The following is a 144,179-nucleotide window of genomic DNA, read 5'->3' on the forward strand; positions in this document are numbered from 1 at the left end:
AGCTTTTGAGTCTACCAAGGCAGAGCTAGGGCTGGAAATCAAGTCAGCTAGCGCTGTACCCCTGAGCTGTTTTCCTTTTGCCATGGTGATGGGCCTCTCAGCATCCACAAGTCCTCTGTCCTCAAACCAAACCCAAGGGAGCTTTGAGGTCAAGTAGGGAAGTAGATGGTTCTGGCCTTGAACAGGAAAAGAGATAAAATGAGGAGGGCGGAATGGAAAAACATCCAGAGTTTCACTTGAGCTGAAGGGGGGTATCTGGGAGCTCTGCAGTGGTTCTTGATGGGGATTGAGGCTTTACTGATTGTTAATAAGAGCTGTATCAATTACTAATAAGAATAAGCTTTAATACTTAGGCAAAACAATAAAATCCTTTTCTCTGCCTCTAAGCTGTCAGTCAAGAGCTGCAGCCAATATTGACCTCAGTCAGCTAAAAGTTAGCTGTTGGCCCAGCTAAAATGGAATGTTAAAACAAACACCAAATTCTCACAGTACTTTAAAGTTAAGAGAACCCTATATTAATTACCAAGTACAAAAAACAGTTACAGTCCAAAGCCTCCATACTTTAAAGATAAGTTTTCAACATAATAAATAACTTGTAAGCAGATAGAGATAGAAAAAGTCTAAAAACTCCCCAAGGACATGGGTGGATGGCAAAGACCTTCTCCAACGCGGGCATATACCATGCAACTCCTGACCTTGTTAACCATGTAACATTTGATCATAAATCTAACAAGAAAGGCACCACAGAGATAATTGGTGGGCCTGCACCTGCATGGGGTTGGGGGAGGTCAAAAGACTATTGGCTAAGCGGGATGGGAGGAAGGAGATAATGAATCCTTATAAAAACTGTTTTGTGCTCAAAACTTCAGTGTCTTACTTTCAAGGCACTCCACTGCATCCTCAGATGCAGTGCTTTATTGTTCTGTCCTTTCTTTCTACCTTTGTAATAATAAAATTTGCTTAAACGTGCAGCAATATAGTTCTGGCTTTTTTTTTTCTTTTCTTTTTAAACTAGCTAAGAACAAGAACCCACACTGACATCTCAAACTGTTACAGTTCTGCCGGGTCTACGTGGCACCAAGGCCAAGTTGCATCTGGAGAGAACCCAGGCCAGGGGAGAAGGGAACCCGGGGATAAGCTTTTGACCCAGGAGACAGACAGTTAGAAGGGAGAGAGTTCAATGCAGTATCTGTGGTCTGGATTGGTTGGTTCCCCAACCGACCACTGTGCATTCACGGCAAGATTTTACAGGAAGCAGAGGCTGGTAAGAGAAAGGTGGTTTAGAGTCTGCTCAGTAGTAGGCAGGCTGAGGCTGGGGCGGGGGTCCAGCCCTGCCGCTCCCTAATACCCATGTGACCTTGCATACATTACTTGGCTTACTTCTGTGTGCTGTGAGATTTTTTTAAAAAATGATTCCATGCATTTCTAATTCTATCATTCGCAGATCCTTGGCGTGGGAGAAAAGAGACGTATATATTAAAGAGAAGAAATCTAGTAAAGTTCCTGTGGTTGAATGAAATAGTACTGACATATTTAGGGGGGAAATGAACCTGAACCTGATCAAGCTTCTAGATTAAGTCACCAACTTATAGGAAAATTACAATAGACTGCGAAGCACGTGAAGATGTAAGAGCAAAGCAGGTGCCGCAGGAAGCCCCACAGGACAAACCTCCTGCTCTTCACCCGAAGGGCAAGAGTGGAGGAAACTAAAGAACGAACAAGAACTAAAGAGACAACCAGCCCGTCTCAACGCACAGACGTTTAGTGGATCCTGATTCAATTTTCTGTCTTTTTTTTTTTTTTGGTGGTACTGGGGTTCCTGGAAACCCTTCTACCTCCGTGCTACACTCCCAGACCTATTTTTATACTTTTTTTTTTTTTTGAAACAGGGTCTCTTAAGCCAGCGCGGCTGGCTTTGAACCTGCGCGATCCTCCTGTCTCCACCTCCTAAGCGCGGGGATTACAAGCGTGCGCCACCACGCCCGGCTCATTTTTTTTTTTAATTTTTTTTTTTTTTTTTTTGCAGTATTGGGGATAGAATCCAGGGGCATTCTACTACCAAGCTATAACCCCAGCCCTATTTTTTATTCTTTATTTTGAAACAGGGTCTAAGTTGTGGAGGGCTTCACTAAGTAGCTAAGGCTGGCCACAAACCTGTGATCCTCCTGTCTCAGCCTCCCAAGTACTGGGATTACCAGCATGCATCATGACCCCCAGCTTCTGATTCAAATATTTAAAAACTGTTAAGCATGATATCTATGAAGCAACTGGAAATTTGAACACTGACTTGACATTTGATGATATTATGAAATCATTATTAATTACTTTTAGGACTAATAATGCTGTGTGTGTGTGTGTGTGTGTGTGTGTGTGTGTGTGTGTGTGTGTGTGTTTTACTGGGGACTGAATTCAAGGGTGTTCTACTTCTGAGCTACACCACAATTCTATTTTTTTTTTAATTGCTAAATTGCTGAAGGTGTCTTCAAACCTGTGATCCTTCTGTCTCAGCCTTCCAAGTACTGGGATTACAGGTACATAACATACCACCATGCCTTGCTACAGATAAGTTTTTGGTTTTGTTTTTATAAATAGAGCCCTTATCCAATGTATCCTTATCTCAGATGCATAGTGAAATATTTATAAATAAAAAGGGATATTAGTAATTTGATTCAAAATAATATGGACAAAGGATATAAACACTTCTTAAAGGAAGATATATGGGGCTGGAGTTGCAATACAGTGGTAGAGTACTTGTCTAGCACGCACAGGCCCTGGGTTCAATCCTCAGCACCCACCCCCAAAAAAAGGATACATATAAATAGCCAGCATATGTATATGAAAAGAATCATGATCACTAATCAACAGGAAAATGCAAATTAAAATCACAATGCATTCTGGGCGTGGTGGCGCACGCTTGTAATCCCCGAGCTTGGGAGGCGGAGACAGGAGGGTCAGGAGGGTCGCGCTGGTTCAAAGCCAGCCTCGCTGGCTTAAGAGACCCTGTTTCCAACTAAAAATATAAAAATAGGTCTGGGAGTGTAGCCTGGAGGTAGAAGGGTTTCCAGGAACCCCAGTACCACCAAAAAAAAAAAAAAAATATCACAATGCAGTATCACCTCACACCTGTTAGGAAGGCTATTATCTAAAAGACAAAAGGCAAGTGTGGTGAGGTGTGCACAAGAGGGAACCGGTGCACACCACTGATGAGAATGTACACTTATACATCTATATGGAAACTAGTATGGCGGTACCTCTAAAATCTAGAAAAGCAATTACCAAATGATCCATTATCCTCATTCCTGGGCATATACTCAGAGGAATTGAACTCAGTAAGCTGAGAAGAAAGCCCAAGCCCTTGTTCATTGCAGTATTATTCACAATAGCTAAGTATACATGCAACTTTGGTGTCCATCCCTGGATGAATGGATAAGGAAAATGTGACATTAATAATACCATCCAGCCTTAAAAGGGGGACAATCTGTTTACTGCACTAACACAGATGAGGACTTTGTGCTAAGTGAATAAGCCAGACACAAAGACTAATACTGCACAATGTCACTTACATGTCAAATCTAAAAAAGTTGGACTCGCCGGGCGTGGTGGCGCACGCTTGTAATCCCCACGCTTGGGAGGCGGAGACAGGAGGATCGCGCAGGTTCGAAGCCAGCCGTGCTGGCTTAAGAGACCCTGTTTCCAAATAAAAAAGTATAAAATAGGTCTGGGAGTGTAGCCCGGAGGTAGGAGGGCTCGCAGGAACCCCAGTACCGCAAAAAAAAATAAAAATAAAAATAAAAAAGTTGGACTCATAGAAGTCGACAATAAAATGATGGTTACCAAGAGCTGGGGAGGGCAGTGAATGGGAGAAAGGAGATGTTGACCAAAGGGCAGACAGGAGGACAGAGTCCTCTAGTTACACAGAATGGTGGCTATAAGAAAAGTATCACATTTTTTTTAATTGCTAAAAGAGTAGATTTTAAATGTTCTCACCACAAATACACACACACACACACACACACACACACACACACATTTGAGGTGATAAATTTGTTTGCCTAACCTAATCATTCCACATGGTAAACATATCAAAATATCACATGTCCCACAAATAAATACAATTATTGTCAATTACAATGAACTGCAAATAAAACAAAAATGTAATATATAAAATCTAAATATTATTTTAAAGTAAATAATATGAGCAGAAACATGATTGGCACAGAAGCAGACGATGGAAACATGGAACTCATTAGATTATTTCATCTACTCTTGTGGATGCTTCGTTTTCCATTATAAAAAGGGAAGGAGAGAATGACAATAAAAAAGAATAAGAGATCACACATGATCAGACATGTAAAGCACTTAAAACAGTGATTGGCAGTAAATCCCCAAAGCCTTTTGGAAGAAATAGTACATGGACTATTTTGTGAACACTTCATAAAGCCCTCGGCATGATGCTTTGGGACTCCTTGGACCCTGATTCCTCAGTCAAGTTCTAAATGTACTGACCCTCAAAGACCTCAGGACCTGGTGTCAGTAAGGGGGTGGGTGGACCCTGGTGCGTACAGATACTGTGGTACCAAAGATGGTTGCCATCTAGCAGAACCTTGGGTGGCCCACAGCGCCCCCTGGTGGGAGAGGACTTCACGCTTAGCATGTTTATTCATGGGAAGTCCTTAAATTGCCTGGGTGGTTTTGCAAGGGGGCTAAGAGCCTGTGTGCGCAGCTGAGACAGGACTAGATTCATTGGAGTTATTACCTCTACACGCACGGGTTGATACGGTCTACACCATTTCAGGTGGTTGCTGACTTACAAAAGGGTAAAAGTTTCTTGCACAAACTTGAAAATATGTCTCCTCGATAGTCAACCTGACAGTTCCCAATGGGAAGAGATACCCAATGGCTTCTGTTAATGTCACTCTAACCCTGATGAATTTGTCTTCTTGGTCTCTGAGTAAAGCTCAGAGGTCACTGAACAGAGCCCCTTTCTTTTCTGTGTGTGGTACTGGAGATTGAACCCGGGGGCATTCTACCTCCAAGCTACACCTCCAGCCCTATTTTTTTAATACTTCGTATTGAAACAGGGTCTCACAAAGTTTCAGAGGGCCTCACTAAGTAGCTGAGGCTGTCCTCACACCTGCAATCCTCCTGTCTCAGCCTCCCAATTACTGGGGTTACAAGCACACGCCACCACACCCAGCTTGGGCCCTTTTCTTTTTGTGAGCAAATATTTCCCAAACTAGTTGTACACAGCCTTTGGTAGGCTGCTGAAAATACAGGCTCTGGGCCATCCGCCACCCTGGACTTTTCTGAGTGAGCCTAGAAGAACCAGGGTCCTTAACAAACCCTCCAACGTCCAGGACAAACTGTCATCTGGCTAAAGGGAAAAGACACAGGAGACCGTCTCTCTTCCATTGTTCCAACTAAGGACATGTGAGGCCATCGAGTCACTATCCTGCAGGGCAAATGCTCACTCTGTGTCTCCATGGAGCCTCAGAGTGGGCCCAGGAGGACAGGCCGCTGAGCTCAGCCCACTGATGGCTATGTCTGTGGCCCTTAGTCCTTGCTGCCCCTACTGGCCGATTCAGAGATCTGTGATCTACCAAGGTTCCATCTTCCAAAGGATCCAAGGAGCAGGAGGGGCCTCCTGACAGAAAGCTGAGCAGCCAGCCCCTTCTGTGATCCCAAACCTTGTGCAGAAAACACCAGCACCAGAGAAGCCCCAGCCCTGCCCTGAGATGACTCAGTCTGACCGGCCAGTCTCCTCACCCCGCTGCCACTTGGCCCTGCCCAGGGCCTGCCCTGACCATCTCTCCTGACCATCCCAGCCACCTCACACTGCTGACACTCTCATCTCCACCCCCTATCTTTCCTTCTGTCTCATTTTCTTTCCATAAAGAGGCGGGGCCATGCTTTGGCCCTGTTGAAAAACACCTTAGGCTTCCCTTTGCCTCCAGAATGGCATCCACCCCCCTGGCTCAACACCAAGTGCCCTGCCCACCTCCTCCCTCCAGGCCTCTGCCCCGGCACCCTGCCCTCCCAAGGTGTACACCCAAGGTGGGTGGGAAAGGCAGAGCAGGCTCTGACGTGTGTGGATGCATGTTTTAAAATTATTGGTTGTACTTGTTTGTCCTTGTATCTGATTGGTTGTATTCTAAGGTTGGCGGGCTCAAACTTTTGGCGGGCTCTGCCGTGTGTAACCACTCCCTCGTGTGTAACCACTCCCTCCTAGGGTTATAAAATTCAGAGCATGGAGTGGGGAGGGGTGGAACCTCGGCCATAGTGTCCTGGTCTCGACCCCTGGCTAGCCAGGACAGAGCTGCAGCACAATAAACCTCGCTTGCATTTTACATCTCTTGTGAGTCCTTCGATATTTGGGTTGGTGGGCAATTCTCGGACCCTTCAATTAATAATCAGAGTTTTCCCAAATCTTCCTAGGCCGTTCCCAATACTGGTACAGGGAAGGGAAGCTTGTTCTCTAAGAGTTCTTCAGGCAGCCCTGCATCCTGCCAGCATCACAGACGCCCAGGCTGGGCGAGCCCAGCGTTGAGCTGGGATCCCCGTGTGGAGTAGGAAGCGGCTGAGCCCACCCAGAACTCCCCTTCCTGGGGGGGGCAGAGCTTAACCCCCAGGCGCTAGAGATGCTGTCCGAGTCAGCTCGGACTACTGTAGCGGAATACCGTGGACAGGTGACCTGTAGACTTCAATGTTCTAGAAGCCCAAGGGCAGAGAGCCAGCAGGGTTGGCTCCTGCTGGTCAGGGCCTTTTTCTGGTCATACACCGCAGGCTTCTCCCTGAATCCTCACCCAGTAGAGCCAAGGGGAGAGAGGCCTCTGGGGCTGCTTTATAAGGTACTAATCTCGTTTGTAAGGGACCTGATCACCTCCCAGAGGTGCCTTCACCTAATACCATTCCATGGGGGTTAGAATTTCAGTATATAGGAGGCAAACTTCCCGCCAAGCAAATGGGAACATCTGGGGTGGCCCATAGAGTCCTCTGGGCAGTGCCCTCCTCAAGTCTGAAAGGACTGAGAGCCTCTGTGGCCCCAGGGGGATGGAGCTCACCCTGGGCTCTGATCTGGAAAGCATTCAGGCTCTGCCCAGAGCACAATCTCCATGCCTATTAGTCAAGGCCGGGGCCAGATCCTGAAGCTCAGCAGACAGCAGGCCGTAGAGGGCCCTGCTTCAACACACCCTGTGGGTCCTGGAGGAGACGCCCAGGCCCACATCAAACAGCCCTTGCAGCAGCCAGTGAGGGCGCAGACCTTGCCCTTCATGGCCTTGTATCTTACACTGATCATCACACAGGGCCCTTGTATCTTACACTGATCATCACTCAGGCCCTAGTGGGGACCCCACCCCCGCCTCAAGCCAGAAGCACTTTGTGCGTTTGTTCTAAAGGGATCTCTTCCTACAGTGCTTAGTGAGGTGTCAATTTTTCTAACACTTTGGTAGGAAGACATTTTATATCAGATATTACAAAGTAAAGCGTCATAAAAAGTCACCTTTAAAAAGTCTCTGTTCTCTGCAAAAGTCCTCCTGGGGCACCAGCCGGCTGGAGTCTTTTTTTGTCATTTCCCAAATTCTTCTGCTCTTCTCCGCACTGGCTTTGGCCTGAAACCTACTAAGCAAAAGTGGCATCAGTCATTTATGGTAACTAAAATTTGTTCCTTAGTAAAGACGGGGGTCGTGATCCTCTATCCACACCCTAGGATGCTAACCACATACTCTTAAGTTCACCCGTCTAAAAATGGGTTCTTGGTGAAGGAGAGATTATGCTGTAAAGAAATTCAGTTGGTCTTCACATTGGACAGTAGTAAGTTATTGGAATTTCTTTTTTTTTCTTTTTTTTTTCTTTTTTGTGGGTCTGGGGATGGAACCCAGGGCCATCCAACCTCTGAGCTACACCCCCTGCCCTATTTTTTTAATCTTTATTTTAAAACGGGGTCTCACTAAGTTGCAGAAGGCCTCACTAAATAGCTAAGGCTGGCCGTGAACCGTGATCCACCAGTCTCTGCCTCCTGAATGCTGGGATTACAAGCGTGCGCTGCCATGCCGGCCTTTATTGGGATTTCTTGCATGAGTGAGACACTCTTTAAGGCACTGACATGAACTATCTTATGTGATACTTCCTAACTGCATTGTGAGATAGGTATCCTTACTGTTAAGATGGGAAAATTTATTCAGAGAGATTGAGCAGGTCAGACAGCTAGTACATCAACAACAAAAGACAAATGACCCAATTTTTTTTTTTTTTGAACCGGGCAAAAATTTGAATACACAATTCTCAAGCCTGCCATAGTGGTGCGTGCTTGTAATCCCCACCCTTGGGAGGCTGAGACAAGAGGATCGCACAGGTTCGAAGCCAGTCTCAGCTACTTAGTGAGGTTCTCAGCAACTTAGTGACACCCTGTTTCCAAATAAAGTATAAAAATAGGTCTGGGAGTATAGCCCGGAGGTAGAAAAGCCCCTGGATTCCACCCCCAGTACCACCAAAAAGAACAAGCTAAGTGGATTCCCTGCACAATGCTGATTTGAATAGATAATTCTCCAAAGAAGATACTAAATGGCCAATCAACACATAAAGAGATGCTGAACTCGGGGATTATTAGGGAAATGCTAATCAAAACCACCGTGAAATAGAGTGATGGTGTGAATAGGATAGAGGAACCAGGAGACTACAACCTGACAGATGATAAGGGTTGGTGAGGATGTGGGAAAATCGGAACCCTGCTATGATAGCTGGTGGGACTGTAAAATGGTATAGTCACTTTGCAAAACGGTCTGGCAGCTACTCAAAAAGCTAAATGTAGAATTGTCCTATGACTCAGAAATTCCATTCCATGGTATTCATGTAAGAGAGTTGTAAATGTTTGTGCACACAGAAATTATAGCAATAATACTCAACACCAAAGAGGGGAAGCAACACAAATGCCCACCAGCTGATGAAAGGACAAGGAAAACGTGGTATATCCATAAAATAGACTAGTATGCAGTAAAAAAGAATAAAGTACTAATCCATGCTATAATACAGACGGGCCTTGCAAACACCATGCTAACTGAACGAAGAAAACACAAAAGGCTACAATTCTACGATTACATTGACGTAAAATGTCCAGAACAGAAAGAGTTGACTTTTTTTACCCCTTGACTCTGGGAAGGAGGCCTCATGCATAATTTTAGCTAATTGGGTCAAGGTTGGGTCCTGGAAACCATGCCTGGCCAGAACCTGTGATATCAGTACCTGATAACACAGTGTCCTCTCTCTCTATCTCTAACACACACACACACACACACACACACACACACACACACACACACACTTGGAACTGAGGATGAGGGACGGAGTGTTCAGGCTTGAGAGCTGGGCAGGAGGACAGGGAGAGACCTGGATTCAGAGCAGCCCTTGGAAGTATGAACAGGCAAAATTCAGGAGGAAACAGGTGTGGTTACAGTGGGCAGCGAGAGAAACAGAGACACATGGGAAAGGCACCGTCTTCCTCCAAGACCAGCAGGGCTAGAATTCCATTCCAAGGGTTCCAGGAGTCCCCTGGCATCTTTTGGGTGACCACCTGCCCTTCACCTGAGCTCGATTGAGTGGGCTCCATTATTTGCCACCAACAACACAGAGCAGGTGTTTATAACCTCCAGCCTCAGGCCCAGAACGGAGAGCAGCTCCCCTGGGTTCCCAGTCTTAGAGGTGGGTTCTTGAGCCATGTCTTCCCCAGAAAGCAACGGACTTCAGAAGGGATTTTGAACACCTGTAATCCCAATACTCGGGAAGCTGAGACAAGGTTTGAGATCAGCCTCAGCAACTTCACAAGGCCCTCAGCACATTAGTTAGACCCTGTTTCAACCAAAAAATAAAAAGGATTAGGTGGGAATGTAGCTCAGAAGTAGAACGCCCCTGGGTTCAACCCCAGTACAAAAAAAAGAAAGGCCCTTTGAAGAGTGTCGCCATTTCAGCCAGCACTTCCACGCTTGACCCCAAATACCTGCCGACCACAACTTAGGGGAAGGGAAATTTATTTGCTTACAGTTCTGGAGGTTTCAGTCCATGTGAGGTTGGGTCACATCGGGGTAGCTCAGGGCACAGTGATAGAACAGAGGGAGCAGGAGTGGAGGGGCTGGGCTCTCGTATCCCATAGGCCAGGGGAAAAGAGAGAGAGATGGAGGGAGAGGAGAGGAGAGGAGAGGAGAGGAGAGGAGAGGAGAGGAGAGGAGAGGAGAGGAGAGGAGAGGGGAGGGGAGGGGAGGGGAGGGGAGGAGAGGGGAGGAGAGGGGAGGAGAGGACAGGGAGAGGAGAGGAGGGAAGAGAGAGGAGAGGACAGGGAGAGGAGAGGAGGGGAGAGGAGAGGAGAGGAGAGGAGAGGAGAGGAGAGGAGAGGACTGGGAGAGGAGAGGGGAGGGGAGAGGAGAGGGGAGGAGAGGACAGGGAGAGGAGAGGGGAGGGGAGGGGAGGGGAGGACAGGGAGAGGAGAGGAGAGGAGAGGAGAGGACAGGGAGAGGAGAGGGGAGGGGAGGGGAGGAGAGGAGAGGACAGGGAGAGGAGAGGAGAGGAGAGGGGAGGAGAGGACAGGGAGAGGGGAGGACAGGGAGAGGAGAGGAGAGGAGAGAAGAGGAGAGGAGAGGAGAGGGGAGGAGAAGACAGGGAGAGGAGAGGAGAGGAGAGGAGAGGAGAGGAGAGGGGAGGGGAGGAGAGGGGAGGGGAGGGGAGAGGAGAGGGGAGGAGAGGACAGGGAGAGGAGAGGGGAGGGGAGGACAGGGAGAGGAGAGGAGAGGAGAGGAGAGGAGAGGAGAGGACAGGGAGAGGAGAGGGGAGGGGAGGGGAGGAGAGGGGAGGACAGGGAGAGGAGAGGAGAGGAGAGGAGAGGAGAGGAGAGGAGAGGAGAGGGGAGGGGAGGGGAGGGGAGGAGAGGAGAGAACAGGGAGAGGAGAAGAGAGGAGAGGAGAGGAGAGGAGAGGAGAGGAGAGGAGAGGACAGGGAGAGGAGAGGAGAGGAGAGGAGAGGAGAGGAGAGGAGAGGAGAGGAGAGGAGAGGAGAGGAGAGGAGAGGGGAGGGGAAGAGAGGGGAGGGGAGGGGAGGGGAGGAGAAGAGAGAACAGGGAGAGGAGAGGAGAGGAGAGGAGAGGAGAGGAGAGGAGAGGACAGGGAGAGGAGAGGAGAGGACAGGGAGAGGAGAGGAGAGGAGAGGAGAGGAGAGGAAAGGAGGGGAGAGAGAGAAGAGGAGAAGAGAGGAGAGGAGAGGAGAGGAGGGGAGAGTGGGGAGAGGAGAGGAGGGAGAGGAGAGGAGAGAGAGGAAAGGAGAGGAGAGGAAAAGAGAGGAAAGGAGAGGAGAGAGAGGAGAGGAGAGGAAAGGAGAGGAAAGGAGAGGACAGGGAGAGGAGAGGAGGGAAGAGAGAGGAGAGGACAGGGAGAGGAGAGGAGGGGAAGGGAGGGGAGGGGAGGGGAGGGGAAAAGAGAGGAGAGGAGAGATTGAGATTCACAAATGTATATATCTAGTTCCCACAGCCACCCCCCCGGGGACCTCTCCTTAGCAACCATGCCTGCCCCCAACATGGCTGCCTTGTCTAGGACATGAGGGTCGGGGACATTTAAAATCCCAGCTCTAATAATCACTCAGCTCACGGGCTGCCTGCCTGAGATCCCATGTGTGCGACCCAGGAGCCACCTGGGACTGGGCCTGGAAGGCAGCTACCATTTGGTGTCTTTCTTTACTCTCCTTTTTCTTCCGACTTGATAAGGTTTCAATGCCGCGATCCCTTCACTTAACCCATATAGAGAGGATGGAATCTGGTGTGGAGTAATGAAGGGCGTCAGACCAGACATCTTCTCCGGAATGACCTTGAACTCAACTATTCTTCAAAGTAAGGAGAAGACATTTCTTGTGTCATTTTTAATGAGATGAAAAAGAAACTTTAAGTACTATTGCTGGGAATATTTACCGTCATCTGCTGTGCCGAGAGATGGGGATATTTGTCGGCTTTGATCTCCACTTGTTTAATTACCAGGAAACGGAGCGCATGTCAGCCGGCGGATCAGGAGTCTCGCTCCTGCTGCAGAGGCTGGCAGCAGGGGACCAGCAGCCCGGCCTTTCATTTTCCCAGGTCGCAGTTGAGCCGCCCAGAGATGCAAGAAGTATCCAGAGGAGAGGGCTGGGTCCTGACCAGAGGGCGCTGGACTGGCTTGTCATGTGCGCCCTGGCTGACCACGCACTACACACCGGGCCCAACCCCGGCCAGCCCAGGCCCCTGCACGCCTGCTGCCCCAGCTCTGTCCTCAGTGCCCGTCTGAGACCTTCCAGCTGCAACCTCAGCCTGGTCCTTTCCTGGGATGGCCAGGACGTACAGGCTGAGGCTGGCCTCTCGGGCTCTCAGGGCTGGGTGGGTGCTGACTGGTAACCATAGGAATGAGGAAGGGCCGCGTAAGAGGGGAGGCTCTGTCTGCATCAATGGCATAACTCCCTGTGCTCGTCTCTGAGTGTTCACTAGACACGACCTTAAAGACGCCTTCTCACTTGAACAGCATCCATCTTGATGCGTCTAGTTATCTAGCCTCTTCTGTAAAGCAGAACACGGCTGCCTCCTGGAGAAGACACACAAGATGAGACGACGACCATGATAGAGACTCAGGTGGCTCAGTCTGTGCTGTACAGGATGAACACAGCTCATCTTCACACGTATCCATGGGGTCGGTACCAGTAGTGTCCCCATTTGACAGATAAGGAAACTGAGGCCGGAGGGGTTAAGTAACCTACCCAAGTTCACAAGCTGGTAAGTGACAGAACACATGTCAAAGTATTAAACTTCCCTTATATTCCAACCAAGGAGGTACGTCTATTCCACATGAGACAACACAAGGATTAAATACGGCGCAGCGTCAAACTGTGCAGTACAAATGCGAAGCTCTGAAAACAGAACACAGAAAACGGAAAACAGCGCAGGGACCCAAAACAGCCCAGTGCCTGTTTTTGTAAATAAAGTTTTATTGGCACACAGCCACACCCATTGTTGGGTATTAACTAGGGCTGCTTTCACCCTCCATTGGCGGTCTGTGACGGAGCCCATGTGGTCCACAGGGACTGAAGCACTTACAGTCGAACCCTTTAAAGTCTGGTAGCCCCCTCTCTTCTGGACATCAACTGACTGGGCTTGCCTGGGACTGCTGGAGTTCCTGGATGTGATCTTTTATATTTTATTTATTTTTATTGGTCCACTGTATTCTCACATCATAATGTGGTAGCTTTTATATTTTAAAAACAGCAAAGTTGTGGGTAGATTGGGACAAGTTAGTCACCCTACCTGCTTTAGGGAGGCTTAAAGTAGGGTCATGGGAATGGTGGCGGCGATGGTGGTGGCCTTAAAAACATGAGCGAGTCAGATGCATGGCGGGTAGACATGGGCAGGGAGACATTTGAAACAGAAAATCCCAGAGGGAGGCTGGGAGGAGACCAGTTTAAGATGTTCGTGGGAGATGAGGAGGTCCCCTAGGGTAGAGAGTGCCTGTAGGGAGCAGAAATGGAATCCATTAACTAAAAGCCCCACCAAGGACAAGTGCCCACATGACTGGGGGCAGCATAAACCGGTCCCATCTGCTGGGTGGTTTGTAAATATGCATGAAAATGTTAAAGCTGGCCAGGTGCTGTGGTGCACACCTGTAATCCCAGTACCTGGGAGGCTGAGATAAGAGGATTACAGGTTGAAGGACAGCCTCAGCAACTAGTGAGGTCCTCAGAAATTTAGCAATACCCTATTTAAAAATAAATAACAAATAGATAAAATAGAGTTGGGAGTTACATTAATGGCCCAATTCTGTATCCATGCCCTTGGGAATGTGCTTTCCTAATTCTTTTCATCTTTATCTCTTGGTATTGAGTTCAGCTACATGACCTACTTTGACCAATGGGATGTTATCAGACTTGACTCTAGCAGAGATTTGAAAAGGCTTTGCACATTTCTTCTTCCCTTCTTCTTCTGCTTGTGACTGAGAACACATCTGGCCCTGGAGCAAAATCAAGCCACCCTGCTTACCCCAGCCAAGACCATTAGAGATCACCAACCTGTAGCCAACTCAGACTTGTGAGTGAGCTCAGCCCCACCCAGAACAGCCCAGCTGAGCCCGGCTGAAAGTGCCAGCTACAGACTTGTGAGAGAAATAAAATAGCCCCTGCTTTTAGCTACTGAGTTGGGAATGTTTGTTACACAGCATTCTTGTACAAATAGGTAACTGACACTGTCTAGTCCTTTTCTAGGAATTCATCCTGTGGAGCCAATCAGACAAACATGCAAAGAAGTACAACTAAAGACTTCCCTTAAGGCACTGATTATAAAAGTGAGGAAAACTTTTTGAGACATCGAACTGCTCAGTAATGAAGATTGGCTTTAAAAAACTAAATCTATATGACTGAATGTCAGCCATTTAAAAAGGCAATGCTTGCCGGACATGGTGGCGCCCGCTTGTAATCCCCGCGCTTGGGAGGTGGAGACAGGAGGATCATGCTGGCTGGAAGCCAGCCTTGCTGGCTTAAGAGACCCTGTTTCCAAAAATAAAAAGAAAATAGGTCTGGGAGTGTAGCCCGGAGAAGGGCTTCCAGGAACCCCAGTACCATCAAAAAAATTAAAAATAAAAAAAAGGCAATGCTAATTAGTATTTACTGACATGGAAAGATATCTACTTTGTGTTAAAATTTGAAAATTTGAAAATTTATGTATATTTATATATTTTATATATTTTACATAATATATATTCTATGTATACTAAAATATATACTATATATAGTAATCTATATTATATATGCTATATATACAAGCAATATATACTAATATTTTATATATTTTTTTAGATATTTAGATGTAGATACAGATATGATGGGAAGGGACCACTGGGAATTGACACTAGGGGCATTCTACCTCTGATCTACATCTCTAGCCCTTGTCATGCTTTTGTTCTGAAACAGGGTCTCACTAGGTTACTAAGAGGCTCACTAAGTTCCTGAGGCTGTCCTTGAACCTGTGATCCTCCTGTCTTACCTCCTAAATACTAGGATTACAGGCCTGCGCCATTATGCCCAGCTGGCACTAAAATATCAACCCTGATTACCTTGGAGTATTTGAAATTTGTATTTCTTTGTCTTACTCTGTATTCTCTGAATTTTTTTTAAGTGACTATGTACCATCTTTACAAAGAGAGGGGGGAATGATAATGTCACCAAGAAAATTTCTCTTCCCTATATATGGAAACAGCACCTTCCAAGTCTTAGAAAATCTCCCCCTCCCTCAGTTCCCCCTGCTGTCGACTCCTAGAGTGTAACTTGTGCCCTCGAGGTGGCTCTGCCCACAGGCCCAGGAGGCTGGATCCCATGTGGGTGGGGGCAGGGGAGAGGACACCAAGCTCTGGGTGCGAGGGCTTCTGTGCAGATGCCAAGGAAAAAGCCTCCCTTCCCAGCTGCCTACAAACGGAGCAAGAAAACTGCCCATGAAACCAAGTCCAGCCATTTAAAAAACAAATCATTCCATCCGAATCATAACATTTTTGGAGTGAGATTTACTTTATAATATTTTAATAACTGCAGCATTGTGACTGGAAGCCTTTTGTAGCTGGTCTCAGGGGCCTTCCTGGGACGTTGTACTTAATGAGGTTTATAATTCAATATAACTACATCTGCATCTTTAATTATGCCTAACATTTAATCTTCATTGCTCCACTTGAATTAGAAGAGCTAAAATTAGGCCCGCTGTAGTTTAATCTGATAATAAACACCCATGACATTTAGAGCAAAAATGTACTCATTTCATTAGCGTGGCCGACACATTTACCATTTGCCTGAACTAAACAAATACTCTCTGCAGCCCTCCCGGCTCTAACAGAGAATACTGTTTAGCAACCGGCCTGCAGAGTGGCAAGGGCCTGGGGGCTTAAGTGGCCCAATATCACCATTTTACAATGGTCCAAAGTCACCCAGCAAGTTAGCAGGCAGAAGGTATTATAGGGAAGAAGATGGAGTCCTGAATCCCTGGCCAATCGTCTGCTTTCCTCTCCTGCCACCCTGCATCGCTGCATTGGGACATTATTGGCCAAGCATTCTTTTGCACAACCACCCCCCCATTTTATGGAATCCTACAATATATAATTCAAGTACTGATACTGAGCCTCATACACCAGCCCCAAAAGCCAACCAAGAACAAATACAATAGAAAAGAAACTTCAAAGACAAACCCTCAGTAAGAGCAAGATAAGCCAGGCACAGCGGTACACGCCTGTAATCCTAGTACTTAGGAGGCTGAGAGAGGAGGATCACAGCTTTGAGACCAGCCTTAGCAACTTAGTGAGACCTTCAGCAACTTAGCAAGATCCTGTCTCAAAAATAAAAAATAAAAAGGGCTGGGGGTATAGCTCAGAGGTAGAATGCCCCTGGGTTCAACCTCTGATTAAAAAAAAATGAATAAATAAGAGCCTCGTGGACTTCCGGGAAGATGGCGACCGAGAAAAGCGGGGCTTAAGAGCCCCGCTAACAACCAATCTCCATTACCACAAAATCAGCGCCTTTCATAGCCAGAAAACACCATCACCAGAGAAACAAAAAAATCACCAGGCTCCAGAGAGAAAGCGGACTGAGAACAGAGCTCAGAGCCACAGAGGAGATACACCGGCCTCACACCCGAGGACGCGGCAGCAGCTCCATACTGCCGGCGGCAGCGGCGAGTTCACTGGACGGCTACAGCAAGCCGAGGTGAGCCGCTGCAGAACAGCCAGGCGGGATTTCTCGGCGCAGGTAAAATCTAAAGCTCCCAGTGGCTGAGCTCAGCACACGCTGCAGGGACTCAGAGTGGAACTCAAAACCAGAGAAGAAATAAGCCAGCCTCACAGCCAAGGGCGTAGCAGCGGCGCCATATTGCCACCGGCGGCAGCAGCAGTGAATTCACCGAGTCCAGTAAAGCTACATCTGAGAACTCAAGAACAGTGAGTCAAATTGCGGGCCACAGCGGAGAAACCCCAGTGCTGTACTCCCTGGGACTTGACCCAGTGGGGGAGTGGCGGTGGCAGAGATATCACACCATAGGAGAACGTGCAACCTGGCACCCACCATAGTTTAAAGCAGCCTCTATCGACTCCTGGGTCGGAGACTCTGTGATACAACCCAGTAAAGGAGTAGTGGGGTCTGAGATACTACAGACTCGAGATCCAGAGCACCTTAAGTGAAGTCATAGTGACCCAAGGGAAAGAACCCAGAGAAGGCACAAACATCCGAAATCATGGGAAAGAGGAATAATACTGGAGCAATGAATGCCCACAACCCCACAACATCAGAACCCGATAAAACAGAAAATCAGAGATTTCTAGAAGATCAAATCAGGAAAATAACTGTAGAAATAATAGAGGTGCTTCAAAAAGAACTCAGAGAGAGCCAAAAAGAGATAAAGGATGCAATTAATGAAGTAAAGGCCTCAATTCAAAGCACAAACAACCGATTAGACCACATGGAGAACAGAATCTCGCTCTTAGAAGATGATCATTCCAAAAATGAACGCATAGTTTCTAATCTAGAAAAAAATATCCAATAGCAGGAATCTGACATTGAAGAAATATGGGCCCATTTTAAGAGAGCTAACCTAAGAATAATTGAAATAGAGGAGGGAAAAGAAAGTGAAACCAAAGGGATCAACAATCTCTTCAAGGAAGTAATAGCAGAAAATTTTCCAAACATAGAGCAAGAGGTTGATACACAGATCCAGGAAACTTACAGAACTCCCTTTAGACAGGATCGGAGAAGAGGATCCCCACGCCACATAATTGTCAAAATGACCAATGTGGAAGCCAAGCAGAGAATCTTAAAGGCAACAAAAACAAAGGGCCAAGTGACATTCAGAGGCAAACCAATTAGAATCACTCCAGACTTCCCAAAGCAAGTCATGAGAGCCAGAAGGGCTTGGAGTAACATATTCCAAACTCTGAAAGAAAACAACTTCCAGCCAAAAATTTTCTATCCAGCAAAACTTTCTATCAAATTAGATGGAAAAATAAGAAGCTTCCATGACAAACAGAAACTGAAGGAATTTATGTCTTCAAAACCAGCGCTAGAGAAAATACTCAAAGAGATTAACTATAAAGAAGAAATAGGTAACACACACCAGAACCAAAGAAACAAGATTTTTCATCCAACAGACAACTAAGATTGGTTATCTGTGGAGATTCATTATTTATGTTAGTCTTTTACCTATCTCTAAATGGTATTGTTTGCCTTTATTGTTGTTAATTTTTAGGATTTCTAGTTGGAATATTAATATACCTTCAGATATAGCATTTGGAAATATTTTATCCAATTCTATTAGTAACTTTTAACTCTCTTTACATTGTCTTTGGATATACAATCTTTTTTTATTTTTTAGGGAGTTTGTATACTCTTCTGTTGCCTGTGCCATTGAAATCATAACCAAGAAATCACCGCCAATTTCAATATTGTGAGGTTTTATGACCCAGATTTTCTTCTAAAAGTTTATAGTCTTAAGATTTATATTTAGGTCTTTTATCTATTTTGAGTTAATACTTGTATATGGGATTAGGTAAGGGTCCAATTTTATTCTTTTACATGTAATTATTATTTTTCAACAATATTTAGTTAAAAGATTATTATTTCCACCACCAAATGTTCATGGAAACCTTGTCAAAAATAACTTGATAATATAGGGAAGAATTTAGCTCTAGGCTTTTATTTAATTCCAGTGGTTTATATATCTGCCTTTAGAACAGTACTACACTGTTTCAATTATTGTAGCTTTATATGGTTTGAAATCAGAAAATATATATCTTCTAGCTTTGTTTTTTTCAAGATCATTTTGGGTATCTAGAATCCATATTCCATATTAGGATAGATTTTTTTCTGAAAAATAAATATATAAATATATGATAGTTTCACCTAAAAAAATAGAAAAAAAATATTCTCTGGTAAGAAAGAAAGCAAAAAGAAATATTGAAATGTTATCTTTAAGTCATCAAAAGCTTGGTATCAGACGAATGAAACTATTATGTGAGATTATCATTTTTAATTTTGGATAAATTGCTATAATACTAGATGTCAACCACTAAGCCAAGCATGGGAAGGAGGGATGGGGAGGGAATGGGGTGGGGATCGGGTGGGGGCTAACTGGGCGATGTGTGTATGTATGTCTACAAAAGTTTGTATCCCACTATGATGTATGAATACAGTGCACAAATAAAAAATAAAAATTAAAAAAATGAATAAATAAAACAAGATAAATATCTCCATGGACCCAAGAACATAAGCTGTGAAATGCTCTGGAGCTTGGGGCCTTTTGGCTGCAGGTCCAGAAGGAGGCCAAGAGTTAGAGTTTATTTCTCTGGTACCAAGAACCAAAAATGCCCCAAGAACCAAAACAGGTCCCAAGGGATAGAACCTAGCACATGGATTTAAGCTGAGGAAGTGGAAAGAATTATAATATACCTTCTTCTTCCTGCTATGCTAACTTGCTTGTGACTTTGAACAATGTGTGTGTGTGTGTGTGTGTGTGTATACACTCCCTCTACCCAAAGACCTGACCCTTTACCACAAGGCCTGGCTTTGCACTGGGCCTCCAGGGGGCTGGCAAAGTCCCTGTAAAATCATTTGTCAGAGAGAAGAAATAACAGAGAGAAAGAAGAGCCATGCACCGTGAGCCCGCAAACAACACTGCAAAGTGGTGGGGAAAACTCAGGCAGAAAGACAACAAACTTAGCCAAGACCACAATGGACTCTACACAAAATCACAAGAGCAGAGGATGTGGAGGTAACTAAAAATGAGTTTATAACCTAAGAGATAATGTTCATGAAAACGAGAAATAACAAAAAAGATCAAATATAAAAGAAAACAGATGGACAAATATACATTTTATAGACATATTTATATATTGTATTAATGTATGTGTTAAGTCAGAAACCCTGGAAGTGAAAAGTAGAATCACTGGGGGAGAAGTCAAGTCGCCTGAGCGAGGCCAGCTGCCAGGGAGCGGGGCTGCAGCGCGGGCTGAGCCTGTGGGTCAGGAAAGGGGAAGAGGCCCAGCAAAGGGGGAGGACTGTCCACCACTCCACAGGACCCCAGCAAAGCACTCTCAGCCTCGGCCCTGCAGGTGGGCCAGGTCCCCCGCGCATCAACTCAACACCCTCGGGCTACAAAAAGGTGAACAGAAAGCAATTCCTTGACCTCACACTAGCTCAGAGAAGATGGGGAGGGTCTCAGGGAGAATTTCTATCTATGTGTCAAAGCAGCAGAAAGTGTGGGAAGGATCCCTGCTACACATTAGCACGATGAGAGAGAAGAAGAAGAAGGAGAAGGAGAAGGAGAAGGAGAAGGAGAAGAAGAAGAAGAAGAAGAAGAAGAAGAAGAAGAAGAAGAAGAAGAAGGAGAAGGAGAAGGAGAAGAAATTAGGAAGGAGGGAGGAGGGAGGAGGGAGGAGGGAGGAGAGAAGAGAGAAACACACACACACACACACACACCAAAAAATTGGGGCTGGGATGTGGCTCACCGTACAATGCTTGCCTAGCAAACTCCAGACATTGGCTTCAATCCCCCGGATTACAAAAATAAATAAAAGGATGAACTAGTCTGGAAGAAAATAGAGCCAAACAAAGAATTCTACAAAGGCTTTCTACCCTGAAGGAATCTTAATGGGACATTCATTCAATAAGATGAGAGCTTGAGAGAAGAGGAGACAGGATCGTATTCCACAGCAGCACCATCTCAGACCCAAACAGATGAGGAAAAGCAAGCGATACAAGAGACACAGCCCAAAACCAAATTGCTGACACTTAAGAAGGCCTTGAAGAGCATTTTAATACTGCAGAGAGGAAAACATCTGCGTGATGACGATGCTGAGGATGGCAGAGAAGAGAGCTGGGAAGACCCGGATGTGCTTGAAGCCCTCATGAAGCTCAGGGTCGCACATCCCTCAAGTCCATTCCACCCATGGACGCCTCTCAGCTAAGGCCATAAAGTCCCGTAAGCTTTAAGCCCAAGTATGTTTCCTTACTTGTTAACTGAGCTAAAAGCATCCTATGCCGGTGCCCCTGGGACAGCTTGGCTGAGGAGCCCAGCCCCCTGCAGAGCCCGCCAAGCTCCAAGGAAGTGCTCATTTCTGTCTCACCACCCCCCACCTGCCCCATCTTTCTCAAATGGCTGCTCTCAGCTTTATTGCATCAAACACCACCAGTCTCTTTGCTTCTCAGGAAGGCATGTGTGTGTCCCTGTGAGTCATCCTTGGAAGGAGCAGCACAGAGTGCAGAATCTTGGGTCTCATCCCAAGACCCCCTCCCCCTTCTCCTCCCTCGCAAAGGGCAATTTTCGTCTGGAAGCTGCGCTCACCCAGTCTCTTTCTAAGCACGCCAGTGGGTTCCCGTCCTATTGCTTGATGCTTCTGATGATTTGCTTGGAATCCAAGCTGCCAGGAAGTCAAAATTAGCCTCATCCTACCAGCATGAGCAAGAAACATGCAGGGAGCGCCTAGGCTTGAGGGCAGCAAGGATCGAGGACCTTTCTCCTCTCCCTGGGAATGCCAGAGCTCAGCCTGTGAGTTGGAAGCAATGGTGTCATTGAGCAGCAGCAAGACAAATGTCCCAGAGGAGAGACATGGAGTGGAGTCCCTCAAGCCTCTACTTGGCTGGCAAGAGGAAGACTGCAAGAGACTGGGTGCTAATGGCCCTAAGCCCTGCTCGACGCCATTGCAATCATGGTTTTTCCCCCTCCGTATTTTCTGAAGCTCTGACATCCTGCGGCCTTGCTAATGATGGTGAGACTGCCCCTCCTTGGGCTAGCTAATTCCTAGACGCAGCAAACAACTTGCCTGGAAGTGCGTCTTTCATGCACATACCGACCAATCCAAAGCCTTCACCCCCAGCCGTCTCCTTCATTTAAACTCACACACCAAGCCAATATTTCCCCTGCCCTGAATCGCCCTAGGGCCAGGGACCAGATAACTAGAGATTACCTCTACAGCCCGGAGCCCCTGACTTTATTAACTCTATACCTGCACTGCCATCCCCTCTCCACCCTTTAAGGCGTCTGGCCACACGCTGCCCTCCCGCCTGCATGCTGTCTGATGTGGGTGCTTCCCCCAGTGGCCCTCGATGGATGGCGTGCTCCAGCCTCTGCGGGGCTGTAAGTAATAAGCTACTCTTTAAGGCCATTGTCTTTGTATCTGTTATTTTATCATACGTGGTTAAAATAAAGTCCCCGGTACATTTTCAAAACCACAGCCACTTAGAACTTACTCTGAGCTGGGTACGTGTGTCATTATCTTGGGTCGTGTCCACCACGCTACAAAGAAGGAATTATTAGCTCCATTCTGCATGTGAGTGACTCGCCGGCGTTGGCTGACAGGGAATACTGATCCTGAGCTAAAGATGCCGCAAAGGATATCTGTCTAGAGAGATAAGAAATTGTAAAGATATTGGCGTGCAGTGGAAGAATTGGGTACTGTTGACCAAAGTGAAAGTATATTTTATTTTAGGAGGAAAATGTATTAGGCGTACTTGGTGGGAATGAAATGTATAAGTATATTCAAGGGAGAGATTAGGGAAAACTGACGAAATAACTAGAGTGCTGAATGAAATAACTGCTAGTGTTGCAGCCCCCAGTTCCCTAAGCGTCTGTTTACATCCTCACAACCTCCAGCAGAGGTGAGCTGGATGCAGAGACTGGTCCAAGGCTGCCTCTCCAGGGATCTCAGATGCAAGGCACACTGCCCCGTGTTCATGATGTAAGAGGGAAGCCACCGGAGAGACGTTAAGAGCAATTAGGGCAGGGACAACACGTGGCCCTGCTACTCAGTCCGGTCTGCAGACGAGCAGCCTCAGCATCGCCTGGGAGCTGCTTAGAAATGCACACTCCTGGGCCCGGTCCAGCTTTACAGAATCCATCTCTGTATTAACAAGATCCCTGGATGATTCCTATGCATATTCAACTGAAAGGTTCTAGTCTTCACAGGCCTGCCCTTGAGAACGGCGAGGGCAGGGGAGTCTGGGAAGGATTAGGGTGTAGGGGGGAATGAGATCAACACAGAGATGGAGTTAAGCTGTAAATTGAAGGGCTGGTACTGAGCCGCCTGGTACTTCTTGGGTACCACAGACCTGCTGTGGCTCCTGCTGCTAGGAGTTAGTTGGGGAGGCGCTGCCACTTGGGACTGGCTAATTATTTGGGGGAATTCTGTGCACTGTGAAATGTTTAACGGTATCCCCGGTCTCTACCTGTAAGATGCCAGATCTTCCTAGTTGTGATAAGCACTGTTATCTCCAGACATTACCAGATAGATGTTCCCAGGTGAGTGGAGGGGAGGGGCATGTGTGCAAAGTCACATCTGCTAGAACCACTAAGTTACATAAAATTATTTTATGAACTGATGTTGTCTCACCTGTTTGACCTCTAGGACCAGGAGATGGTGGGGTTTGTATTTGTGGTCAGCGTATGAATTTACTGTTTCAATTATATTCCAGCTCTCTGCTGCCACCAAGGAGAAAAAAAAATCCCCAAAGAAATGGAAGGCAGGTCAACAGTATTTTGGTAGGAAGGGAGGATAAGAAGGCATCTGTCTGGCTTCTAAGTCCATGTTACTACTGTGGCACTAGCCACCTGTGGTCGGGAGCCACAGAATGGGCTCCCGGATTGTGCTGCACACAGGCTGGGGCCGGCTTGCTCCTGCTGGACGTGTGCCTTTGAGTGAGTCACTTTCCCTCCGTGGGCCTCAGTTTCCTCCCCTCAGTAGGTCAATGTATTCGCCTTCCAGCTTGATCACTCAGTGAAGACCCTAGAAGTGGTAAGAGTTTTATTCACCAACATCACAAGGCTGAATTCCCAGCGTGTAAAAAAAGATAAGACAAGAGAGAGTTTATCCATGGTTATCTTCTAGCTAATATGAGAAGAGACAAGTTCCCAGGAAGAACATGATGGAGCCCCGCCATTAAACAACCAGGTCCAAAGCAGACAGCGGGCATGAAGAGTGACTCTCATTCAAGGCAGACACTGCCTTCAACTGAAACAGAGAAACATGGACCCACACTTGCCCCAGACCCTTCCAGTCCCTTCCAGACTGGACCTTCTATGCCACTGAGGCTGGTGGAGCCACCTCTCCCTGGGAGATGCTCAGGTTGAGGGCCCCTGAGTCTCAGTAACCAAACCACCTCTGGCCCTAGAGCTCTCTTCAAAGTATTTGCTAGAACCTAAATAAAACTGGGCCTCGTCCAGGCCTGTCTCAGCACAGGGTGTGGGGATTCCTCCCCGGGACTTGGGAGGGAGAGACCTGAAATGAAGACATGGACAGTAGTCTCTTGGACCACTGACAACTTTATTCTCTAGAACTAAGTTTTTATACTTTTTTCCCCTGCACTGCACCAAAACCACAACTTCAACAGAAAGAAAAACATCAAAGTACAATCTCAAACACAATGCAGAATGATTGATGTAGAATATATGTCATATGCTTTCAGAATACAATCATGGAGGGAAAATTAAAAAACAAGAAGAAACAAAGAGGCCTGGTTAAAGATTATTAAGAGCATGATTGCAGCCAGTTCCCGCTCTCACCGGTGGGTTGGGGGTGAGAAATTCCGGAAAGACCAGAAGTCACCCAGAGTCTCGGAAAGCTTGACCTTTCGCCAAACTGCCTTAACTCTTTCGGAACCTTTCATTCCTCAGGTTTCTTCCATGTCCTCCATCACAGGGCTGCATCCAAAACCCAAATCTAAATCCTGAAGGCTCTAGAAAGAACTGCACAGCAGTTCTCAAGAGGGCACGACAAAAGGGAAAAGATGTCACCCAGCACATACCCAGACTGCCTGATAAAAAGTGATATTCTCTCCCTGCAAGCCTTCCCTGCCACACGCCTCCTGGCCTCCCCGGCACTGCCACGCTGGCCTCCACACCACTTATCTTTACTGCCCGTCCGCTCCCTAAAGAGGCTGCCACGAAGAGCCTCTGGCTTAGTCCCAGCTTTCTCCCCTCTCTTCCCCACTGCTTACCATGAATAGCACACAAAATCCCAGGAACGGGCTCCACCACTAGCAACAGGTCTGGCTGCATGAATCAAAAAACTAAAATTATCAGTGGTCACTCAAGGCCTCACGCGTGGGAATTCTAGACATCCTGAGTCTAGGGCGTGGATCATAGTTCCCTTAGATCTTCCACTTGGCCCTCCACCTCCCGGGGAGGGTCTCTGCCAGACTGTACGAGGAGGCTACTATGACATCAGTCACCACATGAAGACCAGCCTCAGAGAAGAGAAGGGGGATGAGAAGGGCACACACACCTGTTAAGGATACTTTCAGAGTTATACTAGGGTTTAGGATTTAGGATGATAAAGACTTTTGATGCTATAGTAACAGCAACAAATAAAAACCTGGACCAAATAAAAATCATACATTTCATGGATCTAGCAAAGATCTAGCAGCGCACCACTTAGAAATGGATACGTCTTGCTGTATGTATAGTGTGCCTCTATAGGATAGTTTGTAAAAGATACAAACAGTCCAATCTCACATGGGGCAAAACACTTAAGTAGATGCCTTAGGAAAGAATATAAATAGATAAGCACGTGAGAATTCTCAACATGACTAGTCAACTGAGAAATGCAAATACAAACTGCAATGTACGCCCACTAGAATGGTTAAAACTAAAAAGACTGGCAATACTAAATATTAGTGAGGACATAAAGCACAAAAGCTTTATATGTTGCTAGTAGAATATAAAATAGGACAACCACTTTGAAAACCTTTGGCAATTTCTTATAAATTTAGTTAAACACATCTCTACTCAATGATCCGGCAGTTCTATTCCTGAAAGAAATGAAAATACTCCACCCAAAGACTTGTACAGGAATGTTGGTAGCAGCCTTATTTCTGATAATCCTAAGCCAGAAACAGGAAAATGAGCGGGGCATGGTGGCGCACACTTGTAATCCCAGCATTCGGGAGGCTGAGACCGGAGGATGGCGGTTTGAGGACAGCCTCAGCTACTTAGGCCCTCTGCAACTCAGTGAGACCCTGTTTCAAAAATAAGAATAAAACAAAAGAAGTGGCATGTAACTCAGAGGTACAATGCCCCGGGGTTCCACCCCCAGTACCACAAATAAATAAAATAATAAAATAAAAGGAAACAGGAGCATGAATGAAACGTGATACATCTATACAGGGAAAACTATTCAGTGATAAAAAGGAATAAATAATAGATTTGAGCAATGTGGGTATGAGTTTCACAGGCATTGCGCTGAGCGAAAGAAGCTGGACACAGAAGGCTGCCTGCTCTAAAAGTCCATTGCTCTGAAGTTTGAGAACAGGCAAAACTACCTGAGGTGTTAGTGACCGGTCCTGGCTTGGGGAGTCATCCAGCTGGGGGCCAGGAGAGAGAGGATTCATTGGAAAGAGAGCTGTCTTGAGAGGGGTGTGTGCTTTTGTCAAATTCTCTACAGCTGAACCAGTACAGCTAAAATCCATGTGCAAATTATATGTGTTTCAACCAAATGTGGATCAAAACAAAATAATTGTTAAAAGGGTAGGGAGAGCCAGGCGTGGTGGCGCACACTTGTAATCACACTTGGGAGGCGGAGACAGGAGGATCGCGCAGGTTCGAAGCCAGCCACGCCGGCCTAAGAGACCCTGTTTCCAAGTAAAAATATAAAAATAGGTCTGGGAGTGTAGCCCGGAGGTAGAAGGGCTTCCAGAAACCCCAGTACCACCAAAAAAAAAAAAAGGAAAAAACGGGTAGGGAGAGCCAGGTGTGGTGGTGCACACTCGTAATCCCAGTGCTTGGGAGGCTGAAACAGGAGGATTGCGTAGGTTGGAAGTCAGCCTCAGATACTTAGTGAGGCCCTCCGCAACTCAGTGAGACCCTGTTTCAAAATGAAGAATAAAAAATAGGGCTGGGGGTATAGCTTGGAGGTAGAATGCCTCTGGGTTCCATCCCCAGTACCCCCAAAAAAATAAAAAATAAAAGGGCAGGGGGTATAGGTCAGTGGTAGATACTCACCTACCATGCACGTAACTCTTGGTTTGATCTCCAGCACCACAGTATAAATACAGATTTTTATGAAATAAACATATATATTTCATACAATATATATTCAATAAAACAATTTTATTTTCACTTAATATGTACAAACATTTTTTCTTATAATTCCCCAAGCAATATAGAATAATGACTGTTACATAGCATTTGCTTTGTACTAGGTATCACAAGTCATTTAGAGTTGATTTGGAGCCTACAGGGAGGACTCTGCAGGTTCCATAGAAACATCACACCACTGTATATAGGAGACGGGAACACCTGTGAATGTGGGTGTCTTTGGGGTTCCCAAAACCATCCCCCTGGAACCATCCCCCATGGAGACTGAGGGATGGCCGTACTTTAGTGTTTTGTTTTGCTTTAGTAATGAAAGAAGATAGAACAAAAGAGACTGAACCCATCGCTTCTGCTAAGATCTCATGACCAGAAAGCAGTCACGTGGCCACACTTGGCTGCAAAAGAGACTGGAAAATACAGTCTCTATTCCAAGTGGCTTTGTGCCCACTTAAAAATTCAGAAGTATTTTTGCCCTAGAAGAAGCAGAGACGATGCTGAGGGACAATTTCGCGTCTCTGTCACGGCCACGCAGGTGGGTGATCCTCTTCCCGAGGGAGGCGGGCTCAGGGAAGGTTTCAAATCCCCACCCCTCAGTAACTCGTGCTGTCCACGTGGCCCTCTAGAATTTCTAGGGCTGGCTTTTCCTTATTGCAGTTGGAAGGCCACTGCTTCTGCAGTGACCATAACCTTGAGGACCCGCCAAGGGCGCACGGGTAACACATGGAAAGGGACCGCAAGGAAGGAGGGAAGCTGGGCTGAGAGGGAAACCAAGTAGCCTAAAAGTGTGAATGAGAATGAAGACCCGCACAGGACCCTCAGCATGTACGACCCTGGCCGCCTTCCCATTAGAGGGACCTCTTTCTTTGTGTTTATCGCTTTGGGGGCCACACAGGACTTCCTTGGGCTCAGGCTGAAATGAGCGCACAGCAACAGCAAGTTCCCAGCTCTGGGAAGTCCTTCATCCCCACGGAGTTGCTGCTAGAAAGGCCAGCTCTCTCTCAATAGATAATCCTACATCGGCACTGCTACTGGGCTAGAATTTTCTTGCGGAGAATCTTAGGCAGGAACCAGAGGAGCGCAGGACTTTCACGTCCCTGGACAATCCAGCACTGTTGCCAGGAATGCCATTCTGTGTGCTTTCTCGGCCTCCCTCTTCATCAGACAACAAACACTTATCAAGCCCCCACTTTGCCTGGCTCTGGGCTCAACTCTGGGGAAGCAGAGAGCCCAGAACTGCAGCCTGGGCTGGGGTTAACCTCCCGCTCCGGGACCGTTCTTCAGCACTAACACCAGCTGGTACCACACCCAAGAACCCCAGGGCTAAGCGCTCTGGGAATGAGCCCTGGTTCCTTTCCCCAGACACCATCCCCCAACACTGGCCCTGCTACCAGCCCACTCCTGCTAGTGCCAGACACCACCTCTTCCCCAATATAGACGATGGGAGATGAGCAGGGTCTGCTTGATGAAATCGGTCCATGGGCTGCCTCCAAGATCTGGCTGCAAAGAGAATGGACTGAAAATTGCATGGCCATTATCTTTGCTGACAACCCCCGTCCCCCCTCTTTTCAATATAATAAATTGCACGGAGAGCTCAGCTGTCACGACAGCTTTTGAATTCCAGCCCCACCGTCTTCCCGGACATCCTTAGAGGTTATCTCAGCAAGGCAGGTGGGAGAGGAAAGAGAAAAGCTTAACCCTATAAGAATAATTATGATGTATTATTAGCAACTGATGGCAATCTAATGCAGGATTTTCAATATAGACGCTACTGGCTGTAATTTTTCTCTGTCATATGGGCACACACAAAAAGACTACGTTTAATGACTCCAAAGTTCAGAGCAGTTTTTCAAACTAAATTTAGTTCTTTAGAAGCAGTGTCTTAATACAGGGAGTTTTAATAAAAATAAAGATGAAATGCAGTTTGAACACTGAAGATGCGTTTCAGGGGAGAGAGAAATATTGTGATTGTTATGTTTACATGAAAAGACCACTAGTTGGCACTTGTGTTGAGTTTATAAAGCTATGCTAATGACACTCTGTGCCAAAATTAAAGTGGCTTTCAAATGGCAGAGACACATCAGCCTTAGGCTGCAATCACACTGTAACCTGAAGGCAGGACCTTCATCTCATTCGTTTCTCTCTCTCCAGCTTCTGGCACAGTGCTGGGCACAAGGAAAGCTGTGACCAGTTATTGCTAGGTGCACAGATGAGTGGTAGATAAATGGGTGGTTTGATGGATCTGTGAATGTATAGATACAGAGGTACCTCTAGTGGTTCATTTCACTGTGTCAGGAAACCAATCTTGTTACAAAGAGGTTCAAAGGCTGGGATATAAATTCAAAACACAGTAATGTGATTGCCTGGAATAATATGCTTGAATTGGTTAAAAAAAAAATATCAATGGGAGCCGGGCATGGTGGCTAGTGGCGCAGGCCTGTAATCTCAGTACCTGGGAGGCTGCAACAGGAAGATCACAGGTTCAAGGCCAGCCTCAGCAACTTAGTGAGAACCTCATCAATATATTGGGACTCTGTTTCAACATTTAAAAAGTAAGAAAAGGCCTAGGGGTATAACTTGGAGGTAGAATGCCTCTGGGTTGAACCCCCAATACTCCTCCAAAGTATCAATACCTATGTCTGTAAATTAGTCTTTTATGCCTTTCTGTCCTGGTAAAATTTGAAATGAAAAAAATAAAAAAATAGAATTGTCAATAGGAATCTGTTTGCATTAGTGTGAGCTCCCCCAAAGCAGACCCTAGGACAAAGGTTGAGGTATGGTTGTTTATCTGGAGGTGATCCCATGAAGTTCAAGTAAAAAAAGTGAGACAGGAAGGGAGATAAATCAATAATATGTATAATAATTAGTGGGTTACTGCTATGGGCAACTGGGGCTCAATCTCACTGAGGGCCAGAATTGCTCTGCCAGGGCAGAAAACTGGGCACTTAGCCACCAAATCCTATGCCTTATTGGCTGAAAGTTGCCCCAGAGCATCAATGCCTTTACCCTCTAGACTGCCCCTGCATTCAGCAAATGGCAGGTTCTGAAAAAAGCTCTCAATCATAGGACAAGATTGGCTCAGACACTTCAGGAGGGGCACTGGGAGCTGTCTACTACACAGATAGGTGAGCCCAGGTAGGCTGAAGGTATGGGAAGGTGGGGTCGGAACATGAGCAACTGAGAGGGCAACATTTTAACAGGAAGGGATTGGGTATAGGAAATCAGATACATCAGTGGGAGGGCTAGAGGAGTCATCCCATGCCAGCCTCCAGGATTGACTCTGAAAGCAAACAGAACTGACCCACTGCAGACCTTGACCCACAACTGTCCCTCTGTAGCCAGTAGACTGGGGAATGAGACTTGCAACCTGGCTGCAGAAGACCTTCACATTTCTATGACACTGCTGATCATCAGAAGGTGGCCTAAAGGGGCAAGAAGAAAGCCTATGCCACATTTCCCTCCAAAATCTTATACACCTGCATCCAATTGTCAGAACCTGGCTTGCAGCCAGGACTCTAGCTGCAAGGGAGTCTGGGAAGTATGGCATTCAGTTTGCTAACCTCCGTAATTGAAGGGAGATAGAGTAAGTCTAAGGAAATCAATGTACTATGTCTACCACAGTATCTTAACAACTCACCTATTATGGTTTGGGCTTAGAATGTTCCTTCAAACGCTCGTGTATTGAAAGCATGGTCTCCCAGGAGGATCACGGTTCTCGGATAGCCTCAGCTACTTAGTGAGGCCCTTTGCAACTCAGTGAGATCCCGTTTCAAAATAAAGAATAAAAAATAGGTCTGGGGTGTAGTTCAGAGGTAGAATGCCCCTGGGTTCCATCCCCAGTACCTCAAAACCAAAAAGCATGATCTCCAATGCAGGAAGGTTAAGTGGTGGGGCAGGCTTGGAGGAGGTAGGTCACTGAAGGCTTGGTCCTGGGGACTATATATGTCCCTAGTCCCTTCCTCTCACTCTGCTTCTGTCTGAATGACTGCGAGTAGCTTTTCTCTGTCATATACCCCGCCACCATGGTTTCTGCCTAAGAGCCAGACAACCATTGACTGAACCTCTAAAACTGTGAGCCAAATCAACCTTCCTCCTCTAAACTGTGATTGCCACAGCAACAGAAAGCTCACTCAAATGCCACCCTCAGCCTGTGCTCCCCTCTGAGCCTCTCCCTGGGGGAGCACACACTGTGGGAAGCTACCCTGGAAGCTGGCATCGCCAGCCGGGAGAACACAAGGCCACTTGCTCGGTGCCTCAGCTACGCAAAGACTTTCGATTTCTCAAAGGCACCAAAGTCTCCCCAGCCTCAGGGTCTTTGCACACACTATTCCCTCTGCTAGAAGGGTCTCCCCGGCTCACCTCCCACCCTCCTTACTTAGTGAATGCCATTGAACTGTACTAGAACAACACCTCCTCTAGGAAGCCTCTGATTCCCCAGACTAGACCGACTTCTTCATTCTATGCTCACTTATTAATATAGTATTTGTGCATTATTAACCAGGGCTGTCCCCAAACTCAACCCCTCTGCCGGCCACACCCCTTCACAGCATGCCTGCGAGTCTTCTACAGCTAGACTGAATCTGGCTCAGGCTGTACCCCGCCGTAGCCACAGCCTCATTCTCAAAGATGCACTGACACTGACCGTGAGCTTCGGGAGCCTGCTCATTTTTACGGTCACTATTTTACTCTTACATCGCAACTTTTCTACTATGACATATGATCCTCCGAGATCTGTTTATATCCCAGATACATCACGCAATCCCTAAACACACAGCAGAGCAGTTAAAAACATGGGCTTTGCCGGGCGTGGTGACACACGCTTGTAATCCCCGCACTTGGGAGGCAGAAACAGGAGGATCGCGCAGGTTCGAAGCCAGCCACGCGCACTGGTTTAGGAGATCCTGTTTCCAAATAATAATGTAAAAAAGTAGGTCTGGGAGTGTAACCCAGAGGTAGAAGGGCTTCCAGGAACCCCAGTACCACCAAAAAATAAATAAATAAATAAAATTAAAAATAAATAAAAATAAAAATAAATAAAAATAAAAATAAATAAAAATAAAAATAAAAACATGGGCTTTATGTTGGGTGCGGTGGCGCATGCTTGAGATCGTAGGACCGGGGAGGCTGAGTCTAGAGGATCCCAAGTTCATGGACAGCCTCAGCAATTTAGTGAGGCTCTCGGCAACCTAGTGAGACCCTGTTTCCAATAAGAGGCAAAATTGGTCTGCAGATGTAGCTCAGAGGTAGAATGTAGCTTCTGGGTTCAATTCCTAGCACTACAAAAAAAAAAAAAAATCTGGACACTTAGGACTTAGGCAGCCCTAAGTGTCGATTTTGGTTTTAACACCAGCCATGTTGCATGTCGTTACCTCCCGGAGCCTCCTGTCTCAGCCTCCCAAGTACTGAGATCACAGGTATGTGCCACCTCGCCTGGCTGTTTATCCGGCTTTTAAAAAATATCCTTTTATTGTGCCATTGTGTCACACATCATAATGTCGTTCAGAGTGGTGGGGACATCCACGCACACGGCATCTGCGCTTCTCCCGACTCCCTCCCTGGTCTCTCCCCTTCCCCGTACATAATATTGAGGTTGGCACTGATAATTTCATGGCTTATCTGGATTCTGATAATAATTCTACATTGCTTTTCAAAAGGGCAAGTCAGTATATTCCAGGGCCGTCCTGGTGTGCCCACTCCACAGTCTGTCCGCAGCACAGTCCCTAAGGATCCCTACCTCTCAATTTCAGAGCCACAAAAATCATCCCCATCCTTCTGGGGAAGAGTTAAAAATGACCTCTGCAGAGAACCTGACACTGCATGCCATCAGACCTGACTGAGTCCCTCCCCTCCAGTGATGGTCATGATAGTGTGCTGGGTGTCAGGCAGCAGCTTGCTCTCTCCTTTGACTAGCTTTGCTTGAGGCCAGCAAGTAGTCGTAACTTAGTGAGACCCTGTTTCAAAGTAAAACATCAAATGGGTTTGGGATGCAGTTCAGGAGTGTCCCTGGGTTCAATCCACAGGGTTTAGCTATTTATTTTTTTATTCTTTGTGTGTGTGTGTGTGTGTGTGTGTGTGTGTGTGTGTGTGTGCGCGCGTGCGTCTGGGGATGGAACCCAGGGGCATTTGACTTCTGAGATATATTCCCTGCCTTATTTTTTATTCTTTATTTTGAAACAGGGTCTCACTGAGTTGCAGAGGGCCTCACTAAGTAGCTGAGGCTGTCCGTGAACTGCGATCCTCCGGTCTCAGCCTCCTGAATGCTGGGATGACAAGCGTGCACCACCACGCCAGGCTCCCACAGGGAACAAAAAAGAAAAAGGAGGAGAGAAGGAAAGGAAAAAAGGAAGGAAGGAAGGAAGGAAGGAAGGAAGGAAGGAAGGAAGGAAGGACAGAAGGAAGACAAACCAAGATGAAACCCCAGTGCTTTCATATTCAGCTGAGGCCAGAACACATTCAGCCTGTCTCTTGATGGTTCTACCCTGAAATGTACAACAAAACTCAGTATTCAGAATGGTGTCTCTTTGGCTTGCAAATCCCTCAGTTTCACACCCAGTGGCTCCACGTGAAGGGGTCTTGGGAATGGGCCAGAGAGCAACCAAGCCCACAGAGACACTTTCAAGAGTGTCTGGTTGTAGGAAGCTAACCAAGGACACTTGAAGACTTGTAGTACCAAATATGAGCCCCTCGGTTCTGAAGCACAGGCTGCAAGGTGGAGACAGATGGGTCGTGACAACCTGAGCCAAGTGTCACCTCTCGGGGCACAGGCGCGATGCAGAGGGAGGCGGTAAAGGGAACAGCAGCTGAGAGATCATCAGAGCTGAAAAGGCCCCTCGCGGCGTGCTGCCTGGAGCTTGGGCCCTGCTCACCAGCCCTCACTCCAGACGCGCCCACTGTGCCATGGGCCTCTTTGTTTTTAGGACAAATGGCCCCTGCTTCCTTTGCGAGCAGAACCTGAGTGCAGGATATGCAGTGTATTTGGGAGGGAAAGAACAAATTAATGGGAGAGTGTGGAGGGGCTGCAGCAGGGAAGGAAGGTCACCCTTAAACCTAAGCTTCATCCGGTCGCTCGGCTGCACCAGCCAGGGCCCCCAGGCAGCTGCAGCCTCATCCGAACTGAGAAAACTCAAGGAGGCCGAAAAGACCAAAGCCCTGGGCTGAGCACATCTGAGGGTTGAGGAGCCGGGGAACGTGGACCCACCAGCCTCTGGCTGAGGCCCACATGGGCAGGGGCATGAATTCCCTGTCAGTTGCCACATGAGCAGCCAGGGCAAGTGAAGTGGTCTCAGTGCCACAAAGCTGCCTCTAGGTACTGATGCTGGATGCGGAGGAGATATGCGTAGACCCTCAACACACTACCATATTTAAAGGTTACCTGATCTGGGATTCAAGCTGGTAGGCAGCCCCCTCAGGCGTTCATCGGGCTCCATCTTTGGTTTTTCCAGTAATAGGGAACTCATTACCCACCTCCTGGGGCAGCCGGCCATTTCTATCCTCTGCGACCCCCACCCCGCCCAGTGAATTGACAGCAGGATCCTCACAGATCCACCTGCCGGTCTTAGCCTTGCTCACTGGACCTTGCCCAACTGCAGGCGGCCACGCTGCTCCAGGAATTCAATTCTGTTCACGATAGTGGTTCTTCACTCAAGCAAGACGGCCAAGCAGGCAAATGTGCTTTAGGAAGAGTCCCACCAAGGACCTTTCAAACCAGAGAGAGGTTTGAGTTAATTAATACCAGAGTTCAAGGGATCTGACGAGTCTACTTCTAACCCTTTCACTGAGAAGAGCGACCAGGTGTTCTTATCATCCTTACCAAAGACGACACACATTTATCAAAAACTGCAAGGCTCAAGTTCAGTATCAAGATGAGAGCTAAACTGAGGCTCCCGGGGGGAGACAGGGAGCTCTGCTTTGACAAGCTGAGAGGGGGGATCATTGCCTTTCAGCAAACACTCCTTCTAATTTGATCCCACAGAGATTTCTGCACAGAGGACAGCAACCCCGTGCCGGGAGGCTGTGGAGTGTGCGCGCTTCTACGTGTGCCCATTATCATGGCTACAGCCTTCAGGATCTCGGTCATCAATTACTTGTGACAGGTGTCAATCGTTTATCTTTCAAGAACCTCACCACTTCCGTCCTTTCTATGTCTTCCCTGTATGATTGTGGGGACAAGATCATCTATTTTCTCCTCCCCTTCAAGCCTTACTTACTGTCACTCCCTGACCAGTATCCTGGCATAATATCTTGGAACAATGTGCTCTGCGAAGCCACAAGAGAAATTACTTCACGGTCGCCTCTCTCCCAGGGAGACACAAAAGGGCGCCAAAGCCAGCGTTGGATTCAGCAGCACGTCTGTGCCCTGCTGGGGGAAATTCACCTCCTTGTGCTCTGGAACAGGTAATCCCAGGAGGTCCTCAGAGAAACCGAACAGCTGGGAGCGACACGCCCCCGCCCCTCCACCGTTCCGAAAGGAGAAGCAAGTTTCTGCCATGGAAAAATCATTTTGGCTTAAAATACCAGTCTGAAATAATTGCATATTTGTTGGGGATTGACAGCGGAGCTTTTCATGAATTTTGCTATCTTTTGACAGTGGCAAATAAGTAGGTAGAGAAATGTGCTCTCTTGGGGCTTTTAACAGGGAGGGAAAAAAATCACAGCAGGTAAACGGTACCAAAGAGTGTGGCAATATTTCCATACTCTGCTGCACTTAAAGGGAGAAAATGGGTATTATGGGTAACACGGTTCTTATAAAAACAGCCGTTCTATTTCCGGGTCTTTCGCTTGCCAAACGCCTCAGTACAGTCAGTGAAAGTGTTGGCCAGGAGAAGGCCAGCCCTGAATTTCTAGAACATGCCTTGTGAACAATTAGGTTTATTCTTAATGGGGCCTTGCTGCAGTTTTACATTATGCAGCATGTAATTAGCTATTAAACGATTTAGAAATAGCCAGCCCTGACTTGTGGGGCTGGGGCCTGATCAATGATTCATGCTGTTCTTTTAAGCCCTACAGTTCCGGGTCCTGACTGATGGCCTGGGGCAGACACCTTCTCCTGTCACAGCGCCACCCCCCACTAAGGTCCAAGCGGGAGCAACAGTGACCCCTGGGCCCAGGCTCACCCCCAGGCAGCATCCCTGGAGGGACAGCCGGCACATCTGCCAAAGACTGCCCCATCGCCCCCTCCCCGGGAGGGTAGGTCACTCCACCGCTGGGGTTTCCACTCTGGGGTCTTCCTGGTTCCTCTGCTCCATATAGCAGGCCCTACTGTGTGCTGGGTGCTCAGGATCTAACAGGGGATGAAACAGACAACATAGCCCAGCCCTTCCAGATGCCGGAGGATCGCCACCTGCCACCCTGGTCCCCCTCCTGAGTGCTGCAGCAGATGGAGCTAGAACCCTGAAGGCAGCCCTAACTTCTCCTTGTCCAGCCCAACACTGCTCCTGGCCCCAGAATGCCTTGCCGAGCGAGGGAGTAAGGTGTGCGCCATCTTGAAATGGAGAAAGATACTAATCACAGTAAGGGGGGGTAATAGCTCAATAAATCACAGAGCCACAAAATGATTAGAGAAAAATGCAGTGCTAAGCAGGGTCAGGCACACTCAAGGAAAGAGAGCTGACGGGCCCGGAAGTGGGGGACCCAGCCGAGGGGCCTGGAGAGCTGAACGGCCCAAGAGCCAGGATACAGGTCCCGCCTGGCCTTCATCTTCTAGTCTGCACTTTGAACTGCGGTTCATCCTCGGCGGGAAGCGGGAGGAGAGCAGGTGGCTGTCGCTAAGGTCTTGCTGACAGGAGGGACAGAGAAGCATTCTTTTCAAAAGCAATGTGTCAAAACAGCTGAGGAGCCAGGCGTGGTGGTGCATGCCCGTAACCCCAGCACTCTGGATGCCGAGACAGGAGGGTTGCAGGACTGAGGACAGCCTCAGCAACACAGAAAGACTCTTGGCAACCCACCGTTTTCCAAATAAAGAGAGTTGGGGGTTTAGCTCAGAGGTAGAATGCCCCTGGCTTCAATCTCCAAAACAAATGAAGGAAGGAAAAGAGGAAAGGAGAGAGGGAGAGAAAAAAAATACAACAGTTCAAGAGCCATGAAATCCTTCTAACATTAGCTCCAGTAAGCCTACTTCAAAGAATATATCTATAAGGAATGAATTCTAAACCATAATAAGAGATATATTAGATTAAAATGAATGGCCCCATGCCAGAGGCTATTCCAAGCACGTTATATGTGTTTTCTCATTTAATTCTTACAATCCTGGGAGATGGATACTATTACTAAATTCATTTTACAGATGACAAAACTGAAGCAATAAGAGTTGGGACCACTTTTTATGGAGCAATAGAAAAAGGACCCAAACCCGAAACCAGTCTTAGTCCCTCCCTAACGCTGCCTCCCAAAGAGTAAGAAATCCGTGTGGTATCGGCCGCGATGGAGGAACACAGCCATGCGCTTTCTGCACAACATTATACGATGCCAGCTGACAGACTCCAGAGCGGGCCTGGCACTGATGCGGCTGAGACCACCCTGTGATGGGCTGAACCTGGAGCTCCTGGATACAAATCATCAGGTTAAGTTACAGAAATCCTCAGAGGCTAGGGAGAGGTGAACGAGGGCTCCAAGCTCAGAGTAAAAAGCCTGGCCTCCCAGGGAACTGAGAGAACAGAGAGCAATCGTCCACGTTGCAGCTGAAGCTGTGCGCAGAGGCCAAAGCTGCTCTGACTCCAGACAAGAGATGGTGGGAGGGATCCAGGGCAGAAGGATCATCGGGGCTTGGTGGCTTATTATGTGTGTGAGTGATCTACGAGACAAAGAACATAGAGGAGGGAAGGGGGGGGCGGGCTCACTGCAGATAACCCTGTCCTTGAAAAAACTGGCTAAGTGTCTATAGATACTCAGGCATGAACAGCCTAGGTATCTTTTTCGGGCACACAGGTGTAAGTATAGATATGTGTGTGTCTGCACCACAAGAATTGAGCTTTGGCACTCGCAGCTCTTAAGCTAACACTGTTGAGAGAGCATAGATGAAATATAGCATATTAAAGATTGAAAATGGGCCGGGCGTGGTGGTGCACGCTTGTAATCCCCGTGCTTGGGAGGTGGAGACAGGAGGATCGCGCAGGTTCGAAGCCAGCCGCTCCGGCTTAAGAGACCCTGTTTCCAAATAAAAAGTATAAAATAGGTCTGGGAGTGTAACCCGGAGGTAGAAGGGTTTCCAGGAACCCCAGTACCACCACCAAAAAAAAAAAAAAAAAAGATTGAAAATGACCCAAGCTTGAAGGAGAAAAGGAGACCCCCCAAGAGAGCTGGAGAAGATATAAGAGCCATGGTATGTGGCCTGACTTAATGCATAGATGGCAGGTCATTCGGGTTCCTTAGCAAGTCCAGGGACAGCGCTTTAGGTCTCCCTGGGGCTGCCTTTCCTCTCTTGTACTTAGCCATTAAGGGTCCACTCTGAAGTTCCCCATGAGGGAACAGAATCAGGAAGGAGGGACACCGTGCAGGGAAATTATCAAGTTATCAACTGGACCTCGATGGCCCCGGTACAGATGACACCCCAGGTCCACTTGGTCACCAAGAACCATTTCAAACGCTTCCCGGACTATACAGCATCCTTTTCAGCGCCTACCTTCTTTACGTTTCTATCCCCCCTTCTCCCTCCCCTAAACCCTCTCCGTCACTCACTCCACTGGAGCCTCTGCTTGTCTATCTGAGGTTTTTGACTTTGGAGAAGCCAGAAGAGGGACCTGAAAGGTGCCAGGCGGGTGGCAGAGGCAGCCGAGCCTCCATTTGGGGGAACCGAGAACCCAATTTGGAGCGCGCCATTGGAGAGCCGTCCAGGCTGTCTCTGCCGCTGACAAGACAAGACAAGGGAGAATTTGCAGAGCCCGCTGAGGTGGCGGGGAAAATCAGTTCAGACAGCTCGCTTTGGATTTAATTGTTCCATTTCGAGAATCCGCCAGGCTGCCGGGCGGCCTGAGTCTGCGCCTGCCAGGCCGGGTGGGGAGGCAACGCACCTCTGATTGAATTATCTCAGCTCCAGGCGCTCAGGGCAGCAAAGGACGGCTCCTGTGTCCCCCACGTCCCCTGCGTCACTGCTCCTGGCCCGCACGGAAAACCTTCACAGTTAATTTAGTGACAATCTGCAGCTCAGGAGCCCCAGAGCAGGGATGTGGCCAAGCATCGGACTCAATACCAATTTCAATTAGCCGGGCCGAGGAAGGGAGAGGAGGGGACGAGAGAGAGAGGGGTGAGCTGGGGCAATGGGGCTCGTCTGAGAGCTCGTTGGCATTCTGCTCATGCGCCAGGAATGTCACCTGTCAGCACTAAGGGTCTTTCTTACCATATTAGGGGGGGGGCAAAAAAATTCAAAGCAAGCTGTCTGAGCTGATTTTCCCCCACTCAGAATTACCACCCTAGTAAATGGTTTTGCGCATGCGCGTGCTTGCATGTGTGTGTGCGCGCACACAGGCTTCCTTCTTAATTTGGTTAGGGTTCTGCCCTGGGGCCAGTAGAAAGAGCATTTGACTGGGAGATGGGAGATGCAAGTTTAGCCCCGTTATCTTCCATTATTATCTGGGCATTACTAGGTGAATCGCCTTCCTTCCCTGGGCCTCTTTCTGGCGAGTATTGCGCTAACTCAGTAGTTTTCACATTTATTCTTCAAATGGAGCCTTCAGCAGAGCCCCAGTACACAGAAAAGGCCTGCACGCTGCCTCTCAGGTTGATGGCGTGAGCTTCAGAGCCGGCCCCTCCTCAGACGCCCCGTGAACCACCATAGAAGGCCAGACACTGCAGGGCACTCGTTTGGAAGAAATTGAGGCAGACACCCACCGCAGCAGGTTGAGTAGTGATTCCTCAAAGATGTCCACATCCTACTCCCCAGAAGCTACAAATGTTATGTCATGTGACAAGAAGGACTTGGCAGATGTCATAAAGTCAAAGGTCACATGTAGAGGGATTCTCCTGCATTATCCAGCTGGGCTCAGCTCCATGGTGATGCTGCGCTGCTTGCCTGGGGATGGAGGAAGGGCCGCGGGCCTCCGGATGCTGGCGGCCTCCAGAGATGGAAGAGGCAGGCCATGGGTGCTCTCCTCATGGCTCCAGAAGGAGCCGGTCTGCTCCTGCTGCTAGGGTTCCTGGCCTGCAGAGCGGCAATGTAGTGAGTGTGTTGCTTTACGCCACCAGGTTTATGGTGGTTTATGATAGCACTGGAAAACTCATATGCCCACACTCTGCAGTCCTGAGACAGTTCTTCCACCTCAAACATTGTGTAATCCTGTGGAGGAATGGGAGAGGTCTCCCTCAGCCCCACCCCCTGCATCCTCTGCCTCTGACCAGCCAATAGGAAACTTGTCATCGGAAGTCATCCCCCCACCCAAGAGTGGCCAGCTGGGACCCTCTGCTGCTGGGGGCCCAGGGCCTCTCAGCACCGCACTGGCTCAGAAAAGAAACCTGGCCCTCATGGGTCCTCCCAAGTTCCTGGCCCTGAAAATGGGGGACCCTGAGACACAGGAGGTTTATGTCACCCCCACCGCTGGAGCTCAGGCTGAGACAGGAGGATGATGGGTTTGAGGCCAGCCTCAGCAACTTAGCAAAAACCTATTTCAGAATAAAAAATAAATCCGGGCGTGGTGGCGCACGCTTGTAATCCCAGCATTCGGGAGGCTGAGACCAGAGGATCGCGGTTCAGGGACAGCCTCAGCTACTCAGTGAGGCCCTCTGCAACTCAGTGAGACCCAGTTTCAAAATAAAGAATAAAGAATAGGGCAGGGGGTGTAGCTCAAAGGTCGAATGCCCCTGGGTTCCATCTCCAGACCCGTAAGTAAATAAATAAATAAATAAATAAATAATAAATAAATAAATAAATAAATAAATAATAGGGCTAAGAGTATGGTTCAGAGGTAGAACCCTTGGGTTTAATCTTTAGTATCAAAAAATGCACTTAATATTTCTGTACTCATGATGTATAAAGTACAACAATTTTTTAAAGTATCTCCTTGGAATTTCTGAAGAATTCATAATGATGAGAGTACATAAAGATGGTTTCGTTATCTCTGGCACAACCACAGTGAAGCCATTGTCCGTAAAACTCTGTGTTCTCTCACCTTACACAAGAAGTCAAGTCTCCCCTTTCCCCGCCGGTCTATCCAACTTCTTCCCTTTCTTTCTTCCCTATGTAGCCAAACTTTTTCTTTTTTCTTTTTCCTTTCTTCTTTTTTCTTTTGGTGGTGGTGGTACTGGGGATTTATCCAGGGCCATTCTACTTCTGAGCTACATCCTTAGCTCAGCCTTATTTTTTTTTTTTTTTAATTTTAAAGCAGGGTCTTGCTAAATTGCTGAGGGCCTAAGTTCCTGAGGCTGGTCTCAGACCTGTAATCCTCCTTCTCAGCCTCCCAAGTACTGAGATTACAAGCGTGCACCACCCTCAACTTCTCTTAATGAACAGCCTGGCTCCTCTGTCTCCTCGCCTACTCCACCAGGTCCAGCCTCAGGACCACAGCCACCACGGCCACATCACTCTGCACGAAAGCTGTTCCGGCCAGCGTCCTTGGTGACCTCCCTGTTGCTGAACACCAGCGGCGTGTGTCAGCCCGCATCTCTGCTGATTTCTTAGTGGTATTTGGTGTAATTGACCTTTACCTTTCTGGCCTTCTCTAGATCTCAACGGCCAGATCCGACAGTTTGCATCCGCAGGCTTCCTCACACCACGTTCAGTCAATTTGATACCTACCTTCCCCCATTGCCAATTATTCTCCCTCCACCCATCCTTCAATGTTCAAGCTTTTGGGGTACAGCCCAGCTCCCCCTCCCTTACTCTCATTTTTCTCCCTGGAGACATCATGTAGCCTGTAATTTTACCCTAACAACAAGGCAGAGGGCAGGGGAGGGGTACAGCACTTGCCAGGCATGTGTGCTTTACGCCTGGTGGCGTAAAGCAACACACTCACTACATTGCCGCTCTGCAGGCCAGCAGCCTCCCCCAAAAAGTATCTCGAATAACTGATATGCCAATGGCTCCCCAGCCCTGTCTCAGTAGCCCGCTCTCTCCTAGTGGCAGACAAACCAGCTATTAGACATTTCTTCTGGGGTGTCTGTCTTACGGGACCTCAGAAGCAACCTGTGCAAACTGGATTCTATTGGACTTTTTATTTTCCACAGTCAAGACTGCCCACCCTTCTGTGATTCCTATCAAATGAGGGCCCATGGCCGCCCAGTCACTCAAGACCCAATCCTCCCTCACCCTATACCCTGCCCCTCCAACGCAGAGATGGCCCTCCAGTCTGCACTCTGGTCCAGGCCACCTGCATTCCTCCTGGGTGGGGCGCCTGCATTTATTCTTTGTCTCTCTCCTTGCAAAAGACCCATGATCACGCCTGAGCTTCAGGGTGAAGTCCAACTCTGTCTGCCACTAAAGGCCCTGCCTATCTCTCTACCTGTCCGCCACACCGAGGCAGGTTTTTCTCTCTGAGGGATGATGTCCTCGCCCCCAGAGCAATCTGCAATCTTTACCAATTTGCTATAAATGAGCCAGGCATGGTGGCGTACACCTGTAATCCCAGTACTTAGGAGGCTGAGACAGGAGGATCACAGGTTCACAGCTAGCCTCCGAAATTTATCGAGGCCTCCATAACTTAGTGAGACCCTATTTCAAAATAAAATACATCTGGGGTGTAACTCAGAGGCAGAATGTCTGTGGGTTCAATCTCCAGTAAAACACACACACACACACACACACACACACACACACACACACTGCTGTAAGTCCTTCAAGTCCCAGCTGTGATGTCACTTTCCCCAGGAAACCATGTCCCTCCTTAACTGATACCTTAGGTCTGGGTTAGCTATCCCTCCAATTACCCACAAAATACGGGTGGGGTTTTTCCCCATAAAATACTAAGGGATTAAACTCAAAGACTTTGTGCATGCTACCTAGAAAATTGCTCATTAAAATCTTTAAATAAGCCGGGTGTGGTGGCACACGCTTGTAATCCCTGCCACTTGGGAGGTGGGGACAGGAGGATCGCGCAGTTTCAAAGCTAGCCGCGCTGGCTTAAGAGACCCTGTTTCCAAATAAAAAATATAAAATAGGTCTGGGAGCATAGCCCGGAGGCAGAAGGGTTTCCAGGAACCCCAGTACCACCAAATATATATATCTTTAAATAAGCACTTTGGGAGACCTCTCTGATATGTGGAAAACCAGCAACCAGGTTTAATATCAGCCTCAGCAACTTAGACTCTCAGCAACATAGACCATTTCAAAATAAAAAAAATTAAAAGGGCTGGGAATATAGTCAGAAGTAGAATGTCTCTGGGTTCAATCCCCATTACCACAAAAAATAAGTAAATAAAAATAAATAAAACCCCAAGTTAAAGCATCCATATTCTACACTCCCCCACCAAACCCCACTCCCCCTTAGGATAGCTGGGAAATGCAGTGTACAAACACCAGGCGGAACGCCTCGCCTCTCTCGTTGGCATGATTGGATCTGGGTCACGTCAATCAAAGACTCTGGCGCATGCTTCCTAGGTGTGAGGAAGGGTCTCTCCTCCTCTAGTGGCCGCAAGGAAGCTGGGACAGCCTGGAACGGCTGGAGCCACCTTACCCGGCTGTATTTAAAAAGCCACCTGCAAGATGGAGCCAACACACCAAGGAGCTGGGCCAAGAGGACAGAAGAGCTGCAGCCCTGACAGCATCTGAGCCTCTGGATCCAGCCGCGCCTGTCAGCTACCGGAGCTTGGGGCTCCCCCTTCAGCTACAGCTGGTTTGAGAAATGTTTTCAACACCTGCAACTCAAAAGGTTCTGATGCAAATGCTTTACTGCTTTAAGTTGTAAACACTTGGAATTGACCCCACTGCTGCCTTCCCCCAGTACTTTACCCTTACCTGTAGCAACACCTTCTGTTAGATGAGTTAAGGATTCTTTCCATCAAATTTATTCCCACTCCTTTGATGTCCGAGCTGAGTCATGTGACACACTTTGACCAATAGCATGAAGCAGAAGAGACAGTACATCCAGCGAGGTCTGGAGAAGCCTGGCTTGCTTCCGCTAGGGCAGGTGAACTGCTTCCCGCACCAGGAGGAAGCCCTGCCCTGGCTGGCCTGATGGCTGGAGACTCGCCAGCTGTGCCCAGCCTGCACCAGCAACCTACAAGTACTTACACTCAAGCTTATCTTGAGGCTGAGATGCCCAAATAAATGGCCGATACAACCTGTCACTCCTACCCTGGGGCTCCTTGCAGACAGGACCTATGTCTTACACACTGCTCCTTTCCCAGTGACTGGCACAGCTGCTGGCATGCAGGAGGGATGGAGGGAGGAAGGGGGAAGGGGAGACTCCCAGCTCTCTTGCACCAGAGTACCAGGTTTCAAGTTCCGATCTCAACAAAGGATGAACAAGCCATACATTAAGAATGAAACTCTGTTTCTAGAGCATTCTGCTTAGGGACTATGCTAATATTGGGGGACTAGATTTGGGGGGGATGTTTTGTTTTGGTTTTCATACTAGGGATTGAACCAGGGACATTCTACCTCTAAGATACACCCCAACCCCATTTTATTTTTTATTTTGAAACAGGGTCTCACAAAGTTGCTAAGGTTCGCCAAGTTGCTGAGACTGGCCACAAACCTATGATCTGCCAGGCTCCACCTCCCAGGTACTGGGATTACAGGCATGAGCCACCACACCCAACGTGGGGGCCGGTTTCTAAGAACCTACCCATATGCCATGGTCCATTTCCTGACCCCCGGGGTCTCAAATGCTCACACATCAGCCCACAATTTGAGGGATGCTATGAAGCCATCTTTGTCAACACTGGCCCCCAAGACGGTCAGGCAAGCTTAGACTGGTGATAACTAGGTGCCCGGTACCACAGCCACCCTGCCACAATCACACCCAGATGATACTTGCCATTCACCAGTGAGAGGCATTTTACAGTGTCTCATTAAAACTAAGAGAAGGATTAAGAGGTCCCTTTCTTGATTAATGACTCACTCTGCCTGAGAGATATAATCCTATCTCTAACCCCAAATAACTAGAAACAAAATAAAATTTCTACTGTGTGATCATTCAGGGCACGTGTTACACCATGCCCTAAGTCTTAGTTTCTTTACATATTTTATCCAGCTTAGAGGCACAAGATATTCTGAGCCCCCAAACCAGCACCCTTTTGTACTAAGTAGCTGCAGTGACAGAAGAGAATTCGCCTGGATTTGCTGAAGCGCTGATGGGTTTTTGCTTCTAAGAAAACAGCCACTTCTCTTAGGTAAAGACATACATAAGTATATGTAACATCTAAGGCATGCATCTCCTCATATCCTTTTAGGGAAACAGGTAGGCATCTACAAATAAAAATGAGAGCTTCTCCCATTGATTTCACTGATTTCTTTCTGCATCTGTCATCATGAGAAACTTCAGAGGCTCATGGGTTCTTCAAACTGGAAGGGACCTTTGACACCTCGTGGAAGCCCATAGCCTCACAAAGAGTGTGATGCCAGAGAGATGTGGGGATTTGCTCAAACTACCCCTGAGTCATGAGTTGGGTCAGCTGACTCCCAGTCCAGTGCTCTCTGATATCATATGCGTGCACAGACATGCACCAACACTGACAGAGCCCCTTCTACCTGTAAAGCACTTATGAGAAATGTAAACAGGGAAGATGCATCTTATAAAAACATCTTAGACTCAGCATCTGTTCCAGCCCCCTTCTTTTGCACAAAGGCTTGAAAGCGCACACACTGGTTCTTCCAAACTCCCTTAAAGCAAAGTTCAAGGTTTGATTCAGGCCCAATGGTCAGAAGAACTTACACAAAAACTTAATTTGGGGCCGAGTTGCATTGAAAGAGAGGTGCTTTCATGAGACTTGACTTGGAAGAGATTACATGGAAACAGAGGTGCGTACGGTACGCCCATTTTACTGATATAGATGGGTCCTGGCAGAGATGTTCATTTCTGGAGATAGATACAGGGTCTGGTGGCTTCTTGACTCAGTAACTGGCCGTGGAGAAGCTGTAGTACCCTTGGTGGCCCAGTTCTAGGTGTGATTTGGGAATCGTTGCTGGATGGCAGCTTCAAGTCTGCCTCTTCATCCATCCCAACCATTCTGTGTGCTGGCTAGATTTTCTAATGAAATCCTTCTTAAGCCAGAGTAGATTTTGTTCTTCTCTAATTAATAGCCTTACTCAGTAATAAAGATATAGATATTAAGATTCAGATGTTTTCCTAATCCAGATTGTTCTTCCCACAAATCGTTCAAATTAGACATGGTTGATTATATATATATATGGGTGAAATGTATGATATATGCGTGAAATAATGATATATGCGTGAAATGTACACCCAGATATTCACCCAACATCTTCCTATCAGGAAGTAAAAATGTGCTAATGTTTGATAGAGCTCATATTCATTTCAATATAATTTTAAGAAAAAAACTTTCACAATAGTTAGAAACCTACCTGAGCTTCAGTAAGATAAGTGAGCTTTAGTAATCTGGAGTTAGATACAGAGTCCACGGACAGATCCATCCAAAGCTGAGTCACTGATATGAGCAGCCACTTCCTGGATGCAGGAAGGAGCAACCCCCAGTGCTATAGAACACAATTGTTCATCTGACATGCCAGCCCTCCAATTTTCCCCTCTTTTTTTATTTACCACTACAATCTTGGACTTACAACCCATAATAGCATCCATTTCTCCTGGGTGGGGTTGATCCAGAGGAGACCATGATGTCCATGCTGGACCAATAAATCCCCACCCAACACACCCTGATTTGAAGTTGAAGGTCCGAGTGCTGGAAGAGCAGACGCCTGCCAGGGAAACATGGAGGAAAAGCCTCTTTCAGTTGGGGAGAACACAGCACCTAGAGCCAAGGTGGCCTGCAGAATATCCTGTGAGCACCTACTATGTATAGAAAGCTCAGCGAGCTGCTCTGATCTTGGTATACTCCCAGGAGGTGACGAGCCGGTAGGGAGACAGTAGCTCAGAGCTAATTACCAAGAAGAAAATGACAGGTGCAATGATGACAGGGCAGAACACATACCTCATAGGGACACAGAGGAGAAGGTGCATCCAACTGGCCAACGGGAAAGGCTTCATGCAGGAAGGAACCCTGGGCAAGATTGCCAAGGCCATCAGGAGTCAATGAGGAGGTGTGAGGGCACCCTGATCAGAACTGTGCTTTAGAGACTTCCGGGAAGATGGCGACCGAGAAAAGCGGGGCTTAAGAGTCCCGCTAACAACCAATCTCCATTACCACAAAAAGAGCGCCTTTCATAGCCAGAAAACACCATCACCAGTAAAACAAAAAAACCACCAGGCTCCAGAGAGAAAGCGGACTGAGAACAGAGCTCAGGGCCACAGAGGAGACACACGAGCCTGAGGACACAGCAGCAGCGCCATACTGCCGGCGGCAGCGGCGAACTCAGCGGACGGCTACAGCAAGCCGAGGTGAGCCGCTGCGGAACAGCCAGGCGGGATCTTTCGGCGCAGACAGCATTTAAAGTTCCCAGTGGCTGAGCTCAGCACACGCTGCAGGGATTCAGAGTAGAAATCAAAACCAGAGAAGAAAAAATACGCCAGCCTCATGGCCGAGGGCGTGGCAGAGGCGCCATATTGCCACCGGCGGCGGCAGCAGCAGTGAATTCACCGAGTCCAGTACAGCTACATCTACGTACTCAAGAACAGTGAGTCAAATTGCGGGCCACAGAGGAGAAATCCCAGTATTGTGCCTCCTGGGACTTGACCCAGTGAGGGAGTGGTGGTGGCAGAGATATCACACCATAGGAGAGCGTGCAACCTGGCACCCCCCATAGTTTAAAGCAGCCTCTATCGACTCCCTGGGTCGGAGACTCTGATACAACCCAGTAAAGGAGTAGTAGGGTCTGAGATAATACAGACTCGAGATCCAGAGCACCTTAAGTGAAGCCATAGTGACCCAAGGGAAGAACCCAGAGAAGGCACAAACCTCCGAAATCATGGGAAAGAGGAATAACACTGAAGTAATGAATGTGCACAACCCCACAACATCAGAACCTGATAAAACAGAAAATCAGAGATTTCTAGAAGATCAAATCAGGAAAATAACTGTAGAAATAATAGAGGTGCTTCGAAAAGAACTCAGAGAGAGCCAAAAAGAGATAAAGGATGCAATTAATGAAGTAAAGGCCTCAATTCAAAGCACAAACAACCGATTAGACCACATGGAGAACAGAATCTCGCTCTTAGAAGATGAGCAATCCAAAAATGAATGCATAGTTTCTAATCTAGAAAAAGATATCCAACAGCAGGAATCTGACATTGAAGAAATATGGGCCCATCTTAAGAGAGCTAACCTAAGAATAATTGGAATAGAGGAGGGAAAAGAAAGTGATACCAAAGGGATCAACAATCTCTTCAAGGAAGTAATAGCAGAAAATTTTCCAAATATAGAGCAAGAGGTTGATACACAGATCCAGGAAACTTATAGAACTCCCTTTAGACAGGATCCGAGAAGTGGATCCCCACGCCACATAATTGTCAAAATGACCAATGTGGAAGCCAAGCAGAGAATCTTAAAGGCAACAAAAACAAAGGGCCAAGTGACATTCAGAGGCAAACCAATTAGAATCACTCCAGACTTCCCAAACCAAGTCATGAGAGCCAGAAGGGCTTGGAGTAACATATTCCAAACTCTGAAAGAAAACAACTTCGAGCCAAAAATTTCCTATCCAGCAAAACTATCTATCAAATTAGATGGAGAAATAAGAAGCTTCCATGACAAACAGAAACTGAAGGAATTTATGTCTTCAAAACCAGCGCTAGAGAAAATACTCAAAGAGATTAACTACAAAGAAGAAATAGGTAACACTCACCAGAACCAGAGAAACAAGAGTTTCCATCCAACAGACAACTAAGATTGGTTATCTGTGGAGATTCATTATTTATGTTAGTCTTTTACCTATCTCTAAATCGTATTGTTTGCCTTTATTGTTGTTAATTTTTAGGATTTCTAGTTGGAATATTAATATACCTTCAGATATAGCATTTGGAAATATTTTATCCAATTCTATTAGTAACTTTTAACTCTGTTTACATTGTCTTTGGATATACAATATTTTCTTTTATTTTTTAGGGAGTTTGTATATTCTTCTGTTGCCTGTGCCATTGAAATCATATCCAAGAAATCACTGCCAATTTCAATGTTGTGAGGTTTTATGACCCAGATTTTCTCCTAAAAGTTTATAGTCTTAAGATTTATATTTAGGTCTTTTATCTAGTTTGAGTTAATACTTTGTGTGGGATTAGGTAAGAGTCCAATTTTATTCTTTTCCATGTAATTATTATTTTTCAACAATATTTAGTTAAAAGATTATTATTTCCACCACCAAATCTTCATGGAAACCTTGTCAAAAATAACTTGACAATATAGGGAAGAAGTTAGCTCTAGGCTTGTATTTAACTCCAATGGTCTATATATCTGCCTTTAGAACAGTACTACACTGTTTCAATTATTGTAGCTTTATATGGTTTGAAATCAGAAAATATACATCTTCTAGCTTTGTTTTTGCTTCGAGATTGTTTTGGGTATCTAGAGTCCATATTCCATATCAGGATAGATTTTTTTCTGAAAAATAAATATATGATAGTTTCACCTAAAAAAAAAGAAAAAAATATTCTCTGGTAAGAAAGAAAGCAAAAAGAAATATTGAAATGTTATCTTTAAGTCATCAAAAGCTTGGTATCAGACAAATGAAACTGTTATGTGAGATTATCATTTTTAATTTTGGATAAATTGCTATAATACTAGATGTCAACCACTAAGCCAAGCATGGGAGGGAGGGATGGGGAGAGAATGGGGTGGGGATCGGGTGGGGACTGACTGGGCGATGTGTGCATGTATGTCTACAAAAGTTTGTATCCCACTATGATGTATGAATACAGTGCACCAATAAAATAAAATTAAAAAAAAATAAATAAATTAAAAAAAATAAAAATAAAAATAAAAACTAAAAAAAAAAAAAAAAAAAAAAAAAAGAACTGTGCTTTAGAGAATTGCCAGAGTAGCATGTGTGGGGTGGGCAGCCCCGACACAAAGAGGCTGCTACTGACCGGTGATGAGGAAGGCTTGGTCTGGGCAAGTGCGGGGAAGGAGAGAAGGAGCAGAGGCGTCTGCTGGAATGAAGATTACAGAAGAGCTTGAAGAAGCACCCCACAGGGCAGCCTGAAGAGGAAGACAGAGAGGAGATGTGTGCAGGAAGATGGCAGAGCACGCGTCCTGCTCCTTGGCTGAAAGATGGGGAAGATGAAGAAGAAATGTATCGTGTGTATGCTGCATAGGATTGGCCAGAAGAGAAACTGTCTGCATTAGAAGGCAAAAGGCAATCAAGACCAGTGAGCAAAAATAGAAGATATTATGTGACAGAGTAGAGAAGGGCACAGAGGTCAGCAAATATTGTGGGAGAGCAGAAGGCAGCAAAATGCTCTGATTCGTGCATTCAGAACAGTGAGTTTAAAGGAGAGTATAAGAGGAATCTGACCACATAAAAGACTCTTGCCTAAAACTGCAGAGAGAGAGAGAGAGAGAGAGAGAGAGAGAGAAGAGGCTGACATCAAACAATGAAAGCTGGTGATCCTGAAGAGTCAGAAAAGAGACCAGATGAAAATTATGACTGTCCCAGCTTGTGTGTTGGAAAGAGTCTTCAGGCCACGGTACAGAGAGACTCTGGGCAGCACCCGGGAAATTTCTGAGTCGAAGAGACAGACCTGAGAGTCCAGAGAAAGTTCACAGGGCAAAGTACCTGAGAGGAGAGAACTTCATGGGGAGAAAACTCCAGAGATGTGCAGAGGGTCTCCTAGGAGTACTCAGCAGAGTACTGACCAGGGAATGAGGAAAGTACCCAAGACCGGGGAATGAGCCACCCAAAGGGATTAGAGACAACAGGACACAGGACTCCCATGGGACTAGGAATAGCACCTGCCCCACTTTACGACGCACAGGGCAAGGGTCCTGCTTCAGTAGTGAGGAATAGCAGCCCCAGGCTAAGCACAACTCTGGTCCCATTTCATAAATCGTAAAGGCAGGACTCAAAAGGATCAAGCTGCTTCCAAGTGACGTAACCACATCCCAGAACAAATAAAAACATCCACTACCCTAAAGTTAAAAACCGAATGTCTGGAATCCAATAAAAAGTTAGCAAACATGCTGAGAAGCAGGAAAATATCCCAGTTTGAGGAGAAAAATCAATCAGTTTAAATGTACCCAGAACTGACACAGATGTTAGAATTATCAGACAAGAACACTAAACAGTTATTACAGCTGTAGCCCATATGCATGGAAAATTAAGTAGAGACATGGAAGATATAAAAATTCAAATCAAGAGATTAAAATATAATGTCTGAGATTAAAATATATAGATCCATATATGTATGTATATACACACATATATACATACATATGGGATATATACATATATATGTATATATACACACACACATATATATACACACACATATATACACACACACAATGGGATCAGTGGCAAGCTAGACATCACAGAAGACATAGCAATAAAATGTCCCTAATGTAAAAAATAGAGAGGAAAAAAAGAACTTTTTAAAATGATTCAGGCATAGTGGTGTATGCCTGTAATCCTAGTACTTGAGAGACTAGACTGAGACAGGAGGATCATAGACTTGAGTCCTTCAGAAACTTAGTGAGAGAGTTTCAGAATAAAAAATAAAAAGGGCCAGAGAGTGTCGCTCAGAGGTAGAATGCCCTTGGGTTCCATCCCCAGTACCACCACCAAATAAAAAGAGCAAAGCATCAGTAATCTATAGTAATCTGTAGGGCACCTTTAAGCAGCCTATTGTAGGTGTAATTAAGTCTCCAAAGGAGAAAATAAAGAAAACCAAAGGAAAGGAATATTTGAAAAAATGCTGACTAAAGTTTTCTAAATTTAGTGAAAACTATAAGCCCATAAAGCTCATCATAAACACAAGAAACATAAAGAAAATAAGCCAGGCGTGGTGGTGCAGGCTTGTAATCGCAGCATTCGGGAGACTGAGACAGGAGGATCGTGGTTCACAGACAGCCTCAACTAATACTTAGTGAGGCCCTTTGCAACTCAGTGAGACCCTGTTTCAAAATAAAGAATAAAAAATAGGGCTTGGGTTGTAGCTTGGAGGTAGAATGCCAACTGGGTTCCATCCCCAGTACCACAAAAAAAAAAAAAGAATAAAAAATAGGACTGGGGGTGTAATTAGGAGGTAGAATGCCCCCGAGATCCATCCTCAGTGCTGCCAAAAAAAAATGAAAATAACTATAAAAAGGCATATTCTAGTCAGATTATGTAAAATAAATCGTAATTTTTAAAAATCTCCAAAGCAGCCAGTTTTCAAAGACACATACATACAAAGCAACAAAGAGAAGGCGGGCAGCAGATTTCTCCTCAGAAACAATGCAAGCAAGATGAAAGTGGGGTGACCTCCTCAGAGTACAGACAGAAAGATCCTCGGCCTAGAATCTTCTACCCTGTGTATTGATTTTCTATTGCTGCAAACCAAATCACCACAAACTTGGACGCTTGTAACAGCGCAAATGTGTTATCTGACGGTTTCTATGGGTCAGGTTGGCTATATTCACATCAGGCTCTTCCAAGCCAAGTGTATTATCAGGAATAAATAAAATCACTTCATGATGACAGAGAAGCAGATTCATTATGAGCAGTTTATTGTATATCAAAATTACCTCAATAAAACTATATTTTAAAAACGGTTTAACCGTTGCTGGACATGGTGGTATACGCCTGTAATCCCATTACCTGGGAGTATACGACAGGAGGCTCACAGGTTTGAGGCCACCTCAGTAACTTAGTGAGACCCTGTTTAAACATAAAAACTAAAATAGGGTCAGAGGTGTAGTCCAGTGGTAGAATGACCCTGGTTTCAATTCCTATCCCCCCCAAGTAAAGACTTATTAAGGACAACAAGGGTGTACAAACCCCAAAGGTCACTCACCTCTCAGAGAAGACAAGTGTCACACCCAGAGCTGAGTTCTCTGATTCTATATATGATTTTTCTGGGAAGACTTGTGCTAAGGCTGGCCTCAAACCTATGATCCTCCTTTGTCAGCCTCCCAAGTTCTAGGATTATATGCATGTGCCACCAAACCTGGCTTATGCCTCATTTTTTACCTGTCCTGGAATTCTTTTGAGCAATGTAAGTCGTGAATCCACCTGGGCCAAGTTAAGGTCCCATTGACCCCTTGGAGGGATCTCTTTGAAATTCTGTCTGGTGACAAGCAGGATATAACAGTGCTAAAAGTTTTATCAAATAAAACGATATACAGTGGGTATACATCATGACTAAGTGGAATTTATCCTAGCAAATGGCTTAATATCCAAGACTGATTTAACATTCAAATATCAGTCAATATCATTTACTATGGTAACTTATAAACTAAAAATAAAAATAAACTAATAAACTAAAAAGAGAAAAGCCATGATTATCTCAACAGGCTCGGAAAAAGTATTTGACAAAACCCAACATCTAGTCCTGATTAAAAAATAAATAAAGACTTCCGGGAAGATGGCGACCGAGAAAAGCGGGGCTTAAGAGTCCCGCTAACAACCAATCTCCATTACCACAAAAAGAGCGCCTTTCATAGCCAGAAAACACCATCACCAGAAAAACAAAAAAACCACCAGGCTCCAGAGAGAAAGCGGACTGAGAACAGAGCTCAGGGCCACAGAGGAGACACACGCGCCCGAGGACGCGGCAGCAGCGCCATACTGCCGGCGGCAGCGGCGAACTCAGCGGACGGCTACAGCAAGCCGAGGTGAGCCGATGCGGAACAGCCAGGCGGGATCTTTCGGCGCAGACAGCATTTAAAGCTCCCAGTGGCTGAGCTCAGCACACGCTGCAGGGATTCAGAGTGGAAATCAAAACCAGAGAAGAAAAAATACGCCAGCCTCATGGCCGAGGGCGTGGCAGAGGCGCCATATTGCCACCGGCGGCGGCAGCAGCAGTGAATTCACCGAGTCCAGTACAGCTACATCTACGTACTCAAGAACAGTGAGTCAAATTGTGGGCCACAGAGGAGAAATCCCAGTATTGTGCCTCCTGGGACTTGACCCAGTGAGGGAGTGGTGGTGGCAGAGATATCACACCATAGGAGAGCGTGCAACCTGGCACCCCCCATAGTTTAAAGCAGCCTCTATTGACTCCCTGGGTCGGAGACTCTGTGATACAACCCAGTAAAGGAGTAGTAGGGTCTGAGATAATACAGACTCGAGATCCAGAGCACCTTAAGTGAAGCCATAGTGACCCAAGGGAAGAACCCAGAGAAGGCACAAACCTCCGAAATCATGGGAAAGAGGAATAACACTGAAGTAATGAATGTGCACAACCCCACAACATCAGAACCTGATAAAACAGAAAATCAGAGATTTCTAGAAGATCAAATCAGGAAAATAACTGTAGAAATAATAGAGGTGCTTCGAAAAGAACTCAGAGAGAGCCAAAAAGAGATAAAGGATGCAATTAATGAAGTAAAGGCCTCAATTCAAAGCACAAACAACCGATTAGACCACATGGAGAACAGAATCTCGCTCTTAGAAGATGAGCAATCCAAAAATGAATGCATAGTTTCTAATCTAGAAAAAGATATCCAACAGCAGGAATCTGACATTGAAGAAATATGGGCCCATCTTAAGAGAGCTAACCTAAGAATAATTGGAATAGAGGAGGGAAAAGAAAGTGATACCAAAGGGATCAACAATCTCTTCAAGGAAGTAATAGCAGAAAATTTTCCAAATATAGAGCAAGAGGTTGATACACAGATCCAGGAAACTTATAGAACTCCCTTTAGACTGGATCCGAGAAGAGGATCCCCACGCCATATAATTGTCAAAATGACCAATGTGGAAGCCAAGCAGAGAATCTTAAAGGCAACAAAAACAAAGGGCCAAGTGACATTCAGAGGCAAACCAATTAGAATCACTCCAGACTTCCCAAACCAAGTCATGAGAGCCAGAAGGGCTTGGAGTAACATATTCCAAACTCTGAAAGAAAACAACTTCCAGCCAAAAATTTCCTATCCAGCAAAACTTTCTATCAAATTAGATGGAGAAATAAGAAGCTTCCATGACAAACAGAAACTGAAGGAATTTATGTCTTCAAAACCAGCGCTAGAGAAAATACTCAAAGAGATTAACTACAAAGAAGAAATAGGTAACACTCACCAGAACCAGAGAAACAAGAGTTTCCATCCAACAGACAACTAAGATTGGTTATCTGTGGAGATTCATTATTTATGTTAGTCTTTTACCTATCTCTAAATTGTATTGTTTGCCTTTATTGTTGTTAATTTTTAGGATTTCTAGTTGGAATATTAATATACCTTCAGATATAGCATTTGGAAATATTTTATCCAATTCTATTAGTAACTTTTAACTCTGTTTACATTGTCTTTGGATATACAATATTTTCTTTTATTTTTTAGGGAGTTTGTATATTCTTCTGTTGCCTGTGCCATTGAAATCATATCCAAGAAATCACTGCCAATTTCAATGTTGTGAGGTTTTATGACCCAGATTTTCTCCTAAAAGTTTATAGTCTTAAGATTTATATTTAGGTCTTTTATCTAGTTTGAGTTAATACTTGTATGTGGGATTAGGTAAGGGTCCAATTTTATTCTTTTCCATGTAATTATTATTTTTCAACAATATTTAGTTAAAAGATTATTATTTCCACCACCAAATCTTCGTGGAAACCTTGTCAAAAATAACTTGACAATATAGGGAAGAAGTTAGCTCTAGGCTTGTATTTAACTCCAATGGTCTATATATCTGCCTTTAGAACAATACTACACTGTTTCAATTATTGTAGCTTTATATGGTTTGAAATCAGAAAATATTCAGCTTCTAGCTTTGTTTTTGCTTCGAGATTGTTTTGGGTATCTAGAGTCCATATTCCATATCAGGATAGATTTTTTTTCTGAAAAATAAATATATGATAGTTTCACCTAAAAAAAAGAAAAAAATATTCTCTGGTAAGAAAGAAAGCAAAAAGAAATATTGAAATGTTATCTTTAAGTCATCAAAAGCTTGGTATCAGACAAATGAAACTGTTATGTGAGATTATCATTTTTAATTTTGGATAAATTGCTATAATACTAGATGTCAACCACTAAGCCAAGCATGGGAGGGAGGGATGGGGAGAGAATGGGGTGGGGATCGGGTGGGGGCTGACTGGGCGATGTGTGCATGTATGTCTACAAAAGTTTGTATCCCACTATGATGTATGAATACAGTGCACCAATAAAATAAAATTAAAAAATAAATAAATAAATAAATAAATAAATAAATAAATAAAAAGCTCCCTAGGAATAGAGGAACATCCCTGACTTTGAAAGATCATCTACAAAAAAAACCTACAGATAACTTCATACTTAATGATAAAAAGCTGATAGCCTTTCCCCAAAGATCAGGAGCAAGACAAGGATGTCTACTTTTATCACTTCTACTCAATATTCTGTTGAAGGGCAAACAAAGGGACAAGATTGGAGAGAGTTATAATAATGAAGACAGTGTTACATTATCATCAAAGTAGACAAATACACAAATAGAATCGAATACAGAGTTGGAGGAAAGGCCCAATTATATTAGACAAGTAATTTTTTTGGGGGTTGGGGGGTTCCTGGAAACCCTTCTACCTCCAGGCTACACTCCCAGACCTACTTTATACTTTTTTATTTTTGGAAACAGGGTCTCTTAAGCCAGTGCATCTGGCTTCAAACCTGCGCGATCCTCCTGCCTCCGCCTCCCAAGCGCAGGGATTACAAGCGTGCGCCACCACGCCCGGCTCAGACAAGTAGTTTTTGACAGAGGCACACAGGTAAGACAGTGGTAGTGGGGTCATTCTTTCAACAAATGGTGTTGAACCTGTTGGACAGCCACTGTAAATACAACAACTTTTAACCCTACTTCATAATTCAATCCAAATGGATCACAGACCTAAGTGTATAAGATAAAACCAATCAAATTCTAGTTGAAAACAGAAGAAAATCTTCATGGCTTGCTTAGGGAGGGAGCTGTAGGGAACATGCATATTGGGTGTGATGGATGTGTTCATTTCTTAATCATGGCAATAGCTTCATGGTATATGATACCAAAATCACAATGAATAAAATTTAACAAATTAGACCTCATCTAAGCTGAAAGCTTCTGCTTTTCAAAGACTCTCTCCAGAGAATGAAAAGACAAGTCACCAACTGAGAGGTAATATTGACAAAACATGTATCTGAGTGATGGCACATACTTGTAATCCCAGTGCTTAGGAGGCTGAGACAGGGGGCTCACAGGCTTACAGCCAGCCTCAGGAACTTAGTGAGGCCCTCCACAACTTAGTAAGACCCTGTTTCAAAATAAAAAAGAATAAAATAGGGCTGGGGGTGTATGTCAGAGATAGAATGTCCCTGGGTTCAATCCCCAGTATCACACAAAAAATTTATTTGATAAAAATCTGAGCCGGGCGTGGTGGCGCACGCTTGTAATCCCCGCGCTTGGGAGGCGGAGACAGGAGGATCGCGCAGGTTCAAAGCCAGACTCGCTGGTTTAAGAGACCCTGTTTCCAAATAAAAATATAAAAATAGATCTGGGAGTGTAGCCTGGAGGTAGAAGGGTTTCCAGGAACCCCAGTACCCCCCCCAAAAAGAATCTGTATATAAGACAAAAAAAACTTTCAAAACTCAATAAGAATGAACAACCTGTTCTTTTTTAACTGATAAAATATTTGAGCAGACACTTCGCCAAAGAGCACATACAGGTAGCAAATGGGCATGTGAAGAGATGTTCCACATCTTTTAGATGTATTGATCATTTTTGTGTGACTGTAACAAACTGGAAGGGTGTGTGAGAGAGAGAGAGTGTGTGTGTGTGCGTGTGTGTGTGTGTGCGTGTGTGTGTGTATGAGTGTCCACCACCATGCCTGGCGAGACCATCTCTTAAAATAAAAAATAAAAAGGGCTGGAGGTGTAGCTCATAGGTAGAGTGTGTGTGTGTATGAGAGTGTGTGTGTGAGTGTGTGTGTGTGTGTGTGTGTGTGTGTTTTCTGATCTCTCTCTCTTCCTATTCTTAAAAGACACCCATGTCCCAACAGGAGGGCTCCACCCTCCTGACCTTATTAGAGTCTAATACCTTCCCCAAAGCCCACCTCTGCACAAGACAGTCTGATTCCTCTCCACCATCTTCATCCCTCACAATGGGGATTAAATTTCAATACATGAACCACTGGAAGCGCACTCAAACCATATTCAAATCATAACAAGAATTAAAACTTCAATGAGATACCATTATACACAATAGAATGGTAAAAATCAGAAGACTGAACTTCTGAAGTGTTGGCAAGAAGGTAGAGAAACTAGAACACTCATGTACCGCTTTGGGAAACAGCTCGACAGTTTTTTGTTGTTTTGTTTTGGTTTTTTTACGGTACTGGGATGGAAGCCAGGGGCATTCTACCTCCAACCTACAGCTCCAGCCCTATTTTTTATTCTTTATTTTGAAACAGGGTCTCACTGAGTTGTGAAGGGCCTCACTAAGTAGCTGAGGCTGTCTGTGAACCGCGATCCTCCTGTCTCAGCCTCCCAAATGCTGGGATCACAAGCATGCGCCATCATACCCGGCTCAATTTGTTCATTATAAATTTATGCAGTTTATTGTATGTCAAGTGTACCCCAATGAAACTGCTTTTTTAGGGGAAAAAAAAAAAGGTTTGACATAGCTGGGCAAGGAGGTACATACCTGTAATCCCCGTACCTGGGAAGCTGAAGCAGTCTTGACAACTTGTGAGACCATCTTTTTTTTTTTTTTTTTTTTTTTTTTTTTTTTTTTGGTGGTGCTGGGGTTCCTGGAAGCCCTTCTACCTCTGGGCCACACTCCCAGACCTATTTTATATTTTTTGAAACAGGGTCTCTTAAACCAGCGTGGCTGGCTACGAACCTGTGCGATCCTCCTGTCTCCGCCTCCCAAGTGCAGGGATTACAAGTGTGCACCACCACGCCCGGCTTTTGGCTTTTTTTTTTTTTTTTTTTTTTTTTTGGTGGTACTGGAGATGGAACCCTTCTACTCTGGGCTACACTCCCAGACCTATTTTATATTTTTATTTGGAAACAGGGTCTCTTAAGCCAGCAAGGTTGGCTTCGAACATGCGCAATCCTCCTGTCTCCGCCTCCCAAGCGCAGGGATTACAAGCGTCCACCACCATGCCTGGCGAGACCATCTTTTAAAATAAAAAATAAAAAGGGCTGGAGGTGTAGCTCATAGGTAGAAAGCCCCTGGATTCAATTTTAAAAATAAAAACGTTTGACTGTGACTAAACTGTCCTCAGTACCCTCTCCCTCTGTTAATAATATTTTAATGACCAAAAAAAGCCCATTCAAATTGACAGAAGTGGCCACAAGGGACCTGGCTGACCCCACCCGGAAAGAAGGCCAGGGGAGGGCTCACAGGCTGTGAGGGGCTGCGCAGCACCTGTGTTCTCTGAGGTTCCTCGGCCTCACAGACCTGTTGACCATCTCAGTGAGGTGACCCTTGGCCAAGAAGACAGTACCCTAAACATTTGAGGGTGCACATCATCTGACTGTCCCATCCTCTGCCATCCTGCATGGAAGAAAGTCCTCTAAGGAGAAGGGCAACTGAAGCCGCCAGGTTTCTGAAAATGAGTGTGGGGGACCCCAGCTGGTCTCTTCCTCCCTTCACACCCCCACCCCAAGTCCTTGCCCAGATAACTCAGGTTTAGACCCACCAGAGAGCAGACTGCAAGACGACTGCCCCATGTCCCTGCAAGAGAGTCCCTTCCATCCCCGTGCACAGAAGAGCTAGGAAAGGCACTCTGAGCAAAAGCCCACGCCCGCCACACCCACTCAGCTGTGTGTACCAAGGACAGTCATAACCAGAGTCAGGACACAGGGTTCTATCAGTGCCCGTTAACACGTACTGATCACTGACCCTGCACCGAGCCCTCAGCCCTGGTAGCCATTCGGCACTGCCTCATTTGATGCTCATTATAAATCTGCGGTGATCTTGTCATCCCTTTTGCATAGATAAGGAAACAAATGTCACAAAGGTTAGGTGGCTTCACCCAGGCCATCTGGCTAATACGAGCTCAAGTGGAGAGTGCACCTACCCCTTGGCTTTGGAGGCTGAGCGTTCTCCACCTCCATTTCAGACTGGATCCAGAACACAGGTGAGCAAAGCCACCTTTGAAAGGCTACCCATGGTTCCCAACCTCTGCAGGCAGGGTGAAGACAGCAACAGATGACCAGAAACCACTGGACACTACGACTGCTCTGCATGCACTCCCCTACTGGAGGCTATGGTATGGGTTTGTACTTTTCTACCATCTTTTATATCTGTCCCTGAAAATTAGGGCTTTTCCTATTTCAAGGAGGGATTCCCCAGCATACAGGACACTCTGCATGAAAACCAAGATGGACCAGGCAAAGCTGGATGGTCGGTCACCCAAATCTCCCACCTCATCTGAAGGTAGGCTCAAGGCCCGGCACAGTGGTGCACGGACTCCACCCAGTAGCACATGACAGGATTCCTAAGCCCACGCCATCACCAAAAGAATGACATGGGGCCAGCTCTGGTTACTTAACATCAGCCCCCTCCGAGTGTTAACTGAATTTCCTCTGGCCATTTTCCTCTGGCCTTTTCCTGCAAAAGTGTAGGAGCTAGATACAGGCAAATCGTTTGCAGCAATTCGCAATTAATTTATGCCCCCTGAAACATCCCACTAGGTCAGTATCATCCTTCACCCAGTTAATGAAAGGATTGATTTTAAGAACACCTTTGATCATTAAGGGCATAATTAAGACTTCCTCCCCCACTCCCACTCCTCCAGGAAGGAGCAGGGACCCCCCCCCCACAGCAGAACGCCTCCAGTTCTCCCAACAAACGCGCTCGCTGCCATCTTGTGTTTAATTAGTCTCTTTCTTTGGAGGAAGTAATTGTGTGTCCCTGCTCTGGATTTTATTCATCAGATCATTTACTTGGAAAATAGCAGGCTCGTCACCGACACAGTCACTTACTGTGGGGCCATATGGTGCGTTTGGAGCAGAGCAATCGTGCACCAGGCCTAAACCCAGCAGGAATGGGGGGTGGGGGGCAAAGCCAACCCCACCTGACAGGAGTCAGACAGCCGACTCACATTTAATTGACCCTCTACTATGTGCTACAAACCGGCTGAGGGACTGGGGGATTCAGAGACAAGCAAGAGGCACAGATCTACCTCTCTATGTCGGGGCTCTTTCCCAGTGTTACTAATGAGCAGCTAGAGTTGGGGCCAGTAGGTAGGTTCCTGTCTGCTCTAACACTGTGAATGTCCTATGTGGAAAGAAGAAATGTGTCTGGGCACCACTAAACCTGCGGCCCGCAGGACCTTCTGGGATCCTTCAGATGGGACTGGAGAGGAGCAGAAGGCTGCTTGTTTTGCACAACTACATTCCAAGGAGACGTAGCACAACCCCCAACGTGCACAACCATTAGCTGCCAGGAACAAGAGGTGCCTTGAAAGTCATCCTCAAAGACCTGGCTTGTGAAGACGACTTCTATAACCTAAAGGGACTTCCACCAAGAACATCCAAAGAGCCTTAATGTTGGCGCACTGGGCATTTTTAGACATCTGATCCAGGGTCAGGTAACATTTCCATTATTCACCTGAACTTCTGTTAATGAGACGGCTAACTATGTGGCTTCCACCGGGGACACGCGCATTTATCATCTGATTAGGAAAGCTTATCTATTTTTAGATAAAACATATATCCCCTAACAGGGGTAGACAGTTATAAATAACTTGGAAAACTCCAGCCGACGCCCAAAACATCATGATTTAGGTTGAAAGAAAAAGCCTTCCTGATCACTGTCCTTTTGTTTCCCCAGGCACATTTTTCATGTTTACTTGCTGTCACCCCAGATAAGTGATCACCTGGGCTGTATCCCCTTTTCTCACAACCCGAGGCAGAAGGCAGAGCCGCCACAATCTACAGGGCAAGGTCAAGGGCCAAAGGAGGAGAGGCAGGGATCTGGGGCCTCTGCCCTGCAATTAGTTCATTAGCCTGCCTCCAATTTATGTTTGGCTGCTGTTGAGGGAGCCATGGGAACAACTTCAAGTTAAGCCTCTACTCAAGAGGTCTGATGGAAGAGAGACCCTGCTGTGGTTTGGGCTATGTTTACCAAAGGCCTAAGTATTAGAGGCTTGGTCCCCAGCCTAAGGCATTGTTGGAAAGTGCTGGAACCTCCGGGAGGTGGGCCAGTTGATCATTGGGGTCATGCCCTTGAAGGGGATCTCGGAACCCTAGACCCTTCCTTTGTCTCTTTTTGCCTCTCAGCTGCCATGAGGTGAACAGGCTTCCTCCGCTTTGTGCTCTCACCATGATGTACTCCGTAAGCATAAAAGAAACACGGCCAAACAGCCAGGGACTAAAGCTTCTGAAACTAAGAGCCAGCATACACCTTACTCCTTCTCAATTGCTGGTCTCGGTATTGACCCTGATGAAAAGCTAACACAGACTTGGAAGCCCAATGAAGGAAGCCTGGTCTTTACTTCTGCATTAAAATAGAGATGTGGGCCTTCTGCAAGGTTCCTTCCTTCCAGTCACTGAAATGGCTCAGAGAGATTCGAATGCAAAAACTATAGGCATTTCCAATTATTACACCTGGAAAACGTTTAGCACAAAAGAAATACAGTGCCATTGGATTATAAGCCATGGCACAAAGATTCAAGAATCTAGGGAAGGTGAATTAAATTTACTTTTCCTTATTTCTTCTACTACATGCAACTAAAAATCTTAAATATTAAATGTGAAGTGCAGATAAGACTCTGGAAGATGGAGAGAAGGCAGCCCATGCTTAAAAAAAAAAAGCCAGGATCCAAGAAATGATGTAGTGGTGATCTCTCTAAATCTTTTTTCCTTCTACTTCCATACCTGAAGTAGAAAAAAAGCAACAATACAGAAGTGCCAACACACACATTAAAAAAAATTGAAAATCCCCAACAAAAGCCTGTTCTCTCTAGCCCAAGAGTTACTACAGAACTGGCCTAGCAAGACAACTCTGTCTCCTCAACATCACAATCAAAACTGTCATCCATGCCGGGCGTGGCGGCGCACGCTTGTAATCCCCGCACTTGGGAGGCGGAGACAGGAGGATCGCGCAGGTTCGAAGCCAGCCGCGCTGGCGTAAGAGACCCTGTTTCAAAAATATAAAATAGGTCTGGGAGTGTAGCCCGGATGTAGAAGGGCTTCCAGGAACCCCAGTACCACCAAAAAAAAAAAAAAAAAAAAAAAAAAAAAAAAAAAAAACTGTCATCCATCCCTTCAATATCAGTAAGGGCAAAGAAGAGATCTTCACTTTCATAAGACTGTAACAAGGTGTCCTGATACTCCTGCCCAGGGAGTGTCAGAGAAGACTAAGCAGGGATCCAGGAATTTCATTCTATCCCTGCCAGGTGACAATTGGCCCTAACCCCTACCCTGCAGTGTCAGTGAAGACTGATAGGAATTCAAATCTTCCACCCAGCAGTAACAGATTCCTCCACCTCACATTTCCACAGAAGTGGAAAACCTGGACTTCCACCTTCACCTGGCAGTTACAGGCAGCTCTGCAACTTTCCCTGCTGAAGAGGTTCCAGAGAAACCCAGCTACGCCAAAAAGTTTAAGTAAGATGCAGAGTCTCGTAACACTGCAAAAATGTCCAACTTTCCGTCAAAAGTCACTTATTGTGTCATGAAGAAGGAAGAGCTCAAATGAAGTGAAAAGGGACATTCAGAAATACTAACAGGCCGGGCGTGGTGGCGCACGCTTGTAATCCCCGCGCTTGAGAGGCTGAGACAGGAGGACCGCGCAGGTTCGAAGCCAGCCTCAGCTACTTAGTGAGGCTCTCAGCAACTTAGTGAGACCCTGTTTCCAAATAAAGTATAAAATAGGTCTGGGAGTATAGCCCGGAGGTAGAAAGCCCCTGGGTTCCATCCCCAGTACCTAAATAAATAAATAAATAAATACCAACAGCAAGATAACAGAGATGGCAGGATATATGACAAAAGCAAAAAGGCAACCATGATAATAATGTTTATCAAGTAACTACAGATGTGCTCGAAGCAAATGAAAACTAGGAAGTCTCTGATTATGGTAATCATTTCACAAAGCACATTTATATGAAAATATCACATTGTACACTATATTATATATATATTATAAATAAATATATATATATATAATTTGTTGATTATACCTCAATAAATCTGGGGAAACGAGGGTATTTCACCAAACAAAAAACAGAACATACAAGGGGTCAAACAGAAACTTTGGAACTAAGAAGTATAATAACTGAAGTAAGAAGCTCAATAGATAGTCTCCATAGGAAAATACAGCAGAGAAAAAACAAGTGAGCTGGGTGATAGAACAATAGAAACTACCCAGCCTGAAAAACATAAAGAAATTAGAAATTTTAAACAAAAGGGATTTGTGATATCATGATAAAAGACCTGACCCTCAAGCGGGGCATGGCGACACACACACCTGTAATCCCAGTACTTGAAAGGCTGACTCAAAGGATTACAGTTTGAGGCCAGTTCACCAAGGGCTGATGTAACTCAGAAGTAGAATGCCCCTGGGTTCAATCCCCAGTGGCCACCCCAACACACATTCAAACCTGACGTTTATATCATCGAACTCCCAAAGAAGAGGCAAGAGGATGGGGCCAAAAACATATCCAAAGAAATAATGGCTGAAAGCATTTCAAATTTAGCAAGAAGCATAAACTTACAGATTCAAAAATCTGAGTGAACCCCAAATAGGATGAGCCCAAGGAAATACACATGAATACATATCATAATTAAACTTCTAAGAATTACAAAGATAAAACCTTGAAAGTAGTCATAAAAATAATCACACCTTAACTTTAGGGGAAAAACAATTAGAATGACAGTGGATTTCTCATTAAAAACTATAGAAACCAGAAGGAAGTTGCACTATGCTTTCCTGGTGGTGATTTAAAAAAAAAAAACTATTAACACAGAATTCTATACCTAGCAAAAATATTCTTTCAGAATAAAATTTTGTTCCCATTCTTCTGAGAATCCTCCATACTGTTTTCCAAAGTGGTCACACTAACTTGCAATCCCACTAACAATATAACAATGTATTAGAGTTCCCACTTCTCCACATCCTGGCCAGCATTTGTTGTTGTTTGTGTTCTGAATGATTGCCACTCTAGTTGGAGTTGGGTGAAATCTCAGGGTAGTTTTGATTTGCATCTTTCTGATTATTGATCTTTCTGATTCTTGCATCTTTCTGATTATTAATGATGCTGAGCATTTTGTCACGCATTTATTGGCCATTTGAATTTAAAATGGAAACCAAACTACCAAACGAATGCATGTGTATCTATGTTCATAGCTGCACAATTCACAATTGCCAAACTATGGAGCCAGCCAAGATGTCCATCAACAGATGAATGGATTACAAAACTATGGGATATGTACACAATGGAATTTTTCTCAGCCATAAATAAAAACACAATTACGCCATTTACAGGGAAATAGATGAAACTGCAGAACATTATGCTAAGTGAGATTAGTCAGCCACAAAAAATAAGAGATTGGATGCTCTTCCTAATATGCGGAAGCTATGGAGAAAATAGGTCATAGGAGGAACTCTAGGCAAAGGAGACATTACAGATGAGCAAATAAGGTGAAATAACTGAGGGGAATGGGAGGGGTAGGAGGGAAATGCTCTAGTGGACATGGTGTACATTAACAAAGATGTCAAAGTCAAGTCACTAAGCCAAACGTGAGAAGGAGGAAGGGAGGAGGAAATGGGGCAGGAATTGGGGAAGGGCTAATTGGGTGATGTGTGCATGTATGCCTCCACCATCTTTTACTCCATTAAGATGTATGACTACAATGAACCAAAAAAATTTTAAAAAATAATAAAAGGAAAATCAAGACATTCTCAGGTGAAAGAAAAGAGAACTTGTCCCTAGCAGACCTACCCAAAATGAATGGCTAAAGGACATTCTCTAAAAATGAAGAAAACAAGAAACCTTGGGACAGAGGGAAGGATGGTGGAAAGAAAGGAAGAAAGGAAGAAAAAGAGGGGAAAAGGGAAAGGAGAGAGAAGTGAAGAAAGGCACGATGAGCAAAAATATAGATTAATTCAATAGATTTTATTTCTCCTCTTGAGTTATCTAGGTTCCTTTTGAAGGTTGACACAAAGTTGCAACTCTCTCTGATGTGGTTCTAAGAATATTTTAAAGATATTTAATATAGTTATAAATGAAAAAGGGTAAAGTGTATAAAGGAAATTGAGGTTTCTATACCTCAAACTTGTAACATGAAAACATCAATAGACAGTGATCAGACCTGTACATATAAATATAATACTTACAGCAACAACTAAGAGAGCTAAACGAAGAGATTCATTCAACATATACATCCTACACTAGAGATAAATAAAAATGGAATTCTAAAGAATGTCTAAGTAACTGAAAAATAAAGCGGAAACAAAAATGGGAAAAGATAAACAGAAAAGTAACTAAAATAAAATGTCAGATTTAGTGCCATCATATAAATAATTAAATGTAAATATACTAGCTAAAGACAGAGAGATTGGCAGAACAGGTTAAAAACATTATTGCCCAGCTAACTACTGCCTACAGGAAACTCACTTCAAATATAACAACAAAGGGAGAAGAGAATGAAAGGTAAAAAAATATAATATGCAAATATTAATCAAAATAAAGTGAGAGTTGATATATTACCAAAAGAATCAGACCTCAGATCAAAGAAAATTACCAGAGACAAAAAGGAATATTATATAACTAATAAGAAACCATAGCAATCTTAAGCGGCATCAAACAATAGAACTACAAAATATATAAAACAAAAACTGATCAACTGAAAGGACAAATAGACAGTCGTAGTTATAAACTTTCAATACTCTTTCTTGGCAATTGATAGAATAACTAAGTAGTAAGTCAGCAAGGATCTCGAATCCCAGTACTAGGGAGGCTGAGACAAGAGGATCACAGTTTCAAAGCCAGCATGTGGTAACCTAGCAAGATCTTGTTTCAGAATAAAAAGGGCTGGGTCTAGCTCAGTGAGAGAACATCCCTGGGTTCAATTCCTAGTAACACACACACACACACACGCACTTGATAAATTGTAGTTAATCAAAATTAAAAACATCTGCTCTGCAAAAGACCCTGTTAAGAGGAAGAAAATATGAGCTACAGAAGCTACAGAGTGAGAGAAAATATTTGCAATCCACATGTCAGAAAAAGGCCTAGTATTTAGAATATGGGCGAAATACCAAGAAATATAGAATGGCAACCAAGCACAGGGAAGAAGGCTCATTATTAGTCATTAAGGTAATAAATGCAAATTTAAAACATAATGAGATATTACTCTGACCTTCTCAAACATTTACATTTTTCAAAAAGTACTGACCCTCCAAATGCTTATAAGGGTGCAGAGATACTGGACCGTTCACACATTGCTGTTGTGAGTGTGACATAAATGGTAGTCACCCTGGAAAAGACTTTTGCAGTTTCTTATTAAAACTAAATGTGCAACTTCCATAAGACTCATAAATCACATTCCTGGCCATTTATCCTAGAGAAACAATGGCTTATGTCTATACTATTGTATATAAAGGTTTATAGCAGCTTTAATCACGATAGCCCAGAGTTGGAAAGGACTCAGGTGTCCTTCAATGGGTGTATAACTAAACAAGCTGTGGTACCTATTATGGAATACTAATTAGTAATAAAAGGGAATCACTATTGATTTACATTACTACATGAATAAATCTTCAGGGAATTAGTCTAAGTGAAAAAAGCAAATCCTAAAAAGTTGCATACTGTATAGTTCTATTTATATAATATTCATGAAATGACCATAAAAAGGTCTATGAATGGAGAGGAAATCTGGGGCTGCTCGGAAGGGATGGAGGCACAAGGGAGCAGGAGTGACGCTGAATGGCAAAGTGAAGGGTCCTCGCAGTGAAGGAAACATCTCGTATCTTGGCCGTATCAATGTTAATAGTCCAGTTGCTATAACATGCTATAGCTCTGCAAGATGTTACTATGGTGGGAAATGGCATGAAGAGTACATAAGGTCATACTGTATTAGTTCTTATATCTGCAAGCAGAACTATAATTATCTCAAATTTAAAAATTAATTGAAAAACCTAAAACCACAGAAAACGGAAACCTTCATTTAATGCTTCCCTTGTGCAAATGACAAACATGGAAAGCAGGAATTGGCTTTACTAAGGGTTGTTGATACTTACATCTCGAAGAAAGGAAGTGTTGATGTCCCCCACAATATGCTTTGAAATATTGGAATGGCTTTTGGTGATTCTGGGCTGGAAGAGAACATTTGACAGAGGCATTGTTTTAGTTTTTAAGCTTTCTTCCAAGGGCACAAAGCAGCGTTACAATTTCCAGGGCATATTGCTTCGCCAAGGCTTTGTCTGCAAATGCAAGAAGCAATATTGCAGGATGGCTCAAAACAATACCCTGGTATTAGGGGAAACACAATTTTTATAAAGTTTCAACACTTTCCAATTGAACTCTTATTCCGCAAAAGAGGCAGGTCGTGTAGTTTCAGGACGTAAGAAACCACACTTCAGCTTTGTTGGCTCTGAGCTTCCTTAAGGAAGAATCTTTTTGTGTGTGTGTGGGTCTGGGGATGGAACCCAGGGAGGGGCATTTGACCTCCAAGCTACATCCCCTGCCCTATTTTTTTATTTTTTATTTTGAAATAGGGTCTCACTAAGTCACGGAGGACCTCACTAAGTAGCTGAGGCTGTCCCTGAACCGCCATCCTCAGGTCTCAGCCTCCCAAATACTGGGCTTACAAGCATGCGCCACCACGCTTGGCAAGAAGAATCCTGACACACAAGATGGCCTTTGAATTTTTGTGTAACGTTGTGTTCAGTGATACAAGTCAAATACAAGAATAGATAAATGTTGTCACATGTTCTTTCTGTGATATTTTCCAGCCTAAATTTGGCATCAAGGAATAAGTAGACAAACGTTCATAATCACAGTGACATGCTATATATATATATATATTGGTACTGGGGTTCCTGGAAGCCCTTCTACCTCCAGGCTACACTCCCAGACCCATTTTTATATTTTTATTTGGAAACAGGGTCTCTTAAGCCAGCGCAGCTGGTTTCCAACTTGCGCAATCCTCCTGTCTCCAACTCCCAAGCGTGGCAATTACAAGCGTGCACCACCACACCCTGCAACATGCAATATATATATATTTTTTTTGGTGGTACTGGGGTTCCTGGAAGCCCTTCTACCTCCAGGCTACACTCCCAGACCCATTTTTATATTTTTATTTGGAAACAGGGTCTCTTAAGCCAGCGCAGCTGGTTTCCAACTTGCGCAATCCTCCTGTCTCCACCTCCCAAGCGTGGCAATTACAAGCGTGCACCACCACACCCTGCAACATGCAATATATTTTTTTTTTTTGTGGTACTGGGGTTCCTGGAAGCCCTTCTACCTCCAGGCTACACTCCCAGACCTATTTTTACATTTTTTTTTATTTGTTAACAGGGTCTCCTAAGCCAGCGCGTGCAGCTGGCTTCGAACCTGCGCGATCCTCCTGTTTCTGCCTCCCAAGCGCGGGGATTACAAGCGTGCACCACCACGCCCGGCCTACATGCAATATTTTAAATTCATATGAAATTCATATTTTGGAGTAACTGAAGTCAAAATATTATAATGCTAACTGCATATCCATGTTCATAGCAGCACAATTTACAATAGCTAAATTTTGGAATCAACCTACATGTCCATCAACAGATGAATGGATTACAAAATGACGGGATATATACACACAGTGGAATTCTACTCAGCAATAAAGAACAAAATTATGTCATTCGTAGAAATATGGAAAGACCTAGAAAACATTATATTATGTGAGATTAGCAAAAAAAAAAAAGGGGTTTTTTTCCAACTGAGAGTAGTGGTTTATGCCTATAATTCCAGCTCTTGAGAGGCTGAGACAGGAGGATCACAGGTTCAAGGCCAGTAACTTAGTAAGACCCTGTTTCAAAATAAAAATAGAATGGGGGTGTAGCTTAGAGGTACAGCCCTGGAGTTCAATCCCCAGTATCACACACACACACACACATACACAAAATTAAGCATGAAGTTAAAATACTCAGAAATTCCACTCCTAGTTGTATATTCAAGAAAAATTAAAAATTCATATCCACATGAAATCTTATTTGTATATGATTATTCATAGCAGCATTATTTTCAATAGCCAAAAAGTGGCAACAATACGAATAAATTTCATTCCTTTAGCACAAGCTGTACCTGTGTCATGGACATAAGAAGTGTGTAGAAAGAAGGGAGAAAGTAATTGGGCCGTGGAGAAGCCTGGTAAACACTACCTCACGCACATGATGCAGTCAGTATCAACGTCATGTTGACAGCATGGATGCTGACGTCATGGTCAGGTCTGGAACATCACCCAAAGGCTCATGTGTTGAAGGCTTGGTCCCCAAATGGCGGCACTCTTAAGAGGTGGTAGGGACTTGAGGGGTAAGGCTTATTGAGACTATCAAGAAGGCAGGAATGTTATTAATGACAAGATCACATCAACTCAACACATGGGGCACAGCTCGTTGGTAGAAGCCTCTCTGGGACACTGAATGGCTCAGGGGGAGGGGTGCCTGATCTGTGACCAAGCCACGTGACGTCAGCCACGTGATGGGACAGCAGCTAGCCAGGAGGCCCAGGGAGAATGTTCCTATAAGTTGCCGCATCACCACCTCTGGTGCCAAGGTGGAGGTGCGTGGGGTGTCCTTCCCATCTCTACTTCTTCTCCATCCTGGAGAGAATGGGGTGAGTCCACAACCTGGCACCATTGTAGGCCAAAAAGCTTAATATTTCTTCTACTCAAAACAGTCGTCTCACTTCTAGGAACCAAGCCTGAGGAAACAGTACAAACTAAGGTTGAAGCCTAGGAAACGTTCTTTATTGCTAATAATGAAAAATCGCTAGCAATTTTTTTCAGTACTGGAGATTGAACCCAGGGGTGCTTTACCACCTAGCAGCACCCCAACCATGTGTGTGTGTTGTTGGGAATTGAACCCAGGGGCATTTTACCTCCAAGCTGCACTCCTACCCCCATTTTATTTTATTTTAATTTGAAAACAGGGTCCCACTCAATTACAGAGAGCGTAAGATTCTGAAGGTGCCTATGAACCTGCAATCCTCCCGTCTCACCCTCCCAAGTACTGGGATTACAGGTGTGCACCACATTACAGGTGTGTACAACCAAGGACTGGCTCACCCAATCCTTTTGAATTTTTTTTTCTGAGAAAGGATCTCACTAAATTTCCCAAGCTGTCCTTCCCAAACCCTTGATCCTCCTGTTTCAAAGTATTTGGGATTACAGGAATACACCACTGTGCCCAGCTAAAAACTTGCTAAGAATTTAAGTATAGTTTTAAAAATTGACTAAGTAAATTCTAGTATATATCACGTTAGCCATGTGACAGAATATGAGATCATCACTAAAAACATCTGTGAAGAGCTGGGCGTCGTGGCCCACGCTTACAATTACAGTACGTGGGAGGCTGTGACAGGAGGGTCGCAGGTTCCCAGCCAGCCTCAGCTACTTAGTGAGGCCCCCCACAGCTTAGAGAGACCCTGTTTCAAAATAAAGAATAAAAAATAGGGCTGGGGGCATAGCTCAGAAGTAGAATGCCCTTGGGTACCAAAAAAAAATCTGTGAAAAATTTTCAATGACATGCAAAATATAGGGTGAAAAAGCAAGATAGAAAATCAAACTTAAGACATGAAGATTGAGAGACAGAAATCATTTGCAGTTTGGAAACTGGATGCTGTGTTAGTCAACTTTGTGTCACTCTGACCAAAATATCTAGTGAAAACAACTTGGAGGAAGAAAGGTTCACTTGGGCTCACCGGCTCCGAGGTCTCCGGCATGGCCAGCTAACTCCATTGCCCTGGGCCTGGGGTGAGGAAGAGCATCACAGCAGAAGACTGTGGCAGAGGAGAGCGGCTTGGCTCATGGCAGCTGGGAAGGAGAGAGAGAGAGAGAGAGAGAGAGAGAGAGAGAGAGAGAGAGAGAGAGAGAGAGAGAGAGAGAGAGAAGAAGAAGAAGAAGAAGAAGAAGAAGAGAGGAGGAGGAGGAGGAGGAGGAGGAGGAGGAGGAGGAGGAGGGAGAGGGGAGAGAGAGAGAAGAAGAAGAAGAGGGAGGAGGAGGAGGAGGAGGAGGAGGAGGGAGGGAGGGAGGGGAGGAGAGGAGAGAGAGAGAAAGTGCCATAGAGAAAATAAACCCTTCCAGGGCATGCTCCGACCTGCCTCCTCCAACCAAGTTCATGTTCCAGTCCTCCATTCAGCCAGCAATGGGTTAAGCCACTGATGGGGTCAGAGCTTCATGATCTAAAAAAAAAGCCCCACTTCTGAGCACAAGAGACTGGGGGGAAATTCCACATCCAAATCATACCAGTGCTTATAATGGTATCTCTCAGGAGTAGAATTTGTGGTCATTGCTCTTTTCTTTTGAAAAATTTTAATATTTTGCAATGCTCATCAATTAGTATGTATGGACTAATGGATTTTTTTTCCCCTGTGGGTACTAGGAATTGAACCCAGGGGAAATGTACTTCTGAACTCCACACCCAGCCCAATTTTTTATTCTTTATTTTGAAACAAGGTCTCACTAAGTTTCCAAAATCCTCACAAGTTGCTGAGATTGGCTGAGAACCTGTGGTCCTCCTGTCTCAGCCTCAGCTACCTAGTGAGGCCTTCAGCAACTTAGTGAGACCCTAGTACCACAAAAAATATAAATAAATAATTATTTTTTGTGGTACTGGGGGTGAAACCCAGAGGCTTTCTACCTCCGGGCTATACTCCCAGACCTATTTTATACTTTATCTGGAAACGGGGTCTCACTAAGTTGCTGAGAGCCTCACTCAGTAGCTGAGGCTGGCTTCAAACCTGTGCGACCCTCCTGTCTCAGCCTCCCAAGCACTGGCATTACAAGCGTGCGCCACCAAGCCTGGCAATAAATAATTATTTTTAAAGGACTGAGTGTGTAGTTTATGTCCCAAGGTTCAATCTCTAGTACCAAAAAACAAAAAAATCACGGTATATCAGTCACCTTGTGCCATGTGCATCCATGCTTGTTCTAAGAGAAGGGATGGGAGGTTCCTACTGATCCAATATATTTGGGGAATAACCCATGCTCTGTCTCCATTTAGGAAATTCTCACTGCACCTGAACACATTACGGGCTCTGAAATGTCCAGTACTAAAATAAAACTTTATATTCAAATATTTTCCCAAGTATTTAGCCAGGAACCTTTTACCATGGCGCACCTATTAACTTCTTTTGAGCACATATAATTAGAAATCGGGTGCTTGTAAAACATCTTATTTTACTCCCTGATTATGTAAACTTTACATCTGTTGGGATACCCATTAATGTCTGTCATTATCCATTCTGGAATTTCTACTTTTTTACCTTAGAATAAATTTTCTTTTGATTGAAAAAAATGCACTTTACTTGCTCATGGGGCCAAGGATAATCTTTCTGGGAGTCCTTCGCCACTTTCTCTTCTGATTTTGTCCGTGTAGTACGGGAATTATTATTTACATTTGAACCATTTCTTCTATTTCAGCCAGGAACAATACAAAGTTCAAACAAGTAATTCATTCATTCTTTACTCACCATGCACTTATTAAGCTCCTACTGCCTGTCAAGACTTTATACACAGTATTTCGAATTCTGTCAACGCCAGGAGGAATTGTTATTATACCCATTTCACAGGTGTGAGAAGCAAGGCTGGGTTACTTCTCCAGGAGCACAGAGGGATGGGGCAGGAGCTGCCTGCCTGCTCGGGAGCCCGCGTTCTCCCTCCCTGGGCTGTGTCACAGGACTCTCAATTATTGCCTGACCTGCATTTTTGACTCTGCATGCGTTTCAATTTGCTGTCCCTAATTGGAATCAAATATTTTTGACTCTAGAAATAAATACTGTTAAACAGTGGTCCGTGCACAGAATAAATGAATGCCTGTTGCTAAGGAGACATGGTGAAGGAGATGGGGGGATGGAAGACAGATTCCAGCCGCACAGACCCTGCCACCCCGGCTGGACTGTCTGAGCTGCGGCAGGGACCAGGCACGTGAAGGACTGAGAGAAGCCCAGTTGTCTGGGGACAGAGACGGTCAGCTACGCTGCTCAAGAAAAGTTAAGAATCTCTACTTAAAAATCAAATCCAACCAGTTGTAATCATTGGCAGGTACAATGGGTTGAACAGAATCCTCCAAAAGGTCATGCCCCCTGAAAACTCCGAATGTGTGAACGTGACCTTATTTTGAAATAGAGTTTTTGCAAGTGTTAGTAAGACGGGAGATGAGATCAGATGGGAGTGGGTGGGCACCAAATCCACTGACCATCCTTCTTAAGAGATGGAAAGGACCCACAGAGACACACAGAAGGCATTGTGAAGACAGGGGCAGGTGCACAAGGATGGCCAGCGACCACAAAAGCCGGGAGAGAGGCATGGGTTGTCTCTCCCTCAGGCCCTCCAAGGAGACCCAACCCTGCTGCCATCTTGCTTCTGTCGCCGCCTCCAGAAAGATGAGAAATTAAATCTCCGCTGAATTAAGCCACCCAGTTTGTGGTAATTGGTTATGGCAGCCCCAGGAAACCAAAACAGAAAAGAACTTTAATTTTTAAGGCTACCACATGAGCCAACAAAATTTATTTGTGCACCAGGCTGGGCCTATGAGTCACCAGTCACAACAGCCAGAGTCAAAGGCACCTCCTGCCACATGTCCTTCTCCAAAAATGATGGCACTACTTCCCCCAACAGCTCTGCAGAGACAGAACTGCTCTTCTGAGCACCAGGTCTACTATGCCAATACTTTAAGCATCTTTTTTGCAAGCATTGCAGGCAACTCCAACTGAAGGTGTCCATAACCTGGCTGCATCCCTCATTGTACCAGTATTGGCGATGGCCCAGGAAGATTTGAGAAAGCTCTGATTATTAATAGATATATTTCAAAAATAATTGTGTCAAAATGACTGACAGCAGACCTGGGGAAAGAAAGACTTGGTTTGGGTTTCAGTCAGGAAGCAAACAGCTCTTGAAACTTAAATTAACCTAGCTAAAGGTAATTAGCAAGTCTATAGGAGAGGGGAACTAGGACTTCCTCATCCTCATTCTAAAGACAGGTTTACATAATAATTGGATAGTCTAGCTAGGATGGGAAGAGGCGTCGACCTTCCTAAAAGAAGACACCTTGCCGGGGGAGGAAACTTACAGGGATGTTTACTACCTCAGAATTACGTAAACAAGATGGAGGTCATGGGTATAAAAGGTCTGGTCCATGTGTTGTATCTTTGATGGGGCATTCACTCGAACCACCACCCCATGCCATTCTTGAACTATCTTCTATATTTCTATCTTTTTAATAAATTTCTTTAAATCTTCAGCAAGAGTCTGGGCTATTGTATACTTATCCTTAGCTCAGGACAAGAACCCATGGTTTTTCTGTTTTTCTGTTTGGGGGGTTTGTGTGTGTTAAGGGAAATTGTGTCCAGGGCCTTAACAGGGGTCCTTGGGGACAGTTTCCCAAAAACCATAACATTATCTTCAAAAAACCTTAACACTCACCACGAGGAATTACCATGACTTGGTGCCACTGGTATGCTGCAGCTGGCCAGGTCAGCTTCCAAGAGCCAGTTATTAAATATTCATGATTGTCCTTGACCCTTGAAACCAGCCATGATAGAAGTATGTTTACCTCCAAAGTTGGCAAGCCCTATCGATGGGGGACAGTTTTTTGGGGTCCTAGTTTGCCAACACACCCTTGAAGCCTCTGTGCTCTCCATCTCTCAGGTGAGAAAGCTCACATATATTTCATTTCACGCTCTCTCTCCATACTTAGCCTCCAGCCACCAAATCTCATCAAGTCTCTCTCTCTGCAAAGTGTGGCGTGAGTCCTCTCCTCTCCCTCTCCACTGCTCGGGTCTCATCTTTCCTGCATTTGAGTTACTGCCAGGGTTTCATGATTTTCACCACCCATTACAATCCTCAAACAAGGAGTTAGACATAAATGTCTCTCCTTAGACATTTTTAACATCTAAATGCCTTTGCTTGGCATTCAGAGCTGTGCTAGTTGGGTTTCTTTCCATTGCAAATGGCAAGAGCTCACTCACACAAAGGCACTTGCTAATTCTTATAATGAGGAGGCCCAAGGCAAATCAGGCTGCAGGCACAGCTGGATCAGCTTAGCAGGGACCTGGGCTGCCTTTGCTAAACGCACTGGCTCTTTCACCTGGGCCTGAGATGCCCTATGAGTAACCAACAGCAAGATAAAGCTGGGCATCCCTGCCATAATTTTGTATCTGTCTCTTTTATTACCTTAAAATTTCAGTTTGGCCCCTGCTCAGCAATGCACATAGGCATTTAGTCATTTAAGGAGAGTTCATCTAAGAGCTACTTAGACAAGGTTTCTTAGCCTTACATCTCCCTAACCTATTTTGTCCCCCTTGGAGACCGGAGTGAGATTTGCAGCCTCCTATTTCAGACTCCCAGAAGTCTGGTCAGATTAAAAGTCTCCAGTCATCAGCCCCTTCCAGGATCATGATCAGATGGACAAACACCCTCCTCACGAGGTGAAAATTGCCCCTCATGTGTAGAGGCTTCTCTGGAGCCACCTCCCAGAACCTCAACTGAGAATGATCCTGTGGGCCATGCTTGGGCCAAGACTGCTGATGACACCTACCTCTCATCCCTCTCCCTCTGTTTAAACCTAAAGTTCATGCCAGTACCCTGAAGATGGGTCTGAGATGCCGGGTCTCACTTTTCTTCCTAATACAGACACATTAATTAAAGTTCCCTGTCCTGCTTCTCACGGGTCCTCTTTCTGTTTGGTATGTGGGGCGAGTGGCCGGACCTGGTTACTTGGGACCCCCAGAGCCAGGCCTCGGGCTGGGACACTGGGAGCACTGAGGCTGGCTCCCCTCTCTGTGGCCCAGCCTCTCTCTGCCTGGTCTCCCTCTCAGTTATGTTCCTTTCCAGTAAGAGGCAAAATGGCCAGCAGCCGCTCTGAGCCACAGCCTTCTAGCTCGGCACAGAGTGATCACACAATGGTCTTTGTCTCACTATCATTCAGCCCTCCCTGAACCCTCGCCTTGTTCATGTGGCTCTGCAGTTCCTCCCACTAAGGAGGCAGGAGACATTTCCCCATCTCCTGATTCTGAATTAGGCCACCTGACTTCCCTTTGACCAATGGGGTGTTAACCGCTGTGAGCCTGGAAAAGGCAGTGTGCATCTCCAGTTGCTCTCTTGATCCTTTGAAACTGCCCTGAGTACACGCTGGGGCTAGCCCACTCAGGGGGCATGTGGCACTGTGCTGAGCTGCTCCGCCATTCCTGCCACAGCCAGCACCGATCAGCAGACATCCAGCCGAGCTCACCCGTGTGTGCGAGCCCTGCCGAGATCAGCTGAGCCCCCACAGACTTGAGAGCTAAATAAATGTCCATTGTCGTGTGCCACTGAGGTTATGTGGTTGCTCGTTACGCAGCATTACTGAAGCATTAAGTAACTATTACACTTAGTTAACTCATGACAGAGAATTTCTCTCTGTGTCTATATAACAACCTCAGGGAACACTGACTAGCTCTGCTTGTGCCCTAGGCCCAGCCCCTGCACAAGAGATCACAAAGCCTCATTAAACAGCCTGCATACCAGGAGGAGAGGTCGCCATGAGTTGCAGCTTCACAAAGACTCCACGGAAGGGGAGGGCAGAAGTACACGCCACGAGAAGTTCCCACTGCCCCTGCCTCTCCTGCAGGGATCTCTGCTTCCCCCTCTGAACGGCTGGCTCTTTTCTGACCTGTCACTTGCTTTCCTCTCTCTTTGCCATGGCAGACACTGATCATCTTACCTGGAAGGCCCTCCCCGTCCTTCTGTGGAGCCTTCTCGACTCACCAGACCCAAAATGAGAGAAGACAGGTTGGCGGGGAAGACAGAGCCCAGGGCGCAGGGCGGGACCACACAAGGGCTCGTTCCTGGGTGCTAGCCCGAGATCACCAATCCACAAGCGAGCCCAGTACCCAGATCTGAAGCAGTGACCAGAGCTAAGGCCTGTGGGCAAGTCCAAGGCCCTAGGTCCCCTGGCAGGCCAGCTCAGGTGGGGCAGAGGTGGCAGAGGGTGGACCAGCTGGTCAGGTCGGCACACTCAGGCACAGAGCTTGCACTTCAGAGACCTGGAGGCGGAATCAGAATCCAAGGGACTGAAAGCAACATGGCCACAGCACAGTAATGCTTTTTCAACCTTAGGGCACGCGGGACTGTGCTGAGAGCTTGTTTACGTTATCTCATTGAAGTCTCGTCCAGGCCTCCAACTATGAAGCTCGTCCTTGTTTTTTCTTTTCCTTTTCTTTTTTTCAGTACGAGGAATTGAACTCAGGGGTACCCTACCACCAAGCTACATCCCCATATCCCTAACCCTTTTTACATTCTTTATTTGGAGACAAGGTCTTGCTAAATTGCTCAGGCTGGCTTTGAACTCGTAATCCTCCTGCTTCAGCCTCCTGAGACACTGGGATGACAGGCCTGGGCCCCACTCAGCATCAGAGCCCATCCTTCACCCAGGCACTAGCTTGCCCAGGATGGGATTGGACTTTTCACTCTGAAAGACTGACCTAGGTCTCTGCCTCCAGGCACGTTTCTGGTGTTAGGCAATCTGACTCAATGCATGGCCCCCTCAGAGACCAGCTGAGAACCCCCCCTCCCAGGAGGCCCCCTGGGTGCCCAGGTGAAATCCACCCCTTCTTTATTCCCACAGCACTTGGTCTCTGTCTCTGCTCAGGTGTTTGGCCCCTTCTTCAGGTTCCAAGGTGACATGTGTGCCCCAGCCTCTCCCCTCTGGGTAATCTGCGCCACCCTGGGAGGATCAGCCATCGGCTGGTCCCCAGGGCACTGGCCGCAGGCAGCAGGTGCTGAATAGCCACTTGCTGAATGCACAGCATGTGCTGGTATTTATCTATCTCCACTGACCTGAATCTAACAAAGCAGCCTGGTGGGTCCATCTTCTGCCAGTGAGCAGGTGCCTGTGAACTGTGTTGTGTGTGGGGAGAGCAGAGCAGTGCGGGACCCTCGGCCAGAGCTGTGGTTCACGGAACCCCAGATTGAAGACCACACCCCACAGATGGGCCTCAGGCCCTTCCTCTGACCCAGCTCCCAAAACAACTGGAGATGGTTGTCTTCTCCCTAGGAAAAGAGGGATGACAACCCTCTTTCATTAGGAAAAAAAAAATCTAAAAGCTTTTCCCTGTGTGGGTAGCTGTGCCCAGTGGGTGTTTGGTCCTTTTTGAATGAGTGATGTTTTTGAACGTTTGCCTCCAGCAAATTAGAGCCACAATCACACTGTGAGTTAACAGGACTGGTCATACACACATAGCCTGTGCTCAAACTTCATTCCACCTTTAAAGGAAACCGAGGCCTGAGGCTGGCAGCTGAGGTAAGATAATTACCTCTCCATATCCGCACAGCCCTCAGGTTCAGAGCCACAGATTGAACACACACTGCTCAATATACATTGCGATTCCAGATAAGCAATGAATAAATTCAGCATAAGTATGTCCCCTGCAATATTTGAGACATACTTACACTAAAAAAAAAAAAAAAAAATTTTAACCAGGCAGCCTATCATTTGATTTGATAAATACAGTAATCCTGTCAAGGCAGGATCTTTAAAATGTCAAAGCCCAGGGTCCCAGGACTGCTTCCAGATGACAAAAGGAAGATCAGAGAAGCCGTAACACGGAATCATCTGAGCTATTTAGGATTCACAAATGAATGTCCAACCGCGAGGCATGAAAAGCCCGATCAGACACTCAGTGCAATTCACACAAAATATTTTTCAAGGGTATAATAGCTCGGATAAAACCCATTAGCACACTTAAATTAATTCTGTACTCAGCATAATAACACGTGGCTCTCCCCCACTTGCTCTTCCCAGGGGAAATATTTGACCATTTACGTCAGTCTCCCGCTTGAACACTCGGGGAGGCCAGCGGCGTGACAGTTATTGATTTTTGATGAATGGCATAGCTCTCTCTTCTGAGCTATTGCTGCCATGTTTTCAAACCTTACTTAATTGTTCAATGATTTTTGATGTTTTGGTCTTTTTCTTTTTCATTTTCTTCTTCTTCCTTCGCAAAGAACTAAATGCAAAGTGTTTATTCTCCAAAGGCCGTAAACAGAGCTTGCGGGTCTAGTTTCTATGACAACCCCACTCGACGCAGCAAACCTAGATTATCTCTAATGACAGACATGAAGTTTAAATTGCACATTCTGAACAAACAGTGCTCTGCTGACCTTTTATTGAAAAATGGAATCCAGGGTGATTAGCATAGTGTGTTATATAAAAAGGAAAACCGTGTGTTGGTGGGCTTTATGCGCTGGCGATTAGCCGCACCGCTAGTCTTTAACAAACTGCTTGCCAGGATGGAGAGCTTGGGAAATTAAGATTTGCCATCTATCATTTTCAAATTCAGTAAAATCTGCAGCCATAATTGCACTAAGCAGTTTTCAAATAACACATGCGGCTGTTTCTCTTGCTTAGTCAATTCAGACTTCTAGCAGGGGAGCAAGTAAGGAGAGGAAATTTTTACCCATTGTACAAAAAAAAAGCATAATAATTGTTGGCTCTAAGAGCTATTCTGAAACAATCTCTGCCTCTTATAGTCCCCTCGCATAATTCCTGGAGGATGTCTAGGCTCTCCCATCTCCTGGCAGCTACCACCTGGAAACCAGCTACCAACGGTGCCAGTGTGGTGGGCTGGGTTGGTTAACCAGAGGCGGGGCCTAGTTGGGGTCTGCCAGCTGGATACCTGGCAGCCAGTTCTCTGCTCTTATCGACTGTTTGGAAAGTAAGCCACTGGGTTCAGATCCTAGTTTTGCCTCTGACCTCTCGATGACCTTGGGCAAATGACCTGGCCTTTCTGAGAGCTGATTTCCTTGCCTGTGCCTTGGAAGTAAGAACAACAGGGCACACTTCATAGGGCCAAGCAGGAGGGTTCAGGAAGTTGTACCCGAGACTGGCGCAGCCAGCCCTCGGCAACTATAGCTGCCCTCACTGTACCGGGGCAGGGTCTGTCCCCCATTTTCATGGGGCTGTTCCCAGCAGGCTTCTCGAACCATTTGTGCTTCTGAGATGTTGTGAGACAATACAGAACGTGGAAGCAGATTCACTTCTCTCATCGGCCACGATCTCCGAGCACCAGCTTTGTAGGAATACAAGGCCAACGACATCATCGTACGACCACACAGTGCCCATCATATGACAAGGGCAGACCTCAGCACCAGCGCTCCTGGCTCTGTGGCTTCGTACATGTCATTTAATCTCTAAGAAATGATACGTATGTCTTCTGATCCTTAGAACAGCCCAGGGTGAAAGGAGCCATTCTCTTCACTCCCGCTTCACAAGTGGGGAAACTGAGCCTGGGAGTCATGAAGAGGTGGCCAGATGGGGTGCACTGGAGTTTGGCACAGCACTTTCAAGTCGTCATGATGCCCTTCCACAGATCCTTCGCTGGACCTCTGTGTCCTTGGCCACCTGCTCCTCACTGGCCCTCGGCCACCACCCTGGTCCCAGCCTCCCTATGAACCTCTGTGTAGCTCTCACAGACCAGGCACAAGAGGCCACTTCCCCCAAGCCAGGCGACAGGCTTCACCTATGCTTTGCAACAGTGCTCAGGACACCATCTCCCCAATGCCCAGAGCACCAGGCCCAGTGGGCCCCAGCCAGCCGGGCTCCCAAGACCTTTGTAATACTCCGGCCCCAGTGGTCCAGGGTCTCACATCGTCCCAAGCAGCTGCCCAGCCCCTGAGGCCCACAGGGTTTGCCAAGGTAGCTACTTCTGTCCTTAGACCAGTCCTTGGACCTTGGGCACAACATAGTCCCTTCCAGCACACACCTCTGCGCCAGGCAGGCATCACTCCTATGTACTTGTTCTCCCGCCTTCCACCCAATAGAAAATATTCTTCATGCATATTTTTTTTAATTTCCTAATGACCTAAAAATCACAGAGTTCCCCAGACTGCTGGGCTAGATGGCTGTACTATCCCCATTTCTCAGAGGAGACACTGGGTTTAGGAGGTCAGGTGACTTGCTGGGGATCCCACCAAGGTAATAAGGGTTGCAGCCAAGGCCTGCGCCTCCCCAGACTGTCCCTAGACCCAAACACAGTGCTGTCTTCCCAGCCTGTCCCTCGATGCTGATGAGAGCTGAAGCATTCAAGTTCCATCAGAGTTCAGGAATTATACAAATCCCCCAGTTTATCAGGGCCATCGACCACAGTTATTTTTACAGGCTGAGTTTCCTGTAAAAGCCCAGGCTCTCATTTGCTGTGATGCGTGATTATCCTTCAGAATGTAACTACAAACAGGACCTGACTGAATGAACGCAAAAGCTGTGTCACTTCCAGAGCAGCCACAGGACAGGGATAGCCTGGCAAGCAGCCTGGCACATTGCCAAGCAGGGCCAGGGATGGTGCCAGGGGCCCTGATCCCTGTCCCCAAACTGTGAGCTCTCCACTCAGGACCCTGGGTTCTCAAAAGAGATGCAGTGTCCTCCCAGTAAGTGAGCGGCCACAGGCTTTCCACCAAGGTCCCCCAGTTCTCCCCAGCTCTCACAAGCAAAGCGTCTTCATCGCTGAGAATGCACCGGCTATATCTGGGAAGATGACTTGAGCCACATCTGGCTTCAGCCCAGGTTTCCCAAGTAGAAGCCAGATGTGCACAGTCTGAGCCCCAAAATGACTGCATCCGAAACTCCATAGTTCTGCTAAAGGTGCCGCCCAATCTCCCCATCACCGGAGAGGGGTGCGCTCAAGACTTAAAGTCCTTTACCACAAAAAGCTACCACCACAGCCTTCCTGGAAAATGACAGAGAACACAGCTTGTGTCTGCTCCAGCGTCTGACAGCAGATGCAACTGAAGCCCTGGCTCTGAGAAGAGCGAGAACTAGGAAGGCAGAGAGGGTGTTTGCTGTTCTCTTCCTGGGGCAAAACTCATCCCAAACCCCTGCATTCTAAACAGATCATGGGAAGAGAAGAGTGTCACTTCTTCATAGAGAGACCCGGCAGGCAGCGCTCGAAGAGATCACCTGGTGTTAAGGCTTGGGTTTGAAATGTTCTGGGGACTCTATGGGTCCTTTGTCCCTTCCCTTACTATCTCTGCTTCCTGCTGCTACTGAGCTGAGCTCAGACTTCCTCCCCACACCATTCCACTATGATGTCTGCCTTGGAGTTGGCCAACTGTGGACTGTGCCTCTGAATTGTGAACCAAATAAGCTTTTCGTCCCCTCTCTTGTTCATGTCAGATATTTTGGACACAGTGACTGAAAAGTGATCCTCCTGTCTCAGCCTCCCAAATAATGGGATTACAGGCATGTGCCACCATGCCCAGCTAGAAAGACTTTTTAAATTAAAACTATGAAATTTCTGGATAACAAAGATACAATAAATTAAGTAAACGAGTCAATTGTTGAGTAGGCAAAATATTTACAACATGTTTGAGAGATGAGTCCTAGCTAAAGAGTTTTCACAAATTGATCATAGAAAGACCACAGAAAAGGGAGAAAAGGATATGGGCAGAAATTCACGAAGGATCGAATCCAAATGGCCAATAAACATCATGGGGACAAAAAAGAAGTGAGCAAGCAGGAAGGCTTCTGGGGGCGGCCCGGGAACTTGACCTGCAGCCCGGCTGCCCACGTCCATCTGCATGAGGACCAAAGGCTCAGCGGTGCGGCCCACGCACCTGAACTTGAACTCCAGCTCCCCGCTGCCAGGCTATCACTGAGCCTGCTCATTAAGCAGGGAGGATGGTGATAGAAGTCAACTCCCAGGACTGCAGCAAGGTCCATGAGAGGACATTTGCAGAGCACTCATCTCAGAGCCTAGCATGCAGTAGACACTCAATAAACGCTGGTTACAGCACACGAGGACATCAGGGTCAGGTCTGCGAAGGTGGAGAAAGCCCCCTTCTGGCAGGTTACGGTGAGTGCCCGACCCAGAGCCACCTACCATGGGAGGGCTCCTGTTCTTGGTTGAATTGTGCCCCTCCCCAAAAAAAAAGGATAGGTGGAAGTCTTCCCCCCATGACCTCAAGATGAGATCTTGTTTGGACATAGGGATGCTGTAAACGTGATTGGTTAGGATAAGGTCATACTGGAGGAACTTAGACCCTCAATTCAATATGACTGATGTCATTATCAGAAAAGACACAGAGACAAATACACACGGAAGATGGTCGTAAGAGAACAAAGGCAGAAAGTGACACTGTCACGGCCCAGGAGCATTGAGGACTGCAAACTGCACCAGAAGCTGGGGGCAAGGATGCTCCTGCCCCTGACGGGCTCGAGGAGGCGCAGCTCGGCCGACATCTGTGTGCCAGGATTGGAAAATTACTCCGTTATTAATTTCCAAAATATAAAAAGCAAGTCAGAGCCTGGGTGCTACGCAGGCACTAGGGCAGCGAGAGGCAGCGACTGTTACACTGCAGAGACCCCCCCTCTCTCCCTGCCCTTTGTTCTAATGATTAACTTATAGTAAGGATGTAAAGGAAATTAGGACCTTTAGCCTTAAAAGCCCTTGAGAGAATTGAAGCCTTTAGCCCTAAAAATGCGTAGAGGCAATCAGTGCCTCAGTTTACCTCCTCTCTTTTGTGACCTGGCCTGGGTAGAGGAAAGATAAACCCTCTGTGCTGCTTCAAAGCACCCATAGTTGATGAGCAGCCGATTCGGCCTAATACAATAGCGGCAGAAACATGGTAGATTATTGACCCCTGCACTTATTAAGTGCGCTGTTTGGTGGCAAAGAGGCACCACCTGGATAAGAAATAAGTTATTAGCCCACTGCCTTGGTAATGCTGATAAGAGCATACCAATACAAAATCTATTTAAAGGCCAGGGATGGAGAGGGGGTCAGAGTTCCATTTTGGGGCTCTCCAGTGTGCGTGCCAGCATGCTGCTTTTTCTTCTCTTCTCTTTCTATTTCCTACTAATTTTGTAATAAAGACTTGTTAAAGCTGCACCAATTATTAGGGTTTTTTTTTTTTTGGGGGGGGGTACTGGGGATGAAACCCAAGGGCCTTCTACCAAGTATTAATTTTAATGTCCTTATTCAACAAATCCTAGTTGAACAGAGGAAGAAGAGCCCACAGCACCATTACAACTGTAACAATCTGAATCTGGGACTTCTGGTACCCAGAACTGAGACGATGCATGTCCGTGGTTTGGAGCCATCCATTTTGAAGCAGCTCTGGGACACTAATATGGATGCTGAGCTTCAAAGAGCAGATTCAAGCAGTGCGAGGTGGTGCACACTGGTAACCCCAGAACTTGGGAGGCTGAGACAGGAGGGTTGCAAGTTTGCAGCCAGCCTCAGCTACTTAGTGAGGCCCTCTGCAACTCAGTGAGGCCTGTTTTCAAATAAAGAATAAAAAATAGGGCTGGGGGAGCAAAGCCCTAGGTTCAATCCCCAGTACCACAAAAAAAAAAAAAAAAAAAGTAGATTCAACCACAATGACTGAACTGTGTAGCAGTTCTTCTGGGGAGTCCCTCAAAGTGTGGCTGGAGCCACAGAAATGTGCATAGGTAGTGCATAAAAATATTATGTGAAGAGGGGCTCCATGTTCAAGCAATCAGGGAAGACACTGGGTTAGATGGAGTTACCCATGTGGGGAGCAGGCTTGTCCCATTCTGAATCTCCCCATTTTATAAAGAGGTAGTTTGCCATGGGTGACTCCATCTTGAGTACTAGTGCCAGGGAAGAAAGACTGCATGCTCTGCTTGTACAAGTCAGCGGCCACCCTCTGCGCTGCACAGCCGCCAGGCACCAGCTGATAAATCAACCCTGCTACCAAAGAAGCCCACCTGTGAACTTGGCGAACTCAATCAGAAGCACAGAGATGCATGGGCATTCAAATCCACAGCAGAAAAACCAGGCCCATGAGCTTATCAGTCTCAACAGATGGAACCCCTCACCGGAAACCCATAAAAGAACAGCACCCCAAGGCTGGCTGTGGCAGCACCCACCGACCTGTCAAACAGTGCCCGGTGTGTGCGTCACCAGGTCAACAGGCAACAGCCTGTGACGCGCGTTCAGCTTCAGCTCAGATCCATCTCTCTGCTTGACGTGGCCCCTTCCAAACTCCCTGCCATCCAGACCTGGCCGAGAACAGGCTCTGCGCCCCGACAAGCCGACAAGCCGTTCAGGGGCTTGTGAGCTTATCTGACCACCTCAAGAGGCTCGTTTGCACTTGAATCTACTCTGACTTTGTTCCCAATGCAGTCTCCTGAGCTCCCGTGTGGGCTTAACCTTTGCATAATCTGTATGTATACATATATAAGTGTATATGTATACACATACATGTATATATACACATATATGCATATATATATAAAACTGTAAAGTATGATATGTGTGACTTGAGTGCTATAGATACTAGTAATTAAGATTAGAATAAAAGAAGCCAGGCACAGTGGCACACACCTGTAATCCCGGTACTTGAGAGGCTGAGAAAGGAGGATGAAAGTTTCAAGGCCAGCCTCAGCAACTTAGCAAGTCTCTCAGCAATTTAGTGAGACCCTGTTTCAGAAAAAGAAAAAAGAACACCCTTGGGTTTAAAAAAAAAATTGGAATAAAAAAAACCTATGATTGCCCGGCTTATGAACACCAAGTGACCCATGAGTACTTGGTGAATTGCAACTGATGAAAATGGTGTAGCCATGAGTTTATCAGGATTCAATAAATTGACATTGCAGAAATGGGCAGCCATGTCCAGTCTCCGTTAGTGACACAGCTCACTCACAGTGCACGCGCTTCCTGACTGCAGGACTCGCCTGCCCTTAATGCACTGACGGGAGTGCCCGGGAGGGGTACAGGAATGGCCAGCCATGCCAGGTCACCAAAGAACTCTTCTCAGAGCCTCCAGTGGGAAAGTCCTGCAAGAAAGTACAGGGCAAAGGAGTCCACAGCCCTGGGAAGACACCTTGGGCTTCCTGGGAGGCCCACCTGCTGCAGGAGTGTTACTTCCACTTGGCATCTGAATTCCATTTCCTCTGTCTCCATCCCTCTTCTGACCCCCCAAAGGCAGGCACAGGCACAAGTGTGCAGGTAGGCGCGTGCACACACACACTGTCATCTGGCTTTTTTTGTGTGAGTGGTACTGGGGGTGGAACCCAGGGCCTTTTCTACTTCCGGGCTACACTCCCAGTCCTTTTTTTTTTTATAGTTTATTTGGAAACAGGGTCTCACTAAGTCGCTGAGAGCCTCACTAAGTAACTGAGGCTGGCTTTGAACCTGCGCGATCCTCCTGTCTCGGCCTCACAAGCGCTGGGATTACAAGCGTGCGCCACCACGCCCGGCCTGTCATCTGGCATTTTGACCTTACTGAGTGTCTTTGGTATGGCGAGGGAAAGACCTGGCTCCTTATAAAAGAAGTCAGATTTCAAAACGCAGAGTCATTCCGGAGAAAAGAAGTACAAAGAGAAGTACCCAGGGAGAAGTAGGTCAGGCCTGCAGCCACGCCCCTCCCCAGGATCCAGAGCCCTTTGCAGAATAACGCCCCAGCCAGGGCTGTTCCAGTGCTATCTGAGTCTCTCCCTCGAGCCTCACAACAACGCTACAAGCATGAAGTACGTGTCTCCTTCGCCTCCAGGTGAGAAACTGAGGCACAGGGAGGAGCGAGGGTTAGAACCCAGAGACCAGGCAGCACTGCGAACCAGAGACAAAGGGGCGAGAATCCCAGACGTACAGCAAGAAACACAAGCTAACCAATCGCTCGTGAATTCATCAAACAAGGGGGCCGTCCCTGCCCTTGACGTGCTCCTGTTGGTGGAGACCAACAAGCACAGCCCCGGTTACAACAGCGTGCTCAGTGATCTGCTGCGGGAGGCCCAGGAGGCATTAGGAGGACCAGGAGAGGCACCCAGCCCGGGCTCGGGGTTGGGGGAGTCAGGGAGAGCTTCCCGGAGGCAGCGCTCACTCAGCTACATCCAGGGACGACGTGTTAGCCAGCTGTACGGGCATTCCAGTCCACATCTGGCAGATGTCAGCCAAGGGCCCTGCAGTTGGGTAAGATGCAAAGCTGAGCTCAGCCGGCAGCCAGGGCCCATCCAAGTGCCAAGGCAGGATTAGCCTTCCATGAAGGGAAGCAGAAGGGAAGCAGAAGCCCGGCCATCAGCCCTGCATAGGAGGGCCCAGTACTTGGGAGGCTGAGACTAGGGGATTGCAGGTTCAAGGACAGCCTCAGGAACTTAGCAAGACCCTATTTCCAAATTTAAAATTCCAAATAAAAGCTGGGCATGGGCCGGGCGTGGTGGCGCACACTTGTAATCCCCACGCTGGGGAGGTGGAGACAGGAGGATTGCGCTGGTTTGAAGCCAACCCTGTTGGCTTAAGAGACCCTGTTTCCAAAAATTAAAAAAGGGTATAAAATAGGTCAGGGAGTATAGCCCGAAGGTAAAAGGGACCCCAGTATCACCAAAAAAAAAAAAAAAAAAAAAAAAAAAGATGGGCATGGTGGCGCGTGCTTGTAATCCCAGCGTTCACGGACAGCCTCAGCTACTTAGTGAGGCCCTCTGCAACTCAGTGAGACCCGGTTTCAAAAAAAAGAATAAAAAGTAGGGTAGGGGGTGTAGCTCAGAGGTGGAATGCACCTGGGTTCCATCCCCAGACCCGCAAAAAAAAAAAAAAAAATCCAAATAAAATATAAAAGGAGAAGGATGTGTCATTTGGAAATAGAATGCCTCTGGGTTTAATTCCCAGTACCAAAAAAAATGGCAGGAGGTACACATGAGATCCATCCTGCCATGATCTCCCGTTGGATACAACTGACCGGAGGAGCCGGTGTAGCAGCGCACACTTGTAACCCCAGTACTTGGGAGGCTGAGACAGGAGAACGCTGGTTCATGGCCAGCCTCAGCAACTTAGTGAGGCTCTCAGCAATTTGATGAGACCTTGTTTCAAAATAAAAAACTAAATAGGTCAAAGGGTATATAGCCCAGTGGTAGAAGGTCCCTGGGTTTCATCCCCTGTACCACACAAAAATAAACAAGTGATGGGAGTGGTGATAAGGGTACCCTCTCCCAAGCCTTGGGGACTTGGAAGGGACACAGTTGATCCAGCCCATAAGAAACTTCCAGACAGATCTCTCCTGTATCATTTCCAAGAGGTCTCCCATGAAGAGTCACGGAAAACTTCCCGGGAACTGCTCAGGTGGGCATTTGACCACCCTTAGCAGGCACATCCTTGAAAACAGGATCCCAGAGCTGCTGACGGGGGCGAGAGCCGCGTGTGCTGCAGCAGCTCGGTTAGTAAGTGACGGCGGCAGCCCTGCACCCTTGATCTCCGCCTGCTCCGGGCAACCAAGTCCAGCACTCAGCGCTCCCAGCTCTCAGGTGAGCGGGCGCTGCGGGGAGTCTTTATTATTAGGATTTATAAAACACTTCAATGCTTCCGCTTCTGAGCACCCGTGCATTCATACGACCTTGATTATATAAATCAGACAGAAGAAATTCTGCCTATGGCCAAAGTCATATTATTTATTTAAAAAAAGGAAAATGGCTCACCGACTCATGAATGCCCTCAACCCCATCCGGCAGCTTCAGGCTTCGGAATTGAGCCTCACCTGTCAGACGAGACGGGGGAGGTCACTGACAGGTGAAAGGTGGGGGCACCCCCAAGCATGCCCTGCTCTGTACCCCCCAAGCTCGGCTGCTCCTGCCTTCAGACATTTGTCCAATCTGAACCAGAGCATTCCCTGGTGGCCTGCCTTACCCCCTGCCTGCCGCCCTTTGACCTGGAGGAACCCTAAGGCCAGACCCCCTCCCCTCCCCTCTGTACTCACCTGGCCTAGCACAGCCTGACTGCAGACTCACCCCCTGCCTGGTCTCTAACCCATCTGCAAAACTGGCTGCTGTAAAGTACAGGAGCGCTCATCAGCCCAAAGCAGGCCTCAGCTACTTAGCGAGGCCCTTCACAACTCAGTGAGACCCTGTTACAAAATAAAGAATAAAAAACAGGACTGAGGGCATAGCTCGGAGGTGGAATGCCCCTGGGATCCATCCCTACTACTACTACTACAAAAAAAAAAAAAAAAGCCTCAACCTCCTAATGTGCTATATTTGGAGATAGGGTCTTTTAGAAGATAATGTAGAGCCAGGTGCGGTGGCGCAAGCTTGTAATCCCTGCGCTTGGGAGGCTGAGACAGGAGGATCGCACAGGTTCGAAGCCAGCCTCAGATACTCAGTGAGGCTCTCAGCAACTTAGTGAGACCCTGCTTCCAAATAAAGTATAAAATAGGTCTGGGAGTATAGCCTAGAGGTAGAAAAGCCCTGGGCTCCACCCCAAGTAACACACAAAAATTAAAAGAATAAAAATAGAGCTGGGGGGCGTAGCTCAGAGGTAGAATGCCCCTGTGGTTCCATCCCCAGTACCTCAAAAAAAATAAAAATAAAAACTAAAATAAGGCTGGTGGTATAGCTTAGATGTAGAATGCCCCTGGGTTTAATCCAGTACTACAAAATAATAATAATAATAATAACAACAACAACAACAAATCATAAAGCCAGGCGCAACAGCACACACCTGGAGTTCCACCTGCTCAAGAGGCTGGGGCAGAAGGATCGCTTGAGCGTAGGAGCTTGAGACCAGCCCCTAAGTAGTGTGTTTTTTTGGTTTTTGGGTTTTTTTGTGTGTGGTACTGGGGGTGGAACCCAGGGGCTTTCTACCTCTGGGCTATACTCCCAGACCTATTTTACACTTTATTTGGAAACAGGGTCTCACTAAGTTGCTGAGAGCCTCACTCAGTAGTTCAGACTGGCTTCAAACCTGTGTAATCCTCCTGTCTCAGCCTCCCAAGCGTGGGGATTACAAGCGTGCGCCACCACGCCTGGCTTAGTGTGCGTTTCTGAAGTTAAATACCTATGTGAAATTACCAGTGCCAGTCTAAATATCATGAATGGAGACGAGACGGGGAGGGTGTGGGGAAGGAGAAGGTGGAGGCTCCCCAAGAACTGTGTGCATGTGTGTCCCTATCACTCTGGACTAGGTAATGTGAGATTATAATGCACCAATAGAAGTATTTTAAACTAAATAGCATGTATATATTGTGTGTGCATACAAATGTGTGCATATATATGTATATATTTGTGATCACCACTCCCCACCTCCCACCCCTCAAAAGGATGAGCCCTTCGCCAGCTCAGATCATGGGCGTTTGTGAAGCCAAAACAGAGAAATAGACTGAGAGAGACAGAAAAGTAAGCTGGGCCTGGTGGTGCGCACCTGTAATCCAGCACTTGGGAGTCCGAGACAGGAGGATGGCAGGTTCATGGCCAGCCTCAGCAGCTCAGTGAGGCTCTCAGCAACCTAGCAAGACCCTGTTTCAAAACAAAAAAATAAATAGGCCTGGAAGTGTAGCTCAGTAGAATGCCCCTGGGTTCAGTCCTCAGTAACACACACACACACACACACACACACACACACACACACACACGCGACACAAAAGTAGGAAGGGAATCTGCCTGGGATGTAATCAGGAAAGGGGAGGCTTTGAGAGTTTGGGGAGTTTCTGGAGAGGCGGCGTGAAGGGCGTTGACCGCAGAAACGCAGAGGGGAAGGTTTCTGCAGCAGGTCACATACCGCTCTGAGCAAACTCCTTCCTGCTTTTGTGAATCCTCAAGGCACAGAGTCCACATCTGAACATTTTGAACATTTCTTAATTACCCCTGAGATACCTCACTGCATTTCTTTAAAAGTGACTCTCACAGATGCTGCGTCCCAAGGGGCCCAGGAATAACCAGGTCACTCTGATGAGATTCTTCAAGCTCGGGGCCAAACAGAGGAAGGGGCTGAGGGCTCTTTCTCTGGGCTGTTATCAGCCATGGTGATGATGATGATGATGTCATCTCGGGCATGGTGGCACACACCTCTAATCTTAGCAACTCGGGAGGCGGAGGCAGGAGGATCCCAGGTTTGAAGTCAACCTGGGTAACTTAGTGAGACCCTGCCTCAAAATAAAAATAAAATAGCCAAGCATGGTGGCACATGCTTGTAATCCCAGTACTTGGGAGGCTGAAGCAGGAGGATCACAGATCCACAGCCCACCTCAGCTACTTAGTGAGTCCCTCCACAAGATAATAAGACCCTGTTTCAAAAATAAAGAATAATAAAGCCGGGCGTGGTGGCGCACACTTGTAATCCCAGCACTAGGGAGGCTGAGACCTGGAGAATCACGGTTTGCGGACAGCCTCAGCTACGTAGTGAGGCCCTCTGCAACTCAGTGAGACCCGGTTTCAAAATAAAGAATAAAAAATAGGGCAGGGGGTGTGGCCCAGAGGTCAAATGCCCCTGGGTTCCATCCCCAGTCCTGCAAAATAAATAAATAAATAAATAAATAAATAAATAAATAAAATAAAGAATAAAAAATAGGGCTGGGGGTGTAGCTTGGAGGTAGAATGCCCCTAGATTCAATCCCCAGTACCACAAAAATAAACAAATAAATGAAAAGGACTAGGAATGTAGCTCAGTGGTAGAGCGCCCCTGAGTTGAATACCCAATACATAATCTACTCACACTAGATTAATTATACTAGAGGGGAACCTCGTGTAAATCTTAAAGCCCTGGCACCTTATATTCTTCCCACATTAAAACTCTACCCTTGAGCCGGGTGTGGTGGCACATGCTTGTAATCCCAGCATTCGGGAGGCTGAGACTGGAAGATCACGGCTCACGGACAGCCTCAGCTACTTAGTGAGGCCCTCTGCAACTCAGTGAGACCTGGTTTCAAAATAAAGAGTAAAAAAAATTGGGCAGGGGGTATAGCTCGGAAGTCAAATGCTTCTGGGTTCCATCCCCAAACCTGCAAAAAATTAAAAAAAAAAAACCCTACCCTTCCTGTGTCTGGCATTTTTCATGAACTTTTGCATTCTGGAGTTAAGATACCCAATGAGAAAGGAGCGCCCTAGCCAAGCCATAGCACCTAGGAATGAACCCGCCCCTTAGGTTCCGGGGAAGGGGGTGTGAGCCACAATGGAAGGTTCTGGAATACTGACCCATGCATCCCAGCGCTCACCTGTCAGGAGTCCAGGTGCAGCCTCAAGCCACGTGATTCCAGCCAGAAGACAAAGGTGGCTTAGTGATCACCACTTTGCCGTTTCTCCAAGTAACATTGAGCCCTAGGCCAGCTGGCGACCGTTCAGGGACATGCTGTTGACACCCTCAACTGCCTTGAGAACTCAGGAGAAAGAGCAGAACCCCAGGACCACAGCTGGGGGCTCTGGAAGCACCAGGCACCTGGGACTTTGCGTGTGCCTGCCCCAAAGTCTGTGAAGAAGCCCCATTACTTTGGGACCACAGCATTTATGTAAGTCTCTGATTCATTCAGTTTTGTTCTGGGGACTTTTATGACTTTCATTTTCCCTCCAAAAAAATAAAATAAAATCCTAGCAGTTCCTGGGGCAAACACATGGCCCCTCCCCTCTTCCTACCCAGGTTTTGGAGGACAAGGGCAGTCCTGTAGCCCAGAGGTCTCAGGTCACAGGGAGCCAGCCCGCCCTCAGCCCCACAGGCTCTGAGAAGCACCCTGGGTAAAGGGCCGGGCTTAGGTCCTGGCCTTCTGCATTCCTGCCCCCGCCCCCCAGTGTTCCTGGTCTGTGTACAGCAGCTTGCCACTGATCTCCTGTCTCCTCCCAACAGCCTCTGGGAGGGAGCCACTGTCCTTACCCCACTGTGCAGGAGGAGAAACTGAGGCCCAAGGAGTTCGCCTCCCTGCAGTTCACCAAAGGCCGCAGAGCTGGTCAGAGATGGAGCAGGAATCCGCCCCTCGCTCTGGCTGGTGCTGGGGGAAGGGCAGACTCTTAACCTCTTCCTGAGGTCACAGGGGACCAAAGGAAAGCTGTCCCAGTGCCTCGGGACTGGCCCACATCACTGGGACGCTGCGTGGCGTGCCCCCTGGGCTTCCAGAAACACCTGCCACCTGCAATGCTGGTGACTCGGAGCCTGCGGCGGGAGGATCACAAGTTCAAGGCCAGCCTGGGGCACTAAGAAAGACTCCATAGAGAGCGTCCAGGAGTTCAGTCCCCAGCGCTGCATGGACTTCTGCGGGATTGCTAAGAGCCTGCTGTGGTTAGTCTGCCCCGTCCCTCCAGCTGCGGCATCCCTCGAAACTGGAGGCTGTGTGGTGGTGGGGAGGGGGCTGCGTTTCTGAGCCTGCTTTTGAGTCTACCTGCTGTGTAGGACTCTCTCATGTTGGCCCCAGTCCCCAGATAAACCAAACTCCTGTAGGAGTTTTTTTGTGTGTATGTGTGGTCCTGGGGATGGAACCTAGGGGTATTTTACCTCTGAGCTACACCCCCAGCTCTATTTTTTTATTTATTTATTTTTTGAACAAGCTCTCACTGAGTTGCAAAGGACCTCATTAAGTAGTAACTGAGGCTGTCTGCCAACCACGATCCTCCTGTCTCCCAAATGCTGGGATTGCCAGCCTGTGCCACCACGCCCGGCTAGCGAGACCCTATTTTGAAACAAAACATAAAATTGAGCTGGGGGCGGGGAGCGTGGCTTGGAGGTAGACTGCCCCTGGGCTCAATCCCCAGGAACATACACACGCTCCTTCAGGCGATCCCCACGGGGCTCCCCATCCCAACGAAGCTTCCTGCCGCGGTTAGCCAACTGCTCCGGCGCAAGCTAAGCTGTTACTCCCGGGTCCGGTTGGTGAGGCTGGTTCTGGCAGGAGGATTCATTTCTACCCTCCAGCCAGGAGCAAGTAAGCAGGCTCAGGTGGACGCCTATCGGGCCATCCGCACAGGCGGGGCTCCCAGGTGGGCTGCGTGCCGCAAGTGGAGAAGATCGGGTCTTATTTAGAGCCCAGGATCCCACTTCTTAGATAAAAAGCATCTTTCAGGTCTCAGAAAACTCACTGAACATTCCAAATGCGTCTGCTGGCAGAATCCTTCCCGCTCCATGCATTGATGTGGCCAACTCGCCCTCCAATCTTGGCATTTTGTGTTCAGTTGGAAAGGCCAGAAAAACTAAACAGCTGTTGGCCATTACCCTGCCCTATGGGGGAAGGTGGTTTTTGCACAAACGTTAAGAGATTTTTCAACGCAGCGTCATTTCCAGCATGGAAGGGGCTAGGGGAGCGAGTCTGGGGAAACCAGCCACGTGGCTCTTTCTCGGGAGGCCCTCGGAGCAGCCAGGCGTCTCGGGAGCCGGTCTCCCTTCTGTGGTCCAAGCGGCAGGACATTTATTGTCATCATGTGAAGGTCCATTAGTGGCCAGCCTGGAAAATGGCTCTTTCAAGGTCAGCGGAAACACAAGCAAAAGAGCACACTGAGAAATGACTCCGAATGCAGACTGCTTGGCTGCTTCCAGGGGGGAGAGGGAGGCACCGGGTCAAAGGACAGCTTCCCACTGTGCTCCAGGGCCCTGTGATTTTCTGATTAAACCGGATGCAGTGTAAGCGCCGGGCATCGCCAGGTGCACACAGGCCGGGATCTCTGGACGCCCGTGGGCTGATGCCTCCCATGGCCTCCTCGTCCTTCCTTACCGCGCTGTGTCCAGGGGCTGATCTGTCCTGTGGCCTCAGCTCCTTGTGGGATTTATCCAATGGAAGCTCCTCCAGGGCAGACCGGGACCTGCCCCCAGCCAGGCGGCGCACTGCAGTGGGCGGGCAGCTTCCGCCAGAGACCCTGCTCTAGATGCAAGATCTGGGGCTCCTGCCCTCCAGCCTGGTGGTAGATGCCCTGCTCTCTGCTGCCAGTGCTGAGATCCTGCCCCCCCACACCCCATGGGGGTTCTTCTGTCCCCGCCTCCCTCTTTGAATTGTCCCTGAGCTCTCCTTAGGACCCCACTTGGAGCCCCCTGTTTTCTGTAGGACCCAAGTGATCTTCCTATTCAGGAATCCTCCCTTCTCTGCTCTGCCTCCCGCCTGGGTGGCCATGACCACTCTGAATCCATACCCCTGGATTCCTGGGCCTCCTGGGCCTCAGATGGCTTTGAGCGTTCAGGGAGTGCAGCCACTTTCTGAGCTCAACGCACGGGCCAGGATACTTCAGGTTTAGCTGGTCATCCTTCCACAGAAGACCTGAATCCCTGCCAAGTTCCTGGATCCTAAAGGGGGTGGCTAGGAGGCCAAGCAGGGCCGAGGGCGGAGCTGGGAAGGAAAAACACCCGTGAGTGACCAGAAGCCATGACTCCGGGTGGTGCCCACCAGATCCCTCCCCGCCAACAGCCGGCCCTGAGGCAGCCTCGGCTTCTGGCTTCCCAGAAAGAAAACACATTCAGTCAGTCAACAAATATCCACAGATAGGTCACGTAGTTCACACTGGAGTCAGGGGTAGGGGCCACAGAGCCCAGCCTCAGCTTTGATGAGCAGGATGGGGACCAGGTGGCTGACCAGACTCCGGGGAGTCACTGAGACAGTGGCTCGGGAAGGGACATCACTGGGAATCTCTGCACGGAGCCCTTCTGGGAGGGGGTGGGAGAGGTGACTTGCCCAGCGAACCCCTGGCCACCGAGCTGGGAGTCCTGACACAGAGCCCTGACCCCAGCACCTGGCCGTGCTCAGCCTCACACTCCAGCTCCTCCAGACAGCCGCACGGGGCCTGGGGCAACCTTAGAACAGGTGCCGCTTCTTAAGGGACCAACCGCCCGGTCCTGCCATCCATCCCTCAACACGCAAGGTTCTCCTGCAAATGCTCCCGCAACTGTGGCGAAGCCGTGTCACAGCTCCGGGAGGGGCGACGTCGGCCGAGCCAGCAGCCCCCCGAAGCCTGCAGGGGTATCCTTCCTCAGATCCGGCCCTTTTCATTCTGGAAGCCACCACTAAGTCCTTTTAGAGGCCAGACACTGAGGACCGAGGCCAGGGGAGAGAACCCCACAACAGTGGCAATAACACGGTGGAGATAAGATGACCCAGAAAAGCTAACGTACCATAGGAAAGTAAATAAGAGGGCAGCTAAATACCCCGAGGGACAAAGGAGCTGACATAGAGGCTGGGTACACAGGAGCCAGGCGTGAGCGCACATACTTGCAATCCCAGTACTTGGGAGGTTAAGATGGGAGGATTGCAGGTTCAAGGCCAGCCTCAGCAACCTAGTGAGACTCTATTTCAAAATAAACTACAGCCTTCAGTGAGACCTTGTTTCAAAATACAGAATAAAAAATAGGCCTGGGGGTATAGCTCAGAGGTAAAGTGCCCCTGGGTTCCATCCCCAGTACTGCAAAAAATTAAAAATAAATAAATAAACAAACAAATAAATAAAAGGGCACAGGAGTCTGCCATACAAAAGCTTGGGAAAGACATTCCAGGAGGAGAAAGCATGAACAGAGAAGGAGCCTGGGGTGCTCACAGAAGGCTGAGCCCAGGAGGAGGGTGGGCTGGGCCTCCATGGAGCTGTGGGGAAGCCCAGTCCCCTGGGCCAGTGCCTGCGCTTGTGCCGGTTGACAAACAAGGGACCATCGTGCCTGGATGCAGCTGGGCGGCAAACTGTCAACCAGGAATTGGGGATCAGACTCATTTTTACAGAAAATCCCTCCAGAAGTCCAGCCAGGGCGCCTGGTCCCAGGAGGGGACGGAGCCAGGCCCGGCGCCCTGGGCGCGTCCGCCGCTGCAGGCCGCAGCTGCCCGGGCTGCCTGGGGAGCTGCGAGTGGCCGTCAGACTCGCAGATGGCGTGTTCTGGGAAGTTCCCCGTTCCACGGGTGAGCTGGGAGAGTTCAACGGAAAGCTGGTGACATCAGCAGTGGCCAGGCCGGGCCTCAAGGACACAGCAGAGGAGACAGCAGCCCTGGCCGTGGCCTGGGGAGCTCGCGTCAGGGCGGAGAGACAGAAGAGTAAGAGAAGGGCTCAGATTGGAGAGGCTCTGCGAGGCGGCGGAGACGGCCCTCCGGCCAGACTCGGCCCACAGCCTCTTCTTGTGAAGAGCGCGTGAAGGATGGTTCTACATTTTCAGAGTTGTGGAAAACAAGATTAAAAGAAAAAGTGGGAAGAAGGGAGCGCAGGGGAGACTCACGGCCTGCCAAGGCCGCGGGACACTGCAGAGGAGGCGGCTCTCCTCCCCGCACTCTGGCTTCGTCCTCTAACTGGTTCTCTTTCTACATCCTCACCAGTGGCTTCTACCCCAGGGAGGAGGAGACCTGCGACGGGTTCGTTGAAAGTTCGCTTCCTCGGCCTGCCTGGTGGCCAAGAGGCTGGATTTCCGGGTGTCTCCTTCCCACCTGCTGTCTGGAGTTGAGCTCCCGTGGAATGGACCTCGCCCGGGCCACAGCTGCACCTACCCCTCCTCAGGGCAGACCAGGGAGCCCCGCAGGGCAAGCTGGCCCAGCTCCTCCCTCAGCCCTCCTCCTGCCTGAGTCCTTTAGCCATAAGCATCATGGTGCATATCTGTAATCCCAGGACTTGGGCGGCTGAGACAGGAGGATCATGTAGGTTCAAAGCCAGCCTCAGCTACTTAGGCTCTCAGCAACTTAGTGAGACCCTATCTCCAAATAAAATATAAAATAGGTCTGGGAGTGTAGCCTGGAGGTAGAAGGCCCCAGATTTTATCCCCAGCACCACATAAATAAATAAATAAATAAATAAATAAATAAATAAATAAATAAATAAATATAAAATTTTTAAAAAGGGCTGGGGGTATAGCTCAGAGTAGAATACCCCCGGGTTTGATCCCCAATTAATAACAAAAAAGATAAACATAGCCAGGTTTAGTATAATTTCAGTACTTAGGAGGCTGAGATAGGAAGATCACAGGTTCTAGGCCAGCCTCAACAATTCAGTAAGACCCCCAGCAACTTAGTAAGATCCTGTCTCCTAGTAAAAAATAAATTAAATAGGACTGGGGAGTATACCTCAGAGGTAGAACAGCTCTGGGTTCTATCTCCAGTACAAAGAAAAAGAAACCATGAGGATGGTTCAGGATATCTCCCTGGAAATCTGCTGCTTCGATACTTTGCCTTTTTATTTCCATTAGATAAACTTCTCAGTCCACAGCTCAAGAGTTCAACTTTAGAAGCCTGGCACTGGGCAGCAAGAGAAGCAATATTCATGTCCAAATAAAACCAGATACACAAGTCTGGCTGTCTTGAAAAAATGGTCCAGAGAATGCAGTCCAGCAGTGATTGTGAAGAAAAACCCAGGCAGAGCAGGAAGGGCAACTGAAGTCCCCACCAGCCACCGGGCAGCAAGACCTCCAGCACGCTTCTGAGCTGAACCAGAACCAAACTAGCTCTTTAAAAGTTTGTCCTCACTGGGCGTGGTGGCGCACGCTTGTAATCCCAGCATTTGGGAGGCTGAGACCTAGAGGATCGTGGTTCGCGGACAAACTCACCTACTTAGTGATGAAGCCCTTTGCAACTCAGTGAGACCCGGTTTCAAAATAAAGAATAAAAAATAGGGCTGGGGGTATAGATTGGAGGTAGAATGCCCTTGGGTTCCATCCCCGGAAGTGCCAAAAAAAAAAAAAAAAGTCCACATGGAAGTCTGAGATAAGTAAATTTAATCATGGAGTTTCTCCCCATAAGGAGCTAAAAGACAATAGAACAATTCAAAACTCTGAAGGAAAAATGATTTCTATTTAAAGTGCTGCCTTTCTTAACCTTAGGAAGAAGCCAGAGAAGCTTCAGGGAGCCCCAAGAATGAGTGCTCTGACTACAGGCCCCAGTGATCCCACCTGCCATGTTTCAAACCCAAGAATATGTCCCTATTGCTAGTCCAGCTACATTACAATCAAAACAACAGAGCCTGACACGTCCTGAAAGGGTCCATCAGGACCTCGGAGACAACCGAAACACCCCAAGTCATCCTGTGCCTATCGGATCGAGGTCATCCTCATGTTCCTCATGTTACCATTTTCAGAAAAAGGTAAAAGGGGAGCCATCTGACTTTCTGGGATATCAGGTATTGAGGAGTCAGTATCTTTGACATCTGGCGCTGCCCTGGTGGTTTTCTCCAAACCTGAATCTCCTCCTCACTAAAGATTCTAGAGCTGGCAAATATCCTGTAACAAATTTCTCTTTTAGCCAGGGTACATTCTGATTTTTGTAATCAAACCCCAGATGGATAAGGTATAACCAAATATTTAGGACTGGATTCACAAGCACAATCACATGGCACATAAAAAGTTTCGATCTAACAAGCATCGTATACACAGTGATGGTCCCTGTGATACACCTGGTGACATAATCATCTTAATTTGTGTAAGCACACTCTGTGAAGCTAGCACAGTGACAACATTACCTAACCATGTGTTTTTCAGAAAGCATCCCTGTCATTAAATATTGCGTAACTATATGCAGAAAACTAACTAAACTCAAAGGCAATTATCAACTCCAAGAGAAAAACAAATGTATAAGAAAGAAGGGTAATCATAGAACGTATACTGCATAGATCAGTTGGGAGCACTGTCTGTTTAACTTTGTTAATATAAACATTGACACTTGATATAAAGCTATAAATATATCGGGAGAGGGGAAGTGTGTGTGTCAGGGTGGGAGATGTATTCATTTTCTATGGCTGCTGTAACACATGACCACAAATGTGGTAACTTAAAAAGAAAAAAAAGACACAACCTGTCGGGCATGGTGGCGCACGCTTGTAATCCCAGCATTTGGGAGGCTGAGACAGGAGGATTGCGGACAGCCTCAACTACTTAGTGAGGTCCTTTGCAACTCAGTGAGACCCTGCTTCAAAATAAAGAATACAAAATAAGAATTGGGGTGTAGCTCAGAGGTAGAATGCCCATGGGTTCCATCCCCAGCACTGCAAAAAAAAAAAAAAAAAGAACACAACCTTCTAGTCGCACGCATATTGATCAGATGTCAGAGTCCTCCCTGTGCTTTAATCCAGGGGACCTCAAGGCTGCGTTTCTTTCTGGAGAAGATCCACTCCCTTGCTCATCCACATGGTTAGCAGAATTCAGGGCCTTGCAGCGGTAGGACTGGACTGTTCGTTTTCTTCCTGGTTATAGCTGACAGCTCTTCCCAACTTCTGGAGACCACCCACATTCTAGTCCTTGGCTGGGAACACTTTCCTCTTGGCCCCTTCTTAGTCGCTGACCCTTCCTGGGCTGGTAACCCCGCTCTGTGCCCCCACACCACCGCACATGTTCCCTCTGCCAGCTCCCCGCAAATGGAAGTTACACCTGCCATGCCTGCTGGACAAAGCTTATGTGTACTGGAGGAAAAAGAAAAGCAGAGAGAGAGAGAGAGAGAGAGAGAGAGAGAGAGAGAGAGAGAGAGAGAGAGAGAACCAGCAAGGTACAGTGAGGCTCGGGGCTGAGGCTGGAGCTGCAGAACCCTGCTGCGGCTCTGAGGTTAAGGCCAGAGGTAGGCGCCAACATGGAAGAAAATTGGAGAAAAGAAATGGAGCTCTGCCCGTCCCAACTGCTGCTTCCCTTCAGCGCATGTGGTCTCTGGGACTTCTGATCCTAATAATAATATCCCTCAAGCGATGCTTCTCAGGCCTCGTTGTCCATTAGCATCACCTGAACACCTTAAGTTGCCGAGGCTGACCTCGAACTCAAAATCCTCCTGTGTCCGACCTCCCAAGTTCTGGGATTACAGGCATGCACCATCACACCCGGCATCCCCCGAAACACCTTACAAAGAAGAAACAAAAACCAGGTCTGGTCCCATTCCCCAGAGATCTGACCCCCTTGGTCTGGGATGGGGCAGCCCTGGAAGGATGGGGAAGGGAGAAAGGAAAAGACAGGAAGAGAAATTGGACTTCAGCCAGCTCTGCTCGTTTTGATAAGGTTGGCTCTTACCCTGCTATTCATGCAGAACAAATGCCAGACAAATTTAGTTTCCTGTCTCCATCCCATTCGCCCGAGGAAATGGAGACTCCTTGACATTTTGGTGGAGCAGAGACTGTGGCAAGAACGGCTTCACTCTAGAAGGCAGAGCAGGGGGCCGGGCCGTGGGGAGAACACCGCGTTCCATGGCGCGCTGAGCCCGCGGGTGATGCTGAACAAGAGGGAACTCACGGGCCGGGTGCTGTGACGGAGGGAAGGGCCCGCCAAGGCAGGAGACCCGCCTGAGCGCCCTGGCCTCCCGTGAAGGCCCGGGCAAGGAAGCTGGGACAGGAGGGGCTGGAGCTGGACGGCCGGGCTGAGATACGACATACAGCCGCCTCTGGGATTGGTGCACTGAGGAGGGCACAGCTATGGGGACTGAGCTCCTGGACCTCCTGCCGCAGGTGCCCGTGGGCACTGCACCGAGTCTGGCTCTGCGGCACAGGAGGGACTGTGAGAGCCACCCCGGTGGATGGCTGAGGCTCTGAGCCATCGCCAAGCCCAATGCAACTGCGTGCATTTAAAACAATTTGGGCTGGAGCCCCTGGGGCGGCACCCACCGAGCGCCCGCACACACCGCTGCAGCACCAACCCGAGGCAGGAGGAAGCAAAGGCTCCTCTGGGCTGGATGTGGTGCTCAGAAACACCCTCACTGCCATCTGCTTCCCAACAGGGGAAGCAACTCCCCCCACCAGGGCCAGTGATGGAAAAAGTCTGGCTGGGCAGGTGTCAGGGGGCTTGTAACATGCGGGGGAACCCGTCAGCTCCTCCTGTCTCTAACAGTGGCTGCAAACTCTTCAAACCCGAGTGAGGTTCCGCCGTGCTAAGGAGTCTTGTTTTCCCGTTAGGAGAAGCTGGGTTCCCTGCCTATGTATGGTAAGGCCGGGCCTGCCCATTCTCCTGGCCTAAAGGGAAAAACCTCTGACCTCCCCTGAGGGGGTCCCAGGGGAGCTGCCTGGCTTCTTTGCAGAAGCAAAAAAATAAAATAAAATGAGGCTTAAGCAGGAGACCCCTGGATTCAGCAAGTCCAAGCTGGGCCCGTGCAGCTCCTTCTTAATAACCACATAATGACTCCTATTAGCAGCCCATCAAAGGCAATTACTCCTCCAAGAAACAAAGCCTCCCACAGCCGTTTTTCCCTGCTTGAGGCAAAGCTCTCCTTCCGCACCTGCAGCCTGGGCAGCGGTCCCACTCCCCAGGGCCACTTGGAGGATGGGCCTTCCTCCTCGCCTTCCTCCAGCCACTTCCCGCTGATACCTCCTCCCAGGCCATCCTCCCCGAGGGACATAGGGCTGGACGGGTCTTCACAGCCCTTCCCTCCACTGTACTTCGTGAGGACATTCAGCAGTCACAAGGAACGATCCAGAATGGACACCGCCTGTCATACAGGAAAAACGCCCCAGTGCCTGTATTTATGAGTCCATCTATACGGCTTGGATGCTAAGCGTGAAAATGCAAACATGACCTGCAACCCCCTCGCTGTCAGATGCAAACCTGATGACTGTACAAACCACTAGGTGTGTGGTGACACACGCCTGCAACCCCAGTGCCTGGGAGGCTGAGACTGGAGGATCACAGGCTTGAGGCCTGCCCGTGGTAACTTAGCAAGACCTTGTTTCACAAACAGGCTGAGGGTGTAACACAGAGAATGCGCCCGGATTTCATCCCCAGTACCACCACCAAAACGCCACACACACACACACACACACACACACACACACACACATACATACACAAAGAGCCGGGTGTGGTGGCGCACGCTTGTAATCCCAGCGCTTCAGAGGCTGAGACAGGAGGATCGCACAGGTTCGAAGCCAGCCTCAGTTACCTTAGTGAGGCTCTCAAGACTCTGTTTCCGCCGGGCGTAGTGGCGCACGCTTGTAATCCCCGCGCTTGAGAGGCAGAGACAGGAGGATCACGCAGATTCAAAGCCAGCCGTGCGCGCTGGCTTAGGAGACCCTGTTTCCAAATAAAAATGTAAAAATGGGTCTGGGAGTGTAGGCCGGAGATAGAAGGGCTTCCAGGAACCCCAGTACCACCAAAAAAAAAAAAAAAAGACTCTGTTTCCAAATAAAATAGAAAATAAATCTGGGAGTGTAGCCCAGAGGTAGAAAGCCTCCGGGTTCCATCTCCAGCACCACCAAAAAAAAAAAAAAAAAAAAAATACTAGGTAGGTCCAAACAAGAATAATAAGAGCCTACGTTGAGTGTTACTCACTATATGTCTGCCTCCATTCTGAGTATTTTATCATATTATTTAATGTCATTGTGTTAAAAGCAAGGGAGGAACAATTACTATCCCCTTTCCCAGCCAAGGAAATTACACTTAGGGGTTATTTCCTATTTTTGTCCAAATTGGATTTCTTTCTTTCTTTCTTTCTTTCTTTCTTTCTTTCTTTCTTTCTTTTTTTTTTTTTTTTTTGTGGTACTGGGGGATGGAACCCAGGGCATTCTACCTCCAAGCTACACCCCCAGCCTTAATTTTTATTCTTTATTTTGAAACAGGGTCTCACTGAGTTGCCGAGAGCCTAAGTAGCTGAGGCTGCCCGCAAACCGCGATCTCCCTTCTCAGCCTCCTAAATGCTGGGATGACAAGCGTGCGCCACCACACCCGGCCCAAATTGGATTTCACTCCATAGCAACCAATCTCCAATCTTTAAATTTTGGTGGATTTTTTTTTTTTTCTGGTGGTACCGGGGTTCCTGGAAGCCCTTCTACCTCCGGGCTACACTCCCAGACCTATTTTTACATTTTTATTTGGAAACAGGGTCTCCTAAGCCAGCACGCAGGGCTGGCTTCAAACCTGCGCGATCCTCCTGTCTCTGCCTCCCAAGCGTGGGGATTACAAGCGTGCGCCACCACGCCCAGGCTAAATTTTGGTGGATTTTTATTTTAAGTATAAACCATAAGAAGAAAAACAAAAGATAGGCAGCCATGTAAGAGAATACCACTATGACCTTGGGCTGAGGGAACGTTTCAAAAGAGGGCCCAGAGGAGAAGGAGGAGGTGCTCCAGATTCTTCTCAGCATCCCCCTCTGCCTCCACTTCAGTCTGGAGCTGCCTGTGGAGAAGAGATTATAAAAGCGGGGAAGGAGGCGCCTATGTCAACCCAAACGCAGGCCGGATCTGGGTGAAGGGCACCAAGGCGCACCCTGTGGTCAGCTGTCCTCCTCCACCCCCAGCTCCAGCTCCTGGCCGCCCCGCCCGGCTTGTCTCTTGGCAGCAGAGCCAATGAAGGACTCAGGGTTAGGAGGAGCAGAGGCCTGGGCCCTGCACACTCCACCCGCGGCGTGGCTTAAAGCACTCTTCCCATGCCTGTGAACCGGGCTGAGCTTCCACCAGCAGGCTGCTGACCATGTGACTGAGGTTCAGAAGGTCCCACACTTGCCGCGAGCTCCCGGCAAGCAACCCCTCTCCTGGGCCGGCAGCATGCCTCCCTGGGGCACCTCATTCAATCCTGCTGCCAAGGGCTCTGTGGGACCCTCCCCGTGTTGTCTGCAGAATTAATTGTGGGCAAATAGAGGGTCCCCGGCAGGACAGTGGTGTGCCTTGGAGAGCGCCCTCCGCAGGCACAGTGCAGCTGGTGAGGCCCTGCTACGGTGACGGGCATCCCAGCCAGCCAGAGCAGAGTGGGGTAGAAGCTGCAGCCATCATCCCCACATAACTTTGAGGACAGGTGGCCAGGCACACATCCCCACGGGCCTCAGTGGCCTTTTGCAGGGCCATGCCAAGGGGTCTGTTTGGTTCCAGTGGAAGTCCCAGCACCTTGGAGTAGAAGGCCAGACCAAAGAGTGGCTCTGGGGCTCCTGCCCCCAGCTACAGCCCCCCGCCAGGGATGCGTGAGGCTGGGTAGACCTGGTGACTCACCAGGAGGAAGCAGATTTCTATGTCTGCTTGGAGGAGATGAGGGCGGAGCTCAGAATCCAGGCCGGAGCGAAGGGTGCGTTGAGGACACAGCAGGGACTGTATTTTCACTCAGAGAGCGGTCAAGGTAGGAAGGACCAGGAGCTGCGGTGGGCCTGACCACCTGGCCCCGGCCTCAGCCGGGATCAGGGCTTAGGGCTGGCGCTTCTGTGAAAGGCCCCTCCCGAGTCCATTCATGGCGGGGACTACTGGCCAGGGGACACCAGCCCTGCACTCTATCAGAGCAGGGTTCAAATCCCAGCATCACCAACAACCAGCTGAGACCTGGCACATTACCTTCTGCCCCTGAGCCTCAGCTATGCCCTGAACCAAAGAGGCTGGTAGAGCCGGGCGTGGTGGTGCACGCTTGTAATCCCAGCATTTGGGAAGCTGAGGCTGGAGGATCACGATTCAGGAAAGCCTCAGCTAATACTTAATGAGGCCCTTGGGAAGCTGAGGCTGGAGGATCACAATTCAGGAAAGCCTCAGCTAATACTTAATGAGGCCCTTGGGAAGCTGAGGCTGGAGGATCACGATTCAGGAAAGCCTCAGCTAATACTTAATGAGGCCTTTTGTAACTCAGTGAGACCGTATTTCAAAATAAAGAATAAAATCTGGGTGTGATGGCACACGCTTGTAATCCCAGCACTTGGGAGGCTTAGACAGGAGGATCGTGCAGGTTCGAAGCCAGCCTCAGCTACTTAGTGAGGCTCTCAGCAATTTAGTGAGACCCTGTTTCCAAATAAATTATAAAATAGGGCTGGAGGGTATAGCCCAGAGGTAGAAGGCCCCTGGGTTCCATCCCTAGTACCGCAAAAATAAATAAATAAATAAGTAATAGGGCTGGGGTATAACTCGGAAGTAGAATGCCCCTAGTACTGCAAAAAAATAATAATAATAATAAAATAAAGAATAAAAAATAGGGCCGGGGTATAACTCGGAGGTAGAATGCCCCTGGGTCCCATCCCCAGTACCACAAAAACCAAAAAGAGTCTCGTAATCAACTTAATCCATGAAATGAAGCAGGAGGACGCAGTGTCCATCCAGGTCTGCCGCAGCCGTTCTGTTCCTCAGATCGACAGCCAAACTTGACTTTAACTGAATTGCTATTACAATTCCTCTTTTCTTCTGATAGAAGCTTATTCAAGAGAGGGGTCCCCATCCCCTCAGTTCGCTCTGGGTCACCTCTGAATCCCACGTGGTACTGGCCCAGGAGGTAATGGGTAGCGATGGGCCCCGGTGGACTGTCCGCTGACATTTTCTAAGAGACCCTACTGTCTGTCACTGGGTCACCCTGGCCCCTCCCCACAAGGGGACCCCACCTGGTGGGAGACGGGCTCCAGCATCACACTCCCACGACAGTCTAAATGTGCCCCCAGGTTCAGGTTTGGACACTTAAATCCCCAGCTCAACGACATCGAGAGGTGAGACTTTTAAGAGGTGATCAGGTCATGAGGGCTAGTTATCAAAGGACTAGGGTCCTGGTAAAAGGATGAGTGTCGGTTGTCTCTTCTCTCCTCCCTTCTCCCTTCTCCCTTCTTCCTTTTCCCTTTTCCTTTTTCCCCTCTCCCCTCTCCCCTCTCCTTCCTCTTCCCTCTCTTCTCTTCTCCTCTGCTTTTCTCTTCCTCCCCTCCTCTCTTCTCTTCCTCTCTCTCTCTCTCTCTCCTTCCCTCCCACCCTCCCTCCCTCTTGCCCTCTGCTTCTAGCCATGAAATGATGCAGCCAACAGGCCCTTACCACACCTCAGACTTCTCCATGTGCAGAACAGGAAGAAATAAATGTCTGCTCTTTGTAAATTACTCTTTGGTAAATTACTTGGGTACTCTGCTACAACACAAATCACCGCCTGAACGCTTCCCATAAGGGCTGAGGGTGTAGCTTGGAGGTAAAATGCTTCTGGGTTCAATCCCCAGTACTACAAAAACAAAAGCAAAAGAAACCCTTTGCAAGCAGCACCACCGCGCTGTGGACTTCACAGGTGCTGAGCGCCGGCTCCGCTCACCCCGGCCTGACCTTCCCGGCGCCCACACCACACCAGACGCTGCTCGAATCAGAGTCTGGGGTGCACAGGAGAGGCCTGTGTGCTGCCTTGTTGACTGTTACACTCCTTAGCTGCAGATTCTTAGAGACCCCTGCCTGTGTTTAGGCAACCAGCTCCTGCTCCTAAAATACGTCTGCAGTCGAGAACACACTCAAGACCTTCGTGTTTGAAAGCCGGTGCTTTCTTCAACAAGACAAGAAAGAACAATGCTGGTGTACAGGTTGAGACATTTGCTACGTTTCCCATTTCTTTTACCGGGATGTTTCAGCGTCCAGGGCGCCGGAGAGTGCGTGGGGCAAGCCAGCGAGCCCAGGGCCAGAGACACCCTGACTTCTCCATCTGCCACACGGCTGAGACCCCCCAGGCGCAGCTCCGAGGGGGATGGCCTCGGTCACCAGCATCTCCTGATCAGTGGCTGTGGTTGGATGACGGGCTCACTTTTAGTACACACGAAGCAGGCTGCATTGTCTCCTAGTACCGAGCAGCTCCAGGGGAGGAAGAAGACATTTATTTTGCCAAAGGAAAAGCTCAGGAATGGATATCCATGAACACAGAAGCCCCAGACACTAAGACCCCAGGCTTGTCAACACTGAGGCTTGTCCAGAGCTGCCCAACTGCCACCCAACATCAAGCCCCTGCCTATATCTGGGGGATTCCATACTGTTATGGGACTGAAATGTGTTCTCCCTGATACACATTTGCTTTCACATGTCCTAATCGTTAATGTATGGATCCCAAAGGAAAAAAGGAGGAAAGCGGAGGGAGATCTTAAAATACCTTGGAAAAGCCGGGCGTGGTGGTGCACACTTGTAATCCCAGCACTTGGGAGGCTGAGACAGGAGGATTGTGGTTCGCAGCCAGCCTCAGCTACTACTAAGTGAGGCCCTTTGCAACTCAGTGAGACCCTGTTTCAAAGTAAAGAATAAAAAATAGGACTGGGGGTGTAGCTCAGAGGTAGAACGCCCCTGGGTTCTATCCCCAGTGCTGGAAAAAAAATTCCTTGGAAATCACGTTAGGGGGAGGGGCTTGCAACACTGTGGTCAGTGCAAGAGCAACGGCTGTCTGCCTTAGTCTACACCTCGGTGGTGCAGCCGCAGTCACTGCTTAGAGCACAGATCCCTGGGATTTGGAGGCCAGGGTTCATTTTGTCCACCCTGGTACCCACATGCTACGTGCAGGTCACTCCAGGGATACACACACAGCTGCCTGCCACATTGGTGGGGGCGGGAGATGGGTAGCTGGACAGAAATTAATTTCGCTCCAAGAGGCTCCAGACTCCCAAAGTCGTTACATTAGACAGATTATGCCAGTGCGGTTGTTCTTTAGGTGGGGAGCAGATTCCTGTTGCTGCCTAGTCACCTGCCACCTCCCCAGAAGCTCCCCCATTCTGCTCCTCTCATAAGAACACCAGTCAGCCAGGTGTGGTGGCGCACACTAGTAATCCCAGAATTTCCTCAGCAACTTAGTAAGACCCTGTTTCTAAGTAAAAATAAAACAGGGCTGGGTGTGTAGCGCAAAGGTAGAAGGCCCCTGGGCTCAGTCTCCAATAGAGAGAGAGAGAGAGAGAGAGAGAGAGAGAGAGAGAGAGAGAGAGAGAGAGAGAGAGAGAGAGAATCAACAGAGTAAAAAGTCAGATCGAGTTATGTGAGAAAATATTTGCAAATCATGTATCTGATAAGGAATCAATATTCAGATTATATAATAAGCTCCTAAAACTTAACAACAACAGAAACTTGATTCCCAGGTGGACAAAGGACTCGGACAAGCTCTGCTAGTGTGCGACACCCTCACCTTGGGACTCAGACACATCCCAAGCGACTCTTGGAAGTTTGTGCCTGGTTTCCTCTGGACTCCATGCATCGTGCCTTTTCCAGTTGCTGTTTTTCTCGGTACCCTTTTGCTAGAATAAATTTGGGCTACGGGTTGAGTCCTACGAGTCTTTGCAGCAGGTCACTACACTGGAGGATGGCATTGGAACCCCCAACACACCCACCTGCCCGCACCTCATCAAGATGGCTCTTCATCCTCCCTTCGCTCAGAACATGTCCTTCTCATACTGGGGCCCGACCTTCATCCCAGCACCAGTCCTGGGTGACCAGCACAGGAACCTCCTGAAGAGCCTGTTGGCCACAGACCCAGGACCGCCCACCCGCCCATGCGGCTCTGGAGCAGCCCTGCAGACCAGGATGTTGACTAGCTCCCCCAGGGCTCTGATGCTGTCGGGCTTGGGAGCATCTGGTTTAGAGGAAGACCTCTTCCATCTCAGACAGGACACCTGAGGCTCATCCCCAGCTCAGACACTGTGCGCAGGGCTCTCTTGGACATACCTTCTCTCCTGGGCTCCATTTCCTTCCACCAGCAATTAAGGGACTTGTTACCATTCAGGACTCTTGGTATTTTGAATCTAATGAAAGCAATAAACTGCTTCCTATGGAACACACACACACACACACACACACACACACACACACACACACACACATTTTACCTACCATCCAGGAGCCTTCCTGGCCCCACCTGAAGATCCCCGGTCCAATTTACCCATAAGTCCCTCCACCTCACACACTTACCCCTCCAACTCACGACCAGTGTTTTCTTCACTGGTCCCTAATATCTGTAAAATTGCAAACACCAAGACTAATTTTCTCTCTGGAGTGCTACCGACAGAGATAGAGGGTTACATCAAGTATGGTTATTAAATTTCCATATTTAGACGCGCAGCACCCAGCGCCTCAAGGAGTCCTTGAGAGCTATTCAGTTCCCAATAATCAGATCTGTGGCCACGGCCGTAATTCTTCACATTTTCACGCTGGCAGAGCTGAGGTCCTGCTCCAGGCACATCCCTGCATCCCCCGCAGTCCCCTGCGCCCATGAATACAGGAAGAAGGTAAAGGACAGAGTTGCTGGGCGTGGTGGCACACGCTTGTAATCCCAGCATTTGGGAGGCTGAGACAGGAGGACCGCAGCTCAAGGACAGCCTCAGCTACTAAGTGAGGCCCTTCGCAACCCAGTGAGACCCTGTTTCAAAATAACGATGGGTAGGGGTTAAGTCAGTGATGTGTACATGTATGTGCACACAAGTTTTTTACCCCAATATGATGTATGCATATAATGCACCGATAAGAAATTTTAAAAAACGAATAAAAAATCGAGCTGGGGGTGAAGCTAAGAGGAAGAATGCCCCTGGGTTCCATCGCAAGTACCACAAAAAAAAAGAAAGAAAAGAAAAGAAAAGAAAAGAAAAGAAAAGAAAAGAAAAGAAAAGAAAAGAGGACAGAGATCAGAACAAAAGACACCTCCCCTGAGAAAACCTTCCTGACTTCCAGGGACACTTAGTTACCACCTCCTCGGGCTCCTCCTCCACTTTTATGAGGATGTCCCAGGCTTTGAAATATCCAGCTCAGAAACTAAGAAATCGGATGCTCTGCCTGAGATGCGGAAGCTAGGGAGAAAATGGGTCATAGGAGGAGCTCCAGACGAAGAGATGCTATAGATGAGCAGATAAGGCGACCTGACTGAGGGGTGCGAGGGAGAAAAAGGGAAATTCTCTAAATTAATGAACATTAACAAACATATCAAAGTCAATCACTAAACCAAACATGAGGAGGAGGGAGGAGGAGGAAATGGGGCGGGCGGGAACTGGGGAAGGGCTAATTGGGTGATGTGTGCATGTATGCCTCCACCATCTTGTATTCCACTCAGATGTATGACTACAATGCACCAATAAAAAATTTTAAAAAAGAAATATCTGGTTGGTACTCTGCCTCCCCACTCAGTGTGAGCAGCGGTGCACGAGCTCTGAATCCATCTCTGCATCCCAGGTGAGATGTCCAGGAACCAAGGTGTGGAGGGGAGGAGAGGACCAGCCTCCGGGCTGCTGCCTGCGGCTTCTCTGCTCTCCTAGGAAGCTGCCCCCTCCCCACCCTCAGCTCCAGGAGAAGCCGGGACCAAGCTCTGGTGGGTCAGAGCTCTCTAGTCCTTTTTTTTTTTTTTTTATCTTATCTTATCTTATTTATTTATTTATTTTGCAGGTCTGGGGATGGAACCCAGGTGCATTCAACCTCCTAGCTACAGCCCCTACCCTATTTTTTTTTTTTTAGATAATCTCTTTTTTTATTTTATTTTTTCATATTTTTTTTTCTTTTTTTTTGTTATTTTTTTTTATTTTATTGGTGCACTGTATTCATACATCATAGTGGGATACAAACTTTTGTAGACATACATGCACACATCGCCCAGTCAGCCCCCACCCGATCCCCAGCCCATTCTCTCCCCATCCCTCCCTCCCATGCTTGGCTTAGTGGTTGACATCTAGTATTATAGCAATTTATCCAAAATTAAAAATGATAATCTCACATAACAGTTTCATTTGTCTGATACCAAGCTTTTGATGACTTAAAGATAACATTTCAATATTTCTTTTTGCTTTCTTTCTTACCAGAGAATATTTTTTTCTTTTTTTTAGGTGAAACTATCATATATTTATTTTTCAGAAAAAAATCTATCCTGATATGGAATATGGACTCTAGATACCCAAAACAATCTCGAAGCAAAAACAAAGCTAGAAGATGTATATTTTCTGATTTCAAACCATATAAAGCTACAATAATTGAAACAGTGTAGTACTGTTCTAAAGGCAGATATATAGACCATTGGAGTTAAATACAAGCCTAGAGCTAACTTCTTCCCTATATTGTCAAGTTATTTTTGACAAGGTTTCCACGAACATTTGGTGGTGGAAATAATAATCTTTTAACTAAATATTGTTGAAAAATAATAATTACATGGAAAAGAATAAAATTGGACCCTTACCTAATCCCACATACAAATATAAATCTTAAGACTATAAACTTTTAGGAGAAAATCTGGGTCATAAAACCTCACAACATTGAAATTGGCAGTGATTTCTTAGATATGATTTCAGTGGCACAGGCAACAGAAGAATATACAAACTCCCTAAAAAATAAAAGAAAATATTGTATATCCAAAGACAATGTAAACAGAGTTAAAAGTTACTAATAGAATTGGATAAAATATTTCCAAATGCTATATCTGAAGGTATATTAATATTCCAACTAGAAATCCTAAAAATTAACAACAATAAAGGCAAACAATACAATTTAGAGATAGGTAAAAGACTAACATAAATAATGAATCTCCACAGATAACCAATCTTAGTTGTCTGTTGGATGGAAACTCTTGTTTCTCTGGTTCTGGTGAGTGTTACCTATTTCTTCTTTGTAGTTAATCTCTTTGAGTATTTTCTCTAGCGCTGGTTTTGAAGACATAAATTCCTTCAGTTTCTGTTTGTCATGGAAGCTTCTTATTTCTCCATCTAATTTGATAGAAAGTTTTGCTGGATAGGAAATTTTTGGCTGGAAGTTGTTTTCTTTCAGAGTTTGGAATATGTTACTCCAAGCCCTTCTGGCTCTCATGACTTGGTTTGGGAAGTCTGGAGTGATTCTAATTGGTTTGCCTCTGAATGTCACTTGGCCCTTTGTTTTTGTTGCCTTTAAGATTCTCTGCTTGGCTTCCTCATTGGTCATTTTGACAATTATATGGCGTGGGGATCCTCTTCTCGGATCCTGTCTAAAGGGAGTTCTATAAGTTTCCCGGATCTGTGTATCAACCTCTTGCTCTATGTCTGGAAAATTTTCTGCTATTACTTCCTTGAAGAGATTGTTGATCCCTTTGGTATCACTTTCTTTTCCCTCCTCTATTCCAATTATTCTTAGGTTAGCTCTCTTAAGATGGGCCCATATTTCTTCAATGTCAGATTCCTGCTGTTGGATATCTTTTTCTAGATTAGAAACTATGCATTCATTTTTGGATTGCTCATCTTCTAAGAGCGAGATTCTGTTCTCCATGTGGTCTAATCGGTTGTTTGTGCTTTGAATTGAGGCCTTTACTTCATTAATTGCATCCTTTATCTCTTTTTGGCTCTCTCTGAGTTCTTTTCGAAGCACCTCTATTATTTCTACAGTTATTTTCCTGATTTGATCTTCTAGAAATCTCTGATTTTCTGTTTTATCAGGTTCTGATGTTGTGGGGTTGTGGGCATGAATTGCTCCAGTATTATTCCTCCTTCCCATGATTTCGGAGGTTTGTGCCTTCTCTGGGTTCTTCCCTTGGGTCACTATGGCTTCACTTAAGGTGCTCTGGATCTCAAGTCTGTATTATCTCAGACCCTACTACTCCTTTACTGGGTTGTATCACAGAGTCTCCGACCCAGGGAGTCGATAGAGGCTGCTTTAAACTATGGGGGGGTGCCAGGTTGCACGCTCTCCTATGGTGTGATATCTCTGCCACCACCACTCCCTCACTGGGTCAAGTCCCAGGAGGCACAATACTGGGATTTCTCCTCTGTGGCCCGCAATTTGACTCACTGTTCTTGAGTACGTAGATGTAGCTGTACTGGACTCGGTGAATTCACTGCTGCTGCTGCCGCCGGTGGCAATATGGCGCCTCTGCCACGCCCTTGGCCATGAGGCTGGCGTATTTTTTCTTCTCTGGTTTTGATTTCCACTCTGAATCCCTGCAGCGTGTGCTGAGCTCAGCCACTGGGAGCTTTAAATGCTGTCTGCGCCGAAAGATCCCGCCTGGCTGTTCCGCATCGGCTCACCTCCGCTTGCTGTAGCCGTCCGCTGAGTTCACCGCTGCCGCCGGCAGTATGGCGCTGCTGCCGCGTCCTCGGGCGCGTGTGTCTCCTCTGTGGCCCTGAGCTCTGTTCTCAGTCCGCTTTCTCTCTGGAGCCTGGTGGTTTTTTTGTTTTTCTGGTGATGGTGTTTTCTGGCTATGAAAGGCGCTCTTTTTGTGGTAATGGAGATTGGTTGTTAGCGGGACTCTTAAGCCCCGCTTTTCTCGGTCGCCATCTTCCCGGAAGTCCTCATATTTATTTTTAATTGGTGCACTGTATTCATACATCATAGTGGGATACAAACTTTTGTAGACATACATGCACACATGCCCAGTCAGCCCCCACCCGATCCCCACCCCGTTCTCTCCCTATCCCCCCCTCCTATGCTTGGCTTAGTAGTTGACATCTAGTATTATAGCAATTTATCCAAAATTAAAAATGATAATCTCACATAACAGTTTCATTTGTCTGATACCAAGCTTTTGATGACTTAAAGATAACATTTCAATATTTCTTTTTGCTTTCTTTCTTACCAGAGAATCTATTTTTTTTCTAATTTTTAGGTGAAACTATCATATATTTATATATTTATTTTTCAGAAAAAAAATCTATCCTAATATGGAATATGGACTTTAGGTACCCACATCGATCTTGAAAAAGAACTAAGCTAGAAGATATATATTTTCTGATTTCAAACCATATAGAGTTACAATAATTAAAACAGTGTAGTACTATTCTAAAGGCAGATATATAAACCATTGGAGTTAAATAAAAGCCCGGACCTAAATTCTTCCCTATATTGTCGTTATTTTTGACAAGGTTTCCACGAACATTTGGTGGTAGAAATAATAATCTTTTAACTAAATATTGTTGAAACATAATAATTACATGGAAAAGAATAAAATTGGACCCTTACCTAATCCCCTATACAAATATTAACTCAAAATAGATAAAAGACCTAAATATAAATCTTAAGACTATAAACTTTTAGGAGAAAATCTGGGTCATTAAACCTCACAACATTGAAATTGGCAGTGATTTCTTGGATATGATTTCAATGGCACAGGCAACAGAAGAATATACAAACTCCCTAAAAAATAAAAGAAAATATTGTATATCCAAAGACAATGTAAACAGAGTTAACAGTTACTAATAGAGTGGGATAAAATATTTCCAAATGCTATATCTGAAGGTATATTAATATTCCAACTAGAAATCCTAAAAATTAACAACAATAAAGGCAAACAATACCCTTTAGAGATAGGTAACAGACTAACATAAATAATGAATCTCCACAGATAACCAATCTTAGTTGTCTGTTGGATGGAAAATCTTGTTTCTCTAGTTCTGATGTGTGTTACCTATTTCTTCTTTGTAGTTAATCTCTTTGAGTATTTTCTCTAGTGCTGGTTTTGAAGACATAAATTCCTTCAGTTTCTGTTTGTCATGGAAGCTTCTTATTTCTCCATCTAATTTGATAGAAAGTTTTGCTGGGTAGGAAATTTTTGGCTGGAAGTTGTTTTCTTTCAAAATTGGGAATATGTTACTCCAAGCCCTTCTGGCTCTCATGACTTGGTTTGGGAAGTCTGGAGTGATTCTAATTGGTTTGCCTCTGAATGTCACTTGGCCCTTTGCTTTTGTTGCCTTTAAGATTCTCTGCTTGGCTTCCACATTGGTCATTTTGACAATTATGTGGCGTGGGGATCCTCTTCTCCGATCCTGTCTAAAGGGAGTTCTATAAGTTTCCTGGACCTGCGTATCGACCTCTTGCTCTATGTCTGGAAAATTTTCTGCTATTACTTCCTTGAAGAGATTGTTGATCCCTTTAGTTTCACTCTCTTTTCCCTCCTCTATTCCAATTATTCTTAGGTTAGCTCTCTTAAGATGGGCCCATATTTCTTCAATATCAGATTCCTGCTGTCGGATATTTTTTCTTAGATTAGAAACTATGCGTTCATTTTTGGAATGATCATCTTCTAAGAGCGAGATTCTGTTCTCCATGTGTTCTAATCGGTTGTTTGTGCTTTGAATTGAGGCCTTTACTTCATTAATTGCATCCTTTATCTCTTTTTGGCTCTCTCTGAGTTCTTTTTGAAGCACCTCTATTATTTCTACAGTTATTTTCCTGATTTGATCTTCTAGAAATCTCTGATTTTCTGTTTTATCGGGTTCTGATGTTGTGGGGTTGTGGGCATTCATTGCTCCAGTATTATTCCTCTTTCCCATGATTTCGGAAGTTTGTGCCTTCTCTGGGTTCTTCCCTTGGGTCACTATGACTTCACTTAAGGTGCTCTGGATCTCGAGTCAGTAGTATCTCAGACCCCACTACTCCTTTACTGGGTTGTATCACAGAGTCTCCGACCCAGAGAGTCGATAGAGGCTGCTTTAGACCGTGGGGGGTGCCAGGTTGCACGTTCTCCTATGGTGTGATATCACTGCCACCGCCCCTCTCCCACTGGGTCAAGTCCCAGTGAGTACAGTACTGGGATTTCTCCGCTGTGGCCCGTAATTTGACTCACTGTTCTTGAGTACGCAGATGTAGCTGTAGTGAATTCGGTGCTGCTGCCACCGGTGGCAATATGGCGCCGCTGCTACGCCCTCGGCTGTTGGGCTGGCGTTTTTTTTTTTTCTTGGTTTTGATTTCCACTCTGAATCCCTGCAGCGTGTGTTGAGCTCAGACACTGGGAGCTTTAGATGTCCTCTGCGCCGAGAAATCCCGCCTGGCTGTTCCGCAGCGGCTCCCCTCGGCTTGCTGTGGCCGTCCCGTGAATTCGCCGGCAGTATGGCGCTGCTGCCGCGTCTGCCGCGTCCTCGGGCTTGAGGATCTCCTCTGTGGCTCTGTTCTCAGTCCGCTTTCTCTCTGGAGCCTGGTGATTTTTTTTTGTTTCTCTGGTGATGTTGTTTTCTGGCTTTGAAAGGCGCTGATTTTGTGGTAATGGATATTTGTTGTTAGCGGGGCTCTTAAGCCCCGCTTTTCTCGGTCGCCATCTTCCCGGAAGTCCTCTAGTCCTTGATCATGGTGACTGTCCAGCCATGAGGCATGAGCTGAGTCAGGCCAGTGGAATTCAGCCCTGGGATTTTTGCCAAGACTGTCAGAGAAGCGGCATTATCTTTCCACTGGGGCTCTGAAGCTGATGGACAGCAGCCTGGATCTGCAGGTGGCCTTCTCTGCTGAGCAGGTGGCGCATGTGCCAGGAGGGAGCCGGCCTTGAGGACAGGGGCGCTGAGAGATGCAGAGGGCAGGGTCCTAATGATCTTATTTGAGCCCCTGGATCCAGCCATGACTGAAGCCAGGATCCGTCTTGAGCCTCCCAGTTCTAACAGCCAGTCAGGTTTCCTTTTTGTTTGTCTAAGGTTTTCTGTCACTTGCAACTAAGAGTCCTCAATAAGGCTCCTAGATTCCCAGCTTCCCTCTGATTAACTGGGCACCTTCAGAGAGGACATACCCGTGCATGGGAACACTGGTGACTTTCTTGAGGGGCTGAGACCAGAACTAGGTTGCCTGACTTTCGGGCCATTCTCTGTATGACACGCTGCCTCCCTCCCCTGCCTGAGGTCCAGCATCGCACCGCAAAGCTGCCCACCCACCAACATTCCAGGGCCCAGGGACCAGCTAAGGTCCAAACAGAGCTGTCCCCATGGCAACCAGGGCAGCCGCTGCCTCAAGCCTGAAGAGGGGTTTTCAACCCAAAGATAATCGAGAGCCAGTAGGAACCGAGGGACAAGGCCAAAGGTAAGAGCCCGGGGTCAACTCCACTCTGTCCTTGACTCGGCCTCTGCTGCTGGGGGCAGCCTCAAGCTCCCAAGCCACTGGGCCAGGGGCCACATTATTTGCCTACGATGGACTTAACTTCCTTGGGTCCTCACACTGGCCTGGGATAGGTAGTTTACTCCAAGAGTGACAGAACATATCTGCCCACGGTGGCAATTACCAGCTATCATCCTGAGGTCATGATGTAGAGAGCATGGTTGAGAAATCCTGAAAATAACCTTCCTCATTTTTTTAAGCTAATTTTTTGCTATTGATATTTTTTCTCTTATTTGTGGTACTGGGGATTGAACCCAGGGGCATTCCATCCCTAAGATAAACCCCCCCCCAGCCCTATTTTATTTTTTTATTTTGAAACAGTGTCTCCTGCTAGGGATGTAGTTCAGTGACAGAGTGCTTGGCTAGCATGCTCAAAGCCCTGGATTCAATCCCCAGCACCACCAAATAAAAAAGAAAAAATAGGGTCTTACTAGGTTGCCAAGGATGTCCTCAAACCTGCGGTCCTCCTGTCTTAGACTCCCAAGTACTGGGATTACAAGCATGTGCCCTCATACCCAGTTTTTTGTTTTTGTTTTTGTTTTTGTTTTTTTTTGCGGTACCAGGGATGGAACCCAGGGGCATTCTTCCTCCAAGCTACACCCCCAAATTTATTTTTTATTCTTTATTTTGAAACACGGTCTCACTAAGTTGCAGAGGGCCTCACTGAGTAGCTGAGGCTGTCTGAGAACCGCGATCCTCTGGTCTCAGACTTCCAAATGCTGGGATTACAAGCGTGTGCCACCACGCCCGACATACTGATTGATTTATAATTCTGCTATATTGTGATTTGACAATGTGGTCTGAATACAGCAGCTCCTTGGTATTTTCTGAAACTTGCTTTGGTCTAGTAAGTGATCAACTTGTGTAAATATTCCCCATATTCTTGAAAAATATATTTTTAAATGATAAAGTAAGGTTTCTCTATGTATCGAGATTTATAAAGATCGAGATTGATAAACATGTTTTTCAAAACTTTTGTATCTCTGCTAATTTCCTGGTCTACTAGGGTTCTCATTTTTGCAAAAGTTGGGTTAAAATCTCCTATTCATATTCTAAATGTGTGTGTGTGTGTGTGTGTGTGTGTGAGAGAGAGAGACTGGAGACTGAACTCAGGGGCATTCTACATCTAAGCTATACCTCCAGCCCTACTTTATTTATTTATGTATTCATTCATTTATTCATGTATTTACTTTGAAACAGGATCTCACTAAGTTGTAGAAGGCCTCATTAATTTGCTGAGGCTGATTTCAAACCTGTGAACCTCCTGTCTCAGCCTCCCCAGTACTGGGATGACAGGCACACACCACCATACCTGGCCTATTTGTTCCTATAAATCTACTTCTGGTAAATATTTAAAATATATATTAGCTTTTGGAACTACTCCTGTATGCTAGCTCTTTCTCGTGGTGATTCTCCATGTCCTTTGTCATTTAAGATTCTTAGTTCATCCTCTTCAGCGGTCACAGTCCCCAAATTGTAGAGAAGAAAAAAGAAGGAGCTCAGCCAGACACTGGTACACACACGTGATCCCAGTACTTGGGAGGCCGAGACAGGAGGCTGGACAGTTTGAGGCCAACCTCAGCAATTTAGTGAGACTTGGTTTCAAATTTTAAAAAATAAATAAAACTAGAGGTATAGTTCCGAGGCAGAATGCCCCTGGGTTTAATCGACAGTGCCCCAAACAAAAACAAAATCGAAGTTCCAATTCCGGAGCAAAAGCTTAACTTGAATCAGCACATCAAGGAGCCAGAGCCCCTCGAGCATTTCCAGTCCAGGGAACAGGCCGCAGCTCCTGTACAGAATGCAGCACAAGCCTGGGGTGGAGACACCGGCCTGTCATCCCAGTACTTGGGAGGCTGAGACAGGAGGATCACAGATTCGAGACCAACCTCAGCAACCTAGCCAGACTTTGTTTCAAAATAAAAAGATAAAAGGACTAGGGGTGTAGCTCGGAGGTAGAATGTCCTTGGGTTCCATTTCCAGTTCCACAAAAAAAGGAAGGAAGGAAGGAAGGAGAAAGGAAGAAAGAAAGAAAGAAAGAAAGAAAGAAAGAAAGAAAGAAAGAAAGAAAGAAAGAAAGATAGTTTTATAACAAGCTACCCAGAATTTGGCAGATTTTGAAACATTGATTGCAGTGGTAAGCCTGCGTTCGGGCAGCTCCGTGGGAACAGCACATCTCCCGTGCTTGGCCTCAGGAGGGACAAGTCTGGCCAGGGAAGCCGCGCAGACTCCGAGGTGGGGAGCAGGACAGCGGGGGCCCCTCAGCCCCCTCCCCAAGCTTTGCGTGGCCTCCACCTGGGGCGTCTCCGCGGCGGAGCTCTGCTCGGCCAGATTTCTTATATGTTGGCTCAAGGTTCCCAAGACGGAGAGAGAGCGGAGGGAACCAGAAGGAAACTGGGTCATCTTTTGTCGCCTACTTTCAGAGTGTGAACAGCATCGCTCCTTCCACGCTTCTATTTTTTATTTCTAAGAACAGCGACAGGAGGGAGGGACGCAGACCTTACATCTGGGCGGAGGAGTCTCATACAAAGAGAGTCTTATACAAAGAGAACGTAGATGGGCTACACCCAAGGCAGCCAAGTTTGGAAAATACAAGCCGGTCCCCTTGAGGAAGAGCCCGGCGTGCCAGCAGCACAGCCTCCCGGGTGACCTGCAGCAGGGCCGGGTCCTGGGAATCGAGAAGGGGAGATAACTAGACTTTTTAGGGTGGCTGAAGGCTGGCTTGCACCAGCAGCAGAGTAGCCGTGGCAGGGAGGATGGAGGTCAGGCACCAACTCACAACACAGACGACCAGCCTCAAGACCCATCTGGCTACAAATACGTTGCTGTTCCCCAAAGGAAACTGACGGGTGACGGCTGCAACTTCCGTCGAATCGCTTCCATCGCAGGACGAGGCACTTTTTTTCTAATTGTAATAGAATCTTTAGCTAGGCTTTGCAGTCCATACTTCTGCTAAAACCACCCTGTGTGGACTTTCCAAATACCTAATTCGAGTGCTATGCATTTGAGGACCAGTGTGAGGGAGAGAGGAGGACTTCCACAAATCAAGAGAAAACGTGGGAAATTATTGAATTAATACTTGGCCTTCGCCAATTTCAGATTTATCAGTGGTCCTTCGTGACAATTGGAGACCAGTAGATGCTGTCTCAAAATAAAATAAAAAGGCCTGGAGGTGTAGTTCAGTGGTAGAGCTCAACCCCCAGCACCATCCACACACACACACACACACACACACACACACACACACACTCCTACCCTACCACGACTGAATTTATTAGATTACCTATAGAAAAATATTTCTAATTTATTGTAGGAAGTAATTCTTTAACCGCCCACCAAATTCTTCCTATGAGGTACAAACCTCAAAACATGTTGATCAATTGATTCTTTGGGGTTTTTGTTTTCTTGTTTGTTTTATCATACAAAAGAAACAAAATGATTATTTACAAAATGATTATTTACAAAATGATTATTTACAAAAGAATTGAACTCAAAGGTGCTCTACCACTGAGCTGTGCCTCCGCCCTTTTCATTTTGAAACATCCTCACCGCGTGGCTGAGGCTGGCCTCGGACCTGCAATCCTCCTACCTCAGTCTTCCAAGACCTGGGATTACCGACATGTGCTACCATGCCCCGTGTGATTCTATTCATTCATTCATTCATTCATTCATTCATATTTGTGGTGCTGGATTCAAATTCGCTTCTAGCTCTTACTGGCTCTAAGACCTTGGTGTGTCGCACCCTCTCTCTGAGCCTCGCCCTCCACAGCTACAGGACAGGACTGCCCATACCATTTGCCTCTCTGGATTGTTGGAAACGAGGTAACAGTGCTGGGTATGTTGCACACGGTCGTTGTTATTTAGCTAGTGGTGCTGAGAAGCAGAGCAAATAAATACAGCCGCACGGTACACAATCAGAACACAAAACTCAGTGTCAATCCTTTTGTAAGCTGTATTTTGTCTTTCTTTCTTTCTTTTTTACAGCGCTGAGGATGGAACCCAGGGCATTCTACCTCCGAGCTACACCCCCAGCCCAATTTTTATTCTTTATTTTGAACCAGGATCTCACTGAGTTGCAAAGGGCATCACTAAGTAGCTGCGGCTGGCTTCAAACCTGGATCCCCCTGTCTCAGCCTCCCAAATGCTGGGATTACGAGCGTGCGCCACCACGCCCAGCGTATGTCTTACTTTCTTAAACAGAGTAAATGAGCTGGCATGATTGCACATGCCTGTAATCCTAGTGTTTGGGAGGTTGAGACAGGAAGATTGCAGGTTCTAGGACAGCCTCGGCAACGTAGCAAGACTCAGCAACCTAGTGAGACTCTGCTTCAAAATAATAAATAAGAGGCAGGCATGGAGGTGCGCGCTTGTAATCCCAGTGCTTGGGAGGCTGAGATAGTAGGATCGGAGGCTGAGAGCAGCCCAGCATGTAGTGAGACTCTCATCAGCCTAGTGAGACTCTGTTTCAAAACAAAAATAGCCGGGCGTGGTGGTGCACACTTATAATCCCAGCATTTGGGAGGCTGAGACAGGAGGACTGCGGTTCCTGGACAGCCTCAGCTACTTAGTGAGGCCCTCCGCAACTTAGTGAGACCCTGTTTCAAAATAAAGAATTAAAAACAGGGCAGAGGGTGTAGCTCGGAAGTCAAATGCCCCTGGGTTCCATCCCCAGACCCGCAAAAACAAAACAAAAAAATAAATAAATAAAGTAGAGCTGGGGGTGTAGCTCAAAGGAAGAATGTCACTGGGTTCAATCCCCAGTACCCCAAAAATAAATAAATAAATAAATAAATAAAGCGGGCACAATGGTGCACCCTTTAGTCCCAGTATTTGGGAGACTGAGACAGAAGGAACCCTGTTCACAGACAGCCTCGGCTACTTAGTGAGGCTCTTTGCAACTCAGTGAGACCCTGTTTCAAAATAAAGAATAAAAAATAAAAGCCAGGCGTGGTGGCACAGGGTTGTAATCCCAGCATTCGGGAGGCTGAGACCAGATAATAGCGATTCTCAGACGGCCTCAGCTACTTAGTGAGACCCTGTTCCAAAATAAAGAATAAAAATAAAAAATAGGGCAGGGGGTGTAGCTTGGAGGTAGAATGCCCCTGGATTCCATCCCAGTACCCCCAAAATAAATAAATAAATAAATAAATAAATAAATAAATAGAGTTAGGGTGTAGCTTAGAGGTATAATGCTCCTTGGTTCAATACCCAGTAACACACACACACACACTCACACACATCAAAAAAAGAGTGAATGAAATTTAATATAACAGAGTTAACACTGCCAGATCCCTGTATTGTGCCATGCACAGTGGTACCTAGCAAGGCGACAAGATGCACGCCCATCGTCACCTCCTCCGTCACCTACTGTCTGAGCTGAGAAACGCGATAAAAGTGCATGTTACAAAGTGTGACAAGAAAAGCCTGGGGTGATCCAGGACTTGGGAGGCTGAGACAGGAGGAGAGCAGATTTGTGGCCGGCCTCAGCAACTTAGTGAGACCCTGTCTCAAAATAAAAAATAAAATAGGGCAGGGAATGTAGCCACAGGGAAAATGCCCCGAGTTAAATCTCAGGTACCACACACACACACACACACACACACACACACACACACACACACACAATTATTGTCACTGGAGTGATTGCCATCTTCCTTTAATCTTTTTCTAGAAATTAGACACTTCAGTAGAGTCAAATAAAGTCTCTGACACTTGGGGCTTCTCATTCCAGCCCATGAAGACCATTCTGAAGATGAGCTCGAATCATGTGTGGCCTCTGAAACAGCATGTGGAAGCTGGTGCAGCCGCGCAGGACTGTGATCCAGGACTTGGGAGGCTGAGACGGGAGGATTGCAGGTCCAAGGCCAGCCTCAGCAACTTAGACCCTCAGCAACTTACTCAGACCTTCACAAACAGAAAATTAGAGCTGGGGGTGCAGCTCGGAGGTAGCATGCCCCTAGGTGCAAGCCCCAGCACCCCAGGGGCTGGGGGTCAGCATGCATGCATCCCCTGGTCCTTATCGTCCACCCAGCACTCGCTCAGTCCCTCCGCTTGCTCCTAGGCCCTTCATCCCGTAGTCCTGGGCTTCTCCCACATAACAGGCACTTGCAAAATCCTGTGAGATCCAGGAACCCGACTGGGCACCGAGGGTCCCTCCTTCCAGAGCCGCTGTCTAGAGAAGGGAGCGGACAGGTAGCAGTATTCAGTCCCAGCTGGGAGCAGGAGGTACCAGGAACAAAGGCCCTCGAGACACGGCGAGGGGAGTGGCCACTCTGGGGCGCGGGCAGAGGGAGAGCCTGACAAAGAGCCTGGAAAGTCAATAAGGGTGGAGGACCGGTGTTCCGAGCACAGGAAAAGGCTTGTGCGCAGGCGCGGGGTGCGGCCTGCAGGGCTTGCTTGGCGCTGAGCTGAGGGAGGGCTGGGGCAGAGGCCGAGGCCGGAGTATTAGAATCTCATCAGGATCGACCGCCATCAAAGTTCCAGCAGGCCTAGAAAAGGTCCCAGGAGTCACCCCGGTCTCCCACCAGTGACCCCGGAGACCACAGCCCTGCTCTAAGATTCAGGAACTCAAAGTTCCCTATCAGTCTTCGGGTTCCTCTTCTACCCAAGGAACATGTGTTTATTTATTTATTTGTTTGTTTGTTTGTTTGTTTGTTTGATACTGGGGATTAAATCCAGGAAAATTCTACCTCTGAACTACACCCCTTATTTGTTTATTTATTTATTTATTTATTTATTTACTTTTGAGGTTGCTGAGAGCTTCTTTACTTGCCAATGCTGGCCTCCAACCTGGGGTCCTCCTGGCTCAGCCTCCCAAGTACTGGGATTACAGACATGTGCCACCACAGCCAGCTTGACATGTGTATCTTAAAAGTTTGAGATCATCTGGCATGATGGCACATACCTGTGTTTCCAGATATTTGGGAAACAGAGGCAGGAGGATCGCAAGTTCAAAGCCAGCCAGGACAAGTTAGCAAGACCCTGTCTAGAAATAAAATAAAAAGGAATGAGGGTGTAGCGCAGTGGTAGCTCACCCCTGAGTTCACTCCCAGTACCAAAAAATAAAAAAGCCGTCAGCCGCCTGCAGAGGAGCAACAGCCCTGTGTGCAGTTTCCACGGAGCAGCTGATCTCCCAGCCAAACAGGCTAAACATAGTCTCGGGGTAGATTTTCAGGCGAGACTCTGACACTTTCAAACCAGAAAGACTCAGAGATTGGCACAGGGGATGAAAACCAAAACATGAGTGGGCTCCTCCAGCTCGCGGAGCGCTGTGCTTCCTCGGAGACAGATTTGGTCACCGAGCACCTGCCAGACCGGGGAAAGAGCAGGCAGGAGCCTGGCGCCAGGCCGTAAACAAGCATGGCTTGTCTCACACACCAGCCAGAGCGGGTGCGGAGGCTCCACGTATCCCGGCCAGAAAGATTCCAAGACATAGGTAATAAGAGAAAGAAAATCGCAGCACTCATGAGGTCTCAGATATGTGAAATTTTAAAAGAATGTGCATAGCCGGGCGTGGTGGCGCACACTTGTAATCCCAGCATCCCAGAGGCTGAGACAGGTGGTTCACAGACAGCCTCAGCTACTTAGCGAGGCCCTTCTCAACCCAGTGAGACCCTGTCTCAAAAAATAAAAAGGACTAAAAAATAGGGCTGGGGGTGTAGCTCGGGGGTACACTGCCCCTGGGTTCCATCTCCAGTACCGCAACAAATATAAAAATAAATAAATAAATAAAATAGGGCTGGGGGTGTAGCTCAGAGGTAGAATGAATATATGAAGATATATAAATATATGTATGTTTTCATATAGATAGAGAGTACTGGGGATTAAACTCAAGTACTGGAATTACAAGCATGAGCCACCACACCTGGCCAAGAAAGAATATTGAGTGTTTTCACCATACAGAAATGATTTAAGTGTTACCTCTACTGTGGAACCCCACCCACTTCCTCATGGAAATTCTATAAAAGAACTGAAAAAGCCGCAGAGACCCTCTTACCTGGATGCTCTCCGCCTCTTGAGATGGCCTGCCTTCCCCCTTGAGTCCCTTGCTTTCCTAAATAAAAACTCTTTTCTCTGAAAAAAAAAAAAAAAAACGAAAAGAAAAGAAATGATAAGTGTGGAGCCAGGCATGGTAGCACACGCTTGTAATCCCAGTACTTGGGAGGTTGAGAAAGGAGGATCACAGGTTTGCTGATATCCTCAGCTACTTAGTGAGGCCCTCCGTAATTTAATGAGACCTTGTTTCAAAAGAAAAAAATTTTTAAAAAAAGGGCTGGGGGTGTAGCTCAGAAGTAGAATGGCCCTGGGTTCTCACAACCACGCCACCACATAAGGCTGGTCAGCATTCTGTACATCCGCTCTCAGCCAGAGTGGGCAAGTTGGTAAAGTCTGGAGGTATATATACTGGCTGTCACTTGGGGGCAGGGTTATTACTGGCATCTGATGGATAGACCAGGGGTGCTGCTAAGCACTCCACAACATACAGGAGAGGACAGATAAATCCATCTGCCCCAGAACATCAATAGTGCTGGGGTCAGGAAACCCTATTAGAAACTGAAGCTCAGAGCCAGGTGTGGTGGCCCATGCCTATAGTCCTAGTGCTTGGGAGGCTGAGATAGGAGGATCACAGGTTCAGGGGCAGCCTCAGCAAGTAGTGAGACTCTCATCGACCTAGCGAGACCCTGTTTCCAAGCAAAAACTAAACTAAAATAAAATAAAATAAAATAAAATAAAAACAGGGCTGGGATGTAGCCCGGAGGTAGAATGCTTCTGGGTTCCGTTCCCAGGACCAACAACAACAAAAAAAGAAACTGAAGGTCAAGCCAACTTACCCGAGATCGCACTCTAGGTGGTGTGGACAGACCCCTTCAGGGTAAAAGGGAAAGTGAAGCTGGAAAATAGGATGAAGGCTCCTGGTCAGCTGACCCCATACCTGGGAGATGATCCTGAACTATCCGGGTGTGCCCAGCGCAATCCCGGGGGCCCACAGGGGGATGACTCGGCCTCCACGGTGGCCGTGGAGATGGGGGATGGGTTGAACCCCAGAGCCTAGCTCCTGACCACTGCTAGAAGAAGGGGGATCTCTGACCCCGCAGCTTAGGGGAGCCATTGTTGATACTTTGGGCTTAAATACTGTTGCTTACAGATTTATCCTGTGAGCATTTGTCGTTCATTAAAAATTATTAGAGCCAGGTGCAGTGGTGCATGCCTGTAATCTCAGTACTTGGGAGGCTGAGACAGGAGGATCACAGGTTCGAGGGCAGCCTCAGCAAGTAGTGCGGCTCTTGTTAACCTAGTGAGACCATTTCAAAATAAAAATAAAATTAGTCTTGAAGTGTAGCTTGGGGGTAGAATGCCTGGGTTCAATCCCCAGTATCTATCTCTCTCTCTCTCTCTCTCTCTCTCTCGCTCTCTCTCTCTCACACACACACACACACACACACACACACACACACACACACACACACAAATTATTTATAATCCCAGCATTTGGGAGGCTGAGACAGGAGGATCGTGGTTCGAGGGCAGCTTCAGCTATTTAGTGAGGCCCTTTGCAACTCAGTGAGACCCTGTTTCAAAGTAAAGAGTAAAATATAGTATAGCTCAGAGGTAGAATGCCCCTGGCTTCCATCCCCAGTACCACACACAAGATTTTTTTTTACTGATTAGAAAGCAGCTTTCACTGCCGATGCGGCAGTCCATCAGGTGGAACTGCCTGCGCTTAACTGCTCCTTTTTACTTGTCCACCGAGTTGGTTTTCATTCTGTGCAGTAACAACCCTGCAGCAAACACTCATGCTGGTTTTTCCGACTGCATCTTGGGTAACAGTCATGCACGCGACGACATTCTGAGCTTAATGGACAAACGCGGTGGTAGCCCCACACCTCGTGACACAGGAGCTCTCTTAATTTGTGTACTATGGTTGTCACCTAACAAAGCACATTTTTCAGGCTGACTCCCATCATTAAGAAGCCTGACTAGCCAGGCGGGGTGGCACATGCCTGGGATCCTAGATCTTGGGAGGCTGAGACAGCAGGATCACAGGTTCGAGGCTAGTCTCAGCTACTTAATGAGGCCCTGTTTCAAAGCAATAAATAAATTAATTAATTAATGCACAAATAAATAGGGCTGGAGGTAAAGCTTAGAGGTAGGATGTCCCTGAGTTCAACCCCCAACACCACCAAAAGCCCCAGCAGCATCAGCAGCATGACTGTTTTCTTAGGATGGATTCCTGGAGTCAAATTAATAATCCCACAGGAAGGGAAATGTGGGGGTTCTAGGAGATGCTGCAGACGGCCCCTCCAAGAGGTCAGCTCAGAGAAGTATCCACTTCAGCAAATTCTCCCCAGATCTGAAGGTTTCTTTTTTTTTTTTTTTAATTATTTGATCGGTAAACATAACCTAATAGCTTTCTTCAATTTGCCTTTGCTGGGTTACTAGAAGAGTTGAACTTTTTCTCGTACATTCACAAGTCACTTTATCTCCCCATCAATCATTTTTCTACAATTTGTCCATTTTCTACTTATATGTTAATTTTCTAGTCCATTTATTAATTTTTTTGCCTTTTTTTATATACTGGGGGTTGAACACAGGGCCTCACACAGACACTCTACCACAAAGCCCTACCCCTGCCCCCCCCTTTTTTTTGATGGTACTGGGGTTCCTGGAAGCCCTTCTACTCCGGGCTACACTCCCAGACCTATTTTTACATTTTCATTTTGGAAACAGGGTCTCCTAAGCCAGCGCGCGCGGCTGGCTTCGAACCTGCGCGATCCTCCTGTCTCTGCCTCCCAAGCGCGGGGATTACAAGCGTGCGCCACCACGCCTGGCTATCCCCCTTTTTTTATTTTGAGGTAGAGTGTTGGTAAATTGCCCAGGCTAACCTCGAACTTTCGATCCTCCCACCTCAGCCTCCCAAGTAACTGGGAGTATAGGTATGTACCGCCACGTCTGGCTTGGTTCATGTTTTGGGGTTTTAGTTTTTTGGAGTTTTTTTTGTTTTGTTTTGTTTTGTTTTTCTTGTGGTACTGGGGATTGAACCCAGGGGCATTCTACCTTTTAGCTATACCCTCAGCCTTATATTTAGCCTTGTTTTTATTCTTTATTTTGAAACAGGGTCTAAATTGCAGAGGGCCTCACTAAGCTGAGGCTAGCCTTGAACTTGCAATCCTCCTGTCTCAGCTCCCAAGTACTGGAATCTCAAGTGTGCGCCACCATGCTCAGCCTGGTTTTGAAACAGGATTTCATTTGGTTGCTAAGACTGTCCCTACATCGCTGAGGCTGGTGTTGCACCTGGGATCCTCTGTCTCAGCCTCCCAAGTATTGGGATTACAGACCACCACGCCCAGCTTCATGTTTTATGCATAAAAATAACTTGAAAGATAGTAACCCTGTGTTCTCATATTTACAAAAGATATATTTATAACACTTTGGGGAGGAATTTTGCCATGCATATTTGTTTCTGGAAAATATTTGCCATAAATAGCTGTTTCTTGTGGTCTTCTAGCATTTTCTTGTTGCTAATGTTTTATCCCCACCCCCATGTTGTCAGACCTACTGCTTTTGGAATTTCACCCATCATCTAAGAGCTTTGAGAGGCCCTCCCAGTTCGAGGAATAAATATATTCCATCTAGGTTGTATATGTGTTAACTCTTTAATTTACGACTTCACTGTGACCCTAAAACGCCCAACCAGGAAGGCAAAGTTTCTGTGACTTTTCAAAGTTGTAAACAGATGGAAAAGTCAAATGCCAACTCCAAGAGAAATTTAGTTAAAAGCAAGCCGAGCCGGGCGTGGTGGCGCACGCTTGTAATCCCCGCGCTTGGGAGGCGGAGACAGGAGGATCGCGCAGGTTCGAAGCCAGCCACGAGCGCTGGCTTAGGAGACCCTGTTTCCAAAATGAAAATGTAAAAATAGGTCTGGGAGTGTAGCCCGGAGGTAGAAGGGCTTCCAGGAACCCCAGTACCACCAAAAAAAAAAAAAAAAAAAAGCAAGCCAAATGCCACACAGGCTAGATCACAGGCATCCTCGCTGTGGACCAGCGGGCTGTTGTTAGGCGCAAAGGGCGAGCGGATCGCCCGGCCCGAGCCGCAGCACCCACTCTCCGCGGTGTCTGGTGCTCCCATCTCATGGCGTGAGCTCCCGCCCGGGCATCAGGGAAGACGCTGATGGTCCTTGTACCTCCTCCTTCTGCCGCGCCACTCTTACGCTCATGAAGAAGCGAAAGGGTCCTGTCTGGGCTCCCTGGGCTCCCCTGCCCTGACCACTTCTCAGCACCACCAAGATGGAAGGTGGAAACCCCCAGGCCCCTGCAGGAGGAGCGGTGTGTCTACCCAGGTAGAGATGCCCTCTCACCAGAGAGGCAACAGCTTAGGGGCTGGAGCAGTGGGGTTTTGTTTGTTTCTTGCAGTCCTGGGGATTGAACTTGGGGCATTCTACCTCCAAGCTACACCCCCAGCCCTGTTTTAGTCTTCACTTTGAAACAGGGTCTCACTAAGTTGCAGTGGGCCTCACAAGTTGCTGAGGCTGGCCGAGAACCTGCAATCCTCCTCTCAGCCTCCCACGCAGCAGTTCTCAACGGCAGTGCCTGGACAGCTCCCAAGTGAGTTATCAGCAATATCTACTAACAATAAAGAACCAGCGACTGCAGAAAGTTCACATTTTGCCAAAACTTTTTTTTATCTATTTATTGGTACTGGAGATTGGACTCTGGAGCATTCTACCCCTGAGCTATACCTCCATCCCTATTTTAGTCTTTATTTTGAAACAGGGTCTCACTAAGTTGCCAAGGCTGTCCTCGAACCTACAATCCTCCTGTCTCAGCCTCCCAAGTACTGAGATTACAGGCATGTGCCACTGCACGCAGCTATTAGTATTGTTGTTGTTGTCGTTAAGAAATTGAAGCCAGGCATAGTGGCCCATGTCTTTAATCCCAGTACTTGGGAGGGAGACTGAGACAAAAGGATCTGCAGGTTCAACGACAGCCTCAGCTACATAGTGAGACTAAGCAATTTAGCAAGGCCCTGTCTCCAAACCAAAAATAAAAAGACCTGGGGGTGTAACTTAGAGTAGAAAGCCCCTGGGCTCAATGCAGGAAAGAAAGGCGGGAGGTAGTAGGGAGAGAGAGGAGGAGATGGGAGGAGGGCAAGCTTTCTGTGTTGCTGAGGTTGACCCCAAATTCCTAACACTGAACAATTCTACTTCAGGCTCTGGAGTAGCTGAGACTACAAGTGTGTGCCACTGTTTGCAGGAAAACTTTTTGTTTTTATTAAAGAGCTCCAAAAGACAATCACAAAAATAAAAGCAGGGCCCAGGGACAGTGGCGCACATCTGTAATCTCAGTACATGGGCAGATGAGACAGTCATTTGGCACACCCCCATTTCAAAATAAAAAACAGAAAGACCCAGGTGTGGGGGTGCATGCCTAAATCCTAGTGTTTGGGAGGCTGAGACAGGAGGATCTCAGGTTCCAGAGCAGCCTCAACAATGTAGCGAGATTCTCGGCAACCTAGTAAGTTCCTGTTTCCAAACAAAACAAAAAAATAAAAAAGGGCTGGGGGTGTAGCTCAGAAATAAGATGCCCCTGGGTTCCATTCCCAGTGCCACACAAAATGGGGAGGGCTGGGAGTGTCGTTCAGAGGTAGAACTCCTCCAGGTTCAATCCCCAGCACCACCGCCAAGTTGGTACGTAGAATAAGAGGCAACAATGCCGAGGGGTTAGGCTGGTACTAGGGCCAGTGGCCGGCATCGGAGCCAGCCGTGAGGCAAGGCCGGTGCTGGGGCCTCCGAGGCCGGGATTGGAGCCTGCCGAGGGGTTAGGCTGGTGCTGGGGCCAGCGAGGCCAGGATCAGAGCCTGCCGTGAGGCAAGGCTGGTGCTGGGGCCTCCGAGGCTGGGATCGGAGCCTGCTGAGGGGTCAGGCTGGTGCCAGGGCCAGCGTGGCCAGGATCGGAGCCTGCCATGAGGCAAGGCTGGTGCTGGGGCCTCCAGGCCGGGACCAGGGCCTACTGAGGGGTTAGGCCAGTGCCGGGGCCAGCGGCCGGCATCAGAGCCTTCCGTGAGGCAAGGCTGCTATTGAGGCCTCCGAGGCCAGGATGGGAGCCTGCCGAGGGGTTTGGCCGGTGCTGGAGCTAGCGAGGCCGGCACTGGAGCCTGCTGTGAGACAAGGCCAGTGCTGGGGCCTCCGAGGCTGGGATCAGAGCCTGATGAGGGGTTAGGCCGGTGCCGGGACCAGCGGCCTGCATTGGAGCCTGCCTCGAGGCAAAGCCGGTGCCGGGGCTTCCAAGGCAGGATTGGAGTCTGCCAAGGGGTTAGGCCGGCGCCGGGACCAGCAGCTGGCATTGGAGCCTTCCATGAGGCAAGGCTGCTATTTAAGCCTCTGAGGCTGGGATCGGAGCCTGCCAAGGGGTTAGGCCGGTTCTGGGGCCAGCGAGGCTGGGATCGGAGCCTGCCGCGAGGCAAGGCTGGTGCTGGAGCCTCCGAGGCCGGGATCAGAGCCTGCTGAGGGGTTAGGCCGGTGCCGGGGCCACTGGCCAGGATCGGAGCCTGCCGTGAGGCAAGGCCGGTGCTGAGGCCTCCAAGGCCAGGATCGGAGCCTGCCGAGGGGTTAGGCCAGTGCCGGGGCCAGCAGCCAGCATCGGAGCCTTCCATGAAGCAAGGCTGCTACTGAGGCCTCCAAGGCCTGGATCAGAGCCTGCCAAGGGGTTAGGCTGATGCCGGGGCCATCGGCTAGCATCGGAGCCTGCCGTGAGGAAGGCCGGTGCTGGGGCCTCTGAGGCCAGGATCGGAGCCAGCCAAGGGGTTAGGCCAGTGTCGGGGCCAGCGAGGCCAGAATCGGGGCCTCCCACGAGGCAAGGCCGCTGCTTGAGCCAGCGAGGTCTGGATCAGTCCACCGGGTAGCCAGGCCACAACTGGAGCCGTCAAGAGTGGGATCGATATTTGCAACGCGGCATGCACAGAGAAATATCGCATAAAATTAAAACCAGATGCTTCCCCTAATCAGCAATAACTAGGAGGAAAGGGCCAACAGGAAGTGGTCGAGCTATAGAAAGGGCCCTGTAGTGAAGCAATTAAGGTGACCAATCAGAGGGTATGGAATAGGGGAGGATGGAGCCTCTTTGAAAAGCAGGAGGTACATAAACATATGTATCAAAGTTAATCACCAAACAAGCATGGGATCGAGGGAGGGGGAGGGAATGGGATGGGGCTGGATGAGGGCTAATTGGATGATGTGTGCTTGTATATCCTCTCAAGTCTTGTATTCCAATGTCATGTATGATTACAATGCACCAATAAAAATAAGTTTTAAAAAAAGAATAAGAGGCAACAATGTATAAACCATGTATTTTGCCATCTTTTTTTTGGTATCTTCCTGTTTTGTTTTTGGTACTGGGGATTGAACCCAGGGACATTCATTCTACCCCAGCCCTATTTTTTATTTTGAGATAGGGTATCACTAAGTCACTGAGGGTCTTGCTAAGCTTTGATGCCGTCACCTTTAATCTCCCTGCCAGCCCTGTGCAGTCCCCAACCCCCACAGCGGTGCTGTCCTGTCAGTCCCTGCCTTCTCTGCCCCATGGCTGAACCATATATATTTGTGGCTTCAAAACATCTTGTTGAAAGCCGGGCGTGGTGGCACACACTTGTAATCCCAGCATATGAGAGGCTGAGACAGGAGGATCGTGGTTTGGGGACAGCCTCAACTACTACGTAGGCCCTTTGCAACTCAGTGAGATCCTGTATCAAAAAAAAGAATAAAAAAATAGGGCTGGGGGTGTAGCTCAGAGGTAAATGTCCCTGGGTTCCATCCCTAGTACCTGCAAATATATATATACATCTTATTGGTTTTCTTAGACCAGTTAAATTTAATAGCATGTATTTGAGCAAAACAAAAATACAATTCTCAAATCAAACATCTTCATAAACCAGAGCAGGTTCTGAGAACTCTGGCAATGTGATCCAATAGCCCGTAGCCAAGTGAGGGACTTGATAGGTCGGGTCCCTTCCCCTTCCCCTCATGGAACCCTGCAGCTGGGACAGGAGGTGGAGCCCTGGAAGCCAGAAGCAGAGGTGGGGCAGACTCCAGATATCGCAAGGGGACTGGCAATCTCCCGCCTTGCTAGCCCCACCCCAAGACCCCAGCTACATAAATACCCTCACTTCCTCTCTGTGGTGTGACTCTGCTGACCAATAGCGCCCCCCCCCCCCATTTCAGTCTGCAGACCTCTACTGGGAGCGACAGACCTTTAATAAGAAGGCGCCTGATCTTACATTCCTTGGCTGGATTTTGCCTCCTTTGTGACCCCTGACTCAATTTTAACATTACATCTGGTGCCGAACCCAGGAGGGTTCATTTTTTTTACCCTTCCCTGAGCCCCTGTGACTCCTTGGTGGTTCCACCAGGCCCCTGAGAGGGACCCTCCTCTTTACTCCCTGGAACCTGGACTCTCCGACCCTTCATTGGACTGATCACTTTTGGACAGGATGAGTTCCCTTCCCTTCCTCTGGTCAGCAGGTCATCACTTCCGGCTTCTTTGTCCAAACGCATGGCCGCATCAGAGTTGCCCCCAGAAAACCAGGTTGTCCTCCTCCAGCCCTGAGAAGGGAGTGGAGACATCCCTCCTGTCCCCTTGGTCCCGTTCCCGAACGTTGATCAGGATAACAGGGATGCCTGTTTCCTGTTCTTCATTCTCGCCTGCGGACCAGACATGGGAAACCAAAATTCCAAAATAGATCCCCAGTCCCAGATGGGTTACTTCCTTGCTAATCTCCGGACCCTGGGCTATTGGAGGATTTATGCCCTAAGCGTCTCTGTTTTTATTATAACACGGCATGGCCTCGGTATGAATTGGATAATGAGTCTCGGAAGCCCGAAAACAGAACTCTGGATTTTAATATCCTGACCGATCTCAGCAACTTTTGCAAGCATTCTGGTAAGTGGTTGGAAGTCCTTTATGCCAGGCCTGTGTGTGTGTGTGTGCACGCGCCCGTCCTTCCCTTTGTCCCCACTGCTCCATCGCCCAGGTCCTGCTGTCTCAGGAAACTCCTACCCATTGTACCTATTCTACCCAGCCCCAATCCCTCTCCCCCATCAGCTGCCATTTTCTAATTCTGAATCACAGTTGCCATCTTGTGACTTTGCTGAGTTACAGGCGCCATCTTCTGATTCCACCCCTGATCCTCAGGACCTCTCCTCACTACGCTGACCTACCCTACAGCTAATCTCCCTTCACCACCGGAGTCCACCTCCACACACCTGGATCCCCATACCTGCCCCCCCTCCGATCTCAACCCGCCATCGGAGCTCCCTCCGACAACCTCTCACCCTAACCTGCTCCTTCCCCCCTCCGCCATCCTCCCTTAAGGGGCTAGCCCTTACCTCCCCCCTCACTTTCCCCCATAAGTCTCCATACCCGCTCCAAGGACCCCCTTCTCTCTTGGCCCCACTCCACAAGGTGGCTGGTGCATAGAGCATGGTCTGGCTCCATGTCCCTTTCTGTCTCCCAGAACTTGCTCGAATGGAAAGAAAACAGTTCTTTTTCTGCCAATCCATCCAGTTTTATTAAGGAATTCCAATGTATTGTTCAAGCATATGCTCTCACATGGCAAGATCTTCATGTTATTTTAACCTCTGCCTTAACTCCTGATGAACAGGATCGTATTTTAGAGGCTGCCCAAGAACGGGCTGACCATGCGCATTTGACTAACCCTCCCCTCCCTACTGAAGCAGCCACAATCCCAACTGGGGTTACCAACTAGCCCCAAATGGTGGGGGTGAGGGATAAAAAAGAGACGACATGATCCTGTGCCTCCTTGACAGCATGAGTCTGCTTCCCATAAGGCGGTTAACTACGATAAACTTAAGGAAATCACCCAAGGTCCAGATGAAAACCCAGCCATTTTTCTTAATCGGCTTCTGAAGGCTTTTACCCTCTACACTCGCTTAAACCCAGCTACTGTGGTGTTGGCAACCCATTTCATTGGGCAATCAGCCCCTGACATTCGGAAAAAATTTAAAAAGGTGGAGGATGATCTTCAGACTCCTATTCAAGATTTGGTGAACATGGCATTTAAAGTTTTTAATTCCCAAAAGGAACAGGCTGAAGTGGAGCATACGATCTGGCTCTGCCAAAAGGCAGACTTGCCAGCCCATGCCTTAGTGGCAGCCCTGCAGCCAGCGGTGGCAGCTCAGCCCTCTGGACAAGTGCCACCTAGAGGTGGAGAACAGCAATGACAACTACCTCCAGGAGCCTGCTTCAAGTGTGGTAAGGAGGGACACTGGGCTAAGCACTGCCTTCAGCCATGCCCACCAACCAGACTGCACCCAATATGCAGCCATGAGGGCCACTGGAAAAGTGATTGCCCTTGGAAAAGCGGTGAGCTCCAGGTGCCTCAACACAAGGGGGCCACCCTTCCAGATCAGGCCCCGCCACTAGCCCTACTCGGCCTAGCCAAAGACTGATGGCTCCTAGACTTGTCAATCCCGATCATCCTTGCTGAGCCCAGGGTAACTCTCAGGCTACTGGGTAAGTCAATCTCCCTTTGGGTTGACCCAGAAGCTACCTACTCAGTCCTTTCATCCTTTTTGAATCCCAGTTTTCCTTCTCCAATTTTGACACAGGGGATTGATGGTGATCCCTCCTGCCCATGCAGACTCACTTTTTTTTTTTTTTGGTAGTACTAGGGGTGGAACCCAGGGACTTTTCTACCTCTGGAATTTACTCCCAGACCTATTTTATACTTTATTTGGAAACAGGGTCTCACTAAGTTACTGTGAGGCTCACTAAGTAGCTGAGGCTAGCCTTGAACCTATGCGATCCTCTTGTCTCAGCCTCCCAAGCACTGAGATTATAAGTGTGCAACACCACGCCCAGCTACAGACTCCCTTTTTGCCATTTGGAAAACCTTATGGTTGCCTATCCATTCCTGATTATCCCTTCCTGCTTACCCCCCTTTTAGGTAGAGACTTTTTAACCAAAATTGGGGCCAAACTTTCATTTCATATCCCCACCACTTCCATTTCCCCCAATATACTTTTAATGGCTGTTTTTACAGACAATGACCAGGTGGACAAACCTACCACCCTTATAGAGTTGGTTGGCCCTATTGTATGGGTTGTAAGAGGGAACTAGGACCCAATGTACCAGTATTGGGAATGGCCTGGGAAGATTTGAGAAAGCTCTTATTATTAATAAATATATTTCAAAATTGGGTGAGGGGTAGACATGTGTTAGGACTTGGTTTCTGCCAAGAAGCAGGCAGCTACTGTAAATTAACCTAGCTAAAGGTAATTAACAAGTGGAAAGAGAAGGGGAGCTAGGACTTCCTCATTCTAAAGACAGGTTTACATAATAATTGATAATCTAGTTGGGATGGGAGGAGGGGATCAACCTTGACCTTCAGGAAAGGAGAAACCTGGGCGTAGACCAAAGTTCGGTGGGAAAAATCAAAGGGATGGACTTTACCTATATCAGAGTTATATAAAGCAAGATGGAGGATGTCTATAAAAAGGCTGCTTTGTGTGTTGTATTTTGGTGATTTCGTTTGAAACACTCCCCATGCCACTCCTGAATGGCATGGGGCTGTAACTGTCTTCTGTATTTCTATCTCCTTAATAAACTCCTTTAAATCTTCAGCAAGAGTCCGAGCTATTGCACATTTAGCCTTAGATCAGGACAAAACCCGCGGTTTTTTTTTTAGGGGAATTGTTTCCTGGGGTCTAACAAAGGTCCCCAGGGATGGTTCCTCGGAACAGTAACCCTCACCCCCAAATGGTAACATTCATCTTTAACCGTAACACCGAGGGGCACTGAAGGAGGTCTTGTGCTGGAGCCTGGCTAACTACTTCAGTTGTAGCAACCCACCACACCCCGGTTTGGATTGTCCTCCGTGACCTCACGATTTTTCCTGCCCGCTCCCAGTTTCCCATATCCCTCCATCACCAACATGAGCTTAAACCCATCATTTCTCATTTCCTGGCCCAGGGATTACTCATCCCCATCAATTTCCCTTACAATACCCCCATTCTCCCAGTCAAAAAACCTAATGGGACTTATCACCTAGTCCAAGACCTCCACTTAATCAATGATGCGGAGCCGGGCGTGGTGGCGCATGCTTGTAATACCCGCGCTTGGGAGGCTGAGACGGGAGGATCGCACAGGTTCGAAGCCAGCCTCAGCTACTTAGTGAGGCTCTCTGCAACTTAGTGAGACCCTGTTTCCAAATAAAATATAAAAAAATAGGTCTGGAAGTATAGCCCGGAGGTAGAATGCCCGTGGGTTCCATCCCCAGTCCCACTAAAAAAATTAAAATAAAAAATAAAATAGCACACTGCCTTGCCTCAATTTGGAGAGAGAGGGGATTTCTCTCCACTAAGGGCTCACCCATTGTTAATGCCACCCTAATTAAAAAGCTCCTAGACTCCCTCTCCCTGCCATCTCAGCTAGCATCATCCACTGTCGGGGCCATCAGGCTGACTCCTCCTCAGTGTCCAAAGGAAACAAACTGATGATACAGCGAGACAGCTGTCACAACAACCAACCAAGCCCACCGGCCCTGTATTATCTTCCCACAATGACACCTATCCACAGCCTGGCAGAACAAAAACACCTGGCCAAACTTGGGGCATCCTGCACAGAGGATGGATGGCTTAAGATCCAGAACAAAATCGCCCTGCCTGAGGCGCAGGCCGAAGTGGTCGTTAACCTAATACATAACTCCCTACATGTTGGGCCCATGGCACTTAAACATTTCCTAAGCCCCTTGTTTTATTCTCCCCTCCTGCAACAGCCAATTAGTAAAGTCAGAGTGCCTCCTGTTCTACTTGTGCTGCCGTTCCTCCCCAGGGAGGCTTACACCTCTCTTTTCCTACCCACCAAACAAGAGGACATATGCCAGGACAGGACTGGCAAATTGATTTCACCTATATACTCTCTCACGAAAAACTAAAATATCTTCTTACCATGGTCAACACCCTAACAGGCTGGGTAGAGGATTTCCCCTCAAAGGTCAAGACAGCCAGCATGGTGGCCAATGTTCTATGCTCAGATATTATCCCTCAGTTTGGACTCTCTAATTCCTTACAGTCTGATAATGGACCAGCTTTTATTTCTAAGGCTACTCAACAGGTGGCACAGGCCCTTGACATTTCTTGGGAGCTCCACATCCCGTATCAACCACGGTCATCAGGAAAGGTAGAAAAAAAGAATGGGATTCTTTAAAAACATCTAACAAAACTCTGCCTAGAGCTGCGGCCTGAACTAGTACCACTGGCTCTGGTCCACATACGAGCCACCCCTTGAAGCCCCACCTTCATGAGCCCCTTTGAATTGCTGTATGGTTGCCTTTTGCTTAATCACTCTCTCCCTTCATATCCCCCTCCCTTGGTTTCCTATCTCCCTTACTTTTTTCAGGCACCTCCTTCGGGAACACGCTGGCCAATATCTTCCCCAACCTGGGACCAAAGAAGCAGCTTCACACCCTGCAGCCAAGGCCTTAAGCTGGGAGACCAAGTCCTCCGCAAGTCGCTTCAACCAAAACAACTCCAACCACAGTGGACTGGGCCCTTTACAGTGATCCTCACCACACCGACTGTGGCCAGACTGCTGGGTGACCCTAACTGGCATCATCTTACTCGGCTAAAAAGGGCTCCATTACAACAGCCTCGTGACAAATTCTCCTGTACAATATTGGAACCCACTAAACTCCATGTTTCTTGGCATAATTCTCTTTAATGATTTTATTTCAGCAGGCCCATCCGTCTATGTCTGGAAATTCACCATGCAGGAGACCCATTTGCCCCCCTCCAAAAAATGTTGGACCAACCATAAGCCCCTTGTCTGCTAAAGTTCATTCAAACATACATTACTGAACTGTCCATGGTAACCTTCAATCAACCTGCTGTAGCCATACTCCCGCCTGCCCACTTCTGAATGGTCCGACCTCTCCTGGCCAAGGGACCCCCATAATGACATCCCCTCTTACAGCAGGAAGTAGTTATTGGCTCAGTCCTAAGTCAATATCACCAAAAGGCCAAAATGATAAGTCGGGTCCCTTCCCCTTCCTCTCATGGAACCCTGCAGCTGGAACAGGAGGTGGCGCCCCGGAAGCCAGAAGCAGAGGTGGGGCAGACTCCAGATATCGCAAGGAGACTGGCATTCTCCCGCCTTGCTAGCCACACCCCAAGACCCCAGTTACATAAATACCCTCACTTCCTCTCTGTGGTGTGACTCTGCTGACCAATAGCGCCCCCCCCTTTCAGTCTGCAGACCTCTACCGGGAGTGAAGGACCTTTATTTAAAAAGGGCCTGATCTCACACTCCTTTGCTGAATTTTGCCTCCTTTGTGACCCCCAACTCAATTTCAGCATTACAGGACTCAAAACAACTTAATTGGCCATGGACTATAATTGATGACAGCCTAGTCAGTCAACCAGTCAATTGGTTACACATTAACTAGTTCATTGTTTACAGCTTAGATGATTGGCTAACAGGCCTCCAGCAACCACCCAAAGCTCAATTACTGTAATTAAACCTCTATACTGGCTCAGGGTATTGGACTCAAGGCAGAACCTCAGTCCAAATTCATGGTTATCCACAAAATATTTAACATTGGCTTTATCAAAATTGAAGTAGTACATTTCATTCTTTTGCAATTATTTTTCCTTTCACCAGTATATTTCTGATACCCACTTTTTCTTAAGTAGCTATGATTTACTCATTAATACCTCTTGGTGGGTTCCATAAATAAACCTATCACAACTTATTTATCCGTTCTACTGTTGATGAACAATTGAGCTGTTTCCCATTTGGGGTAATTAGGCATAATGCTGCTGTAGACAATTTTTATAACTTTATTGAACTGTAATTTATATACACAAAATGGATCCATTATTAGTGGACTACAAAGCTCTGCAGTTGTAGCTCAGCTAGTGAGTCCCTCTGCAACTTAATGAGACTTTGTTTCAAAATAAAAGAAAACCTATGCTGCAGAGAGAAAGGATCACTTTAGAAAAGTTCCAAAGTGACTTCCGGGAAGATGGCGACCGAGAAAAGCGGGGCTTAAGAGTCCCGCTAACAACCAATCTCCATTACCACAAAAAGAGCGCCTTTCATAGCCAGAAAACACCATCACCAGAAAAACAAAAAAACCACCAGGCTCCAGAGAGAAAGCGGACTGAGAACAGAGCTCAGGGCCACAGAGGAGACACACGCGCCCGAGGACGCAGCAGCAGCGCCATACTGCCGGCGGCAGCGGCGAACTCAACGGACGGCTACAGTAAGCCGAGGTGAGCTGATGCGGAACAGCCAGGCGGGATCTTTCGGTGCAGACAGCATTTAAAGCTCCCAGTGGCTGAGCTCAGCACACGCTGCAGGGATTCAGAGTGGAAATCAAAACCAGAGAAGAAAAAATACGCCAGCCTCATGGCCGAGGGCGTGGCAGAGGCGCCATATTGCCACCGGCGGCGGCAGCAGCAGTGAATTCACCGAGTCCAGTACAGCTACATCTACGTACTCAAGAACAGTGAGTCAAATTGCGGGCCACAGAGGAGAAATCCCAGTATTGTGCCTCCTGGGACTTGACCCAGTGAGGGAGTGGTGGTGGCAGAGATATCACACCATAGGAGAACGTGCAACCTGGCACCCCCCATAGTTTAAAGCAGCCTCTATCGACTCCCTGGGTCGGAGACTCTGTGATACAACCCAGTAAAGGAGTAGTAGGGTCTGAGATAATACAGACTCGAGATCCAGAGCACCTTAAGTGAAGCCATAGTGACCCAAGGGAAGAACCCAGAGAAGGCACAAACCTCCGAAATCATGGGAAAGAGGAATAACACTGAAGTAATGAACGTGCACAACCCCACAACATCAGAACCTGATAAAACAGAAAATCAGAGATTTCTAGAAGATCAAATCAGGAAAATAACTGTAGAAATAATAGAGGTGCTTCGAAAAGAACTCAGAGAGAGCCAAAAAGAGATAAAGGATGCAATTAATGAAGTAAAGGCCTCAATTCAAAGCACAAACAACCGATTAGACCACATGAAGAACAGAATCTCGTTCTTAGAAGATGAGCAATCCAAAAATGAATGCATAGTTTCTAATCTAGAAAAAGATATCCAACAGCAGGAATCTGACATTGAAGAAATATGGGCCCATCTTAAGAGAGCTAACCTAAGAATAATTGGAATAGAGGAGGGAAAAGAAAGTGAAACCAAAGGGATCAACAATCTCTTCAAGGAAGTAATAGCAGAAAATTTTCCAAATATAGAGCAAGAGGTTGATACACAGATCCAGGAAACTTATAGAACTCCCTTTAGACAGGATCCGAGAAGAGGATCCCCACGCCACATAATTGTCAAAATGACCAATGTGGAAGCCAAGCAGAGAATCTTAAAGGCAACAAAAACAAAGGGCCAAGTGACATTCAGAGGCAAACCAATTAGAATCACTCCAGACTTCCTAAACCAAGTCATGAGAGCCAGAAGGGCTTGGAGTAACATATTCCAAACTCTGAAAGAAAACAACTTCCAGCCAAAAATTTCCTATCCAGCAAAACTTTCTATCAAATTAGATGGAGAAATAAGAAGCTTCCATGACAAACAGAAACTGAAGGAATTTATGTCTTCAAAACCAGCGCTAGAGAAAATACTCAAAGAGATTAACTGCAAAGAAGAAATAGGTAACACTCACCAGAACCAGAGAAACAAGAGTTTCCATCCAACAGACAACTAAGATTGGTTATCTGTGGAGATTCATTATTTATGTTAGTCTTTTACCTATCTCTAAATTGTATTGTTTGCCTTTATTGTTGTTAATTTTTAGGATTTCTAGTTGGAATATTAATATACCTTCAGATATAGCATTTGGAAATATTTTATCCAATTCTATTAGTAACTTTTAACTCTCTTTACATTGTCTTTGGATATACAATATTTTCTTTTATTTTTTAGGGAGTTTGTATATTCTTCTGTTGCCTGTGCCATTGAAATCATATCCAAGAAATCACTGCCAATTTCAATGTTGTGAGGTTTTATGACCCAGATTTTCTCCTAAAAGTTTATAGTCTTAAGATTTATATTTAGGTCTTTTATCTAGTTTGAGTTAATACTTGTATGTGGGATTAGGTAAGGGTCCAATTTTATTCTTTTCCATGTAATTATTATTTTTCAACAATATTTAGTTAAAAGATTATTATTTCCACCACCAAATCTTCGTGGAAACCTTGTCAAAAATAACTTGACAATACAGGGAAGAATTTAGCTCTAGGCTTGTATTTAACTCCAATGGTCTATATATCTGCCTTTAGAACAGTACTACACTGTTTCAATTATTGTAGCTTTATATGGTTTGAAATCAGAAAATATACATCTTCTAGCTTTGTTTTTGCTTCGAGATTGTTTTGGGTATCCAGAGTCCATATTCCATATCAGGATAGATTTTTTTCTGAAAAATAAATATATGATAGTTTCACCTAAAAAAAAGAAAAAAATATTCTCTGGTAAGAAAGAAAGCAAAAAGAAATATTGAAATGTTATCTTTAAGACATCAAAAGCTTGGTATCAGACAAATGAAACTGTTATGTGAGATTATCATTTTTAATTTTGGATAAATTGCTATAATACTAGATGTCAACCACTAAGCCAAGCATGGGAGGGAGGGATAGGGAGAGAATGGGGTGGGGATTGGGTGGGGGCTGACTGGGCGATGTGTGCATGTATGTCTACAAAAGTTTGTATCCCACTATGATGTATGAATACAGTGCACTAATAAAATAAAATTTAAAAAAAAAAAAAAA

This window comes from Muscardinus avellanarius (assembly GCF_963383645.1).
Source record: "Muscardinus avellanarius genome assembly, chromosome: 4".
Lineage (NCBI taxonomy): Eukaryota > Metazoa > Chordata > Mammalia > Rodentia > Gliridae > Muscardinus > Muscardinus avellanarius.